The sequence below is a fragment of the Eutrema salsugineum genome, unplaced genomic scaffold (genome assembly GCF_000478725.1).
Source record: "Eutrema salsugineum unplaced genomic scaffold, Eutsalg1_0 scaffold_10, whole genome shotgun sequence".
NCBI lineage: Eukaryota > Viridiplantae > Streptophyta > Magnoliopsida > Brassicales > Brassicaceae > Eutrema > Eutrema salsugineum.
Window position 1 is genome coordinate 3,090,583 of NW_006256908.1, and position 108,255 is coordinate 3,198,837.

General features: G+C 35.8%; 5 protein-coding genes and 1 non-coding gene across 6 annotated transcripts; 4 read left to right on the forward strand and 2 right to left on the reverse strand.

Moving 5' to 3' along the window:
* Positions 1-18,648: 18,648 nt before the first annotated feature.
* On the reverse strand, positions 18,649-27,587 carry LOC18027448 (Niemann-Pick C1 protein). Its single transcript, XM_006409752.2, has 38 exons — positions 27,359-27,587; positions 27,025-27,150; positions 26,821-26,928; positions 26,525-26,641; positions 26,294-26,444; positions 25,969-26,216; positions 25,713-25,883; positions 25,549-25,622; positions 24,557-24,674; positions 24,353-24,436; positions 24,125-24,220; positions 23,942-24,043; positions 23,784-23,852; positions 23,587-23,682; positions 23,391-23,498; positions 23,181-23,294; positions 22,952-23,035; positions 22,742-22,870; positions 22,447-22,645; positions 22,208-22,354; positions 22,063-22,106; positions 21,841-21,924; positions 21,670-21,738; positions 21,519-21,595; positions 21,355-21,424; positions 21,080-21,229; positions 20,876-20,941; positions 20,649-20,793; positions 20,479-20,543; positions 20,318-20,383; positions 20,004-20,097; positions 19,852-19,888; positions 19,702-19,759; positions 19,493-19,603; positions 19,346-19,413; positions 19,116-19,182; positions 18,962-19,030; positions 18,649-18,873 (listed from the first exon to the last, which is right to left on the reverse strand). Exons 1-38 carry the CDS (start codon positions 27,404-27,406, stop codon positions 18,787-18,789), a joined length of 3,816 nt encoding a protein of 1,271 aa, XP_006409815.2. The 5' UTR covers positions 27,407-27,587; the 3' UTR covers positions 18,649-18,786.
* Positions 27,588-39,652: 12,065 nt separating this feature from the next.
* Positions 39,653-42,585, forward strand: LOC18027449 (ruBisCO large subunit-binding protein subunit alpha, chloroplastic). The gene is given in 9 exon segments (XM_006409753.2): positions 39,653-39,812; positions 40,205-40,385; positions 40,488-40,609; positions 40,699-40,906; positions 40,995-41,140; positions 41,223-41,529; positions 41,618-42,069; positions 42,147-42,170; positions 42,172-42,585. Coding segments are annotated over 9 exon segments (1,758 nt in total). The 5' UTR covers positions 39,653-39,758; the 3' UTR covers positions 42,436-42,585.
* A 120-nt stretch (positions 42,586-42,705) lies between these two features.
* LOC18027450 (pentatricopeptide repeat-containing protein At2g28050) lies at positions 42,706-44,854 on the reverse strand. Its single transcript, XM_006409754.2, has one exon. It carries the CDS (start codon positions 44,781-44,783, stop codon positions 43,395-43,397), a length of 1,389 nt encoding a protein of 462 aa, XP_006409817.1. The 5' UTR covers positions 44,784-44,854; the 3' UTR covers positions 42,706-43,394.
* A 9,504-nt stretch (positions 44,855-54,358) lies between these two features.
* On the forward strand, positions 54,359-54,465 carry LOC112081674. The gene has a single exon (XR_002896596.1). It is a non-coding gene; the product is annotated as a small nucleolar RNA R71 (small nucleolar RNA).
* A 36,946-nt stretch (positions 54,466-91,411) lies between these two features.
* On the forward strand, positions 91,412-92,224 carry LOC112081507 (glutathione S-transferase T2-like). Its single transcript, XM_024148266.1, has 2 exons — positions 91,412-91,475; positions 91,743-92,224. Exons 1-2 carry the CDS (start codon positions 91,412-91,414, stop codon positions 92,222-92,224), a joined length of 546 nt encoding a protein of 181 aa, XP_024004034.1.
* Positions 92,225-100,694: 8,470 nt separating this feature from the next.
* LOC18027451 (tirucalladienol synthase) lies at positions 100,695-106,444 on the forward strand. The gene is given in 15 exon segments (XM_024148112.1): positions 100,695-100,898; positions 101,034-101,219; positions 101,299-101,318; positions 102,365-102,434; positions 102,731-102,750; positions 102,752-102,860; positions 102,970-103,054; positions 103,176-103,342; positions 103,445-103,636; positions 103,724-103,837; positions 104,165-104,407; positions 104,497-104,595; positions 105,293-105,349; positions 105,707-106,240; positions 106,331-106,444. Coding segments are annotated over 15 exon segments (2,214 nt in total).
* The last annotated feature ends 1,811 nt before the right edge of the window (positions 106,445-108,255 follow it).

Genomic DNA, 108,255 nt, shown 5'->3' on the forward strand with positions numbered 1-108,255 from the left:
TATCATCAGTTGAATCAGCATCGTCATCATCTTCATCTTCGTCATCACCGCTATCACCTTCTGAGTTATCACTTGAACCATCAGATCCTTCACAAGACTCATCATCGTCAATAAAATCATATTCAGAATCGTATTCATCTGTTTGGTCCATATTATCAGTATCATCGCGCGTCTCTGAATCAGACCCCATATAATCCTCAAAACAATAATCATCATCAGTACCACGACCAGATAACACCTCGGTCTCATCAGAGTCACTATATTCTGCCCCCCACAAATATATGAAAAAAAAACGGCGTAATTAGTATTCTAAAAAAAACGGTGTTCAAAACAAAAAGCGAAGAACTGAAACCATTAGATTCTTTATTCATAACCCAAGCATTCCTCGCAAAATCCCATAGAAAGGTCTTCTGAACATGATCGCTCGTATTAACACGATCAGAACCTAAATGCACAAAACAAACATCAGAACAAACATAAATACGTATAAAAAATTTAATATACATCATTAACAAAAATATATTACATGAAGAGCAGAAATAACTCATTTGATAAAAAAAAACTTGTGATCAAGAATAGATATATAATACGCAGAATCAATATCTACATAAAAAATGAATACGTTTCGTAGATTAATATATAATAAAGGTATGTATCTGAAAGACTAAGATATAGCACTACAAAATGTACAAAACTGTAAGATTAATAGACAGGACTACGAACTTTCGATAACAGGATTATATGTCCGCAAGGTCCATTCGTCGATAGCAGAATCCATAAGTAACTTGCATGGATAACCTACAAATACAAAACAACTTCTAATAAGTATTATAACTTGCATGAATAACCTAAAGAGGCACAACAACCTTTTTTTGTGATATCCACGAAAACGTATGGAGTTACATAACGATAATCAGTCATCTCTTTGTGATCCATATTCTGACGATCCGATTTCAACACAGACCTTAACCCGCGAGCATAAGCCTGGTTATCAAAACCTATAGTCGAATAAATCATTAGAATTCGTTAAAAAAGTAGAGAGCATATATATTATTACTAAATTTGATAATAGTTAGATATATACCTGAAGCAGTAGACGGAACTTCCCAAGTGATGATGACTTTAGATGGATGATCAAAGCTGTACTTAGACGAACACATAGTTAGGTTTGCATGCAAATAGACAAACATGATGAATCTTTTCTAAAGAGATCCAAAAAGTTAATGCTATTATAAAAACCCTAGCAAAATAATCACGGAACTCTAATAGAAAAACTAAAGCGTAATTATGAGACGATTGGTTGAAAACACTCATATTTATACGTCTAAACAACCTAGGGTTTATTTTCTTGTGAAAAATATTAAAAGGTAATTATTGTTTTATATACAATATTATCTTCCCATGAATTTCGTAGTTATTAATTATAAAAATGTAAAGATTCCATTTTAGATAATAACAAAGGAAATTATGACATATTTATTTTTGTAAAATATTTAATAAATAAAAAATATTTCCAAACATCGAATTGTAACTAAAATCTAAAAATTAAAAACAAAAAAAAAACTAACCACAGGATTCGAACCCGTGAGCATTCGATAAATGGACAAAGCACCTAACCAACTCAGCTACCATCTCATTCAGCACAAACTACATATTGGAAGGTATGTATAATGTTTCTGTATTTGAAAATTGGACCACGTTATTCGGCAGTTAGAAATACGGCCCATGTTCCATTTTTAAAAATGATTTAGCATTTAATATATGGTTTAATGAGCATTTAATTTATGGTTTTAGTGATAAAAATAGTTGATCAACCAATCAAATTATAACGTGACCTGACCAATCAGAATCTATTATTTTCATTAATCAAACGACACAAAAATTTGTGCGTTAAACCACAGCTCAAATCACTTCGCAAATACTATAGTAGAGATATCCAAAAAGTTAATGCTATTATAAAAACCCTAGCAAAATAAACACGGAACTCTAATAGAAAAACTAAAGCGTAAATTATGAGACGATTGGTTGAAAACACTCATATTTATACGTCTAAACAACTTAAGGTTTATTTCTTGTGAAAATACTAAAAGGTAATTATTGTTCTATATACGATATTATCTTCCCATGAATTTCGTAATTATTAATTATAAAAATGTAAAGATTCCATTCTAGATAATAACAAAGGAAATTATGACATATTTCTTTTTGTAAAATATTTAATAAATAAAAAATATTTTCAAACATCGAATTGTAACTAAAATCTAAAAATTAAAAACAAAAAAAACTAACCACAGGATTCGAACCCGTGAGCATTCGATAAATGGACAAAGCACCTAACTAACACAGCTACCATCTCATTCAGCACAAACTACATATTGGAAGGTATGTATAATGTTTCTGTATTTAAAAATTGGGCCACGTTATTCGGCAGTTAGAAATACGGCCCATGTTCTATTTTTAAAAATGATTTTAGCATTTAATATATGGTTTAATTTATGGTTTTAGTGATAAAAATAGTTGATCAACCAATCAAATTATAACGTGAGCTGACCAATCAGAATCTATTATTTTTCATTAATCAAAACGACACAAAAATTTGTGCGTTAAACCACAGCTCAAATCATTTCGCAAATACTATAATAGATAAGTACGGGATAGTTATAAATTATAGTTTTCAGTTCTAGTTTTCAATTCTATAAGTAAATAGTAGAATAACCGAATAGTTGAATTATAAAACAGTAGAATCATTGTAATGAGAAAACTCGTAAGCTGAATAAACCAAAACAAGAATATTAGACGGACAAAAAAAAAACCAAAACAAAACTGTAAAACAGCTGCATAACACAAAAATACACTACTATTTTAGTAGATAATAAAGTTTAGTCTAATCTAGTTATTAAATTGAAACATCCATGATGAATTTTAAAATCATTTGTTAGTTTTTATGAGTTATCATTTTTATGTTTTAGTATGGTACTAGGTAAGTTTCATTAAATAATAATATAGGTAAACAATCTATTTTGTAGTTTTGATATCATGGTAAACTTCATCTCTAAAGTAAACATTATTTGTAAAAATTTAATTTACACATTATTTAATTTATTCAATTTTTTAACTTCAAATTTCTTTTTGTTTTGGCAAAATTGACTATCTTTGCTGGTTCTTATCTTTCTCGCAAGTGTGAACATGAAACCATTTGATCCGATTATATATATGTAATTAACCAATCCTTTTTGCTAGTTTGAATACCATGTTTAGTTTCATCTCTGAATTTGTCAATATATATATATATATATATATATATATATATTAAGTTTAAAGATAATTTTAGTTTTTCATTATTTAGAACTTTCTCTTTGTTTAACGAAAAATTGTCTCTCTTTATCAGTACTTATTTTTTATGCAAACGTGGACACAAAATTTTGATATCAGAGCATAGGTAATTAAACAATCTTTTTGGTAGTTTTGATACCATGTTAAGTTTCATCTTTAAAATAATCATTATTTTTATACATTAAATTTATAGATTATTGTAATTTCTCATTCTTTCTAGCCAAAAATTTCTTTCTTTTTTTGTCGGAATTGTCTCTTATTCTTTGCTATTTTATAGTTTATACAAGCGTGGATACGAACTATTATATTAGAGCGTAGGTAAACAATTCATTTATTAGCTTTGATACCATGTTAAGTTTCAAATCTGAATTAGACATTATTTTTATATATTATTTTTATGGATGAGTTTATTATCGTTCTCCGTAGTCTGATCTCTCTTCCCACGAAAAGACGATTAAACCAATAATAAAAAAACAAAGATTTTACAATGAAACAGATCGCAGATAAAATTTAGGATAAAATAGGCTTTAATGATCCAATTAGATTGAAATATGATACATAATTTTTAAAATACATGTAGGATAAATGAATGACCAATTAAATACATCAAAAACGCCCCATATGTTATAAAATGAATTAATGACATGTCAGCAAAAAAATACACATAAAATTGTTGTGAGAGTGGCATATCAAATTTTTTGCTTCACAAATAATAGTATAGATGTATTCTACGTACGGAATTACATTTTCAAAAAGTAAAAAAAGTACATATCATTCAGTATTATTTTTATGTAGCTTGTAATCCTTTTTGGGTTTGAAAGTCTATGATAAAATTGTTGCTTGTGTATATAACTCTAAATATTTCAGAAAGGATTTAATGATTTTGTCAAACAAATCATTGCATGTATTTTTCTTTGTTTAAACTTTCACTTAGGGTCTAGACTCACACACATCTTATCATATAAAAGAGAATTATTCAAAGTTAGTAACTCGTGACTGTGTCCCGTGAATCAATAAGATTTTGAAACCTGTTTAATAAATTATTAATTATATTTTTAACAAATTTTATTAAAAATGAAATTTTATAAGTGATTCCTAATAAAAAAAAATAAAAGAAAAAAATTATGTTTAGATTAAGAAAAAATATAGTAAGTTTAAAAAGGAATAAAAACTACAGTTTATTCAAAAAAACTATAATAGTTATGCTTTAATTATTGTATTTTTATTATTTTGTGTGTAAATATTTTATGATTGTTTATAATTTTATTTATGATCGGCTTACGAACCGGAGAAAAAGATGCGATTTTCTCGGAAGCAGCCAAAGCAGAAGTCTCTCTGAAATCTTACGGCAACTTCTTTAGAAGAATTGACCCAACACAAGCTGTCCAATTTCTTTCTTGTTCGTTTTTCCTTATTTCTTCAGTAGACAATTTATATTATAAAAAAAGTCATAAAACATAATTAAACATTTTGTACTAAAGATAGTCATCTGATATTTGTAAGGGAAAACTATAATAGTTATGCTTTATGATTGTTATTTTGTTTTCTATTTTTTTTTAATCACGGGTTATAAAATATGAAATTATAAACCCACCTATATGTGGGTACTTACCTAGTAGAAAATATAAAGGAAAAATACGACAATTTAGTTTAAAAAAATCTATTAGAATCAGTTTTAAATACTATTATGAGAGATCCAAATTACCCACACAAGTGACATTTTGATTGTATGTACGTAATTATTAATCAGAGAATGAAAATTAGTAATAGTAAGAAGCAGAATTTTCAATTGAAAAATCTGTCAACTAAAAATGAATCGGATAAAATCTGTTAACTATTTGTAATATAAATAATCTTTTTTAAAATAAAAAATGAACTCTTCTATTAGTCATGTCATCAAATAAAATAGTGTGTTTTATTTTTGTAAAAAAAAATGACATGCATATGGACTTAATGATACAAATTTTATAAAAACTAGGAGAGAACTCGTGCTACGCATAGATTTTTTTTTAATATAGGTGAATATGTTTAGATTTTTAGTTTAACTATCAAATTTATTTTAATTTTTTATCCAAATTTCAAGTTCCTAGATCTAAATTTTGATCTTGAGATAAATTTAAACTTTTCTAATATACATTTTTTATGATTTTATTAATCTCTTTCATCTATTCCCTTTTTGAGTTTTTCATCAAAATCCTGGCTAACAACAATTTAATTTTTTCAGTTTATCATTTTCATATTTTCTTATTACATATTTTTCATTCAATCTTTTTTTTCCAACCAAAACCTTCAAAATTATACCCATATATATATATATATATATATATATATTTCTTTTCTTCTTTTTATTTTCTCTCTAATTTTGATACTTGATATTTTTGACTTTTTGTGTTCAATTTTATTTAATTTATTTATTATTATTCAGTTGTTAATCTTGTTCTCAGGTTTAGCCTCATAACTTATTTTCTACCATTTAACATTTTTATGATCTTAGTAACCTTTTTTATCTATTTTTTTAAATTTTTTTATTTAAATCCTCACATAACAATTATTTTGAACTTTTTCAATTTATTATTTTCATATTTTATTAGTACATATATTTCACTGAATCCAATTTTCCAAAGAATACTTTTAAAATTTTGTATATTTATTTGTTGTCATATTCTTTTTTTCTATCATTTTTTCTCTAATTTTGATATTATCTTATCTTCTCTATTATTTATTGATTTTTTGTGTGTATTGTAGTTTTAGAGTTCTTGGTTTTTTTGTTTTTCAGTTGTTTGAAAATCTTTTTATTATTGTTTTTATTTTGGTCTCACAATTTGTCTTTTTCCTTTATTTTATTGATTGAATATTTTTTATTAGTTCAAAGATGAATATTAAATTACATGAAAAACAAAATAAGAAAACAATCGCTATACTTTAATAAATTTGAATTTCATTTATTCTAAATTTATGCTTTAATTTTTTTAATTTAACATAGTTAAATGTAAATTAGATAGTATATATATATATATATCTATGTTGTTTGACATATTTTCTTAGTTTTATTGTTCTTATTTGTTACTCTTCAGTTATTTTTTAAAACATATTGTTTTCAGTTTTAGGTTCATAACTTGTTTATAACCATTTTCATTTTTTATGATTTTAGTAACTTTTTACATTTTTTCCGAGTTTTTTCATTTAAATTTTCACATAACGATAATTTTGAACTTTCTTAATTTATTATTTTCATATTTTGTTATTAAATAAATGTCACTGAGTCCATCTTTCCAACCAATACCTTTAAATTTTTATATATTCATTTGTTATCATATTTTTTTCTATCATTTTACTCTGTAATTTTGAAATTTTCTTATCTTCTTAACTATTATATTTTTTTGTTTGTTGTAGTTTGATAGTTATTATTTTTTATTTTTCAGTAGCTTGAAAATATTTTTAACTCTTGTTTTTATTTTGGTTTGCATTTTTTTAGTGATTAAATTATTTTTGTTTATTGAAAGATAATGACTAAATCACAAAAAAATAAGAAGACAATCACAATACTTTATTATAAATTTTATTTATTATAAATTTATGCTTTAATATTTTTCATTTAACATAGTAATATAAATTAAATATTTTATATCTATTTATGTTGTTTAATGAATTTAGTTAAAAATTAATTATTTTTTTAGTAAATAACTTGTTAAAAAAATTAACCAATAAGAAAGTACTGATGTGTCGACACTGGAGAGCCTCCTTCTCTCTTTATATATTAGATACAATATTTTTCAATGAAAAAAACTATTAACTAAAGATGGAGCATGTAGAAACTCTTCAACTATATTTGTTATGTATAAACCCTTAAAATAAGTTTTCTTAATGATTTAACTCCTCGTCAACAATGTTGCTAAATTAAAACAGGATACAATTAAATCAAAATAAAGCATTTTATTTTTGTAAAAACATGACATGAATACTGTTCAACCTTATTCACATGGCTCATTGACATATATATATATATATATATATATATATATATATATATATGTATGCAGTGCAAGCATCTTCCAAAAACAATTAAAATGCATTCCATACACAGACTTCCGAGATTCATGTATATACGTGAATGCCATAACCGTTCCTTTTTGCCTCAAATGCCAGTCAAGAGTGATGGTTTAGGTAAGTTGTGATATTTATTTTCAATTTTAATGGCATAGCACCAAACTTGATATTCATTCCACTGCTACAATACATCATGTCTGAATATGGATCTCATAGAGAAATCACAACAGTTGTGGTATCATATTCACTTTTAAATTTCAACGAGATGTAGTCGCTATGAATTTCAACGGTCATGTTGTTTTGACAACATCAAATACCGCATTTTGATTTGAGTGTTGCTTGTTTTGCTTTAACGACATTGTTGATGGAAGGGTTAAATCATTAGAAAAACTTAATTAAGAGGTTTCTATATTACAAATATAGTTGAAAGATTTCTATCCGCTTCATTTTAGTTAGAAATATTTTTTATTAAAGTTTCATGTTCCTTAAAGATAAAAAAAGTATATTATCAAACTATACTAATTAAATTCAACCGACATGCATATTTGGTATCTTCTTAGGTTTGTAATGAAAAAAAAAAATTTAACTAACGATGAATCAAAAATATAAATCCATCAACTATATTTGTTATGTAAAAATCTGTCAAATAAGTTTTTTTTTAATAATTTTACTCCACCGTCAACAATATTGCCAAATCAAAACAAGACCTTTTATTTTTGTAAAAAAAGACACGTACACAGAGTTAAAATGACACAAAATTTACAAACTTTCTGTACATGAATAATGTTTGGAAGAATACCAATTTGGTGATATACCGCCAATAATGAAACTAGATAATGCAACCATGCCGGTAATGATGACCTATATAAGCAATCACTCAAGGCTAACGTTTGAGACACAGGGGGACAGACATTCATGTATATACATGAATCCCATAAGCCTGTATGGAATGCATCTTGGTTGTTTTCAAAAGATGCTTGCAATAGCTATGTATATGTCAATGGGGCATGTGAATGAGGTTAAACAATATTCTTGTCATGTTATTACAAAAACAAAATGCCTTATTTTTTATTTAACATTAATCCATTTTAATTTAGTAACACTATTGATGGAGGTGTTAAATTATTTTTTTAAAAACTTATTTGAAGAGGTTTTACATTAAAAATATAATTAAGTAATATATTCGATGGATTTTTATCGAATTTATCTTCAGTTGAAACGTTTTTTCATTAGAAATCCTAAGAGGAAAGGTTTTCTTGGAAATTGTACATAAAAACTTTATCTTCTTGCAAAATACAATAAAAACTCTGAAATTTGATAATGCCGGTAGACTCAAAACACTCATACTAAGACCATCTCCAATGTATTCTTCTATTTTTGACTCTAAAATAGAGGAACTCTATAATAGAGGTTGATTTCTCTCCAATGTATTCCTCTATTTTTTACTCTAAAAAATTATATTCTAAAAATATATTTTTTCTATTTTATTAGAAATAATTTTTATTTTTAAATATTTATATTTCAATCCCACTTATTTATTATTTCCAAATTTTTTATAGATTGTGATATTATTTAAATGAAACATTTATTATATAAAGAAAAGTACATTACATCACATAAAAATAATAAAACATATTAAATTTTGATTTAAACATCACCATTACTAAATTTTGATTTAAACATCATCAGACATAATAAATAATTTATGAAAATAATTAGTAGGACTCATACCAGAATCATAATGCCACTGTATTGAACCTTAGTATTATCGGACCATTTTATCAAATATGGACATTTATTTGTAAAAATATTAATTGTTTAATCATTAATGAAAAGATTTAGAAATTAAATGACCATTTTATAAATAAAAAAAGTTCAACTCTATTATAGAATAAGAAATATAGTTCCTCTATATAGAGAGGAAAAATATCATTTCTCTATTTTAGAGACAAAAATAGAGGTGGGTTGGAAAAGATTTTTCTTTAAAATAGCATATAGAGGCAAAAATAGATGTAGGTTGGAAATGCCCTACAGAAGATTTGTTCTGTTTTACATTTTATGCTTTTATACATGCCTATTATTTGATAATATAACTAGGACCTAATGCAAACCTATCTAAGCACAATTAACACTATAACACTAAGAAATATATGAAAATGCATACATGGGACACAAAATACTTAATAAAATGCATGCTAAAACAATGTAAATTATGAGAATAGCAGTACTACTCGTTATAATTAGGTTCAACCACTCATAAACTTATAAATTTGAATTTTTGTTACTACTCGGTATAGTTAGGTTCAACCACTTGTAAATGTACCAATTTAATAATTTGATTCTACTCGGTATAATTAGATTCAAGCGCTCGTAAATGTTCAAAATTTGATTATTCGGTATTGCTCGGTATAATTAGGTTCGACCGCTCGTAAATTTATAGATTTTACTAGTCGGCATTATTTGGTATAATTTAGTTGGCCATTCATAAATTACAAAATTGACTATTCAGTACTATTCAGAACCACTCGTAAATCAAAACGAAAACATATGAATACAAATTTCATAAACTTATGAACACAAAAGCATAATAATTAGTCATGATTGTTGAACAATATAAGAAAAGAAAATCATCATCCCATAAACGTCATATTTATAGTATATACTTGAACATGTAGATAATGGAACCAATCATAGCCATAACAAGAGTAGAGAGAGAAATTATTACCTTCACTTCCTTAGATCACTAATTATTTACACAATCAACTTAAAATTATTAAAACTAAAATATTTCAAATCAGAAATTTAAATCATCATTTTCATTCTCAGTTTTCTCAACAATACCACATAAACCGCCTCAAGCTCTTAGTATCGAAAAGTAACAAACTCAATTTTCCAAGTCAGCTAATCAAATTAATCAATTTCCAAATCTCACATATAATCAAAACAACCTTTTTAATCAATAGTCTTCACAAATTTAAAATTATTATGTTAGTTTTTGGTCTCTTATTTATAAAATTTAAAATTTATCAAAATTAATCAGACTTTTTCTATATATCTACGATAGCATATTTTCGAAATGGAAACGTCATGAAAGCAAGCTTCAGAATACTTCCAAAGGCTACCAAATTCGATTTGATTATGATGAAGGAAACATGTTTTTGGCAACTTAGTCTAAAGCTTGTGTGTTGTACGTTATATTTTATTTTTGATAATTTACTTACAAATTTTTTTTAACGTTTGGAATTCACTTCTCAAAATTCTAAAACTAATTATTTTCATGATTAAAATACTTGCTCTAGGAATTTGACAAAAACACATATATAATTGAAAGAGTATTCAGTTCTATATTTTTAATATCCATAACGAATATCAAATAAGAATTATAATTAGAGAAACTTATTTGATTTATTCCATTAATTTAAATGATACTGAAACTAAGCATTTACAATAACATATGATATTAACTTCGGTGGCAATACATTGTATACACTCTGGCTTGCATCTAAATTTGTGTGGTTGTATTGGTGGTTGACCTACCTGCAGTGAAGTTTCAGGATTTAACACAAATTGAGGAGCTTCTTCATAGAACAAACTTCTTGCTTCAACACTTCTATTTGTTGTCATAATGATGACTACAAAACCAAACGATGTTGTTATAAATATAAATAACATGATATAACCATCATATATATATATATATATATAGTTTTTTGTTCACATACAAAATATGAAATTTTACCAAATATTCTATAAAAAAAAATTTACCACATGTAACAGCCAAGAAGGTAAAAAAAACAAACTTCATTGATATTCTCTCCATTTCCCTAGAAAATATTATTACAGAAAAGATGTTGAAAAGATAGGTGATGGTGTCTTAACTATTGCTAACCCATTTTAAAGAATGAAGAAATGGGTATTGTTTTAGTCAAATGTTTATCTGCTTATAAAATTGCATTAAAGTTTTACCAAATTCTATTGAAATACAATGTACTAAATTAATTTTCTTTAACCAAATAAAGTAAAAATACTTATGTAAGACTAAATTGATTTTCTTTTGTACCAGATTTAGTAAAAATACATATAGTAAACTAAATGTTGATTGTACACCTTGACTAAAAATCTGAAAAATCCTGGTCAAACAGAGCCACATATGTTTTATTAGGCACTAGATGAATATTTGCGTATACACGCAGATTTTTTTATACATATTATTTTGAAATTATAAATTAGTAAATTGATGAGTATAATTTTTTTCTAATTGAATGTAAATTTTGTTTTTTTTATCATCCTTATTACAAAAAATTGAGTCATTAAATAAAAAAGTTTGATATTTTCTTTAAACATGAAATTGTCTAACCACAATAGTATTGTCCGTATTCCTACGACCACTCATCTATCTTTTTGCAACTTGGTGTTAACACAATGTTTAACACTTTAATTTTAAATATAAGTGATGTTTTGAAACATTACCGTGAAATTCTATTACAATACCACATGGGAGTTGAGAATAATTTCCTACACTCATCTGCTATACAATAGCTTTTGTCTACCTTCAAAAGTTTTTCCATCAAAATTTGGATGCGTCTACTTGTCAAAACTTCACTTGGATCCCATCGTAATTACTGTATCTAACCAAAAGTAGAATCTTTTCGGGTAAATTGAGTCTTCATACATACATAAAAGAATTGAATTTAGTGATTACGATATATATTGTCTTGTCGCCTTCTCAGTTGGTTTTCTTGCATTATAGGACATACAAAGATCAAACCCTTGTCCCCTTCAACTTCTTTGTTGGTTCCTTTCTCAGCCCTCCTCACATAAAAAAGACATAACTTCTTTGTTGTTATGTTTTATTTTTTATTTCAATTGTTTTTAACATTTATTAAGATTTGGACATAAAATATTATTTCTACTTCATTTTCTACATAGCTTTGTGGCTTCAAATTTATATTAATATAGTATTGTGTTTGACGATATCGTAACTATGAATATTGTATTAGGATTTTTCTAGATGAAACTAAATATGATTGATATCTAGAGAAATTAAACTCTTAAAATACAATAGCATATGACTAACTAAAACACTTAATTTGCATAAATATGTAGTTCATAACAGTGAGTAATAACGAATATAAAAAAAAAAGACGAAATTGATTTTTAACAAAAAAAAAATAAAACCTTAATTGTGGCAAAGTGCTGTAAAATCCATCAGTTCTATATTTTTAGTCTTGTTCTCGTGACAACCGTCTCCATTATGTTTGTTTTGTTTAATTGTTAGTAAGTATCGTTTCATTTGTCTTTAAATTATCTGTTTTTTTGGTGTGAGTCTTTAAATTATCTTCTTAAAGAAACATGATGAAAAGGGTATGTTGTTTATGATTTCTGATCAATATAAGACATGAACCAATAGTGAACCGTTAAAGAATAAAAATTTACAATAAGAATTCCTACCATGCTGGCCACACCTCTTCTCCATTCTAGAGAATTGTTCATGTGCCATTTGAATGACTGATTGATCGACAATATTCTCCATGGAAGAAGTTATGATAGTTTTAACTTTTGATGAATGATGCTTCTAACCTCCTACCCATTTATCATAATGATAACAAATGTTCTCAATCCCAACATTTTTTGCGATACTAATAAAATCAGCTTCAACTATAAATTATTAATTAGACACATAGTTGGATTATTTTAAGCGAGTGTTATTCATATAAACTTATAGTCAAGCCATGCGTTAATAATATAGACTATTTTGTTTAACTTCTCATGAGTTTGAAGTAGTAAATAGATCTAAATACAGTCAATTTTTTTTAAAAAATTTCTATTTAAATTTGGAACGTTTTGTTAACATGAGAAAAAACTAATTTTAGGTTTATCAATTTTAGAAGATTTTATACTAAAATTCACTTGAATCAGTGTTATAGATATTCGTAATGATAAATCATCATCAAAGATATCCGAACGAACATCAAATGAACTAAATTATTCAATAAAAAGCGTAAAAAAAAAAAAACATAACGACAAAGTCAGATTTAGAATATAACATATAACTACAGAAGGAGAAAGTGCGGCGTTGTTGTGGAGAAAAGGTGGCCACCTTAGGTCTCATGCAATGACCTCGTTGCTGATGATCGCTTGAGTTCATACGCTCTCAAACCTCCTTGAACCTATCCTCCCTCTTCAACTGAAATTTTGATATCATTTGCAAAACCAGATATCTAACAATGAAAACAATATTTGCGACAAAAGTGACTTGAAACACAATGAATTCGTCAAATTCCACTCCTATAACACCATGAGGCTTAAAGCCAGATTTGTTTTGGAGATGATAGTCTTCAATTATAGGTTTAGGAGAATAGAATGGCAGCCATTCAAGTTTTTGAATTTATAATTTTTTTTTGTTGGGACTTGAGATCGAACATTAAATAAGAAAGATTGAAATTAATATTCAATAACATCTTAGAATTGTAGATATGAGTGTGGAAGATTGACTAATTTTGATAGAAGGGAGAGACATAATAGTTTGGAGGAGCAACGAATCTGAAAATTTTGATATCATTTGCAAAACCAGATACAGTAGAACCTCTATAAATTAATACTCAGATAAATTAATAATCACTATAAATTAATAAATTTTGTTTGTCCCAAGTCGGGCCAATGTAAAAATCCATCAAATTCGATAAAATAATAAGATAATAATTTTTTTTGAAACTCTTATGTAAATATATGGTCCCAACAAAAACATAAATTAATAATTATATAAATTTATGTTTTTATATGTAACTATAATATTCTAAAATATGACTAATGTGTTTGTTTTTACTTAAAGTTGAAATCTCATTGGTTCTCATCTCTCTAATTATTATATCAGTAGCTCTTATTGCTGTTTTATTATATATAATCAAAATTTATGATAATTTTTTATACGATAATTGATTTTCTTACCTGTAAATGTTTTTAAATGCATTGTATTGTTATCTTCAATTTTATTAGCAACAATACTGGTAACAGCTATGATTTTTTTTATAAATTTTAAACTTATGAACATGTATATTTTTATATGGAATATATAATATGGTGTTAAAAACTATTTTATTGTGACAGTTATGATTTTTAATTATAATTTATATTATGAGATTTGTTAAAATTTTAAATTATAACATTAGTCAAAAAAAACTTTTAGAAAATTATATGCGGAAAGCAAATTTTCTCTATAAATTAATAATTATTAATTTATAGATAAATTAATATCATGATAAATTAATAAAATATCATGGTCCCAATATTATTAATTTATAGAGGTTTTACTGTATCTAACAAGTATGAAAACAACATTTGCAACAAAAATGACTTAAAACACAATGAATTCGTCAAGTTTCTCTCCCATAACACCATGAGGCTTAAAGCTAAATTTGTTTTGGAGACGATAATCTTTAATTATTGGTTTAGAAGAAAAAAATGGCAGCCATTCAAGTTTTTGAATTTATATTTTTTTGTTGGGATTTGAGATCAAACATTAAATAAGAAAGATTGAAATTAATAATCAATAGCATCTTAGAATTGTAGATGTGAGTGTGGAATATTGATTAATTTTGATGGAAGAGAAAGACATAATAGTTTGGAGGAGTAACGAATTTGATTCATCTTCTTCTCAATTACTTATTGCTTTAATACTTTAAGACACATATTCCAAGACGTTCAAAGAAAATAAAATGAACAAAGTGATTAATTTTTATTAAAAGTTGATGTGTTATAAGAAGAGATAATTAGAAATTTAGGACAATTTCCCAAACAATTTGTCTTTTTAGGATTTATTAACTTAGACACTGTCCTCATAAGATTTAATATTAATAAAACCCAAAATTATCCTTAGTTTTCATTCTACTAAATTTTTATTTAAACATTTGGAAACAGAAAACAATTTTTTTTAAAAAAAGAGAAATATAAGCAACAAAAAAAAATCCTCGCGTCTCTCCATTGCGGGCTGCTTCAATTCCGCGTATCACCGGACTTGATCATCAGAGCCGGCCCGGAGGTAAAGCAGCTAAAGCGCTAGCTTTGGGCGCAAAATTTATTACAAGTAATAGGGGTAGCAAATTTTTCTAAATTTCATTTGTAGTCTATTGGTTAGGTCATGTTTTTGTTATCCAACAACTCAGGTTCGAACTCCCACATGTCTTTTTTCATATAAATATTTTTTTTTTGCTTTAGGTGTCAAATACAATTGGGCCTGCCCTGCTGATCATTCTCCTCTGCTTCTCTCCTCCTTCCTCTTCTTTATTCTTTCCGCCTTCATTGTTTATCTGCCATCACCCTTCTTCGTTGAGCTTTTCAAATTCGCTTAGCTTCCCAGTCTGATTTGAATCAGGTAATGATCTCCAAGGACTAATATACGTCGGGACAGGTTGTGTCTTAAAAAAAACAATTTGTTTGGTATTAAGATTTGAAACTAGCCGATTTGTTGAAAAAGATATTGTCTTTCATCAAAGCTTGAGAAGATCGTGACAAGAGCAAAGCAGAGAACAAGTAACTGATTTTGTCATTGGTTTGGGTTTTGAATTCTTTATATGATTTGCTAACAATAAAGAGGAAACAGAGCTGAGAAGAAAATCTCTGATGTTCTTGCATGTGAAAACAGCAAGAATGCAGCAAAAGAATATCTCTGTACAAGTAACTTGTTACATAAGAGATGAAACTATTTCTGCTTGGAATGCAGCAGCAACTATAGAAGAAGAAAGCAGAGTATGCGAAGAACTTGAAGAATGACGTTGCAGTGATTCATAGAGGAAGCAAAAGGGACAAGAGCAATGGTTGAAGCTGAGAGCGGTCAAGACATACTTAATGCAAAGATAACAGCTGCTAAATGCAGAGCTACAAGAAATGTCTCAAAGGCAACTTGTGGATGTTTCCAAGGGTTTCAGCTGTAAAGTGTAAACAGTCTCTCTTTTCTCTATAATAGCTTGTAGTTTTGTTTGAAAACTGATTGTGTAGAAAAAATATCCAAGTTAGAAATTTGTTCATTGTTTTCTTGAAGCATCATCAAATCATAAAGAGAGGATTCATAACTACTAAGAAGAATCAAGATGGATTTTTTCAAGTTCTTAAACTAACTCCTGCTGATTTACATAGATACTATTTCTACTTCTGATCACTTAAAACCAGAAGACAAGACCAAAATTTAACCCAAAGTTGGAATATTTTTTTGAATACGTTTTTCATAAGACCAGAATTTAGAAACGAAGGACACAATACCAACATTAGACTCTGTGTAGCTGCCAATGTTCTCTTCCAAGAAGCTTATATCATCATCACTTATTGAGAAATCGAGAAGTTGAAAAGCAGAATCTGATGAGTTACCTTCAAGATTATTCGAACATGGAGAAGAGTCAGAACCATGAAACGCCATAACATCTCTTTACCAGCAGACGAATTTGTTGAGCTCTTTAGAAGTTCAGATGGACCAAGGTTTGGAGTCTTTGGACGCCATAAGGAAGATGTTGTCTGATAACTAGGGCTTTGACTAGTACTTGATAAATGTGCAGCATGTTTGTTCCGAAAGAATCATGACAGAAGATGAGGTAAGAAATTTAAAGAAAAACTTCAAGAACAGTTTTTGTTGAAAGGAGAGCACGAATGGAGAAAGAAGAAAAAAAACGTAGGACAAAAAAAAGTAGAGAAGAAAAAGAAAAAAAAAGTGGAAAAAAAGGAGAGAGATAATATTTGGAAAATATTTATTAAAGTGGTTATGTCCATGAATTCTAAATTTTCTCAGATTTTCTTAATGATTTAGTAGAATATATATTTTATATTACATAGAATAAAGAAAAATTAGTAGAATACACAATCTAGTAAAATGTAGAACATAATAAAAAGTGTAGAACATATATTCCATAAGTTGTAGAATGACAAATAATCTGTAGAATACATATTCTATACGTCGAGTAGAATGAAGAAGAATATGTAGAATATCAATTTTAGGTTTCGTAGATTGCAGAAGAATATCTAGAAAACATATTCTATAAAACTGTAGAACGTAGAATTTGTTTTCTATATGTTGTGGAAAATAATTTTTAAAAATTTAAAACTTTCTATAATTAATTTTTGGTAATTAATTTATTTCCTTATTTGGTATTTTCGAATTTTTTTAAAATATTAAACATTAAATTTAAATTTCTAAAATTAATGTTATCCTTAATTAAAGGATAATTAAGTCCAAAAGTGATAAAAATCTAAAAAATCTTATAAAAAAAATTGTTTGCAAAATGTATCATAAATTTACAATTCTCCCTTATAAGAATGGATAATTATGTATCAAGTGAGCCTATTATAATTATATAATAGTTATTAATTACTGGATCGATCGAGAGTGATATATATTAAGAACATCTCAATGGAGGTTTTTGAAAGGGTTTTTAGCATTTAAAATAAAGAAATAAAAACAAAAAGGTAAAAGAAAAGGTTTTTAAAGTTGTTGTTTAAGAACTCCATTTTTTCAAGACATGTGTCACTTTTTCATTGAGTAATTTTAAATTTTAGAATTAAAATTTAATTATATAAATATATTATATTAAAATATTAATATTTAACTGTTTAAAACCATTGAATATGGTCTAATATATGTGGACCAGTATCTTAAATAATGAGTGAGGACTGAATTTTTTGGGAAAGGTAACCCGTCCCGTCTCATACCCGTCCCAAAATTCTCGAACTTTTCGGGAGAAATTGTAATTTTCCATTCGGGTTTGAAAATAATATTTGAATGGGTAAATGAAAAGGTATGGACGGGAATGGGATTACCCGAACTTCCCGTTGGGTAATTATATAAAGTGAAATTTTAGAGATTTTGATTAATTGAAATATGTTTTATAATAATGATTTTTTCTAATTTATTAACAAATAATAATTTTTTTTTTTAAAAAAAGATTGATTTTAGTCTAATTATCCGAAATTTTTCCCGTCTCTTTCCCGTTCTTTTCCCGATTATATTTTATTTTGGGATTGTATGGGTAGTATGTTTTGATTCCCAAATTTCATGTTCCTGTCCCATACCCGTAAATTTCCCTCCCAATATTTTGTGGAAATATTTTGAATAATATATTCAGATTTCCGAAATTCCCATTTCGATTCCTTATCCGTAAATTCCCGTCCCGATTTGCGAAAAATTCAGGCCTAAGTGAACGTGCCTAAGTGAACATGTCAGGTGGATTCATCAGCGACTGCCAGGGCTAAAAGGCTATTCACGTTTTTTTTTTTTGATGTGATTTTTTTTTTTCCTGCTAAACACTGAACTCTGCATTTCTTGTGGCTATGGATATTTTTAAACATTTACAAATAGATGTTCTATATTAAAAAAAAACATTTAAATAAAAAAAAAAGAAAGAAAAAAAAACTCTAAAACAGCTACTACGGCAGCGATGAAACCGAAGGCCGATGATCTTGCCTTTCCCCTTCTACATGTCTTGGAGATGGACCAAACATACTCAAGAACACCTTCATAATCCAAATCAAACAAAGACTCTCATCATGTCACAACAACAAATCTAACATGGAAGGAATGTTTGAAATGATGATAACTTACGGGTAAGAATACAAGGCCGTGCAAGAATCCGAGGAGGACTAGTGCCAAATACATCTTGAAGTAGTAGACCTTTACAAAAAGGAAAAACACAAATTCAGAGGCCAAATATGAAATGGTAAGTGCAAAATGGGTTCAAGAGATCACAAGCACATACCACAAATACTTCCGATCTTGAGAAGCCAAGCACAATCACCCCAACTAGCTTCGTCAGTGTAATTCCACTACACACAGTATATATATATATATAGTACGATACATTAATATATTTCAATATCTAAAACATATGTTACTTAGGACTTTGATTCACAAGTAACATATGTTACTTAGGAAGTAACATATGTTACTTAGGAAGTAAATATGTTTGAAGAGAGACCAAATATGTACCTGAAAACTGAAGCTCCCATCCCACCAAGAGCATCTGTCATCCGTTGGTTTCTATCCCCAGAGCTTATCTGAGCATTTAAAGTCTTGTCAGGATAAAAACAATATCATGTTTGTGAACACTGCTATGCAAAACAGAGAGAGGCTGACCGAGAAAGCGTGTGTTATGTGTACACAAAACTCAACCGCTATGCCAACGGACATGATTAGATTTACAACCGAGAGTGCGTTTAGCTGGATTTGAAAGACTGCCATTACTCCCTATAGCATCATAGAGTATAACATCAGTAACCAGAGTGTATGAAATTCAGTTATGGGATTTTTATTTATAAAGTAACAATGAGAGTGAATCTATCTACCAGGAGATCAATAATGATCATTGCAATCACCAGCAAGATAATTGCAGAGCTCCAAAAGCTGAGTTAGAAAGCAGACAGAGGAAAAAGATTTGGAGAATTAGATTTTAACCATATCTAGCCAGAAAACTCTGGTTAAAGTAAGAGTGATACCTGCATGTGATGATTAAACACACGGCAAAAACGGCAGCTGTAAAATGATGGAACATTCAAAGCCAGTTTATTACGTGAAGTTCAAAAAGAAAAATCCAAGACCTACCGACTAGAAACTCGAACTAAGATCTGAGATTGGAAGATTTACGAACCTATGGCTATTGAGAGGTTGATTAATGCAGTTTTCCATATGTCAAGATATTGCTCAAAGAACATATAAAACACTGAGTATGGATATATCTCCATCTGAAAAGAAAATAATTCACAAGTTAGTCATTAAGTTTACTAAGAAGAAACTCTGGCAGGAACAATTACGACAAATTTTTTTAAGCAGATTCATTAGGAAATATGAAAGGAAAATGATACAACAAGTATATTTTTTTAGCTTCTTTCGATCAAGAAGATTCCAAAATATGAAAGAATGCGACTTGAATTAATCAGTATAGTCCGGTAGTATAATTTTTACCTTTAAGGAACGGGAAACTTTTGAACTAAACTCTTGAGCAGCTCTCATTGAATTAACAAAGTCAGCCTGAAAACAAACTCACAGTATAAACTTACACGATCATAGAGACTTATATCAAACATTGGCAAAATTGCTCTACATATTATAAGATAGGAAAGTACCTGCTTGTTAAGCGGTGTGTGGTAAGTGCGGAAAGATGAAGCTGGAATGATACCATTTTCATAGCCTGATAAGAACAGAGAGAATACATATCACATATTTAGCCATTTAGGTATCAATACAACGAAAGAATCGATGGATTAAGAAAGAAAGAGGGGATAAGTGTGGAAACCTTGCAAATCAACACTAGTAGAATAAGCACCATGGCCACCTTTAGCGCAATCAGCGGAAGGAAGTGCGTTGAGGAACCAAGGAAGTTTCTCTTTGAATTGGATTGTGGATGGGCGGTCACTGTTTAAATCTGCATGACGAAAGCACTGGACAACCAGAAAATAAAAAAATTACACATGTCATTATTACAGATGTTGCCGATAGAAACAAACACATTTGTAAACTTACCGTGGTGCAATCTTTGCATACTTCACTTAGACCACAACTGTCTTGACCAGGAGGGCAACAAGGAGGCTAGAAATGAAATGAAACACAAGGGAATTAGCCATCATATGTCATAAGTTTCACTACACATTTTGACCATAATGATATTTTATAACACTATGCTACTTTTGAAACAGAGAATTGCTTATACAACAGAAAAGCATGTACCTGGTCATCAGGGGGACAAAAGGTACCATTTGTAAACTTTCGGCAACAGCCAAATGCCTCGGGAGATAACCACACAAGAAAGTCATCAAGCCATGAAGCAGCTGGCTTAGCTATGTAGCTTAGTTCTGGAGTCAAAGAAGCCCTTGCAATCTACAGAAAATAATGAAATTAAGATCCTGAAAAAGAAGAACTAGATACTCTGCTAACAATGTGCCAATGAAACAAATTATATCATGAGGAGAAATTTAAAAAAATTGCAGACGAGCTACATATACCTCATTTAAAAGAGAATTAGAATCACACTTGTTAATGGAACAAAGTTGATTTGTCTGTCTTGATTCTGAGCTGAGACATGAAGCAAAATTAACTTTTAATAACAAGTTGGAACCAAAATATATAGGTCAAACTCTTACAGCTAAAAAAACAGAACGTGATATACCTGTAGTTATAATTCTTCAGAATAAAGTATAGAGGTGGACCAATTCGAAGATATGTAGAGATATTGTTGAAGTAACCCTAAATGAAAAAAGAGGAGCACTTGTTAGATATCTTAGATTCGGTTCTTTACATTTGGCAAGATCGATGTAAACCTGAAGATACGAGTCTTGAGGAAGAACAATCTGTTGCTCCAAACCAGGCTCAATTCGAGTGGACAATGCCTACATGGTCCAAAAAAACACAATAACTTAGAGATGATCATTTCAACGGCTAATGAAAACTATAAAATTTCTCTTATAGGTCAGAAAAATTTATCAACTCACAATTCCAACCATTGCTAAGCCAAAGAAGAAGGCAATGACCAATATTTTGACTGCCCAATTGTTGAGAATGGGTGCATGGACTTCCTGAAAGTGTAGAATGAAGCAATAACTTTCATAGATTGAAAAATTGCAAGGGATAATGTACAATGTTTTTTTTTTTGTTAAGGAAACCACTATTAATGTAAAACTGAAACCATAGGTATAAGTTGATTTATGAAATACCTTCATATATCGAGTCAAAAGGCCAGCTTTCTTCTTACCAACCCCTGAAGTCAAACAAGACAACTCCAATGAAAAGTTGATTTTACAAAAGACTACAATGACTAAGGAGACGATGATATGTGCAAAACCCCAAAAATGATATTACCTTTGTCAGCACTATCCGATGATTGCGGTGTCTTTTTAATACATGGGAAGCAATCCACTCGCTTATCCTCTGTCCGTTTGAAGTCAAAAACTATCAAGGCAACAAAAGCAGTAACCTGGAGAATGAAGTCCAAAAGGACAGCCAATGCTGCAACCAAAGACGCATTGAAATCGTTAAAAATCCAGAAAGGAAGACAATGATGAAACCATTCAAACTAAATGGTGAAAAGTTTTACTGACCAGCAAACATAGAGAACACTCTAACAGCTGGCATTTTGATAAAAGCACCAACAGCAAAAGCTAAGATCTCGGCTAGACTTGCAAGTGTAATCGATGGTCCAACTTCCATAAGAGCATTGCTTATTCGTCTTTCCAAAGTGAGCTCTTCTTCTTGCCTCTTGACAGCATGAACCAGTATGCACATATTATCAACACCGACCTGTAGATATGATATTTCATGCAAGAGTTAAGAAAAATTGAGAACATGCTACAACATTTGTAGTGGCAAGCAATATTAGAACCAGACACGACTTACAGCCAAAACAAGAAAAGGTATAACTTCCATTATAATTAGAGTCGATTTCATCCCAATGGCACTGAAAAATCCTACGGATCCGAGGACAGACAGCATGACAAGAAGAACACCAGATAGACCAAGCAGAACCTGAAATGAAGAAGGTTAAATAAGGAAATATGTGTATTGATGTTTGAAAGTAACACTATAACTCAGTGATTCTAACCATACCTTGGATGTAATGTAAAAAGAATTCAAGCGAGGTGCATCCCCAAGTGTGAGTGATATATACGCAAACATGACAAGATAACTTATCTGAAGCAAAGAAATATGAAAGACAAATTAGGAACCAAACAGAGTATAGGTACGAAAAACAAAATTAGAAGCAAAAGATGGCATACACAAGAAGAAGACAATATCGATCACAGAATCTTGAAGGTAACAAAAAAATGAAACTCACGGCTATAGTTATGACATCTGCTGTGCTTTCTCTTTTCAGTTCTTCTTCAATAGAACTTTCCGAAGAAAAAGATAGAGTCAAACCTTTTGACTGAACCATTGGCAACAATTCATCCTGTCACATAAAGAGTACTCACGTAAATGAAGGAACAAGAACATAAAATCGAACAAGTAAGTCACAAAAACAATGTACAGTAATAAAATTCCTAACCTTGGCCAGTTGGATAAAGGCTTTTTCCCATGCAACTGCTTTCTCAGTTTTGTTACCTTTGTTGTCAACAAAATTGTCCACAGGATAAGTCACAATGAAAGCAGAAGCCTGTCTTAAACAAGTCAATTAAAGGGTATATTAGATACTCATATAAATTGACATACTCTATCTACTCTAACAAACTGAAGAATACTACCTCACTGAAACTGTTCCCTGAGAAACCTCCCAAAGCAGTCGTTGGATCAAGTGGGCCCTTAAATGCACTCAAACATGATTCTGTCGAGGTGAAATGCTGAAGAAAAGTGGTGAGCATATAATAAAATGGTTAAATATCTAGAAAAAAAAAAGAATTGCCATGAAGAGACCATATTGAATGCATTTATGAGAAGGTACCTCAAAGCAATATTTAACATGATCGACGCCTCCAAAGTCATCATAATTTTCTGGTTTCATCTTGAAATACTGCCTCCAGAAGCAAGAAAATCCACCGGATACGTTAAGGCACTAGTAAATCTAAACTCAAGTACTATAAAAAAGGAAGAGAGTGCAACCTGCAGAACACTCTGTGTAGCACAATCCTCTCCTAGTGGTTTCATGCAAATGTCTGTCAGAGAAACCATTGAACCTGAGTGATTTGCCCGTAGTCCATCAACCTACCATATTCAATATTTTGAATCCATTATGTGGGTTATCAGATGGAATTGAAAAACAGTGAAAAAAGAGAAAGCAGATACCTTCTTTTGTATGTCAAAAAGTAATTTAATATTGTCATCTGTCAATATTTCTGGCGCCTTTTCGTGCGGAGATGTTGGAATTGTTGCTATTATTAGCTGCAGAATTTTCCATAACAATGTGAAAAGTTTAAAATGTTGATATATGAAACACAAATGCTGCATAACCTAAGCCCCCAAAAACTTTTAGTGACAAAGAGACAACTGACAAGTTGAAAGAAATGTGAAAACCTGTTCAATTCTGTAGAAAGGAGCAAGATGGGTGTCAAAGAATTGTTTCTCTTCAGCAGCTCTGCTCCCTGGTACTACCCATAGCTGCGACAGACAGTAGCAGATTTCATTATTGCAAATATGGACATTTATTAGAAGGTTAAAAAGGTTGCATTATTGCATATAGCATAGCTTGTGACAAAGTAGAAGTAAAAAAATCGCTACCTTATCAGGCCGTGTCTCAACTTTGAATCGGAGTAGGCCCACACAAAGTAGAAGGACTACAGAGACTGACAAACACAAAACGAGAGTTGGGTGTCTTGCTACCCAAATCCCATACTTCCTGGAAATAGATAACACGACTGTGAGATATGGCTATTAGATTAGTCATGAAAATAAGTAAAAACAAAGGAGTAAAGTACAATCTGAAGGTAGTAGTGTGGCACAAAAGAGAGTAACATCACGTATAGTACTTGTGCTCTAAGACATGTGGTTATTCATTGTCTGGCTAATAGCAAAGAGTAAGGAGCCTTCTCTCTCTTCAATAAATGTGGCGGCTAGACCTAATTAGATACAAGAGGATCTGGTCTTAACAGAGACTGAGTGAGAAAGAGAAAGATAGAGTCTTGTCTTGGTGAATCAAAGACAAGAAGAGAAAACAGATCCGTGAAAGAGAGAAAGGAGAAGAGCGCTTGGTGGTGAATAGAGAAGGGGAAGAGTCTCGTAATTCTAAGAGAGAAGCTTGATCGAGAGTAGATCCAGAGAGAGTAAGTGAAGTAGCTGATCCTAATCTGACCAAGAGCTTGTCTGTGAGAGAGAAGGAGTCTCAAGACTCAAGAGAGATTCATCCTCTAGGAGAAACAGAGAGCTTCTAAGCAAGCTAAGTGGAGTTTGTTGTGACAACGATGGTTTCAGGAGAACAAGAAAGAAGCTTCTTCAGGTGAGTTACAGAGATACAGCTTATGTTCTGTCTTCTTGATGACATAGTCAAACTTCGGATATCTCTGGTTTTGGGGTCACGATGTGCTTTGAGATACAAAAACACAGTAAGAGCTCAAGGAGAACCTAGCTTGAGAAACACACAGAGAGGGACATTCTCAGGTGCGATAGGTTGGTTCTAAGATGCGTGTTAAAGCTCATGTGTTTATGTTGTGATCCTCTTGGTGTAAATAACCCTATTTTGAAGCTAAGCATCAACATGTATGAATGTCAAGAACCTGTAAAAATTGGCCAAGTATCCTTGTACTGTCGACAGCTGAGCCCAGTTTCTTTGTGGGGTATTTTGTAGCATCTGAGAGAACATATAAAAGCAATGAGCAATTGAGCATCCCTATTACTAATCAGTAGCTCAAACTTCAAATGTCATAGTAATCACAAATACCTGTGCTTGAATAGTGTCTGGTTTTTGCAGGTTAGCAGAATTTCGCTCTCCGCTAGCTTCTGACAGTGGTCTCTTTTTCTTACCCTTTATCCGGTGAAGTAAACCACCTCCAAGAAAGAGTGAAACCAAGACAATATACAAAATGGCTAGCACGAAATCAACACATTTGGCCTGCATAAATCAAATCAACCAGAAACAATGTTAAGCAAGACTTGGCTTTTTTATAAGCATTACTAAACATCAAATCCATATTCACCTCAAGCGCTCCAATCTTGATCGAGCAAGAATGCTTTTTCTGAGTAGGAGGAGCTGCTGTACTGGAGCAAGCAGCTGCAGAAGGACAATCACCACAAGAACAGCCAAGAGTATCATCACTGCATGAATAAGTAGACACATTCATTGGCCTCATTCCAGATGATACCGGTGGTATTGGCGAGAATTTGATCCCATATGGTGAGCCTGGCAAATTCGGAGCCGCTTTCTGGCCAATAAATGCAAACCACTCTGGTGACAGAACATGCATCTCAGTTTATTCCAAAGATAAGATGAGTAGATAACGCAAGCCTCACGATAAGGCCTACCTTTAAAATCCTTTGCACCAGCTCCAAGAAAATCTAAAGCCCGGCTGTTTGAGCTACCGAACTTGACATTCTTGCAAGATTCATACATCCGAGCTCCAAAAGCATCAGTTATGTAGTACTCAATCCCATCCACTGTTGAATTATTCTTGATCTGCCAAATAAAAACACAGCATTATGGGACATGAACTACTTGATGTCGAACCAATCAGACAGTGTTCAAAATATGTTTACCTTTGTAGTAGAAGTTACGTTGATAAATAGACTTTGATCCGGAGAGCAAGTGAGTTCACAGAAAAGATTCAGAAAGTTCCTCAAGCACGCTGGACAACCTACAATAAAGGGAATAGCCTGGCCAAAACAAAAACAAAACAAAAAACAGACAAAACTCTTTTCACATAAGAACATTCTTGGACCGGACAAAAAGCATAACAACAAGGTGTGTGTTTAGTTCTAGAACAAATGAGAACCACTAGTACACTACCACTTGGTTACCGTCTAAATTAAAAATGGTTTTTGTGTGTTTTTACCTGTTGAACCTGTGAACGTAACGTATCAAACTGATTCTCTGTGCAACAAACGTTTCCTGTGATTGTTGGACACAAGCTTTGTATCTTGGAAGATAACAAATCATCAGGCTGTTTATTAAAAAAAAAAAAAAAAAAATCAAAATTCATAAGCATTTGCTAAAACAAAATTTCCAGCAAATGAAAAAATAATAAATACACAGTCACCTTCACGGCAGGGATGTTAAAGGGGCAATTCAGTACTTTCCCATCACTTCGTGCTCCACAGATATCATACATTGCACAATATCCTGCTGATTGTTTTGCTTCGACTCCACAAATCATAAACACAATCTGCATCCCAAAATTCAAAAATAATTCAGATGAAAATTCATAAGAAGAAAAGAAACAAGAAATTCGAATTGAGAATAGTCGAGCCAGAGATTCAAAAAAAAAAATGTAGCAAATGCAGAAAATTAGAGTCCCAAACAGAGACAAATCCGCCATAAGAGTGGAGAAGAAGATGAAACGAAAGAATATACAAAAAAAAAAAAAAACTTTCCAGGATAGTGAAAGGGAGAAGAAGAAGAACGCGTGAGAGGATCTTCATGATTATTATTATTTTATCTTCTTCGCCGGATTTTTTTTATTTGGTTTCAGAGAGAGGAATCGAAGCTAAAGCTGTGAGAAATTCTCTTCAGGATTTCATGAGAGCGAAACCTGCGTGGAAGAAATAGTTACAGAGGCATAAATGATCTGTTTCCGGATTTAGTGGGAGAGAGAGAGAGAGAGAGAGAGAGAGAGAGAGAGAGAGAGAGAGAGAGAGTCAAACGAGGAAGAAGAGGTTTTATAGTTGCGTAGATATGTGTGTGAGGGGAGGTTCGTCTATTTTAATTTTGTTTTTACACTCTGTGTTTTTTTTTTTGGTGGGCAACACAGTGTGTTGTATAAAGCTGCCATTTTTATCGATATTTTTTTCTATTTTTTATTTGTTTATTGAACATGAGTGAAAAAAATTAAAATTATCTGATTACTATTAAAAATTAACAAACAATTAAGGTTGTGATTTGTTAACATCGTTTTAAATAATATACTAATTTAAGCATATTTTAGTGAATTAATTTTTTGTTGAATGATTATCTGAAAATTCTAAAAATCCAGTCACTTTCGAAATTTGAATTGTTGTTAGAGTTTTCTCAGTGTTGACAATAAGCTACCATGAATACTTACCATGACTGAAAAATAAATTATTATTGTTTTTTTATTTTTAGTATTAACACCCTCATTTGCGATTTTTAAATCTTGATTTTTTTTTGTAAAAACACAATTCAACTATTTTGATTTGTACGTGTTATTTTTGCCAAATATTCATTCAAATATTTTAACAAAACACATGATTTTTTTTGGTAACAGCAAGACAGAACACTAGTTGTGCAACATGTATCTTAGCCTGTGTCCAAAGAAACAGTCTGATATGATGATGCCGACGATGAAATACTAGAGACCAGGCGGTGATAAAAGATTATGCTTTCTAGAGGATGCTACAATTTTGGATTGATTCGATAAATACAAAATATGAGGTCTAGTAAGGGTAGGAAGAAAGAAAAATCAAATAATACTTTTCTTTGAGCAAAACTATGTATTGTATGTCTAGGTTATATAGTAGTTAAGTATGAAACATATAGGAGAGATGAATAGTTGAAAGTGGGGCTAATGATGATAGAGTGTGATCACATGGAACCGGAAAGGAATTGCATTTATAATAAAATTCCGTATGTGGGGCAAGTTCTGTTTGCTTTGCAGCTTGTTCCATTTTACACATCAAATCAAAAAGCATAGCATTTTGAGTAAAAAAAACAAAAGAAAATCCCAAATATTTTCATCATTTAACATGTATATAAAAATCTTCACTAAGCGGATCCTTCAAGACATTTTATTTTTAACGCGTTTTTTGGAAAAAAAATTGTAATCTGTTAAAAAATCTAGGTGTTGAAATTTTAAATACTGTTATATTTTCGAATCATTATTTTAAGACACTGAAAAACCATAATTTCATTTTATTTTTAAAACGAAATCTATTTTTTTAAAGGAAATCTAAATTCAGTAAAACATTATTTATAAATCAAAATATTTGTTTGTAATTAATACTTTAAAATGGTTAAAAAAATATTTGTTTTTGTTACCATTAAAATCAACTATTCGGGGTAAAGTCTTAGCTATGTGATAAGAAAAATCACAATATATCACATGTGAACACCTCGTCAGCATAAAGACATTGATAAACAAATATCTTAACTCTTTTCACTTGGTACTCTATGAAATAGCTGGTTAAATGCATTTTCCGCATAATTTTTTTAAGAAACACTTTTTTTTTAGATTTCTTCACGAATTCCTAACTTAATATGCAATATCTTCAACTTGTGAATTCCAACTCTAAAAAACACTGTATTTTTAAGGTGTAAAAAACCTTATATTTAAGGTTTGAGAGTAATACTCTCCAATGATAAACTTTAAAATGATACCTTAAAAATATTATAGTTTGCACTTTATTCCTCACTATTAATAATAATTAATTTAAATTATAAAACTTTGATAAATAACTATAAAATACATATTAAAAATATTATAAATAATATTAATTAATACAACTTTAATATAACATTACATATAAATAATAATAAAAAATACACAAACTAAAATATGTAAGTTTATTTTCTTGTGTTATTTTAGTTTGTATGAAATTTGCTTTACATAATATTATTGTTATATATTTGTTTTTTAATGTTATGTATTATTTTACTATTTATCATTGTTATTTTTATTTTACATTATTTTTAAAAAATTTCTATATATATATATATAATTTATTTATAATGATATATGTGAAATATTGATAAAATATTAAATTAAAAGAGTTGAAATGATAAACACAAAATTTATTATGATTAATTTTAAAACATATAACCTAAAGAACTGAAATGCAAAAAAAAATGACACCTCAAATTTGAGGTGTTGAACAGTGAAACCACAAATACAAGATATCACTGTTCAACACTTCAAAATTTGAGGTTTTAAAGTATTTTTTGGAGTACATAATATAGGAGATAAGTATAGCTGTATATTGTTCTAAATATCTCTCCTAAGATATCGTATATATTGTTAGTTTAGTTAGATCTAGCTAGATCTCTTCTTATCTCCTCTTATCTACATCTGTGTATATAAGCAACGTAACTTTCGACATTCTATACAATAAATAATAATACAACACATTCTCCTCTATAATCTACATGGTATCAGAGTCATCTTATTAAATCAACAGATCTTCTCTCTTTTTTACTTATCTCTTCTCTGCATTTTACGATGGAATCCTCCTCCACCATCACTTCAAACATCTCAGCCGATTCACAACACCCCATCTCTACAATCAACATGGTCAACATCACCAAACTTTCCTCCGCCAATTACATCACATGGAGTGTCCAGATCAAGTCCTTGCTCAACGGATATGATCTCGTCAAATTCATTGACAACACCACCACGATACCTTCACCAACAATCACCGTTAATGTGCTGTCGTCACTAACCCAAAATTTACCACGTGGCAGAGACAAGATAGTCTCCTCTACAGCGTTATCATGGGCACAATTGAAACCTCTCTGCAAATGTTGATTGCCACCTCCAAATTCACGCTCGAAGCTTGGAACACACTCTCGTCAACGTACGGCAAACCAACGAGAGGCCACATCAAACAGCTCAAGCAACAGCTGAAACTGTGTGTGAAAAGCTTCAAATACATCGATGCCTACATGCAGCTGATTAAGACCAAAACTGATGCTCTCACCCTTCTTGGCAGCCCGATGGACAACGAGGATGTCACCAACATCATTCTCGATGAACTTGGTGACGATTACAAGTCCGTCATCGAATCAATCCACAGCCGCGACACTCCTATCTCCTTTGCTGAGCTATATGAGAAACTTCTGAACCGAGAGATTGCTCTCGCTAGTGCTCCGTCGCAGCCCTTTTCATTTTCTGTAACAGCAAACTTTGCACAGAACCGTAACCAGAATCGCAACTGGCGATCATCAACCACTCCGGAGCATCAGAATAATGCTTCCCGTGCCTCAGGCAATCAGAATTGGCGACCATATTTGGGCAAATGTCAGGCCTGTGGGACACAGGGTCACAGTGCCAAATTCTGTCCCATGTTTCGTCTTGTCTCACAATCATCTCCACAGCTGCAACCAACACCATCGTTTCGCCCTTAAGGTGCAACCAACTGGTCCCCAAGTGCCTACAATGCATCAATGACACCAATCCTGCTCCTCCGTCTTGGTTAGTTTACAGTGGTGCAACGCACCATATCACCTCTGACCTTGCAAATCTTGCACTCCACTCACCATAAACGGGATCCGAGGAGGTTTTGGTAGGCAATGGTGATGGCCTCCAAATCACACACACTGGTTCTCTTTCGCTCCCACACTCCTCTCACACTTTATCACTTAATAATGTCTTACGTGTACCTGACATTGCGAGACATTGGATTTCGCTGTGCCATATGTGTTCTGATAATCTTGTTTCGGTGGAATTCTTCCCCGATTGGTTTCAGGTGAAGGATCTCAGCTCGGGGGCGCAATTAACCACAGGAAAGACGACTAATGGTGGATATGAATGGCCAGCTTCTTCTGATGAATCTCGTTTTTTTGCTTTTCCTGTAACAATAAAAAGTCCCATGCCCATTTGGCACTCTAGACTTGGCATCCCTCTCTCTCAACTCTAAAATCAGTTGTTTCTCTTTATTCACTTCCTGTTTCCAATAAAGATTCATCCCTTTTATGCAATGCTTGTTTAATTTCCAAAAGTCATAAATTACCATTCTCCACATCAACTCTCACTTCGACAAAACCTCTTGAATTTTATTTTCTGATGTTTGGACCTCACCAGTCCATTCCATTGACGGGTTTAAATACTATGTAATCTTCATTGATCACTTCACCCATTATATATGTCTTTACCTGATTCGTCACAAATCTGATACTCTCTCCATCTTTACTCGTTTCAAAAACCTTGTCGAAAACAATTTAACTCTCGCATTGTCACTCTTTATTCCGACAATGGAGGTGAGTATATAGACATGGTCAAATTCTTGGCTGAAAATGGTATCACTCATCTCACATCTTCTCCCCATACACCCAAGCATAACGGATTTGTTGAATGCCGTCATTGCCATCTCTTTGAAACGGGATTGGCTCTTCTATCTCATGCTTCAATTCCGATCATCTATTGGAGCTATGCTTTAACTGCAGCGACATACTTAATTAATCGCCTTCCCACCTCCACTTTGTCCAACACTTCGCCATTTGAACAACTCAATGGCTCTCCACCAAATTACACAAAACTCTGTGTATTCGGTTGTCTCTGTTATCCTTGGCTAAGACCATACACCAAACATAAACTCCAACCACGTTCCACTCCTTGCATTTTCCTTGGCTACTCCCAAACCCAAAGCGCCTACCTCTGTCTCGACCCTTCCTCCAAAAGAATTTTTATCTCACATCATGTTCAGTTTCATGAAACTTCTTTTCCATACAGTAAAATTACATCTCCCACTCCAAAATCTTCCGCTCCTACTTTCACTTTCTGGTCCCTATCGTTGTTGCAGGTCCTTGGCCATTTAATTTCACCGTTGGGGGCAGTAGAGTCGCCCCCAGGCTCAGATCTTTCACGGTCGCTTGTCCCTGCTGCTATTAGCGAAGCTCTACCTGTTACAGATTCTGGTGTTGAGTCTTCTTTTATTCACAGGGAAGATCCAGACACTTCTATTGGGCCTGACTCACCTGAGGAAATAAGCCTAGTTATCACAAATGAATCTGGGCCTGCGAATCAGCCCACAATATCTGAGCCCGTGGCATTAAATCCAAACAACAATACATCGTCTTCTTCGCTTCCAAAAAACACACACCAGATGACGACGCGAGCTAAAAACAAAATTGTGAAGCCGAATCCCAAATTCGCGATGCTCACCGCCATTACTCGAGAAACTGAGCCGACCTCTGTTACACAGGCTTTGAAATATGAAAGGTGGCGTGCATCTATGGGATCTGAATACAACGCTCAGAGTATTCATCGCACATGGGATATAGTTCCTCCTGACCCCTCTTATAATCTCGTCGGAACAAAATGGGTGTTCAGAATCAAACGTCTACCGAATGGTCAGATTGACAAATTCAAAGCATGGTTCGTCGCTAAAGGATTTCATCAACGCCCAGACATTGATTATGAAGAGACTTTTAGTCCAGTGATTAAATCACCAACTGTGCGTCTCTTTCTTGGTCAGGCGGTTGATCGCGGCTGGGATCTACGAGAGCTAGACATAAACAATGCTTTTTTCAGGGTAAAATGGAGGAAGATGTTTACTTCGCACAACCGTCTGGGTTCGTCGACAAATACAGACCACATTATGTCTGTAAATTGAGGAAATCTTTGTATGGCCTTAAGCAGGCACCAAGGGCATGGTATATGGAGCTGCGGACACTTCTCCTCTCCTCAGGTTTTGAAAATTCTCAATCTGATGCTTCATGTTTTATCTTGAATCGTTCTGGCATCCTGGTTTATGTACTCGTGTACGTTGATGATATTGTCATCACGGGCAATGACTCGTCTGTTGTTGAGCGTTTTATTCAGCTATTCGGTAACCGGTTTTTTTCTCAAGGACATGGGAGCTCTCAGCTATTTCCTTGGTATTGAAGCACATCGGAGTTCTGAAGGGCTTCTCTTAACCTGACAAAAATACATCACTGATCTGTTGGCTCGCACAAATATGTTGGAGGCAAATCCTGTGTCAACACCTATGGCCTCAAATTGCGTATTGCAGCTTCACTCAGGCACTCCTCTTGCTGATGGAAGTGAGTATCGTACAGTTGTAGGAAGTTTGCAGTACCTGCATTTTACACGACCAGATATTGTATTTGCTGTAAACAAATTGTCACATTTTATGCACTCTCCTACCAAGACGCACTGGTAAGCAGCAAAACGGGTTTTAAGATACCTCTCTGGCACTCGTGATCGAGGAATTTTTCTTCGCAGCAACAATTGAATCTCCATGCCTTCTCTGATACTGACTGGACTGGTAATCGCGATGATTATACTTTGACAGGTGCGTATATTGTCTATCTTGGGTCTCATCGCATTGTCTGGTCTTCAAAGAAGCATAAAACAGTGGCTCGGTCCTCGACGGAAGCTGAGTACCGTTCAGTTGCAGACACGGCGGTTGAACTTCGCTGGGTTGTTTACTTAATGCGTGAGCTTGGAATCGCTCCTTCTACTCAGCCTGTCATCTACTGTGATAATGTTGGTGCTACGTATCTCTCTGCCAACCCTGTTTTTCATTCTAGAATGAAGCATGTGGCGTTAGATTATCACTTCGTTCGTCAGCTGGTTCAATCTCGATTCCTTCGGTTTGCACACGTTTCATCCAAAGATCAACTAGCTGACGCTCTTACTAAACCGTTGCCTCGCCTCCGACTAGAAGATCTCAGTACCAAGATTGGGCTCTTTACCGGTTGCTCATCTTGTGGGGGCGTATAGGAGATAAGTATAGCTGTATATTGTTTTAAGTATCTCTCCTGAGATATTGTGTATATTGTTAGTTTAGTTAGATCTAGTTAGATCTCTTCTTATCTCTTCTTATCTACATTTGTGTATATAAGCAATGTAACTCTCGATATTCTATACAATAATACAACACATTCTCCTCTATAATCTACACATAAAATCTTATATTTGAAGTTATAAGATGTCTCTTGGAGATGCTTTTAGATCTCTAAAATTTTGAGTATTCGTTCGAGAATGGAAGTTACTCAAAAATATTTTCTGACAAAACTCTTAACTGTTATCATTTTCTGGCCAAGCATTTTCTAAGAGTGCTAAACTGGTTTATTCAGTCTGGTTAAGCGGTAATGTGTATTTTGATGAAATTTATTTCTTGGTAATTGAAAAGTCAGTCCGAGTATAATTTATTTGATTGTAGGTAGGAACGTGAACTAAAACATGAAATCCAAGAATTGGATATATCATCGACATTAGTCCTCAACAAAGGGGAATACTAAAATAGACTAGTCCAATTTATATGAAAGAATGATTCACCTATGAGGCTATGACTATACCTGCTTTTATAAGTTATTGTATACAGTATTTATATTTAGTGACTTTCAGGTAGACAAAATGAAAATAAATTTTTTGATTATGTATCAAAGAATTACTAATAGAAAGAGTAAGTATCATAATTAACTTTCAGAAATCAAAACCCACCTCAAACACCAACCCATCGACTGTGGGAAATAAGACAATGTGAGTGGGTTTGCATATGTGTCATGTTTTACCTATTTTAACATCACTATCATACATCATCCACTATATTAATCATCTTTATAGTATACACAAATTTGATACGACCACGCAAAAAAGAGAAGATAAGGAGCCGATCTGATATTACAATACACAGATGACTTCATTTCCGATTAAATAAATATATGAAATCTCCGGATATCTTGGGGTATTTGATTTCTTTATCCCATTTTAAATTAATATATTTTCCCATATTTAATTGTAAGAAAAAAAAATATGAAGTGTTTTGTGATAGTTCATCTAATTTTTTTTCATTTCTCCACTGATTTGGCGAGAGATTGTCATGGACGTACGTTAATCAGCGAGGTATAAAACTAAAAGATGAAAAGGAAGAAAGCCCCTTCTTAAAAAAATGAAAAAATTGGGTGTCCACTCTTCTAATAAGGATAGTTAATGTCTCTAAAAGAATTTGTACTTTGTATTGAGAAAATAACCTAAGAAAATCATGTACTTTAAAAAATAAATCAAATGATACCTCATTGTTTTGAAAAAAACAATGATTCCTCAGAAAACTTAACTCTTGGCTAGTGATTTCTACTTGCTAAGAAATTCTTCAGTTGGCTTATGTCAATAATCGATTCTTCTTAAACGTTAAATTATTTAACTAATAATCCTATTTTTCAAGTCAAACTAGTATCATGCTTTAAAATTATTAGAACATCATTAATAGTCTCTCAAATTTTTAATTCAAGTGTGAACATAATATTAAATGTGAACATAAGTATTAAATATTTAAGTATATGATGTGTTAACTAGACTCACCATAAAAAAAAATATAAATGTCTTAGAAGTTTCTCATGAGTTTCTTTGAGAGATTTTTCTCATTTTTTCTCTTCACTTCTTATTATTTTTTATTATTTTAATATAAAAAAATAATTGAGAAACTCTTACTAATATCTAATGGTATTCTTAGAACATCTCCGATGGGATTTCAGAAGATATCTCACTATATTATTACATGGATAATAAATTTAACAGCTATTCTATTGTAATTATTAAGATTATTAATTATAGTTTTAAGTTTGTGTGTATCATTTTAACAAATACTCCATATTCGTTGAGATTCTTAAATATAACATTAGTTAAAAGAAAATTATAGAAGATTATGGATAAAAAATATTTTTTTCTACACGAAGTAAATAATATCTTTATAATTTAATAAGTTTTAAAAATCCTGACATATAGAGGTTTTATTGTATTTTATCAAAACACTGATTTATCATTCGCAAAAGTTTTTTTTTTGGTAAAGTTATCATTCACAATTATAAACTAAGAATGTCGTATGTTGGTTCTTTTGTAAACTCTTATCCTCGAAATAGATACCAAAATGACTTCTTAATTTAGATTAAAAAAAACTAACTTGTTGAGCCAAATAAATACTCCTATATAACTATTTATCTTTTTTTTTTGTCGTTATCTATTTTGTTTTTATAATCTGTGAAAAATAAGTTATTATATTGTCAATGGTGTATCAATTGGCTTGATGGTCAACCGTACTCTCTAAATATCTTGCAAATGCCTAATAGTATGGTGGCTTGAAATGATTGGCTTAATGGTCAACCGTACATGCTTTTTAGTACATGATAAATGTGGTTCGAACTTCGACGTAGAATAGTAAATGTGGAGTAATCTTTTGTTTGTGAAAAATTATGAACTGTGAATTTAGTACGTAACAGTATTGGTCTATGCCATATACTTGTTACGTATGAAACATATATATATATATGTGTGTGGTTTGGTGGCGCCTGGAGGGGTGTTTTAAGGGGTTGTTGGAAGTGGAGCTAATGATGAGAGTGTGATCACATGCGAGCGAAAAGGAGTGCATTTATAACAAAGTCCCATTTTCATCATCTAAACTGTAAATAAAAAAGATACAGAAAGTTATACGGAGTATAAGAAAATACTGTACATAACATATGTTGTTTTTTTTTTTTTTACTATAACATATGTTGCTTCCAATAAGCATGTCATACGTTTCTAGGGATTCGTTCGCATCTATTTTGTAAGTGGATTTCAAATTCTATGATATATCAAAGTAAATTTACAGGAGACTTTGTGTTTTGTAACACTATATGTTCAAGATACTTTCAAGGATATTATCAAATATTTTTACTGATATAAATATTAAATTAATCCGAAAGTTAATTTGTATCAATTTTTTTCCATCAGTTTTTGAAAGAAGTTGAGTGTTTCGAAAAAAAAAATATTGTTTCAAATTGTATGATGTTTTCAACTTTCACTGGAATCTACTTTTTTGGGTTTATGATCACTTATATTATATTGTTTGTTTTTGTATTGGTTGAATTGTGTTTAGACAACTAATAAATAATACAAAGAAACTAATAAATGATATTTTTATTTAGAAAAAACTATGTTTTATCAATAGGTGTGTTTGAACTTTAAAATTGATTATTTTGTAACGGAATTAAGTAGTACAAATTAGTGCTTTTGATATATATAATCCCGCCGTTATGTTTCCGACAAGGTTTAAACTAGCATAATACATAGTATTATAAACAAATAAAAAACCAATCTACAAATTTATCATACAAATTGGATGAGCATTTATCTCAATTCAACGTTTTGATTATTCATTGTCTCACTCAATAAAATTAAAGATGGTAGTTAGTAGTCATTTGCGGCAGTTATTGCAGTAGTTTGGCTTCTTCAATCGAGTCTAAGTCATGTCGCCTACTCGCCTCACATTTATTCAAACCTTTAGTGCATAGTCCAGAATCATCTATGTTAGTTTATACTTTTATTGATGCAAGTTGTGGTTCCGAATGGAGACTGTGTAAAGTAATTAATAAGAGTGGGACTAAGTTTTTTTTTTTGTTTCAAGAAAAATAGAATGATGTACTAAATAGAATGCAGAACAATAATAGAAATGTATCCTTTATTAATTGATATATAAAGGAATATAACAAAATAAAATGTTTGGATTATAAAAGGGTAGTATTTGTTATGTTTTTCTGGCTATAAGAAGAAGACGATCCCCTTTTCTGGTATTCGTCCTCCATACAACTTTCAGAGTTTAATCTTATCATTTAAAGCCTATTTGCATGCATTAAACTTTTTTTGTGCCATTTCGATCCCTGAACCCTGATGCTCGCTTTCCTCTTTGTGAGGTGATAATAATGCTAATATTTCAAGAATTCAATGCTTTTCTATTTATTAGGACTGTTTTGAACTCTTGAAATTTTGCAATTTTCAGGTGAAAGAAAAAGATTGACAAATTGACAACAAGGATGTTATACCAATTTCTAGTTTCTAAGGACTGTTTTTGCGTTTTGGGCCATAAACAGTGAAACGCTCTCTCTCTTCAGCCTCCGTACTCTCCTCTTCACGAAAAGTGATAATGCATGTATTTCAAAAAATTCAAGGTTTCTCTATCTCTCAGGACTGTTTTAAATTCTTAAAATAGTGCAATTTTCAGGTGAAAATTATAGGAAAACTCTTAACATCTTACCAAAAAAAATAAAATAATAAATTATAGGAAAACGTTTAGAAAACATTGAAAAAGCGTTTTAGAAGAATTTTGGCATCATGCATGGATACTTTTTTTTATAGTCGGATAGATATACAATTGCAAAGACATACTAGACTTGGACCAAATCAAAATTTCAACTTGCATTGTTTTATTCCGATCTCTAAATTTCTCAGATATAAATCTATATCATGTGCTTCTACACTTGATTTAAATATATATTCTACTTAAAATTTTATTTTTGTATGTGGCATTTCAGTTAAATTATATCCCACTTATAATTTTATTTTTCTATATCAAAGTTCTCGATAGTTGTTACATAGACGCTTTATAAATATTATGAATAATGTTAGTTTTAAAGACTTGTAATTACCATATGATTTTTTCTTGTATTCTATCCTCACTCATACAATATCGGAAATCATTTTTTGATATATCAAACATCTGTAAATTGTTTTAGTTCTAACACGCTTCACTTTATAATTATTTTTGAGCAAGTGATGAAAAGATAATTCACTATGATGGCATAAAAAATCAAATCAATTTTAATAACCTTATCGATATGCACCAACATATACTAGAAGATATTACTAAATCAATAAATGATAGATAGCTATCAAACGAGATAGATAGACTACCAAAGTAACAACTAACAACAGTCAAATTTTAAGCCTGTAGCCATACCTTACAATGTGGCTACAATCAAAGTTTTTACCAGTAGGGGCCGAAGACAAAGAAAACGTTATAAAGACAAAGGTCATATTTCTTCTTTTAACCGTTGATTGTAAAGGCAATACACATACAATATTCTCTAGTTTCTTGCGTTTTGGGCCATAAACAGTGAAACAAACAGGCCTTTGAAGAAAAAAAACGAAGTAGTTGAAGCCTTTTTCCGAATCAACGGCTCATCTTTACGAAATGCAAAGAATCTTCTGGATCCTTTCTCAGCTACTCCATTTTATCTAAACCCTAACCCCCCTCTCCCTCACTTTCGTTTAGAGTGAAAACAAACCCATTTCCTTATCCACAAACCCAGAACGTTCTCGTTTGCTCCCGTCTGTGGAAAAAAATGGCGTCTGCAAACGCTCTATCTTCAGCCTCCGTACTCTGCTCTTCACGACAGGTGAAGTGCTTTGCCTGTTATTTAGCCATTTCCTCCATTACTTTCTTTCATACTCTCCTTTGGATTCGTCATTTACTTCATTCTATTTCAACTGTGTATCTCTCTCAAATTTGGCTTAAGGTTTAGTGGTTTCTGGGTTTGGTGAAAAATGGTTACTTTCTCAATTCAGCTTGTTGTTATGCTTTAGTGGTTTCTGGGTTGGTGAAAAAATGGTTACTTTCTCAGTTCAGCTTCTTTGTATGCTTTGATGGTTCCTTTCTCAATTCAGCTTGTTTTTTGCTTTAGTGGTTTCTGTGTTTGGTGAAAAGGGTTACTTTCTCTGGGGGAAATTCGAGAATTCGATGGAGATTAATATTAAGTGAATCTGGTTTGATCTTATCTTGTGGGTGCAGGGAAAGCTGAGTGGTGGAAATCAGCAGAAGGGTCAAAGAGTAAGCTACAGGAAAGCAAACAGACGTTTCACTGTTAGAGCAAATGTTAAAGAAATCGCTTTCGACCAGAGCTCAAGAGCTGCTCTTCAAGCTGGTATCGACAAGCTTGCTGATGCTGTTGGTCTCACTCTTGGCCCTAGAGGTATTATTAGTAGCTCTTCACATCTTCATTATCTCAATGTGTTTTGTTCAAATTTGTCTTTCTTTTGTCTTATCTTGGTGTTTCTCGTTTAATATTCTTAAGGGAGGAATGTTGTGCTGGATGAATTCGGAAGTCCTAAAGTGGTGAATGATGGAGTCACCATTGCTAGGGCTATTGAGCTACCTGATGCTATGGAGAATGCTGGTGCAGCGCTTATCCGTGAGGTTAGTGTGTGAGAGCTTTAGCTTTCGTTGTTATTTCTGTTACTGGTGATTGTCTGATTGATTTGGTTCATTTGTTGTTGTTGTTGAAGGTTGCAAGTAAGACTAATGACTCTGCTGGTGATGGGACAACCACTGCGTCTATCCTTGCTCGGGAGATTATCAAACATGGATTATTGAGTGTCACTTCTGGTGCGAATCCCGTTTCACTCAAGAGGGGTATCGATAAGACTGTTCAGGGTTTGATCGAAGAGCTTGAGAAGAAAGCTAGACCTGTCAAAGGTCGTAATGACATCAAAGGTACTAGTGTTTTTCTTTCTTCAGTGACCTTCCTGTGATGCAATGTTGATTGCTAGCTACTAAACAAATCGTTGCTTAATATATTCAGCCGTGGCTACAATCTCTGCTGGAAATGATGAACTTGTGGGAACAATGATTGCTGATGCCATTGACAAAGTTGGACCTGATGGTGTTTTGTCCATTGAATCTTCATCCTCGTTTGAGACTACCGTCGAAGTTGAAGAAGGAATGGAGGTATGAGTTTTTGTCTTTATTAACACTCCAACTCTAATTTGATTTACAGATACTAACTTAATTTCTTTACATTGAATTACAGATTGATAGAGGTTACATCTCGCCTCAGTTTGTTACAAACCCTGAGAAACTACTAGTTGAGTTTGAGAATGCGCGTGTGTTGATTACTGATCAGAAGATCACTGCAATTAAAGACATCATCCCAATTTTGGAGAAGACCACTCAGCTTCGAGCACCATTGCTGATTATTGCAGAGGATGTTACCGGTGAGGCCTTAGCAACCCTTGTTGTGAACAAACTCCGTGGTGTCCTCAATGTAGTCGCCGTTAAAGCTCCAGGATTCGGAGAAAGAAGAAAGGCTATGCTTCAGGATATCGCAATCTTGACAGGTATATTTGCTTGGGTTTTGTTATCTTCTGTGTTCTCTCTGATGTGTTCTCAACTTTCTATTCTTTTGTATGTTGTTTTGTTCTTCAGGAGCTGAGTACCAAGCCCTTGACATGGGTTTGCTGGTCGAGAACACAACCATAGAGCAACTAGGTATTGCACGAAAAGTCACAATCAGCAAAGATTCGACTACACTTATCGCAGACGCAGCTTCCAAGGACGAGTTACAAGCTCGTATTTCACAGCTGAAGAAGGAGCTTTTCGAGACAGATTCTGTGTACGATTCAGAGAAGCTCGCTGAGAGAATCGCTAAACTCTCTGGAGGTGTTGCAGTCATCAAAGTCGGAGCAGCAACTGAGACTGAGCTTGAGGACCGTAAGCTTCGTATAGAGGATGCAAAGAACGCGACTTTCGCTGCTATCGAAGAAGGAATAGTTCCAGGTGGTGGTGCTACTTTGGTGCATCTCTCCACTGTTATTCCTGCTATTAAGGAGAAGTTTGAGGATGCTGATGAACGTTTGGGAGCTGATATAGTACAGAAGGTAAGATTACAATCTTTAGAGGCTAGAAATGATTGATTGTGTCTATATACTTATGAAAGTTTATGTTTTGAATACAGGCATTGGTTGCACCAGCTGCACTTTATAGCCCAGAACGCAGGAATCGAAGGAGAAGTTGTTGTTGAGAAGATTATGTACAGCGAGTGGGAGCTTGGTTACAATGCAATGACTGACACATACGAGAATCTGTTGGAAGCTGGAGTGATTGATCCAGCTAAAGTGACGAGATGTGCGCTTCAGAACGCTGCTTCGGTCGCAGGAATGGTCTTGACCACTCAGGCCATTGTTGTTGACAAACCGAAACCAAAGGCTCCTGCTGCTGCTCCTCCTCAGGGTCTCATGGTGTAATGATGTTTACACATTTTTATGTCATATGGCTTGTATTTCTTGTCCCCATTTATCTGCAATGTTTTTTTCTATGGGGAAATGAGTAGTTTTGTTTTAACGGTAACAATAAATAATTATCTTTTTGATCAAGGATCGTTCTGATTGTTTTTAGATGAGAAATTGCAAAATAAGACTTGTTTTTGAATTCAAGTGTGTGAAAAGAGAGCAACTAGAGAAGTGCATCCATCTCTGATTACACATTACTCAACACTTAACACTAAGAAACGTTTGACCAGAGCCATATTTTTTCCAAAAGCCAAGTTTGGGTCATCAAAACATACAAATAGGTGCAACATTTCTAAAATATAACAGTTGGTATGTAGCGTAAATCGACATAGCTATAATCATAAATTGGAAAAAGAGCTGTTCTGCATGTTCCTCATCGATAGCCTTTACACATTGTAACCTTCCTTTCTGGCCATCAAAGAGGAACCAAAAACTTTCTGATTTACTATCAGTTTTCTCGCAAACTTATTGGATCGTATGACACTAAAGTGTTGCTATAATCCTTGAAGGGCATAACTGATGTGCACACCTTATAAAAACATTCTTGGCACAATCTAAGTTCCTTGGTACTTCGGTTATCACGAAAAGACGTTAGCAACATGGATCTTATCAAAACTCACATTCATCTTCCATTCTTCCTCATCGTTCCTTCTCCGCATTGTTTTTGTTTGACGCCACGAAATCATCCTCTACTTCCTATTCCAACTCTAATACACTCTATACGCAATCTTCTTAGGACAACATATATAAGTAGACTCACTTCTCCTCATCTCAAATTATCCATACGCACTGCTATTTTTCATGTTTCCTCCATATCCCAGACCAGTAACCTTCTCAAGATGGCAATATGGCATATAATACATTTGCATCTTTCAAATGCATAGAACTAACTTTGTGCACATCACCATGTCATCTCAGTCTTTAGGAACCACATCTTCATTTCTGACCAAATCAGAACAAGATTTTGGTTTGATTCCGCTCTTAACCACGAACGTAACCATCATTTCTGCCACTGCTCGGTTTACTTCAAACAATGCATCAGCTAATCTTTCTAATACTGCACCATCAGGAATGAATCCTTCCCTAATCATCTCAGCCACCACTTTTAAAGCTTCACTTATCATTCCTGCTCTGTAGCACTCTTCAGTCAACGTAATATACATTGCTTCAGCAATCTCAAACTCATTCACTCGCAACTCGTCCAACAATCTCATCGCTTCACACACTTTCCCTGCTTTGCAGAGACCACTCATCAACGCGCAATACGTATCCCTGTTCGGAGTAACACCTCGAGAACTCATTTTACCGTGTAGCTCAAATGCTTTCTCCACTTGTCCCAATCGAGAGTACCCGTTCATGATCAGATTATACACATAAGTCTCCACTCTAAGCTTCTTATCGTGCATAGTCGAAACCAACCTCTCTGCATCATCAATCTTGCCGTAACTAGTGAAACCATCGATCAAGATCTTGTAAGTATCGAGATCAAGCGTCACTTTTTCCTTCTCCATTAACTCAAGAACCAAATCCAGCTCTTCGAAATCCCATCTCTTGACACAACAATCAATCATCGGCTTAAACGTAACGATATTAGGCTTAATCTTTGTCTCCTCCACCATCTTTCTTGCTCTCTTGATCTCTCCATTGCAACACAGAGCCGTAACAACGACCGTTAAAGAGTACACAGACACAACATCTAACCCCGAATCAACCATTAGAGTAAAGAAATCGCTAGCTAACTCCATCTGATCACGTTTCTTGAGGTTTAGGAGATGCAAAGTTAAAGCCTTTTCATCAATCTTAACCTCATTGTTCTTCATAAACTCAAAAACCTCGACAACTTCATCGAATCTCTCTTTGTCTGAATAAACCATGATCATCGAATTAAACAACCTCGCAACGACTTTCGTCTCGAACACACATTCATCAACGACACTAGAGGCGATATCGCGAAAAGGGTACCTGAGAATCTCGGGTTTTTTCAGCAGCTTCTGCGCATCTGAGAACTTCCTCTCCGACAAGACGCGGAGAGTGAGAGATAAGTGGGTTTGGAGATCGGGCTTGAAAGAGAAAAGAGAAGGGTTTTCGAGGACGAAACGGAAGAGGGAGACGCATTTCCAGGATTTGACGTCGGGATCGGATAATATGCGGCGGAGGGTGGAGAGATTGAGATCGGAGAGTGGCTGTTTCGGTGAATCGAGAGCTTGGTTTATGGAGGAAGAATCGATTAGGAGCTTGTAGATTGAAAATGGGTATGTTCGTTTGGCTGTCTTTAGGGTTTTGAGGAAGCTTTGCAGAGTCATCTTCTTCACTGTCTTCGAATCGTCGCGTCGGCTTTAAAATCTCTTCCCCTCTCTCTTTGCCTCTCCACTCCGTTAATCTGCTTAAGAGAATGACTGTTTTTTTTTGAATGGAAGAGAATGGCTGTTTTTATCTCATTTGTGTTTAGATTTTAGTCTACGTTAATAGTGTTGGTTTGTTCTCTGTTGATTTTTGATGATTCTAAAGTTTTCATATTTTCTTCCTCCTCTTGCGCAGATTGTTTTGAACAAAGTGATACTCGTGGGCACAAAGACACACTTACATCGGCAAACTGGTTGTGACCAATGCCACAGTAATGGTCATGAACTTGGCAATTGCAGGAGCAGGTAGTTACTTGGCAATTTGCCACCTGCGAGAAATCCGTCAAATGTTTTTTCCAGGTATTATGTTTCTTATGGAGACCAAGAATGAACGAGCCTTCCTTCAAGACTTTCGGTATCTTCTTGGTTATGATTTTCTTTTTACAGTTACCCTATCGGCAGTAGTGGCGGCCTTGCTTTGTTTGCATTATCTGAGTTTAATGTTCAAGTTCTTTTTTTTTCAATTATAGTCATCGATGTATCAGCTATGATCAGTACAATTTCTCTTTCTTTTGTTTATGGTGACCTTGTCGTTAATCACAGAAACTTAGTATGGGAATGCTTAACTCGTATTAGCATTTCTCGCTTTGATGCGTGGATTATGATTGGCGACTTTAACGAAATTAATGGAAACCATGAAAAATAGATCCTATCCGTAGTGAAAACTTTTTTCTTAATTTCGTCTCATGCAACAGAACTGTGGTATGATCGATCTCCCTTTCTCGGGAAATTGTTTGTCATGGGTGGGACACCCGAAAAAACATCTTATCCGTTGCCGACTAGATCGAGCAATGGGCAATGAGGATTGGTTCAATTTATTCTCGTACTCTTCTATCGAATACCTGAAATTCATGGGGTCAGACCACTGTCCGGTCCTCACATACATTTCTCAAGTAAAAACAAAATAAAAAAAGAATTTTCGCTTTGACAAACAATGGATCTCTAAACCAGATTTTGAAGATATTATCCGAGAGGGTTGGCTGTCAAATGATGAGGAACAAAATATGTCTCTCCATGAACGCATAAGTAATTGCCAGTCCTCTATATCTAGATGGTGTAGAGAAGACGAACAAAACTCCTCAAAAATCTATAAGATCTTCAATCTATCTGGATAAAGGTCAGCCTGACGAGAGTTTATCTACGGAGGAGGTCTCATTAATCCAAAAAATCTCATTAAAACTTATGAGGAAGAAGAGATGTTTTGGCAAGCCGAAACCTCTAGTACAAAGATGGAGATATGAATACAAAATTCTATCACACCTCTACTAAACAAAGAAGAGCAAGAAATCACATCATTGGACTTAATGACTCTTGAGGATTTGGACACAGAATGAGCAAAAAGTTAAAGATATTGCAATAGACTACTTCTGCAATATGTTTCAATCATCGACGACTTCATATACTGAAGTCTCTCTCAATAACCTGCCAAATTGCATCTCCCCTGAGATGAATGAGAGATTGTGTAAAGAATTCACCCCTCTTGAGATAATAAAAAGGCTTTATTCTCAATTCATCCGGGGAAAGCTCCGGGTTCTGATGGTATGACAACTCTATTTTACCAAAAATATTGGTCGACCATCAGATCTCATGTAATCAAGATGGTTCAAGAGTTCTTTGCTTCAGGGATTTTTGATCCTAAGTTAAATGAGAGCAATATATGTCTGGTACCAAAAACAGAATGCTCAAGGGACATGGTCAATTTTCACACCATTAGCCTGTAATGTTTGTTACAAAATTATCTCCAGTGTCAAGGCTAAAAACATAAAACAACAATAACTAACATATATTTGAGAACAAGAAAACCAAAAAAAAAAATACTACAAATATGCTATAAACGCAACTTTCACAAAATTAATTACACAAAACTTTGATGAAGGTTAGGGTTAGCGGGTCCCAAATAAGTATTAAATTTATAAAACCCTAGAATACTGCAAGTGCACAGTCGTACGGTATTGTACTTCGGATGTTGATCCACAGGAAGGATGTCTAATCTGCAGAAACTTCAAAATGGGAGAAGTAAGCGAAATAATAAACTCAAGGGGGGGGGGGGGGTTTGGTTTTTACGAGAAAAGAAAAGACAAAATAAAACTAGACGTAATGCTAAACTAATTCGACTAAGACTAAAAATGAAATAAGGTTTAGTTGCTAAGGACAATCTACGGGATGCTCGATTCAAACTAGGGTTTTAAACTCATAGGGGGCGACGCAGACTTCCCTTTTTTATCCTAATCGATATCTAAGTTTCTTCCGACTAGTCTCAGGTAGAATATCTTAATCTATTTCTAAGATCTGCAAGGAACTAGAATATGCACTTATATGGCTAACCAACTCTCGTCATCTTAACCAACTAATCACTTAAACTCGACAAGTAGCTTTCATCTCTTTCCGCGAGTAAGATCATCCATTAATAATGGAATTCGTTTTTGCTCACATCTTCTCTATAGGTACCCTTCGTCTCCTACATATACTATGTTCTTCCAATGCTATTTCCAGCAATCTGATTTATTACTCTCGTGGCTCTGATCAATCCTAGGTTCAGAGATTAGTTCATGACACTAACCTCATGCATTAGGTTCGACTTAGAAGATATGAGATCTAGAATATGGTTGAGAAAAACAAGCAATCCCTATAGAACATTGATATTAGGATTTTTTAGCCTACTAAGTCAATTAACCTCTTGTGTTGTAGCACTTGAGGGTCAATCCAAATGGAGATTATCTAGGCACTAAGACTATATGGAACTATCTTAATCCAAGTCTAATAAGAAGATGACTTGGTAACCAAGATTATCTAAAAGCATATAATTAAACAAGTAAGAACAAGCAGTAATTAAGAACAACCTAGGAGGATAAGCAAACAAAGACTCAAATTCAAATAAAGATATAAGCTAAACCTCTAGATGTGATCATTGATCAGGGTGCTTAAATGTGAATTCATGATGCTAAGCAAACAATGCAACACTTGCAATTCTTTAGTCTAGACTTCCAAATCAGATAAATTCATTCTCATGACAAAAATCCCTTTGTTAATTACCAAATCAAGACTAATTCCCATTAGATGAATAAGTAATCAACAAGCATAAGGTTCCAAGTCTAAAATGACCAGACAGCCTCTTTGTGCATCAATTAAGAGCTAAGAAAGACTGAATCTTATACAGAAAGATAAAGCAAGCATCACATGATCTCAAATTCCAATTAACTTAGAACTCTAATCTAGATTAATCCTCTCATGAAGGCATTAACCTCTACACTAATCCATTTTCAAACCAAATCATCATTTGTGAAATATGAATCAATGAGCATTAAGAAAGAGTTATAATATGTCATTCATGCATTTAACAATCATTCCCATGATGAAAAAGGCATAAACCCTTAAGTTAGCTCATTCAAGCATTTCATCAAACACCTTGTGGGTGGAGAAATGCCTAAGTTCTAGATCAAGCTTATAATGAGAGATCTAGCATAATGATCAGCTAACTAAGGAAAGGAGAAGAGAATCTAAGCTTAAACAATCATTAATCTACATCTAAGCACCCTAATCTACACACCTAGAAGCTTAAAAGAAGACTACTCACTAATCATGATGAACACACCATTTCCTTTGCAAGAGGTGATGTTGATCATGATTAGAAGTTAAGATGAGATGAAGAAATGATAAGAAACAGCTTTAAGATGATTAAATCTGCTAGATATCTCTTGATCAAACTCGTTTTTACACTAAAGAGGAAAAAGAAACAAGAGAAAACAAAGCTTAAGTCTTGGAAAAAATCCTAAAAAGCATATATAGTGTCTCTTGCGGACCGGGTCAGCCCATGACAAACTGGGTACTGACCCGGCTTCAAATGGGTCATGTCTCAAGTGTGCGACATGGTCAGGTGCTTCCCAAGTCGCAGGCTCAAGTCGCACAGCTATAGAAACAGCCTTGTGCACCTTAAATCCTTCAGCCCCAGCCGCATGCCTATCTAGGTGTAAACTGCGAGTGTTTGTGCTGTTCAGGCTTTTTCTCTTCAACTTGCACAACTAAGACGCATTCTGGAGGTAATATGTGTGCGAGTTGGTCCTCCTTTAGTCCCAAGTTGCAGGCCTAAGTCGGTGTAAATTGCGAACACATGTGCTACATGGTTCCACTTCATGTCCAACTCGCAGGCCTATCTCGCACAGCATTGTGGACTTAGTAAAATTTGATTCTGGAAGTCTATACCTTGCTCAGAGTCTCCTTACACTCATCTCTAAAGTCACAACTTGTTCCAGAGCATGAACATTCATGGGTGCGAGTTAATCAAGTCGCAGTACCGTATCGCACAACCTAAGCCTTCTCGGAACGCTTCACATTCAGGGGAGAGTAACTTCCAGGATATGAATCCAAATGGCATGATTCCAACTGAATTAGAAGAGTACTCAAATATCTTTGAACCTTTCTGAAGAAACCTTCAGAGCTTGGGAAGCGGAAGGTTCCCTGGGAAGCTCATCTTTGCGGCGCATTGAAACGATCAAAAGGGAACTCTTGGACCAGTGTTTACTCCGGAGACGATATCTTTGAGTACATAGCACCAAACTGGATGATATTAGATGTTCTGGAAACCGCATTCGAAAAAATTGAATCTTGATGAAGACCCCGGCAACTGAATCAGACTGGAAGGGCATCGTCCCACGCTATCTTTGTGACTCATCGAATCGGTCTTGAAACTGTAGCGAGACAGGTGCGTCTTCCGGTGAGCTTAACTCTGATCTCACGACTCCAAATCCAATGATTCGACCTGTTATGGGACTGTGACGCGATCATCTCAAACGTTGATGAAGGGTTCGAGTTCAGATGACGTCGGAAAGGGCTCCGTTCCACCGGGTCTTTGATGTGCGTTGCTTTGGTCCTTTATCCGCTCCGAGACATGTACTGCTTCGTATCGCCGTAACTTTCAGCTCAAAACTCCAAATAGGACGATCTAAAGTGTTCTGGAAACTAGACTCGACGATCTGAATTCTTTATGAAGACTCCGGAGGCTGAATCCTGGTGAAAGTCCTCCTTATCAGGTGATAAAGTTGAGGAATCGTCGGCTCCATAACACTTGTCCGAGTCTGATGCACATAAGGTGATGGTCTTCATGGCTTTTGTCCCAATTGCTCCCAGTTAGCTCCAAATGACCTGTAAACAATCCAAAAGTGCAAAACTCTCTAGGACCTAATGCAATTCTTAACTAAAGACAAAAGAAAAGACAAATATATGTAAAACTACCTAAATGTATGCATGAGACTCAATATTTGGACAAAAATGCAATCCTAAACATGACAAAATGTGAGTATATCAACTCTCCCACACTTGTCCATTGCTTGTCCTCAAGCAAACAAGAAAAAATGAGAGAGAGAGAGGTTGAATGCATGGGAGTTCATATTTCCTTTGAGAGAAGTGACCACTAAGAGAATTCAAATTCATGCTCAATATAAAATGCAAAACCATACTTTGGTGTATCAACTCAACAGTAATCTCCACAAGTTCTCCTATTCCTCAACTCTTTAACATTCATTAAGCTTTTTACCAAGTGGATCAAATGATGCATTGTTTAAACAAACAGAGTTTGGCTAGGGTGAGGTTATGAGACTAAAATGATCTCATCAATGCCTGAGTGGGTTCAATGCAGCAAAATGATCTCTCTATGAATGACCAAAATTTGGAAGAATGCTAAAGGTAAAAGGCAACCTATGCATACAAGGGCAAGGACTCATCCCACCCCACACTCTACTCAAAGTTTCCTCACTTGCTTACTTTTCACACTCATTCTTCTCTCACTAGGGGATTCTCTTTTCCTTTTCATACACAAGTCTTGGAGTTCAAACTTTACACAACTCTTTTTCACTTTCTTTTGTAACCTCTTGCCTCTTTTTCTTTCTTTTTAGAACATTTGAGCTCTTTGGCTTCTTTTCTTTTTCTTTCACTTAGAGGCTAGACTCTTTCTTTCCAAAACACTAGAGTTCACTTTCTTTGACTCAAAACTTCCAAGACTGATTTCTTTTCTTTTTCTATCCCCTAGTTCTCACCACTCTTCTTTTGTTTCCACTCATCTCTCCTTTTTCCACTCACCAACAAGTATTCCCCCACACTTAGTTCTCGCCAAATCTCTCAGTTCCTTGATGATGGAACTTACCAGTCAATGAGACTTGCCCTTGTCGCCCTAAACCTAACACTTTCTGCTAAGTTTGGTCCAAGGTGGCCTCTCAATCACACACAAACAATTGGCTTGAAAGAAGGATGGGTTCAGGGTGAGGAAAACTGATCTATTATGCAGATCAGCTAGTTGAGCTAAGGAAGAGGATGGTAAAAACAGTTTTCTAGCTCAAATATGTATACTGGTATCCACAAACTTATTCAAATAATGCACCAAATGATAGTTTTCAAGTCAAGTTCAAGGTTTTCACTTATTAGAGTTAAGTTCAATTCAAACTCGCTTCTCAGATTCAAATCATTTAAAGCCTTGCAAGCACAGAAGTCATTTCACAAGCATATTTAATCCAAATTCTCAAAGTGATGTACTCTCAAGAAAAAAAACTATCATTACTCCCATGCACAATGCAACCTATATGATGCAACTAGACTCAATCATAAAAATGTGAAATGCAACTACATGATCACTTTTTTGTGTTAAAATTTTCAAATATTTCAATTTTTTGGTTTTTTTTTCTTTATATATGCACTAAATGCTATGCATGATCAAATGAGACTCAAAAAGGCAAAAGAGAAAATAAGAACATAGAAAACATGATTAGTAAACACAAAGCCTCTCCCCCACACTTAAATAACACAGTCCCTTGTGTTATAAAAGCATGAGAAAGAGGAAAAATCAAACATGAAATGCAAAAGATAAAGAAAAATGCTAAATGCTCATTTACAAGTGTTTGGAGTGATACCTGGTGTGGTTCTTATGCAAAAGGGGAGTGAGTATCTGCACCAGATGAGGCTAGACATCACTGGAGATGGATTTGGCTTGGTCTGAACTCCCTTGTGCGGCATGGACTTGTCTTGGACCAACTCGCACACCCAAGTCGCACATAAAGCTTCTTGAAAGTTCTGGCCTTCTTTGTTGCTGCTACATGGCCCTAGAAGACACCAACCTGCACACCCATGTAGGTGTGATTTGCGAACAGGTGTGCTACTTGGATCAGGGGAGAACTGACTTGCACACCCATGTAGGTGTGATTTGCGAACAGGTGTGCTAGATGGGACCTGACCTTGTCCAACTCGCACACCCAAGTAGCACACCAGGCGGCTCACCAGTTTTCATTCCTTAAGTCCTTCCTCAGCTTGTTCTTAGACTCTTTTTCACTTTGTCATTGGACCACAGCATCCCTAAGTTACCTTAGACCTGAAAACACTTCACAAAACCCATCAAAATATCCAAAACATGAAAAAGAAGAGAAAAAATTAAAAAGAGTTATGTACAAAGATAAGCTTGGGGTGTCTCCCAAAAGCACTTTGTTTTAAGTCACTAAGTTTGAATTTTCATACTCTTTTCTTAGTGAGTGAGAGGAGGAGCTTTGATGCTCCTTGTCTTGTCCATGAATTCAAGCATTAGGTCCCTGTTCATCAGCTCTTGAACACCAGATGACCCTTTGTCTATGAGCTATTGTGTGAGGATTGCCCTGACTTTTGCAAAAGGTTTTGATCCTCCAATGCCTTTAACCTTGTATTCCACAACTACACCATCAAACTTCCATGTAGTGAGAGTTAAGACTTGAGAAGAGGACCCAAGAGTGAATGATTTGGTGCTTGTTGGGTTCTTGTCTTGAGACCCTGAACCATTGCTTTTGTTCCTGCTGACCTCCTTCTCACTTGGTCTAGGAGAAAAAGATTCCAAGCAAGCTTCATCATCACTAAAGAAATCTCCTTCAAACTCAAGATCAGGTCTTACTAAGGATTCTTTCTTCTTCTCAACAGATGCAAGGGGTTGAGCTTCTTCTATAGTTCCAATACTCCCCACATACTTCATCTCATAGTGTTTCAACTCATCAGAATCATCAGATATAACCCCACAAAATCCAGCAAGAGGAGGTTTAAGGGGATAAGATACTTCATCATCTACCTTAGTAAGAACCACTCTTTGAGTATCAAAGTCCATCCTTGCTCCTGTGGTGTTCAGAAATGGAGTTCCAAGCAGAAGAGGTAGCTCTTTGGTCTTTTTCATCTTCATGACTACAAAATCAGTTGGAACTGTGCATTCACCAATCTTTAATGGGTAGTCTTCAAGGATTCCATATGGCTTCTTTGAGGATGAATTTCCAAAGGTAATTGACATGGGGTGATACTTAAGACTCTTGATCCGTAGTCTCTCCACCATGTCTAAAGACATTACACTGATGCTTGATCCAGAATCACACAAAGCATTCTCTACTTTCAAATTTCCAAGAGAGCATGAAATGGAGAACTTTCCTGGGTTGCCTAGCATGGGAATAGATTTGGATTTCACCCTTGTTGAACCAGTGCTAGAGACTCCATCAGATGTCCTTCCTTGAACCATTCTTTGATCCTTTCCTTCAGCAATCTCAGAATCATTCTCTTTCATATCAAAATAAGCTGCATCCCCACCTTCTTTCTCAATGTCCTCATTGAGATAACATAACAGGAACTCAAACTCATCTATGATGGCGTCCTCATAATCTTTTGTCAGACATTTTTCACTTGAGACATTTCTATGGAGAAGATCCTCAATTTCTTGGACAGCAGCATGATTCTCATCATTTGAGAGGATTGCATTGCAGTATTCTGTTTGATGTGCAACTGATGTCCATGGTAAAGATCTTTGAGCTTGAGAACTGCAGTGGCCCTTGTTGTTCTCTAGAGTCTTGACTTTGGAAGCCAATGGTGCAAGTTGAGTTAGAAGATCAGAATACGTGCAATCCACCTTGTTGTCAATCTCTGCCATTTTTTTGTTCAAGTCCATGGCACCACTTGCTTGACCTTTGAGAATTTGCTGGAGCAGGTTCTGTTCTTCTTGATCCTTATTCCCTGAGTTCTGTTGGAGGCTTTGCTGTTGGGGAGGAAAAAAACCTTGTTGTTGAGTGTTTTGAGGATATAAGTTCTGGTTTGGGGGATTCTTGTAGTAGGTAAAGCCCTTTTGGTAACCTTGTTGGCCACCTACAAAGTTCACCTCAGCTGTGATGTCTTCCCTTTGAAATGTGTCTTGAGACACATGATTCACATCTCTAACAAAGTTGGCTGACTGATGAGAAGCTAAGAGAAGTGTGTCTAGCTTCTCATTGAGAGACTTGATGTCTTTCCTTGTCCTTTCCTCTTCAGCACTCACAGCTCCTCTTGAATTCCTTTCAAAGTCTGATCCATAAAGCTCATCACTCTGAGCTATATTCTCCACAAGGGTTATGGCATTATTGACTTCCTTGGTCATGAAATTACCATTTGAAGCAGTGTCCAAGAGTAGTCTGACCTTTGGTAAAGCACCTCTGTAGAAGGTACTTAGCAGCTGAGCATCTGAGAATCCATGGTGAGGGCATTGCATGGTATACCCTCTAAATCTTTCCCAAGCCTCACAAAAGGATTCATGGTTCTTCTGAATAAAACTTGAGATTTCATTTCTTAACCTTGCTGTTCTTCATGAAGAGAAGAACTTGGTTAGAAATGCTCTTTTGCATTGCTCCCATGTTGTGACTGATCCTTGAGGTACTTTTCCCACTGATGAGCTTTGTCTCCTAGAGAAAAAGGGAATAGCCTTAACTTGAAACTGTCCTCACTCACTCCATCCATCTTAGTTAGATCACAGACTCTATCAAAGATGTCAATGTGATCTAATGGGTCTTCTAATGCCAAGCCATGTAACTTGTTTGATTGCACCATGTTGATCAAGCCAGATTTGATCTCAAAATCTTTTTCAGGTGTAGGAGCTTGAATCCCATGTCTCTGACCCTGAGTATTGGCCTCATCACCAGCTCCCACAACTTGTCTTGGACGTGGAGGTGGTGGCTCTTCCTGATTCTGGTGGTTTCCATTACCACCATGAGCCTGTTGCCCTTGATCCATACCCAACCTCATAATGTGCACAGCCTTTATCTTTGACTTCTGGTGTTCATACACCTGAAAACAAAGACAGCACTTGAAAGGTAATCAGTAAAACAAAATATAATGACTTGATCTCAAGAAGATCCAAAGTCCTAATGCTAGAATGAATCTCCAATTGGCAACGGCGCCAAATTGATAGTAGGATTTTTTAGCCTACTAAGGTCAATTAACCTCTTGTGTTGTAGCATTGAGGGTTAATCCAAATGGAGATTATCTAGGCACTAAGACTATATGTAACTATCTTAATCCAAGTCTAATAAGAAGATGACTTGGTAACCAAGATTATCTAAAAGCATATAATTAAACAAGTAAGAACAAGCAGTAATTAAGAACAACCTAGCAAGATAAGCAAACAAATACTCAAATTCAAATAAAGATATAAGCTAAACCTCTAGATGTGATCATTGATCAGGGTGCTTTAAATGTGAATTCATGATGCTAAGCAAACAATGCAACACTTGCAATTCTTTAGTCTAGACTTCCAAATCAGATAAATTCATTCTCATGACAAAAATCCCTTTGTTAATTACCAAATCAAGACTAATTCCCATTAGATGAATAAGTAATCAACAAGCATAAGGTTCCAAGTCTAAAATGACCAGACAGCCTCTTTGTGCATCAATTAAGAGCTAAGAAAGACTGAATCTTATACAGAAAGATAAAGCAAGCATCACATGATCTCAAATTCCAATTAACTTAGAACTCTAATCTAGTTTAATCCTCTCATGAAGGCATTAACCTCTATACTAATCCATTTTCAAACCAAATCATCATTTGTGAAATATGAATCAATGAGCATTAAGAAAGAGTTATAATATGTCATTCATGCATTTAACAATCATTCCCATGATGAAAAAGGCATAAACCCTTAAGTTAGCTCATTCAGGCATTTCATCAAACACCTTGTGGGTGGAGAAATGCCTAAGTTCTAGATCAAGCTTATAATGAGAGATCTAGCATAATGATCAGCTAACTAAGGAAAGGAGAAGAGAATCTAAGCTTAAACAATCATTAATCTACATCTAAGCATCCTAATCTACACACCTAGAAGCTTAAAAGAAGACTACTCACTAATCATGATGAACACACCATTTCCTTTGCAAGAGGTGATGTTGATCATGATTAGAAGTTAAGATGAGATGAAGAAATGATAAGAAACAGCTTTAAGATGATTAAATCTGCTAGATATCTCTTGATCAAACTCGTTTTTACACTAAAGAGGAAAGAGAAACAAGAGAAAACAAAGCTTAAGTCTTGGAAAAAATCCTAAAAAGCATATATAGTGTCTCTTGCGGACCGGGTCAGCCCAGGAAAAATTGGGTACTGACCCCGCTTCAAATGGGTCATGTCTCAAGTGTGCAACATGGTCAGGTGCTTCCCAAGTCGCACAGCTATAGAAACATCCTTGTGCACCTTAAATCCTTCAGCCCCAGCCGCATGCCTATCTAGGTGTAAACTACGAGTGTTTGTGCTGTTCAGCCTTTCTTCTCTTTAACTCGCACAACCAAGACGCATTCTGGAGATAATATGTGTGCGAGTTGGTCCTCTTTTAGTCCTAAGTCGGAGGCCCAAGTCGGTGTAAATTGCGAACACATGTGCTACATGGTTCCACTTCATGTCCAACTCGCAGGCCTATCTCGCACATCATTGTGAACTTAGTAAAATTTGATTCTGGAAGTCTTTACCTTGCTCAGAGTCTCCTTACACTCATTTCTAAAGTCGCTACTTGTTTCCAGAGCATGAACATTCATGGGTGCGAGTTAATCAAGTCGCAGTACCGTATCGCACAACCTAAGCCTTCTCGGACAACTTCGCATTCAGGGGAGAGTAACTTCCAGGGTATGAATCCAAATGGCATGATTCCAACTGCATTAGAAAGAGTACTCAAATATCTCGAAATTTTGTGAAGAAACCTTCAGAGCGTGGGAAGCGGAAGGTTCCCTGGGCGGCTTATCTTTGCGGCGCATTGAAACGATCAAAAGGGAGCTCTTGGACCAGTGTTTACTCCGGAGGCGATATATTTGAGTAAATAGCACCAAAATGGATGATCTTAGATGTTCTGGAAACCGCACTCGAAGAAATTGAATCTTGATGAAGACCCCGGCAACTGAATCAGACTGGAAGGGCATCGTCCCACGCTATCTTTGTGACTCATCGAATCGGTCTTGAAACTGTAGCGAGACAGGTGCGTCTTCCGATGAGCGTAACTCTCATCTCACGACTCCAAATCCAATGATTCGACCTGTTCTGGGACCGTGACTCGATCATATCAAACGTTGATGAAGAGTTCGAGTTCAGATGACGTCGGCAAGTGCTCCGTTCCACCGGGTCTTTGATGCGCGTTGTTTTGGTCCTTTATCCGCTCCGAGACATGTACTGCTTCTTATCGCCGTAACTTTCAGCTCAAAACTACAAATAGGACGATATAAAGTGTTGTGGAAACTAGACTCGACGCTCTTGATTCTTTATGAAGACTCCAGAGGCTGAATCCTGGTGAAAGTCCTCCTTCTCAGGTGATAAAGTTGAGGGATCGTCGGCTCCATAACACTTGTCCGAGTCTGATGCAGGAAAAATTAAATAGATATGAAAGATGCATATAACTGAAAATAGTATAATATAGATAAAAAGAAAAGAAGAAGATAGGTCAAAGGTTCAAGGGAAGAATCCTTCTCTCCTTTGCCTAAGAAACAAAGTTTCGTGGCTCAAAAACTCATTACAGGAGCACACATCCGATTAGGACTGCTAAAAAATGTATTGATAGGTCCTAAGGTCTTCTAGGTCTTCTTTAGGGCTTATGCAAAGAGAAATGGCGAAATTGGCTTGATGTTGGGCCTTGGGGCCGAGATATGTTGTACCGCGGATGAGGGTCTTCCAAGACTGGTGAAATGATGGTTCACTGCACGTGAGAAGTGTGGGGTGCGGCCAGAAGGTGTTTTGCCGCGGGTCAGCTGAAGCTCGGACTAGTTGTTAGGACAACTTGATCTTCATGTAACTTTTGATTGCATGTTGGATTGTCCTGAAGTAAAGTGCTATGGAAAGTCAGCTCGATCCTCTTAAATGTCTCCAAAATCGAGCTGTATCAGACGATGAGAAGGTTTTCATTTGAGACTGAACTTCTGACGGTTTGACTCTGAGCTAAAAATGTGGATTTCCTCCATTTTTTCATATTTTTCCCTAAGTTTCTTGAAAAGAGTCTTGAAACTACAAATACAGAAAAACAGTAGTAAAAACTCCTGAAACTAATAAAACCTTTGAAAAAGCATGAAATCAATAGTGAAAATGGGTACAAATACGGTGTTATCAACTCTCCCAGACTTAAACCTTTGTTTGTCCTCAAACAAAACAAGATCTAAGCTTGAAAAAAGCTTTAGGCCGAAATCATTGGGAACTCAAAATCATCAGGAACCATACTCCTAGAACATAGTTAAGCACAAAGCATCAATCAACTATAGCCTAAAAAATTCTCACCACAATACAAGCTTAACTAGTTCGTTTATCCGTCACGCGAAAATCTACACACTTAGACATAACTTCCAGTAAACTAGCTCTCTACATTAATTAAGTATGAGCATGAGATCTCAAGACACATATCATCCAGGGTAGACGGCGGTCAGGCTCTTCCTCTTTTCTTTTTTATATATATTTTTGTGTATACTAAGGCCTGTATAAGATAGGAAACAAAAATTCAATAGAAAAAGAAAGAAAAAGAAAGAAAAATTAAATAAATAGATACCTAAAAATGGGTTGCCTCCCATCAAGCGCTTGGGTTTATAGTCCTTAGCTAGAGTTTTGAAAAGAAGCTAGATTAGTCTAGTGAAGATCTTGTCCTAAAACAAGTCTTTTTCAAGATCTTCCTGTCCTCTCTAGCAGGATATTCATCACTCCAGAGGTCTTCTGCTTCAAAAGCATGTGTCCTTGGGTGTTTTCCTCATTTGCTTTTGAAACTGGTAGCTTCGAAGAAGATATCCTTGTCGACATGTGCGAAAGAAACTCTCTAGTTTGGCAAATCCATGATGGCTCCAGCAGTTGCCAGAAAAAGCTATCCTAGGATAACTGGATATGAGTCATCTTGAGTCAACAAGGGCAATGCAATCTCCAATCCTCAAGGGTATGTCTCGGGCTATTCCTCTTTGTGTTGCACTTGAGTCATCAGCTAGGCTGATCTTAGTCCTGGTCCTTGAAATGTGCTTAATACCAAGTCTCAAAGTAGTAGCCTTGGACATCATGTTAAGGCAAGCTCTAGAATCACAAAGAACATTAGGAAATCTTTCACCTCTAATATCACAAGAAATTAGAAATTGACCTTGGTCTTTGATTTTGTGGAGGGTTCAAACTGGTCTTTCTTGTGGGTGGATCGATGTTTCAAACACAGAGTAAGAATCATAGTAGAAGGCTGCAGTATCAAAACTGACAATTGAATCTATATAGGGCATTCCAATCTTTGCAGATGTAGGATTTTCTTGGCTTGTGAAACTGGCAGCATCTAGTTCATTCCTTGTGATCATCTTACATGGGACATAAGGTTAAGGATCTTCTGAGATTTTTTCAGTGTTTGGGACTTGATCTTCTAAGTGTCGGCGACTTTCGGATGCCAGAGGGAATGGCTCGGTCGAAGAGGACTCAAAATTAGCTGCAGGTTTCAACGGTGAGGCAAAAGGGTGGATCCCCGCGGTTGAAAGGCTTGCAGCCATGGTCAGATATGGTGCCACTGAGGGTGAAGGATATACGGCTACGGTGGGGGATTCCGAGGTTGTATCAGCCGATACTTTTTTTGTCCTTGTCTTGGGCGCCTCCAATGTTGTCATGCTTGTCTATTCCTAGATTCTCTGCAACTAATTTATGTGATTTCTTCCTTCCTCCTTGACTATGAACAGAGGAATCCTTCTTATTGTTCTCAATGATATTTTCCACCAAAAAGCTTGTGTCTTCTTGGCACTTCGAGAAATAACTGATTTCCGAATTGGTCTCCTTGGCCTTGTGTTCGAGTTTACTTAGGTGAAATTCAATTTCTTGAAGTTCACCATCGATTTTTTCTCTACACCATGAAGAGAATTCACCAGCTTCTTTGGTCTCTTGCTTGACGTCCCTGACATCGATCGAATTTTGAATGATATCATACTTCTGTTTTATTTGCTCTTCCTCATGAGATTCTACGGTCTCCTTAAAGGTTGCGATATCTTTCTGGATCTGCTTCTCCAATAACCTCACATGATTGGAGAGATCATCGATTTTCGTGTACAAGGTGGCTTCAGTGACGACTTGAAAATAAAGGTACTTGTTCAGCATAGCCCCAAATCGATTTAGTTGGAGCCTGAATCAATTATTATCATAGTTCTAGTGCAGAATCTGATAAGGCAGGGGATGAGATGGTCGACGGTTCACCAAGGGAGGTGAATAGGGTTCATCTCGGTAAGAAGGAGGCTCAGGGCTTCCATGGTGATGGTTCAGCTGAGAGATCCGATCCATGTGTCTAGAGTCACACCTGAATGGTGATTCACACATGCAGAGAGCAGCACACAGGCTGCAAAACCTTTGCTCGGGATTAATGTTTCTCCTTTGTGTATGATCCATGTCTCAAAAGTCTGAAATTCCTATGAAGTTTGGCAGAAACTCGAAAAATATAGCCTCTCCGGAAACGGCGCCAAAAACTTGATGCGGGCTAGGGTTTGCGAGTCGCGAATAAGTTTTAAATTTGTAAAACCCTAGAATACTGCAAGTGCACAGTCGTGCGGTATATTACTTCGGGTGTCGATCCACAGGAAGGATGTCTAATATGCAGAAACTTTAAACTGGGATAAGTAAGCGAAATAATAAACTCAAGGGGTTTTGGTTTGGTTTTGTTTTTTACGGGAAAAGAAAAGAGAAAATAAAACTAGACGTAATACTAAACTAATTCGACTAAAGACTAAAAATAAAATAAGGTTGAGTTGCTAAGGACAATGTACGGGATTCTCGATTCAAACTGACGCAGACTTCCCCTGTTTACCCTAATCGATATCTAAGTATTTTCCGACTAGTTTCATGTACGTAGAATATCTTAATATATTTCTAGGATCTGCATGGAACTAGAATTGGCACTTATATGGCTAACCAACTCTCTTCATCTTAACCAACTAATCACTTAAACTCGACAAGTAGCTTTCGTCTCTTGCCACGAATAAGATCATGCATTAATAATGGAGTTCGTTGTTGCTCACATCTTCTCAATAGGTAGCTTTCGTCTCCTACATATACTATGTTCTTCCAAAGCTATTTCCACCAATCTGTATTATCACTCTCGTGGCTCTGATCAATCCTAGGTTCAAAGATTAGTTCATGACCCTAACCTCATGCATTATGTTCAACTTAGAAGATATGAGATCTAGAATATGGTTGAGAAAAACCAGCAATCCCTATCGAACATATGTGTCCTTTCGATGGGTCCTTAAAAGTCAACTACTAAACTACTCGGACATGATGCAGGAAAAATTAAACAGATATGAAAGATGCATAGAACTGAAAATAGTATAGTATAGATAAAAAGAAAAAAAGGAGATAGGTCAAAGGTTCAAGGGAAGAATCCCTCTCTCCTTTGCCTAACCCTAAAAAATATTATTGTTAGAAAATAAAAATAATTAATTGAAAATCATAATACTCATAATTAAAAACTTACCGCAAATTGTCTGAACCACATATTTCTTTTCGAGAGGAATTTCAGAGAACATCTTGTATGGTTTATCGAGGATCAAATACAGCATCCTCAAAATGCATTTATTAATTTCGTGTTCGAATATCCACACCTTACAAAAAAATTTATTAATTTCATAAACATATTAAAATAAGATAAAAATGTTAAAAAAAAAATTATTTACCAAGTCGAATTTCCTCGACAGTGTGGATCAAGCGGGGTGCATAACTCTCGCCTTGTAAAATGACGGAGAAGACGCACTACAATGAGAAGGCTCCAAAACCTGAGAAATCTCTGGGATCTCACCAGTCTCTGAATCTCAGAAGGAGTCCTCGACGAAGAGCTCTGATTGGTACATCGTCAGCTCGGTTGAAATCAACTCAAGGTACGTCGTCGGTTGTGATTGGTATGCCATTGGCTCTATAATATCTGTCGGGGATCTGACAGAAATTTGATCTAATTTTTGACGGATTTCCGAACATAATAAAATAAATATAAAAAATACTATATATCCGTCGGAAATCGTTCAGAAATCTGATCAAATCTCTGACAGATTCCCGACAGATATAAAAGAAATATTAAAAAATATTAATAGATATATTTCTGACTAATTTCCGACGACCTATTAAAAATATTAAAATATTAAAAATAAGTTAACGGATATATCGGTCGGAAATTGGTCGGAAACTTGAACAATTTTGCAACCAATTTTGAAGCCTTTTAAAAAAGCGACCATTTTTATATCGATCAGTATTTCATTGGTTTTTCCGATGATACTTTTGACGACTTATAAATGGTCGGAAATTGTGAGAGTTCCGTTGGGAAACTGTAGAAAATTTCTGACCAATTAAAAACCATCGGATATTTCATCCGGAAAAAAGATACATTGTATTGTATTGTGGACGTCGCATGAAATCTGCGTAATTAATTACACTTTGCATGCAATCTCTATTGTTAATCCGAGTTATATTTTTGCATGTCAAAGTTTGACTTTTTAAGAGTAGATTTTACATGTGAGAAATAAACATGTTAGTTTTGCAATGGACCATAATTTGGCATGAAGTTTACTCTGAATCTGCTTTAAAAATATGGGAAATTGTTAAAAAATGACCTAAAAGTTGATTTATAATACAAAAGTAAACCCCTTATTCGATTTAAAGCTAAAGTAACACAAATAGATAGTGAAATTATACTTTTATCCTGTATGAACAAAAAAAAAAAACAGAAGTCTCAGTTACGATTGGAACCTTCCTAAGTCTATCATAGAATAGAGAAGTCTGCTTGTAAACTTCAAAATTAATTTAATTAAATCTTAAATTTAATTTTTAAAAATTTAAAAAGTCATTTTGGTTTCCAATTTGTATTCAAAAAAATTGATATGGTAAATTTTGTTGTATATAAATTATTAGTTTCATATTTCTAATTTTTAATTTTTGGTTTAGAATATTGAGACCAAAATATTTGATTTAGGGTTTATCTCTAGTAGACCGAATAAATTATCTTAATCGAGATTAAAACCGAAATTGAACCCATTAGTGTAAGAGATAGTAAACCAAAAAAGTTACCCTAACCGAAATAGATTTCGCGTAACTGATGCAATTAACCCAGACCGAGATATAAATCTTAATAAAACCGTAGAAAGTTTACACTAAGCGGGGAAAAAATTCCCCTAACCGATCAAAATTACCAGACTATACAAAGCGGATTTTACAGTTCCCAAAAAAAATTTTCACCGGAAAAAGTAAACCCTAGGCTCTCGAAGGCGATTTTGGTATTTTTCTTCGCTGGCGCCGATATCCTCATCACTGTCTATGATTTCCTGTTCACCACCGTATCAGGCAAGTTCTCTCATCCCTCTTCCTCTCCCTTTTTCCCTATTCCTCTGGTTTTACATCTGTGCACTTACAGTCACTAGGGTTTTATAAATTTAAAACTTTTTGAGGACCAATGGGCTTGTAAAAAAAAATGCAACCCTAGGCCTGCACCGCATCAAGTTTTTGGCGCTGTTGCCGGGGAGGTTTTAGTCGCTGGAAGTCTAAACCTAGGAGGTTGAAGCCGCAGAAGACTATATATATGTCGAGTTTCTGTCAAAACATCATAGGAAGTAAACCAAACTCATAAACACCCTAACTTTTTATTTTTCTGCTTATTCTTTCTTCTGCTTGCCCTAGTTTCAGAATCCTTGAAGCATGGTTCATCCGAGAAGAAATCCTAACCTTGAGCGAAGGTTTTGCAACATGTGTGAAGCTCCCTGCGCAAGTGAATCACCATCCATGCGTGATTCCGATCATTTTTTTTGGCCGAATCATCCGAACCACCACCATGGAGATTCACGAACTCCAAGCCAGCGAGATGAGCCCTATTCGCCACACCTGGTGAACCGTCGACCATCTCATCCCTTACCTCATCAGATTCTGCACCAGAACACTGAGGCTGATCGATTTAGGCTCCAACTAGATTGATTAGACACCAAACTGAATGAGTTTCTTGATCTACAAGCTATTGCTGAATCTAACCTTTATTTGAAACTGGAATCAATGTCCTCTGATTTTAGCAGGACGTTTGAATGTCTCTCTGATCATATGAAGACTCTAGAGGAACAAAAGCTTAAAGATAATGCAATTCTATAGCAGAGACTTAAAGACGTTGAAGAAGGAGAGGCAAAGAACGCAATCGCTCTCCGTCGTGCACTTAAGGAACAAAGAGGCTGCAATGTCCTGATCGAAGAGTTGGAGAGGGATTTCAAAGATAACAAGTGGTACTCTGATGGAGACAAGTTAGAGATAAATGAAGAGATGGCAAAGATCACAAACAAGACAGAAGAGCTTGATGCTACTTTATATAAAGTTGTCTATGCTTTAGATGAACTAGAAGAGAAAGTTGAAAAACTTTCTAAAGATCATACGGTGTATGATCTGAACACTGGAACCAATGATTTGGATACCCAAGACGTGCCTGACAACCACTGGGAGCAAGATAACAACAATGGAGAAGAAAAGATTGAAGAAGCAAGCATGGTGAGCCGGGAGAAGCTGACCGCGGCTGCGATCACTTCACCCGCGGCCAGGACAATTTCCACCGCGACCCAGAGCATCCCACCTGCGGCCGAGCCTGATTTTTCAGACTGGGAGTCCTTTCAACCTCTTCCTTGTAACCAGATCTAGGCTGTTTGATCAAGCTGTGTTCTCAATCACTGCACAAGCATTAAAGGAAAAGGAGGAATCTAACATTTATGCATCTTGCAACATGGTTTTTACTTGTGACAATGAGCTTCAAAAGCAATTCTCAGAAGATGAAGACTATGGTTTGTTTGTTGAAGATCCAAACCCTAGGGAAAATTCATATGATGACAACTCAGAACCAATAACCCAGAGCATATCCAGAGAGAGACTAATCGAATTCAACAAATTTTTGAAGTTCATTCCTCTTTACCATGGATTCGATAACATCTGGAAGCAAGGCTGTCTTCAAGTTTTCTTCAGATACAACAAAGAGGCTAAGGAGAACATCTCTACCTATTTCAGAAGAGCCAGGTATCTATCTTTTCCTAGATCATCACCTGATGCAGCTGTTTACATGATCCATCTCAAAGATCCCCAAGAAGCCAGTGACTACACAAACAAGATCAGCAAAGAAGCACTTGAAGAGTTCAATCAAGTAGTTCAAACTCTGTCCGAAGGAATTTCATTTGCCAAAGCATGTAGAGACTACATGGTCGGCCAATTCTTTTGTGACAGCAAAGAATCTATCCAAGAGATGAAAGACTTGTTCACACACGCCCAAGAAGGTAGACCAGTTCGAACTCTGCACAAAGTTCAAGACAAAGGTCAATTTCTTATCGCTTGTGACATTAGAGGTGAAACATTTCTCAATAGTCTTAGTGATTCTGGAGCTTACATTAACATGATGTCCAAAGCTTTGAGACTTGGCATTAAGCAAATTTCAAGTACCAGGACGAAGATTAGCTTAGCAGATGATTCAAGTACACCAAGAGGGATAGCCCGAGATATTCCTCTAAGGAGTGGAGATTGCATAGCACCTGTCGATCTATATTTAGTGAAGACCAAAGATGATTCATATTCAGTTATCCTTGGATGGCATTTCTTAGCAACTGCTGGAGCCATCATGGATTGGCCTAACCGGAGAGTTTCTTTTGCAAATATCGACAAGAACATCTTCTATGAAGTTACACCACTAAAGAGCAAAGGAGGAAAGCAAAAAGCCCAGGCAATTGAACTAGAAGAACTCTGGAGTGATGAAGAACCTGCCAGACAAAACATGAGGATTTCGAAAATGATTTGTCTTAGGACAATATCTTATTTGAACTAAGTATTTTTCTGTGCAAAGTCTAGCTAATGACTATAAACCAAAGCGCTTGATGGGAGGCAACCCATTATGGTACTTATTTGTTTTTTTGTTTCTATTTTATACAGGCCTTAGTATGCATCTAAAAAAACAAAAAAGAAGAAAAGAAGCTGACCACGACCAAGGAGCCTTCAGCCACTGCCGAGGAGCCTTCAGCCACTGCCGAGGAGCCTTCAGCCACGGCCGAGGAGCTTTCAGCCACGGCTGAGGAGCCTTCAGCCGCGGCCAGAAGAGGTTTTGCCGCGACCACGAAGACTTGGCCCGCGACCAGCAAGCGTCCCACCGTGGCCGCGACACTCTGAACCCTGGCCCACATCAATCCGGCCACCCTTGGCCATTTCCACGCCCACCTTGATCAAATTGGGACTGATTTGGATTCCTGGTATCCAAATTTGATCAAGTACCATTATACATTATCCACCATCCACCATTCAACATCCCACCACTTCCACAACCACCTCACAATCCATCACCAACACCAGGTAAGTTTTTTTTCCCTTATCTTTTAAAATTTTTGCATATTCTATTTCTCATCCTTGCCTGATTTATTTCACACTAGAAACAGTGTGATTTAAGTCTGGGAAAGGATTTCATCCCTTTTTAATCATTTTTCTTGCATGAGCCTTCGCATTCTGTATTTTTCTTTAAAATTTTACAATTTTTTCGGTTTTTCTTAAAACTTTTCAAAAGTCTTTTAAGTTTCAAAAAGTGTTTTTAAAGGTCAAATACATTTTGAGGAGATAATGACAAAATCGATGATGATAACCAACCTGTTTGCTTCTACACCAATCATTCATAAAAATCTCTTTGAAGGTTTAGTACTAGACTAGGCGGTAACTAGAGTACTTACACTACAAAATCCCACCAGAGGACTTCTATTCATGGAGATATTTTCTGACAGGATATACTAGCTCATTTAACTTAACTTAATCTTGACATCTAATTTTCTCATCAATGGTTTTAAGAAGGCATCATGATATACATCTAGGATATCTTTACCTTATTGTTCCCATTCTTTGTTGTCCTAGATAGCCAGTTCATCTTTAGCTGGTACCTCACCCTTAACAAAAACGTTTATTGATACGAATCTCCTAAGACCGGACACATTTGGGTGATGGAGGTTGATAAGTCTTTGGCTAGATCGGATACACGGAGCAGATGTTACGGCGTGAGAGTGGAAACTCCCGAATATCCCTAGGCCCAAACTCGCGGTGATCGTCACGAAAAAGGGGGTGACAGCACCAATGTAAGATTCTGCGGATCTAAAATGATCAGGCGTGAGAACAAGGTTTCCGAAAATCCTGATGCCCCTAAACTGACTTTAAACAAAAACTTAGGCTTGATGGATCGAAGGCTGCATTGAGTCTGATGAGAAGAACTCAATAAACCGAAGAAAAGATTCAAGAGGCTGACCACCTTAGAATCGAAAATAGTTCTCAAAAGAACATAAAGAAAATCTCGAAAATTTTTGTTAAGGAAAAGTGAATGAGTTCCAAATGAGAGTACAAAGGCCTTATATAGAAGGCGAAGCAGCTCAAGAGTTACTCTTAAGAAATTACAAAGAAAATAAATGCTAAAGCCTAAAACGTTAACTGACTCTTCAGTGGCCTCGAAATGACTCTTGGACTGCTCCACCGAAAATGACTCTTAGACTACCGACCAATGAACCAGACCGTAAACGAACCTGAATCGATAGATGAGCAATGAACTTAACCTTGTTAAAACCCCACCCGGTAAGCCCATTGGGACAAACCCGGGTACAAGGAAAAAGAGTATTAAGCCATCACCCAGATCAGATTAGCTACAGCGTGTGTTCACAAGTACGGTCACTCCTTTGGGTAAAGCCGGGTCGTTTGGATAAATCTTGATCCCATCAAGTAAGACCTGGACCGCTCCTGATAGCTTCTTTGTCTTGGAACGAGTCATTGGATCTTCCGGTACGGTCAAGTGCTCTTTCGGAACCTCATTTCCTGCGTCTGGTCCATCCTCCGGGTCCATGATCGTATCATCCTCCCCCTCTTGAAAGGGATTTGTCCTCAAGTCCGGACCATCTGGAACAAAAAGAAGTATGTCAGCAATATCAAATCTAGAACTTACTGAATACTTACCTTGCAAATTTTTGTTTGTATGCGTTGTCATTGATCCTCTCAAGGACCGTGAAGGGTCCATCCACACGAGGTAATAGCTTGGACTTCTTTTTCTTCCAGAAACCGATCATTTCTCAAATAGATTCACACCAGGTCACCTGGTTCGAACATTCTCTTTTTCTGGCCCTTGTTAGCGTGCTTCTTATACAGCTCTGTTTTTCGTTCAATGTTCTGCTTGGCCTTTTCATGCATCTGTTTAACAAACTCGGCTCTTTTCTTACCATCCATGCTTACATGCTCAGACAATGGTAAAGGCGTAAGATCGAGTGGAGTAAGTGGGTTAAAGCCATAGACCAACTGAAACGGAGAAAAAAAAGTAGTAGAATGCATCTCATGGTTATATGCAAACTTTACGTGAGGCAAACATTCTTTCCAAGTCCTAAGATTCTTTTTAATGACAGACCTCAGCAAGGCCGGTAACGTTCTATTCACTACCTCAATTTTTCCATCAGTTTGAGGGTGACAGGTGGTAGACAAACATAACTTGGTACCTAATTTGGACCACAGGGTTTTTCAGAAGTAACTGAGAAACTTAGTGTCCCTGAAAGAAATTATGGTTCTAGGTACGCCATGCAATCTAAACACTTCCCTAAAGAACAAATCGGCTACATTGGATGCATCATCTGTTTTGTGACAAGGGATAAAACGGACCATTTTTGAAAATTGGTCTACTACCACAAAGACTGAATCCCGACCCCTCCTACTTCTTGGTAAGCCTAAAACAAAGTCCATAGAAACATCCTTCCATAGTTAACTAGGAACAGGTAATGGTGTGTACATACCTGGGGGCTCGCTTTTAGATTTCGCATACTTACAAGTGACACACCGGCTGCAAACTCTTTCCACGTCCCTTTTTATATGTGGCCAGAAGAAATGGTCTTGGACCACGCTAAGGGTTTTGGTAATTCCGAAGTGTCCCATCAAGCCACCGCCGTGTACTTCCCTAACCAAAAGGTCACGAAGTGAAACGTTGGGTATACACAATCAGTTTTGATAAAACAGGAAATCGTCATTTCTAAAGTATTTGCCATTAGAAAATTTAGAGCAAGAATGATAAACTTCCTGGAAGTCCGGATCAGAGGAGTAAGCCTCTTTTATAATTTCAAAGCCGAGTATTCTTGTGTCCAAGGTGGAGATCAGGCTGTATCGCCGAGACAAAGCGTCGGCCACGATGTTGTCCGTTCCCTTTTTGTATTGAATAACGTACGAGAAGGTTTCAATAAACTCAACTCAGCTCGCATGCCCCTTATTCAGCTTTTGTTGCCCCTTCAAATGCTTCAACGATTGATGATCCGTGTGGATAACAAACTCCTTTGGCCAGAGGTAATGCTGCTAGGTCTGTAAAGCACGAACGAGGGCATAAAGCTCATTATCATACATGGGGTATTTTAGTGTGGCTATCCAACTTCTCACTGAAATAAGCTATTGGCCGCTTCTCTTGTGTCAAGACCGCGCCTATACCTACACCTGATGAATCACACTCAATTTTGAAAGTTTTAGCAAAATCGGGTAATGAGATTAAGGGGGGTATGAGTAAGCCTGTCTTTTAGGAGTTTAAAAGCTTCTTCCTGTGTCGTGTCCCATTTAAAGCCAACATCCTCTTTATAACTTTGGTGAGTGGTGCCGCGAGTGTACTGAAGTATTTAACAACTGCCGATAGAACCCGGCTAAGCCGTGAAAACTCCTGACCTCACCAACGGTCTTAGGGCTGGGCCACTCCCGAATCGCCTTGATTTTCTATTCATCCACCTGGATTCCGTTAGCTCCTACAACAAAGCTTAGAAAAACAACACTATTAGCACAGAAGGTACACTTTTTCAAGTTACCATAGAGCCGTTCCTTTCTAAGTACCTCTAGGGCTAACCGCAGATGCTCCAAATGGTCTACCAAGTTTTTGCTGTAAACTAAGATACCATCAAAGTATACGACAACAAAGACACCTATAAAAGACCGCAAGAAATGATTCATGAGCCGCATGAAAGTGCTAGGCGCGTTAGTCAAACAAAAGGGCATGACCAGCCATTCATATAGTTTGTGCTTTGTCTTGAAGGCCGTCTTCCATTCGTCTCTCCCTCCTTCATTCTTATTTGGTGATAATCGATTTTCAAGTCTATCTTAGAAAATATAGAAGAACCGTTATGTTGATAATTCCGAAGTGTCCCATGAAGCTCATCAAACACATCATCCAAACGGAGAATGAGATGTCGATACTTTACCGTTATGTTGTTTATAGTCCGGCAATCAACGCACATTCGCCATGAGTCATCCTTTTTGGGCACGAGCAGGACCGGGACCGCGCAGGGGCTTATGCTCTCCCAAATGTGTCCTTTCTCCATGAGTTCCGTGACCTGTCTTTGTAGCTCTATGGTCTCGACAGGATTAGTTCGGTATACGGGTCGGTTTGGTAAGGAAGCACCAGGGATGAAATCTATTTGGGACTCAATCCCGCGAAAGGGTGGTAGACCACTAGGGGTCTCATCCAGGAAAACATCTTGAAACTCCTGCAAAAGTGATAAGACACTGCTCTGAAAATCCGGCTGAGGATTAGTAAGGCTAGCTGATGTGAGTGCAGTGGGCAACACAAATTTTACCTTAGACATGCTGCAATTGCACAGCAAACGCAAAAGTACTTACGGATCGAATCTGTGTGTTGAGAACTTCTAAATGATGCTAAAAAAAATCAAAGACTTAATCTAAATAAAATGGATTTGTCCCTAAATCTATTTTTCCAAAGAATTAAAAAGGCTTGAAGTAAAAATTGGTTGAAAATTTATATGAAAAACGACGCTGGGTTCAAGGTTCATCTTTAGGGTTCATGTTCTAAATCACAAGGAATTTATCCAAGAATTCCCTATGACTCTGAAACTAGGATAGACACATGTAAGATTAGCCAACTCTCATCACCCTAATCATCCAATGACTTGTTCATGACAATTAACTCTCGCTCTCATGCCAGAACAAGATCATGCTTTGTAGATCGGAATCCATCTCGGCATACGTATCCTCCGTAGGTAGCTTTCGTCTCATACGACGGTGACGTCCATAAGATCCAGTTCTGGCAACCCAGATACAACACTCTCGTGGCTCGGATTTAACCTAGGATCGGATTCTGGGTGATCAATCCAGAATTACCGCTTTGAGATTTGGATGAATGGGAGAATCATGTTCAAAATCGAAATCCTTTTTCCTAAAAACCTAGATGTCATTCGAACATGGGGTCCTTTTGGATTACCCTTTCACCCAACTAGGTGACTACTCATACATGGCTGCGACAGACATCATCATCGGTTTAGAACTAAGAAGAAGAAAAATAAAAGAAACAAAGTTGCAGAAAAGTTTCTCTCATTGAAGACAGAGTGGCGATGGAGAGCTTCTACAAATGCATAAAAATAAAACCTAAAACTACAAATGAGTTCTCTCTCAAAGAGAAGAAAGAGGCTCCCTTACAAAAGACCTAAAAATGAGTATTTATAGTGTTTCTCCAAGTCTTGGGCGTCTAGAGCTTGTAAAATGGGTGCAAGAAGTGTCTTGGGCCTTAGTTGAGCTTCTGAGGTTCGGACATAGGTCCACCAGGGGTGAAACCTCTTGAGCCGCGGTGGAAAGAAGGCTGGCCGCGGGTGCAAGCTCATGTGCTTGACCGGATTTGTGTTGATCGGCCTTTAGTGTATTGATGATAACTAGAGATCTAACCGTTGGATTTCTTTGATTCCAACTGTGTTGGAAATCTGCTTGTCTCCTCTTGCTATTCTCCAAATTTGGGGATGATCAGATGGTGAGAAAGTCTTCATTGGTTGCCAAAATTCTGATGGCCTGAATTTATCCAAAAATGTGCTTTTTCTCCAAAATGCACTCCAACGCTCAGAGTTTCCTGAAAAGCCTTGTAAAACTCCAAAACATCGAAAACACTTATAAAACCTTTAAAACTGAGTAAAAAAACCTGCATAACATATTAAAAATGATCCATAAAAGTAGTCAAAATCAGGTGTTATCACTAGCCAAAGCAGATTTAAACATAAGCAAAATGAACGGCTGTTTTGAGTGCACCGCGTGCTTAAGCTCACAAGGTCTCACGAAAAAAGTTTATTTTCTCACGGGTGTTCTCTCATAAGCCTTTTCTGGGGGTTCTCTCAGGCTCTCGTTTTTAGTGGAAGTGTTTGGGGGTTCACTCGCAATATTCTTCCCTTTGCTGCCTTGCTCAAGCTTCATTTGATCCATATAAACCTCTCACGGTGATAACAGTGCTAAGGTTATCTTTTGGCCATGATGCTCAAGCGTGTGCTTATTGGTGAATCCGTTATGTATGGCCCTCCAGTCATACTGCCATGGTCGGCCCAGGAGTATATGGCCTGCTTCCATAGGCAATACGTCGCACAAGACTTTATCTTCATATCGGCCAATGGACAAGGGCACCGATACCTGTTTGGTAACTTTTAGCTGTCTTTGGTTGTTTAACCAACAGAGGCTGTAGGGCTGAGGGTGCTTGTGTGTTTCCAGACCGAGCTTCTCCACCATAGTGGTACTAGCAACGTGTGTACAGCTCCCACCATCTATAATAAGGCTGCAAACTTTTCCCATCACATGGCACCGTGTGTGGAACAGGTTCTCCCTCTGGTCTTCTTCCTTGACCGGTTCTTGTGCTAGTAGAACTCGCGTTGAAACAAGTAGTTCTCCCTCAGCTGCATATTCTTCAGCATATTCTTCATTGTATACAGGTCTGGTGTCTTCTTCTCCCTCAAACACGATCTCACCTGAATCAAGAATCAACATTGCGCGCTAGTTAGAACACTTATTCACATAATACCCTTTCCTCGGCATTTAAAACACTCAATGTCTCGCGTTCTGGCCGGCGTAGCCTCGGTCTTTTCTCGGTAGTCGGCTGTGGAGAAACTTGGTTTGGGATCTGTCTTAGGCCGGGTATCGGAGTTCGCCGGATATCTGGCATTGTCTTCCCGGTAGGTTGGACGGGAGTTGGTTCCGTACGTTGGCCGAGAAGTTCCCTTCCTCTTGAGCTGTTGTTCCACCAACATTGCCTTGGACTCCTGTAACTCCATCCTATCTTGTAGCTCCCAATTCAATTCACTCAGAAACTAAGCCATGGTTGCATTCGTCGATTCATCCACATCCGCTTTTAACATAAGCCGCTCCATCTCTTGGAAATAATCTTCTACGGTTTTTGTTCCCTGAGTCAACCGTCGAAGCCTGGTATGCAGCTCTCGGTTGTAGTGGGCTGAGAAAAACCTGTGTCTCATCAAGGCTGTCAATCTTGTCCCATGTAGCAATAGGTCGGAACCCATTTCTTCTCCGGTTAGTCACCCCCTGGTCCCACCAGTCAAGAGCGTAGCCGTGAAACTTGGTTGCAGCTAAGTTCATCTTCTTTTGTTCAGAGAAATTTTGACAGCCGAAGATCAGCTCGATCTTCTTTTCCCATTCTAGGATGGCATCCTGGCCGTTCTTTCCGTAGAACGGTGGAATTCGTAGCTTCATCTCGGCGAGGTCATTGTCAGGTCGGCCTCGGTCACGGTCTGGATCGTTCTGCCCGTTCTTTTGGTATGGTTCTTCTTGATCTCGGTATGGTGGTAGATCGTCTCGGTACTCATCTTTCGATTTTTTTTGGTTACGGGTCCAGTCCGCGCCTCTTGCATTCGGAACTGTCCACCTTGACCTCTGCGAGCACCTCAGTCATGCCTATGTCGGGGCTGGCTTGCTCCGGAGTTATGGCCGTCTGTGTAGAAGGGATCGTCTAAAACCTCCTCCAGGTTTCGGTCCCTTCTCAAATGTCCTGGTTCGTCTAAGTTTTGGTGACTACTTCGTTCCCCGTCGGACTACTGTGGTTTAATCTCAAGCCGATCCATCCGCTGACTCATACGATCCATCAACTCGATTTGGTTTAGTTTAGCGTCCATGTCTTCGGGATTAACCCACTGAATATGGTTACCGTCACAAATGGTGTAATAGTTCCACTCTCCCTCTGAGTCTGAAGGGCCCTATGACATAAAATGGTACCTCGCAAAATGAACAAACACGTAAGTAACAAAATTCCTCACTTGGTGTTTCTCTCTTGAATTCACTCACACTCGTAATGATCTCACTATCACACAAGAGATTTCCGTTGGTTCTAAAGGAACTTGTATCAAGACAAGGTGCAGCGCTCAAGAACAATTCAAAACAATAAAAGATCCAAAGCGAAAGATAGATAGAAAAGAGTTTTGTTATCGACAGATCTCCTCTATTTCCTTTTTTTTTGACTTTTCGTTTGTTGTTGTTGTTTTTTTTTAATATAATACTCTTCTTTTTCTTTTATAGATCTGGAATTTACAAAAGAAAGAAAGAGAAGTTGAAATTTGAAAAGACAAGGATAGATGATACCGCCTTTGACAAGTGTGTGGCTCTGATACCACTTGCTATGAATCTCCTAAGACCGGACACACTCGGGCGATGGAGGTTGATAAGTCCTTGGGTAGATCGGATGCACGGAGTAGATGCTATGACGTGAGAGTGGAAACTCCCGAATATCCCTAGGCCCAAACTTGCGGTGATCGTCACGAACAAAGGGGGTGGCTGCACCAAGGTAAGATTCCGCGGATCTAAGATGATCAGCCGTGAGAACAAGGTTCCCGAAAATCCTGATGCCCCTAAATCAAAATTAAACGAAAAACTTAGGCTTGATGGATATAAGGCTGCGTTGAGTCCATTGAGAAGAACTCAATAAACCGAAGAAAAGATTAAAGAGGCTGACCACCTTAGAATCGAAAATAGTTCTAAAAAAAACAAAGATAAAATTTCGAAAATTTTATTAAGGAAAAGTGAATGAGTTCCAAATGAGAGTACAAAGGCCTTATATAGAAGGCGAAGTAGCTCAAGGGTTACTCTTAGGAAATTACAAAGAAAATAAATGCTAAAGACTAAAACGTTGACTGACTCTTCGGTGGCCTCGAAATGACTCTTGGACTGCTCCACCGAAAATGACTCTTAGACTACCGACCAATGAACCAGACCGTAAACGAACCTGGGTCGAGAGATAGGCAATAGACTTAACCTCGTTAAAACCTCACCCGGTAAACCCATTGGGACAAACCCGGGTGCAAGGAAAGAGAGTATTAAGCCATCACCCAGACCAGATTAGCTACAGCCTGCGCTCACAAGTATGGTCACTCCTTTAGGTAAGGCCAGGTCGTCTGGATAAATCTTGATCCCATCAAGTAAGGCCTGGACCGCTCCTGCTAGCTTCTTTGTCTTGGAAAGAGTCATTGGACCTTCCGGTATGGTCAAGTGCTCTTTCGGAACCTCATTTACTGTGTCTGGTCCATTCTCCGGGTCCATGATCGTATCATTCAAGCTCAAACCTCATGCATTCTCTCTTAAGTTTATATCGACAGATATGTGTAAAAACGCCGGAGAAAGAGGAACAACATAGTTTTCAGTCACTCAAGAGAAGGACTGAATGAAACCGGGAAGGAAGTGTACCATGCAACCTTAACAAGCCTCATGACGTCTCAAAAAGCTCATTCTTAAAGGTAATTTTCGTGCTCTTTAAGACTCTTAGTCAAAAGGCTGTTTCCCTTTTCCCATAAAAAAACGAAAAAAGAGAAAACAAAGAAAGGAAAGGAAACCAAGAGCCTAAAGAGTCTAAGAAGCTGAAATCATTTGATCCAAGGCAATATGTATTCACCTAAGGAGTTATGGATTCACAACCTGAACAAAAATCCAAGTCTGGGGGAGTTATAAGGAAAACCTGAAGGAAGGAGATCAGAAATCTTGAAGCAAGGAGAATATGATTGGAAACTGTGGGGGCATCAACAGTTCCATCATCTTTTGCTGTTTTGCATTATATTCTGTCTCTCCAGAAAAAGGTAACTCTATACACATCAAGCCTTACTACTAAAAACGTTTTGTTATCTAACCTTGAATGCCTTGTTTAATATCCTTTTGATGAGAATCACTGAAACCTTTAATTAATGTTAAGAGCAAGTTGACTGGAAGTTAGTTCTAAGTGTGTGGATTTCGCATGACGGATCAATAGACTAGTTATGTTTGTATTTTGGTGAGAATTTTCTAGACTTTATCTGATTGATGCATTGTCCATAATTAAGGTCTAGGAGTACGGTTGCTGATATTTTTGAGTTCCCTCTCATTTCTGTCTTGGGGAGTTGATAACACCGTATTTGTACCCATTTTCACCATTGATTTCAAATGTTTTTTCGAAGGTTTTAATCAATTTTAGGAACTTTTATTATGATTTCTATGTATTTGTAATTTCAATGCTCTTTTCAGGAAACTTAGGAAAAATGATGGCAAAATGGAAGAAATACACATTTTTAGCTCAGAGTCAGACCGTCAGAAGTTCAGCCTCAAATGAAGATTTTCTCACCGTCTGATCCAGCTCAAATTTGGAGAAAATCAAGAGGAGACAACCAGCTTTCCATAGCACTTTACACCACGAAGATCCAACAGTGCAATCAAAAGATACATGGAGAACAAGTTGACCAAATTCATCAGTCCCAGAAAACTCTCACCCGCGGCAAACATGCATTTTGCCTGCCCCGGAAGACTTTCACCCCCGGTGGATCCATGACGAGCCACAAGGCCCAACATCAAAGCCCACTTCGCCATTTATATTCACAGAAGCCAACCTTGAAGACCTTAGGACCTATAAATACATTTCTTAGCAACCCTAAACGGGTGTGTGCTCCTGTAATGAGATTTTGAGCCACCAAACTTTTTTTTCTAGGGTTAGGCGATGGAGATGGGAATTCTTCCCCTGATACATTGTTCTTTCTCCTTTCTATCTAATTAACTTTCTGTTTCATCTTTTGCATTCTTTCATGTATTTTATCATTCCTTGCATCATGTAGATTTGTCCTAGAGAGTCAAGTTGTTTAAAGAGTTTTCGATAGGCATACATATCGATTAGGATTTCTAAGTTTCTAGACCATGATCTCATCTCTTCTAAGTTGTTCATATTGCATGAGACTAGATTTATGACATATTCTCTAAGCCTATGATCGATCAGAGCCACGAGAGTGTTGTATCAGATCATCCATTCCTAGCTTCAGAAGAACATAGTCGCTATAGGAGTCGAGAGCTACCTATAGAGAAGATGTGGGCAGACGAATTCAATATTTAATGCATGATCTTATTTTGGCATGAGAACGAGAGTTAATTGTCAGATCTGAGTGATTAGTTAATTAAGATGGCAAGAGTTGGTTAATCATACACATGTCTATTCTAGTTCCATACAGATCCTAGAAACATATGAAGATAAATCCCCCGGAGGCTAATTGGAAATGCTTTGACATCGATTAGAGTAAACCGGAGAAGTCTAAATCGCCACCTATGAGTTTAGAGTGTATAGTTTGAGTCGACATGCTTGAGATATTCTTTTAACAATTCATATGCATTGCATTTTATTTTTTATGAATATTAGATTAGGTTTAGTTTAGGATTCTTAATCCAAAAACTCCAAATCCCATGAGCTTATGATTTTGCTTACTTTCCCAGTTTGTTGTTTTTTGCACATTAGACATCCTCTCTGGGGATCGACACCCTAAGTCCTACAACGTACATCTGTGCACTTGCAGACACTAGGGTTTTATAAATTTAAAACTTTTTGAGGACCGATGGACTTGTAAAAAAAAATGTAACCCTAGGCCCACACCTCATCATTGCCCAGATCCGAAATTTAAGATTTTTTTTGCAGATCAGCTTTCGCTGCCGTGCTGCTGATTGCCTCTCATTGGTGGCTGAATTTTCGTGATGCAAAACGGTAAGTACATCTATTTCCAAAAATATATACATCACTTCTTCCTCTATCTTCCTCCTTTCGTCGCTGCCGGTGACAGCATATAGTATATTTTTGCAGATCTGGTTGCATCTCATCGCGACCGGTTGCATCTCACCACCCCGATAACCACTCTTTGCTTTGTATATTTTAGTAGACTTCTTATTCGGTATCATAGACTTCTTATGGTTTTTAAGTAGACTTCTTGTGGATTTTAGTAGACGTCATATGGATTTTGAGTAAACTTCTTCTGGATTTGAGTAGACTTCTTTTGGATTTGAGTAGACTTCTTTTGAAATTTGATTAGACTTTGTTTATGTTTAGATTTTGGATAGAATTCATTTAGATTATAGTAGACTTCATTCGATTATAGTAGACTTTTCAGATATAGTTATAATCTAGGCTTCTGATTCATGATTTCTACTATTTTGGATTTGAGGCTCTGAAAGATTTATGAGTCAAGCTTGAGGGTGTTTTTAAATTTCCACGAACTGGATTTCAGTTGGGCATCAAGGCTGGTTCACTATATGCTCTCTTTTCAGTTAGTCTGCAAGAAGATGTACGAGATATGGAGTCTAATTGGTGTAAACCCAGAGAGGTTTTCATTGAATAAGTTTGAGAAAATCACTGGACTCAACTGCGAGTATGTGGATGATCTGGCTCTTCCTGATGTTGAGGTTACAGATGAAATGCATGAATTCTGGGAGATATTAGGAGTTGGTGTTGATGTGGGCTCAAGCACACTCGATAGAAGCTTGTTCCACTTGCTCATCATGATCTCGAGATGATAGGCTGCTGTTGGGATATCTTGGAATCTACACTGATTTCATTTTAGCACAGAAACCCAGTTCACCCACACAGGCCAGCATGGCTAGACTAGTGGTGGATCTAGAAGTTTTCCATAAATTCTCATGGGAAAGAATAGCTTTTCAGCATCTGGTAGCGTCTGTGAAGGAAAAAGATGATTTGAACAATGCTGTTACTATCGATGGATTTATGCAAGCTCTCCAAGTGTGGATCTACTATGATCTTCCGGAATTTGGTGCTGAATATGGAAGCCCATTGCCAAATAACCCAACTCCTCCACTACATACTTACAGAGGATCAAGAGGCCGAAAGAACGTCAAAGTGAACATGGAAAAATAGGCAGTATTAATTACACTTAATATACCACACAAGTAGACTCCAAAAGCAGACTTCATACTGGCTTTATGTGTTATACTGGCTGTTATGTGTTTAATTTTTTCCTAGGTCTGTGTACAGAACTGCATTGTTAAAGATTTTGCAAATATGTTTCCAGTGTGGGACGATGAGGAAGAAGATCCTAAGGTTCAAAATATTGTCAAAGCATGTTTTGACCCATGGTGTTCTGAAATCAAACAATGTCAAGGTAGAGAAACTAGTGGACAAGAAAAAGAGCTTCTTATCAGATGAATCAAGCCGAAAGAGGGTCCGCACAATCTCTACATCTGCCGCCTCTAATATGGATCAGGACGGGGCCGGTCTGGTTGCAAAATCGAAAGCACACTTCAACCAATGCTTCAAAAGCTTCTCTACAAGGATATTGAATGGTCTTAGTGGTTGTGAAAAGCAGATCTAACTCCTAAGCGAGAAGGTAGCAGCAGTAGAGCGGACCATTGAGAAGGTGAAACCCTGTTCGAGTAAGCTTGTTGAAGAAGAGGAGCAGGTTAAAGACAATGAAGATCCAAAACAGAAACTCTCTAGCCATGAGAAAAATGTGGATCCCACCATCCTGGAGCAAGAAGGGGTTAGTCTCCAATCTTCTCAGAAAACACAAAATTATATATGAGAACAAGATGAAGAAAAAAATAACATAATGAAGTAAACCTGAAGTATTGCTGAATTTGCTGAAGTTGGTCATGTCTAATAATGATGTCCACTGTTTGTTTATATTATTTTAAAATTCATGTTTGTTTCTTAAAACCAAACTTTGTTTTATGTTGAACAATCGCTGAATTTGATATGTTGTTGTTAGTTGTTGATTCATACTTTTACACATGAAATGTAGAGTAATTCCTGTAAAGAAGTTGATCCTGTCAAAGATAATATAAATGTTAGGATAAGTGAGTGTCAATGACCCTGGTGCTGTTAAAGAAAACAAGGTTGATGAAGACCCAGAACCAAGTTTCCTAATCGTTTACCCAAAAGACTGTGACATTGATTTTCAAGGGATGCAGTTGAAGAAAGACAAAGAATAAAGAGAAGCAGCTCAGATTGTAGCCCGCGGAAAAAGTGAAAGATCTTGTAATCTGCATGTATCACAGAAGAGTCATTTCCAAGGAAATAACACCGCAAAAGTTATCATTCTAAACCATATAGTCAAAGGTGGTGGATATGATCCTTTTGATTATGCTGGTGTTAAGTAGAAGATGAAGGTTCTAACTGAATGGCTGAAACAAAACCCGTAAGTCACCATTTTTTTCTATACTTAATCACCTGTTTAACTAAACCCTAATCTTCTGCTTAACTAAACCCTAATCACCTGCTTAACTATCTATTTTTTTATAGCGCATGGCCCAAACGTCCTAAATTTTTTTCCATTGAATGATATTTTATACAGTAGACACCAAATAAATGGCTAGCAGACTCGGTATGTGTTTTCTTACTTCATTAGTTGACTTCATTAGTTGAATTCAGTAACAGACTTCATTAGTTGACTTCATTATAGATGCATCACATAGAGGCTGGGATTAATCTTCTGAGGCTTAGATTCGCCAAGCTTCCTCAATTATCTTTTTGCAAAGACGTGGAGAGCCAAGTACAATGACTTTCTTTCTCATCAGAATCCAAATGGTTCTGACAGACTACTCCCACTTGAAGCATATGAGTACTACACAGGAGAATACCCTACTTACTGTAAAACGGAAAAGACGTGGGTGTATGAAGTTGATGATTTGTACTCCATGTTGCACATAACCGGCGATCATTGGGTAGCTATGTGGGTTTCTATTCTAAGGAGACTTATCATAATATGGGATAGTCATACTTAGACTCATGCCTCCTAAAACTATTGCAGAGGCTGTGCAGCCTAGTCTATCCTGATACCATACATGCTGCAAACGTGTGTACCCCCGCGGACGACAACTAGAAATTTTCTTATGAACCTTTATCACATGAGCGAGTACCAGCGTCAGAGCTACCTCAAAACCAGCAAAGTGGTAACTGCGGAGTGTAATGCCTGAAGAACATTGAGTGTCATGCACTAGGACTGCCATTTCCTCCGACTTTGTGTGATTGCAACATCAAAGTTATTAGGGAAAAACTTGCTGCATAGATATTTGACAAATGTAACGTACGTGGGACAGAGAGGTTGGAGTGTGCAGGGTTGGACGTCTATGATGCTAAGTATTAGTTCATGTTTCATATGTTTAGGCTTTGTGTATTTAAAACTTAAACCTATTTACATCATGGAAACTTTTGGTACCTATTTTTGGGGTATTTGCATAAATGACCTGTAAATCTAAATTGTAGGTCATTTTTAGCCAATCCTCCAGATGGAAGATGATAGGGTTAGAATTTTTTATAACCTATCATTGTAACAAGCCCAGTATTGTATTGTGTATTAGTTTATGGTTTGTAACAAGACAATCTGTGAAATATGACAAGTTAAGTTTGATGAAGTTAAATTTGCGCATAAATATACTTATTCCCATAACAAATAAAATACGATGAAGTCTACTAATGACGTCTACTAACAAATTTTGCTACTGAGTTCTGAAATATGAAGTCGTTACATAATAACAGAAAGTCTCTACATGATTAGTAAGACAATCAAGGAGGCCATTCCATAGTAAATCCAAGTATTTTTTTTAGAATATGACTGCCTCTAATTTCCAGAAGCTGGGATCACAAAGTTGCTCGCCATAAAGAGTATCCAGATTTTGCTCTCCCATCTAAAGATCAACCTTGCCTCTAACTCGGCCGGCTTGCTGAAATTCTATGGACGCCTATTATTGCGATGTATAGCCATTCTCATCTTCACTGCATCGACCTGAGAAAGATCAATAACGGAGTTGAATACCTCATGGCTGCCATCTATGGTTAGACGAAGCATAATGTGATGGTATGTAGCCATAAGGTATCCAGCGTCTGATGCGACCCTAATTAAACCCAACGATTTATAACTCAGTCTGAATTTAAAACAAAACATTGTCGCTTAATTGTTTTTCCAACCCATAATACTCAAAACGATGTCGTTTGGAGTCTTTTCTCTGAATTTTTTCGCTTAAAACAACGTCGTTTTGTCGTTCTGTGACAATGGGATATCATACATGGCACAGGAATTCCTACCATTAACGGTTTCACGAGGTTGACTAACGGGATGTTAGTCAATGTTTGTATTGCCAAGAAAAATAGTCGATATCTGAATTTTCAAATTTTTAAGAGTTTGGGTATGTAAGAGCAGCTCCAATGGGGGAGGGGGCGACATGAGGTGGGTATCTAGTTGGTGTTTTAATTAAAAAGGAAAGATTTAATGAGTTTTTTAGGCAGATCCGTTTCTAATTTAGTGATTTGTAGAGATTCATTAGAGCCTCTAACGTGTCACCTGATGATTGGTTTGATGTTTTTTCTTTTTTTTTGGTTTTTTTATTCAAACCCTCTGCCTCCAAGAGAGTCTTCGAATATAGGGGTTTTTGGCCTTGATCATTTCTCCTCCTTCGATTTATCCGAAGCTGGTCTTGGTGATATTGGTGTGGTCGATTCTTCTCGAAGACAGGCTAGCTAAACTACGACGAGAAGGTGGATATATGGAGCGCCGGCGTGGTGATCTACACGATGCTAGCTGGAGAGCCGCCGTTTAACGGAGAGACGGCGGAACAGATCTTCGAGACGATGAACGGGGGCATGAGGTGGGTATCTAGTTGGTGTTTTAATTAAAAAGGAAAGATTTAATGAGTTTTTTAGGCAGATCCGTTTCTAATTTAGTGATTTGTAGAGACTCGTTAGAGCCTCTAACGTGTCACCTGATGATTGGTTTGATGTTTTTTCTTTTTTTTTGTTGGTTTTTTTTATTCAAACCCTCTGCCTCCAAGAGAGTCTTCGAATATAGGGGTTTTTGGCCTTGATCATTTCTCCTCCTTCGATTTATCCGAAGCTGGTCTTGGTGATATTGGTGTGGTCGATTCTTCTCGAAGAGATGCTAGCTAAACTACGACGAGAAGGTGGATATATGGAGCGCCGGCGTGGTGATCTACACGATGCTAGCTGGAGAGCCGCCATTTAACGGAGAGACGGCGGAACAGATCTTCGAGACGATGAACGGTGGCGACTGTTCTATAAAGCAGCGGCGAGTTATAGACAAGTGATCGGCGATGCTTATTTGAGGCTTTTATTCACGTTTGATCGAGCAAGCAAAGCACAGTCAAAGCAAAGTCAGAGCAAGCAAAGTACAAGTAAGAATCTAGAGAGTGAATGAATTAGGCTGGCTTTGATGTGGTTGGTTGATAACACCGTATTTTGACCATTTTTATGGATCGTTTTGAAATACTTTTTCTATGTTTTTAATTTCTTTTAAGTACTTTTATTACTTTTTTCTAGTATTTGTAGTTCCAAGACTCTTTTCAAGAAACTTAGGAAAAAGCTTAACAAAATGGATAGAAGACCAGATTTCAGCTCAGAGTCAAACCGTCAGAAGTTCACCCCCGATTGAAGGCCTTCTCACCGTCTGATCCAGCTCAAATTTGGAGATCTCATATATGGAAGTATCAGCTTTCCAGCACACTTTACAGCTTGGCAATCCAACAGTTCAATCAAAAGATACGCGAAGAGCAAGATGTCCCGTAAACCAGCCGGCAAGCGTTTCCACCCGCGGCCGGCAAGCGTTTCCACCCGCGGCCAACAGGCCATTCCCCGCGGTCACCACCATCACGACCGCGGCCAGCCACCCATTCCCGCGGTCACGCACTTCCCGACCCCGGCCAGCTAAATCCGAGTTCGAAGGCGCATTTCTGAAGCCCGTATCATTTTCTCAGCCTCAATTCTGGAACCCTAGACACCAGAGAGTATTGGAGACTATAAATACATATCATTTAGGTCGTTTTTAGGGAGAGAAGAGGAGAGACAAAATACTTTACAGAAATTTTACTTTAAGCTTTGTTTTTAGGTTTTAGTGAGAGAGAGATCTATCTCTTGAACCCTTGTTCTTTCTTTTTCAATTTCGGTTTCTGTTCTACTTTTTAATACTATGTTTTTGATTTCGTTTATCATGTCTGAGTAGTTTTATTGTTGGGTCTAAGGGATTTTTGATGGGGATATATATGTTCAGTGAGGATTCCATGAGCTATTGAGCCGAATCTTAGAACTTTTTCTTCTGAATTCGTTTTTACTGCATGAGAGTAGCGTCATGAACTACAATCTGATCCAGATGCTTGGTGACAAGAAAGTGTTCATCCGGTGTGAGATCTAGTTTGGGAGAGCAAAATAAACATAGGAGTGGAAACCTACCTATGGGCGATTTGTGAATGCAGACGAGTCTTAAACAGAATGCATCTTTTCTTTTCCAAGGCCAGAGTGGAAACCTACTTGTCAGGGTTGAGAGAGATAGTTGTCTATGATCACGACAGTGGCGTATTCATACGTCCGTGACTCCAGTTCGAAAAGTTTAAGCTAAGATCTTATCAAATTTACTCTCTAGCAATGTTTTGAATCGTTCATACCCCTGAGAAAACTTCCCTGAACCCCAGCGCTTTCTTTCTTATAGATTTACACCGATTTTCATTCAAGCTTTAGTTTAGTATTTTCATTCTCCCAGTCGATTTTCACTTAGCAATTAGGTTTAGCCGTTTTTCTCGTTTTTACCCGTTTTCGTTAAGTTTAGTTATTAGGTCATTTTAATTCCCGTATTCTCTCTTTAAGATTCGTTTTTACGTTTTAAACACACCACCAAAACCCTCACAAAACTCGCCTGGTTCTAGACTTCCTTACTTTATATTTCTTTCGAAGGCTTTTTGCAGGAAAGATCCTCCTTCCCTGTAGATTCGATCCCTAAGTACTACAATCGATCAGCTGTGCACTTGCAGCTATTGATTTCATTTAGGGTAAAACTTGACAACCCTCGACACACACGACATCATGTTTTTGGCGCCGTTGCCGGGGAGGGTACGCGTTTTCTTTTCCGCAAAACCCTAAGAAAGGTTGGTAAATCGACTCTAGAACCCCTTTTTCTGCATATTTCCATTTTTCGGTTATTTTGTTTCCATTTCAAAAGCAATGGATCCTATAAATCAAAATCCCTACTATGAGGAAGGTTTTTACAACACTCCTCAAGCCACCAGACGCAGAGAGAAGCAGTATCTACGCGATCTCTATGAAGAAATTCAAACCGAAGATTACAGAACGTTCCTGAACGAGCCCTACGTACATCCAATGGTAAACCCTAGAAATCCTGTTCGTTGTCTGCCTCACCAAGATGAAAACGTCCAGCTCAGTCACTGATTGAGTCAGCTAGAAACGGTGGTCATGCACTTAATCGCAGCTCAAGCCATATCAAGAGCCGTCCTTCACGAGAAAATTGACAACATGTCAACTCACTTTAACAAAAAGCTTGAAGATCTTTCTGCTCTAGTTAAAACCATCGAGACTCAAGCAAACAAGGATGCTGAGACTATCAAGGAGAGGTTAGAAGCAGTTGAAGGACGAGTCGGAGAGAACGAAGTTAGCATTCGCAAAGGTAGTGGAAACATCCGCACCTTAGCGGTCAAGCTCGATGAAGCAGAAGAAACTATTAACGACCATAACAACCAAACCTACTCCTACGTGGAAGAGATTTGGGATGGAGTACACAAGGTTCAAGACAAAGCCAAAGAAATCGACTCAACCGTGGACAAAGTAGTCTGTGCCCTAGATGAAGTTGAAGAGAAGGTCGAAAAGCTTATAAAAGGATGTGAAACGAACGGTTCGACGCTTCCCATCAAAGATCTTGACCTAAAAGAAGAGGAAATAGAGTTGGAAGACCCAAAACCAGTTTAGATGGCAAAAGAGAAGATGAAACGGCCAACAACCCTCCAACCGCGGTCGGGAGCCTCCCACCCGCGGCCAACAACCCTCCTCCTGCGGTCGTGCAACCTCCACCCGCGGCAAACAGTCGGTCATATTCGCTTCAGCCCTTTTCTATTCTTACATGTCAATTTTCATTTGATGCACCTGCTGGGACAGTCAAGACTCTTTTTCTTGAGCAAACGGTATATGCCATTAGCTCCAAAACATCTCAAGAAGAAGATGAGGTACTTCCCTGTAACATAGTCTTAGCATATGAAGACGAATATGAAGGGCAATACCTCAAGGACGAAGACTATCGTCTATTCATAGAAGGAGGCAATCCAAACAAATTGGTGGAGCTAGGAGCACCAATCTCCAGGGAAATACTCATTGAATTCAACAAGTTTGTGAAATCGATCCCTCTTTATACAGGTTTCGACGATATATGGCATCTTGGTTGTTTGCAAGTTTTCTTTAGGTACAACAAGGAGACAAAAGAGTATATCTGAACCTATTTTGGGAGGGCCAGACGCCTGACTTTTCCCAGGACATCACCTGATGCTGAAATTTATTCAATCCACCTTCAAAGACCTGAAGACTGCAGCCACTACACCAACAAATTCAGCAAGGAAAAGCTCGACGAATTCAATGATGTAGTTCAAAATTTACCTGAAGGAATCACCTTTGCCAGAGCTTGCAAGGACTTCATGATAGGCCACTACTTCTGTGAGAGTAAGGAATCAATCCCAGAGATAGAAGACTTGTTCAATCATGCAAGAAGAGGTAAACCTGTTCGAACACTTCACAAAATCGAAGGTGCATGTCAGTTTCTCATCTCTTGTTCTATTAGAGGAGAAATGCTTAAAAAAGTGCTTTGTGATTCTGGAGCTTGTCTTAACATGATGTCCAAGGCAATTGCTTTGAGACTTGGTATTAAACACCTGCGCAGGACTAGAGCAAGGATTAGTGTAGCTGATGATTCTAATGCAACACCTCAAGGAATAGCTCATGACATTTCTTTGAGAGTAGGAGATTGCATCATGCCTGTCGACTTCTACATGGTCGAAACGAGAGACGCAACACATCCAGTGATTCTAGGATGGTCTTTTCTAACAACTTCCGGAGCTATAATGGACTGGCCAAACCGGAGGATTTTGTTTGCTAATATCGACAAAGATGTCTTCACAGAAGCTGTCCTATACAACAGTAAGGCATGAAAACTTTCTGCAACAGAAAAGTTTGAAGAAGAACTTTGGAGTGACGAAGAACCTGCTAGGAAAAGCAAAGAGATGTCGAAAAAGACCTGTCTCAGGACAAGATCTTCTTCATTTGACTAAGCCACGTCCAACACCAAAAGTCGAGCTAAACGACTTAAAACAGAAGCGATTAATGGGAGGCAATCCATTTAGGTATTGTTTTCTTTAGGATTTTTCTTTCTTTTTCCGTTGATCTTTTTCTTTTTCTTAGTTTCAGGTGTTTTTTATAAAACAAAAATGTCAAAAAAATCAAAAAACCGAAAAGACCAAAAAGAAGGATGGTCCATGACTGCTCGGCCCAGCAGGAACCAAGGAGAAGCAGGAAACAGGCCGCGATATAAGCCCCCGCGGTGGCAGGTGTTCTAACCGCGGGAAACACATGTTCGACTGCGGCTGCGTCTTTCTGACCGCGGCCGAGCATCGGTTGCCGCGGTCGCGTGACCTATGACCGCGGAAAATGGTCGTTGAGACGAAACCCGATCCAAAACCACCCACTTCACCTCATTCCACCTCACCAATCCCCCCTCCATCTCATTCATCACTTCCCACCACCTTCATCACCACCTATCACCTTCCCAAACCTCTACGAATGAATCCGGTCCATCACCACCAGCATCTCGAATCCAGGTAAGTTCTCTTTGGCCTTACCAATTCGATTATCTATGCATTTTTCTCATCCAATCTCGACTTGTTTCACACTGAGGACAGTGTGATTTAAGTCTGGGGGAGGATTTCATCCCTTTCTAACCACTTTTCTTTCATGAGTCTTGCATTATCTACACTTTTTTTGCATTTTCCTTAAAGTTTTTCAAAATTGGTTTTCAAAGCAAAATACGTTTTAAAGGGAATGGTGAACATGAATCAATGATAGTTGACTGTGTGCTTTTAGACTGTTCCTAGTGACATGCTCATTCATGATTTAGGACTAGACTAGACGGTAGCTAAGCACATTTGAAACGAAGTACCCCAGAGGAATTTAAATGATTTCGATTTAGATGAAGGAATACACTAGCTCTGTTTTATTTGGACTTAATTTTCTCATTAAAGCATTAGACCAGGGAAACGAATCATACATTCAGGACTCCTTTACCCTTTTTACCACTCTCTGTTGACTTTGAATGGCTAGTTCATCTTTAGCTAGTTCCCACCTTAACCAATCCTCTTTCAAACCACATGCACTCTTGTTTTCTATTGTCTTATTTGCAGATATGTGTAAAAATGTTGGAGGGAAAGAGGAACGACGCAGTTTTCAGTCACTAAAGACAGAGACCTGCGATTTGCCGGAAAAGTTCCCGGAAGGATTCAACACAAGAGGAAGCTCAGTTTGCCTTAGAAAAATCTCACATTTTGGTACAATCTCGTCCTCTAGTCTCTCTCTCTCTTTAAAAGGCATTTCCTTTTCGTTTAAATTAAAAAAAAAAAAAACCGAAAATAAGAAAAGAAAGGAAATAAAGCCTTAGAGAGTCTAGAGAGGTCGAATTTTAAGTCCCAAGGCAACTGGAGTTCGATTTTATGGAGTTTTGAAGATCATTTTCTGATTCCTGGAAAGAATATAAGTTTGGGGGAATAGCTGTTTGCAACAAAGGAGGAAAGATTATGCAACAACATTTGGCAAGAAGAAGTGACTGAAAATTGCGGTCATCAACAGGTCCTTATCTCTCTTGCGGTTTTGCATATTATCTTGCATCCTCCAGATTCATCAGGTAACCCGAAACACTTTAACTCCACCACTTAAACAGCCCTTTAATGCCAAACGCTGTCTACCCTGGATGATGTCTTTAATGAGAACTCACTATTGAACTTAATGAATGTAGAGAGCTAGTTGACTGGAATCAAGATTTAGATTGTTTAAGTTTTGCATGACGGAAAAAGTGGACTAGTATCTTTTGTGTATTGGTGAAAATTTTCTAGACTAAGTCGTGGATTGATGCACGATCTTTGGTCCTAGTTTAGGAGTTCATGTCTCTGAGATTTGTGCATTCTCTATTTTTTTGTTTTCACTTAACCGGTTTAGACTTTTGCTTTGTTTGAGGACAAACAAAGGTTTAAGTCTAGGGGAGTTGATAACACCGTATTTTGACCACTTTTATGTGTCGTTTTGAAATACTTTTTCTATGTTTTTAATTGCTTTTAAGTACTTTTATAACGTTTTTCTAGTATTTGTAGTTCCAAGACTCTTTTCAAGAAACTTAGGGAAAAACTTAACAAAATGGATAGAATACCAGATTTCAACTCAGAGTCAAACCGTCAGAAGTTCACCCCAGATTAAAGGCATTCTCACTGTCTGATCCAGCTCAAATTTGGAGATCTCAAAGATGGAAGTATCAGCTTTCCAGCACACTTTACAGCTTGGCAATCCAACAGTTCAATCAAAAGATACGCGAGGAGCAAGATGTCCCGTAAACCAGCCGGCAAGCGTTTCCACCCGCGGCCAACAGGCCATTCTCTGTGGTCACCACCATCCCGACCGCGGCCAGCCACCCATTCCCCGCGGTCACGCACTTCCCGACCCCGGCCAGCTAAATCCGAGTTCGAAGGCCCATTTCTGAAGCCTGTATCATTTTGTCAGCCTCAATTCCAGAACCCTAGACACCAGAGAGTATTGGAGACTATAAATACATATCATTTAGGTCATTTTTAGGGAGAGAAGAGGAGAGACGAAATACTTTACAAAAATTTTACTTTAACCTTTGTTTTTAGGTTTTAGGGAGAGTAAAATCTATCTCTTGAACCTTTGTTCTTTCTTTTTCAATTTCGGTTTCTGTTCTACTTTATAATACTATGTTTTTGATTTCGTTTATCATGTCTGAGTAGTTTTATTGTTGGGTCTAAGGGATTTTCGATGGGGATATATATGTTCGGTGAGGATTCCATGAGCTATTGAGCCGAATCTTATAATTTTTTCTTCTGAATTTTTTTTTACTGCATGAGAGTAGCATCATGAACTACAATCTGATCCAGATGCTTGGTGACACAAAAGTGTTCATCCGGTGTCAGATCTAGTTTGGGAGAGCAAAACAAACATAGGAGTGGAAACCTACCTATGGGCGATTTGTGAATGCTGACGAGTCTTAAACATAATCCATCTCTTCTTTTCCAGGGCCAGAGTGGAAACCTACTGGTCAGTATTGAGAGAGATAGTTTTCTATGATCACGACAGTGGCGTATTCATACCTCCGTGACTCCAGTTCGAAAAGTTTAAGCTAAGATCTTATCAAATTTACTCTCTAGCAATGTTTTGAATCGTTCATACCCCTGAGAAAACTTCCCTGAACCCCAGCGCTTTCTTTCTTATAGATTTACACCGATTTTCATTCAAGCTTTAGTCTAGTATTTTCATTCTCCCAATCGATTTTCACTTAGCAATTATGTTTAGCCGTTTTTCTCGTTTTTACCCGTTTTCGTTAAGTTTAGTTATTAGGTCATTTTAATTCCCGTATTCTCTCTTTAAGATTCGTTTTTACGTTTTAAACACACCACCAAAACCCTCACAAAACTCATCTGGTTCTAGACTTCCTTACTTTATATTTCTTTCGAAGACTTTTGCAGGAAAAATCCTCCTTCCCTGTGGATTCGATCCCTAAATACTACAATCGATCAGCTGTGCACTTGCGGCTATTGATTTCATTTAGGGTAAAACTTGACAACCCTCGACACACACCACATCATTGGTGATTGATGGTTTGCATGGATTGGATTACTGCTTGAATCAATGCTCTGTAGTGGTTAGGTTTGCATTAGAGAGTGGAGTCAATGCTTTGTTGAATTAGGATGTGTTTCTTGTTGCTTTATGTCACGGTTGATAAATGCAAAGTAGTTTTAGAGAGTGGAATCAATGCATCTGTTTCACAATGAATGCTAACTACAAACTCTAACTATAATCTTTTGCTTAATCTTCACAAACTCTAACTATAAGAACATAAGTTTCCTTTACCTTCCATAACTCTCATTCGCATAAGTAAACACACACCATAAGTCTAACTTTAACTCTAACTCCATCTTCAATGCTAGTTCAAAGTGTGAATAGCTTCTATATATTGAAGCTTCACTTTGTTTCTTTTAAAAAACACACACCCAAACCTCTTTCCTTTCATTTGCTTCTTACTCGCAGAAAACACACACCCAAACACACACCCTAAACACATTCACTAAACCTTCCAATGGATTCTACAAATCATTTTTCTAACACTTCAGGCTTCATGGACCTGCTAACTAGCCAACAAATAAACCAAACCCATAGCCTCAAACCCATGGAAACAACCATGGCACTCGGTGATTCACAAGTTCCAGTGTTTGGAACACAATGGAGTGATGCTCCAAGTCCAAGTGATTCATAAGTCAAAGAGCGTAAGACCAGGAAGCCATGGACTCCCACTGAAGATCTTGTGCTCATAAGCGCCTGGCTTAATACAAGCAAGGATCCAATCATTAGTAATGGGCAAAGGGCAGATGCATTTTGTAAAAAGATAGCCATCTACTATGCGGCGAGTCCTAAGGTGTCTGCTTAAGAAAAAAGAGGGCCAAGTAACTGTAAACAGAGATGGGCCAAGATAAATGAGTCTGTGTTTAAGTTTGTTGGATCGTTTGAGGCAGCTTCAGCTCAAAAAACATCAGGGCAAAATGAAAATGATGTAATGAAGCTGGCATTGGACATGTACTTCAACGATTACAAACACAAATTCACCATGGAGCACGCCTGGAGAGAACTGCGACATGATCAAAAGTGGGGAGGAAGTGGAAGTTCAAAAAAAAGAAGAACCGATGCTGTTAGTGTTGAAGGAACCGATGCTCCTTTCAGCCATGGAGAGGATGAAGGAGTTCCTCGGCCTGCTGGTGTAAAGGCATCCAAGGCAAAAAAAACAACAAAGACCAATTCTGCTAGTTTGGAAGAAGATGGTAAGGGTTTAGTGGAGTTTAGAAGCATCTGGGAGCTAAGGGAAAAGGAGTTAGCCTTGAAAGATAAGACTAACAAGCAAAAGATACTAGAGAATCTGCTTGCCAAAACCGATTCTCTTAGTGATGTAGAAGTTGAACTTAAGAACAAGCTCATTAATGAAATGTTGTCAAATATGTGAGAGTTTTTTCATGTTTGGTTTGTATGAGTGAGTTTTCGGTTAAGTTTGTTTTCCCTTTGTATCAGTGAGTTTTTGGGTTAAGTATGATTTCAGTTAAGTATGATTTAGAAGTTGTATATCTTTTATTGAATGGTTTCTATGTGTTTTAATCAAGTCTTTCATTTGTAACAGAAGTTCATGTTTCATATATGATTCTGGTTCTATTTTTAGTTCATTGTTGTTCATGATCCATTTTTCTTATTGCAGGCACCAAGGAGGCATTGCACAAACGGCTACAAAGAGTTAAGTGTATGGTTTAGAGGTGGGCCAAGAAAAGGTTTAAATAGTCATGGTTTTGTGTATGGTTTTGCGTATTGATATAGGTTTAGTTTTGGCCAAGTATTGATTTAGATTGCTATAGGTTTAGTTCTTGAGTATTGGTATAGAATATTAGTATGGGCCACCATTAATGTTTTGAAAATATGGACGAGGCATAGAGTTTTTTTGGGCCTGGTTTAGGTGTGAATTTGGCTGATGTTTTGAAAATATGGTCGATGCTCATAATTATGGCCGACGTTTTGTTGGTCCCACATGTTTTGGCCGACGTTTTTGGCCTTGTATTTTGACAGTTCGTTTTTGTGGCTTTGTTTTGGGAGCCACCAGGCCCGACCTTGAGGGCAGGCGAGGGAGACGACCGCTGCGGGCATCCACTCTAAAAGAACATATTATTTGCAGCATTCACTATAAACGGGCATATATGTTAAAAAAAAAATTATTAGGGATCAAACTCTAGTTTTTCTCAAGTCCAGGTTTGAACCGTTCCAAAAGTATAAACAAATTTTTGGGTTTTTGTTTGATATAAAAAAACTAATATCAGCCATCAATGATAGTTTAAATAAATCATGTGCGAATTTAGAGGCTTCTTTAAAGAATGGTACACATTCAGACATAGATGGTGATGATCTGTTTATGGAACTGAAAATTCTTCGAGTATCAATACCAGATGATGTTCATAAGCCTATTGAAGTGCTTGATTTTTTGAAAAAAAATGGAGGTTATTGTCAAACACCTGTTTAGGTTTTTTTTTAATTGTGTGAATAAATAATAACAAACCCTAAGTCTTGTTATAGCCCCAAAAACCCGACTCCCAAACCCACTAGATAAAAGAAAACCTAAATCTAGCCCAATAAGGAAACCGTACCGTGGGGGGCTTCGCCCCCCACATCCCCCAAGTGAATTCGCGTCCACCTATGGTCTGTTACATTCCTCAGCTCGCTCTAGCAGAGCCTCTTTAGTTATCTTTGTCACCAAAAACAACAAAATGAGTTAGCTTTGTTATCAATTGAGACAGCTATGGTTGAAAAACTCGACTACGACAGTTTAATGAACGATTTTACATGGAAAAATGCAAGAAGATCTATATTTCAGCAATAAAACTATATGTTTTATTGGATCTTTTTCTTTTCTTACAAACCGTTTATGGAATTTAATTGTTTTATGAAATTTTTGTTTTATTTTTTTATTATTTTAATTTTGAAAAAAAAATATAAAAGGGCATATTTAAAAAGGTTAGACGCGGGCATCCAAGTTCATCGGTCCGGCATTGGGAGCCACACATATTGTTTTGTATGTATATGTTCACACCACAAATTTATTTTCCTTCTCATTATTTGTACTACAAGCGACGATTTGTAATGTCTACCACATCATTATGAAAGGTGTAAACTCATTTATGCTCAATATATATAGGACAAATTGTGCTCACAAACAAATCACTCTTCTCTCCTTCAAATTAAATTAATTTATAACTCTCTTCAACATCATCTTTCTTTCTCACAACAACTAACCACCTAAAAAATGGCATTTTCATCCAATAATAATTTTGAGAATATTATGGATAACAGATTTGAGCAAGCTTTTGAAAATGCATTTGAAAATTTACTTGTTGATCAAGGCAATCGTCAAAGAGCCACCAAGAAAAAAAGAGCTTATATTAAGAGAGATCGGGAACAAGGTCACATCCGTTTATAGAACTACTATTTCTGAGAAGATTTAACATACCAACCCTATATGTTCTGTCGTTGTTTTAGAATGAACAAAGAAGAGATGCTACCGGAAGATCCGGTCTCTCTGCACTACAAAAATCTACAGCAGTCATTCGTATGATGGCATATGGTTGTGCGACTGATGCGGTTGATGAATACATCCGGCTTGGTGAAAGCACCACCATTTTTTGCTTGGAAATTTTGTAGAAGGAATCATATATCTGTTTGGAGATGAGTATCTAAGAAGACCCACACCAGAAGATCTTCAACGCCTACTAGATATTGGAGAATATCGCGGATTTCCCGGGATGATAGGAATCATCGATTGTATGCATTGGGAGTGGAAAAATTGCCAGGCCGCTTGGACAGGACAATTCACACGAGGATCTGGAAAACCGACAATCGTTTTAGAGGCTATAGCTTCACAAGATCTTTGGATATGGCATGCATTTTTTGGACCTCCAGATACCTTAAATGATATTAATGTTCTTGATTGCTCACCGGTATTTGATGATATATTACGAGGTAAAGCTCCAAAAGTGAATTACTTTGTCAACAGACGACAATATCATTTGGCTTACTATCTCACCGATGGAATTTATCCAAAATAGGCTACATTTATCCAATCAATTAACCTTCCAGAAGGTGACAAAGCATGCTTATTTGCAAAACGGCAAGAAGCTGCACGTAAAGATGTCGAGCATGCTTTTGGAGTCTTGCAAGCTCGGTTTGCCATAGTCAAAAATCCAGCTCTGATGTGGGATAAGGTGAAAATAGGAAAAGATTATGCGAGCATATATAATACTTCATAACATGATCGTAGAAGACGAACGAGATGTGTACACTCAGTTTAATGTTGAAGAATTCGCACAAGTAGAAGCAAACAAAACTTCACATGTGGATATGACATATTCTACCGATATGCCTTCAAATCTCACTAATATTATGGCCATCCGTAATTCAGTTCGTGCTCGAAATACGCATGACCAATTAAAAGAAGATTCAGTTGAGCATTTATGGATTTAATTTAGTTTTATGTAATGTCTGTTTAAATTTCAAATCAATAAAGTTATATGTATTCATAAAATATTTGTATTTCAAAAATTATTTAAAAAAAAAAATTTTAGAACCTCATTAGGAGACTATCATTGGTGCATAAAATTTAGAAGGGATGTAGTATAGGTTATAAAACAAAAAAAAAAAGATGATTAAATCTATTATAATTATTGATTAGAACCCCTCATTACATCCCATGGTTGGAGGTGGTCTAAATGGACACTTCGATTTCTCAGGTATGAATCTGCACCATTTGGAATAGTTTGGGCACAGATTGACCGTTTTCCCAAAATCAGAGATACACTTCTAAGGAATAGCGAGGTTGGATTGCCCGACTCCAAGAAACTTGTAAAGAATACACCCACCTTCCCATATTGATCCCAAACCTATGGTGTTTTAATAGATATTAAATTCACTGCTCTCAAGAAACCCTCTTCATTAAAAATGTCGTTTAGAGTTTTGGAAGAAATCCATTATCGACAAAGATCAGCGTACGAAGAAGAAATCGTTTCAGAAGGATATCATATAAAAGATCTGAAGGGAGAGAGTTGATGCTTATTGGATTGGCCATATTCATAGATCTGGAATGAGAAGGATCTTTGGGGTGATGGTGTATTTGTAGGTTTTCAGAACAGATACAACGTTTGGACAGCATACACCGTTAAATAAAATCGTTAAATATGTTTCATAACCATTTTATACATAAATCATTTTAATTAGACGCTCACAAGTAATACAGCAGACTTCTAACGTAGACTACTAACTTATGCTTCTCACGAAGACTTCTTCTTCACACAAAGACTTCTTCTTCTAACGCAGACTTCTCACGAAGACTTCTTCTTCTTCTTATGATCAATCTTCGATGACTAAGTGAAAAGCACAATAGCTTAGAAAATCAAAAAATAAATTTAGCATTGTAAATTATTAAATGAATAACTGAATTCAACTTACATAATACAGTAGAATATGACCAGGTTGCTTACATTTTGAAAAACTGTATTGCTTGTGCATCTTTCTTGGTTTGGTGCCTTTCTTGCAATTTTGAGCTATGATTGCCAGCGAGACATCTTCTGTTATATTGGGATAGATATTATGCGAGTATGCAGCATACAAATAATCTTTCGAGTAAGTAGGACATACAAGTGTATCCACAGGTATCCCAACCTCTAATGCAGCTGCAATAACATGTGAACAAAGTATATTTTTCTATATAAAACACACCACATACACACATTCGATATTCCAAATCAACAACACAACTCCGGTGTCCTCTTTTTTACATGGAATCTCCAAGTATATATGCATTCCACCTCCATTGAATCCGATAATGACCATGAATCACCAACAAATATTCAACTCCAAGAGTATGATGTGTTATGAGACTCAAAGCATCTTCTCTCCATTTTGAAAACCACCTACCGAGTTTCTCTGGTTTAAACTCCAAAAGAAATGATATAGGAAAACCGTGTGCTTTCTTAAGTGCAGAATTAGACTCTGCGATATTGCTAGTCTTTACATTATATTGGTATCCACATAAATGAACTTGGGACCAAAGCTTAACGTCTGCGTCCTCCAAATAATCTGCAAGATAAGGTTTGATTTGCCAGAACTCTTCCATGCACTGGTTGTAATCGTAGTTGTTGTACGCATATGCAACACGTTTAACCAAGTACAACAAATTTTTCTCCTTAAACTTTGTGACTATGTTATTTTGTAGATGATAATAACATATCCCTCATGATGCCCCAAAGAAAACAGTTTCACATGCCTTCTTAATAGAAGGATGTCTTTCATAAACTATCATCAAAGGATATCCATCTGAAACACATTCACACAGTTTTGAGAAAAATCATTCTCATGAAGCATCATTTTCAGCGTCTACAATTCCAAATGCCAAAGGAAATATCTGAAAAATTACCATCATGTGTGTTTGCCACTAACATAACACCTTCATACTTCTCAGTTAGATGATATCTATCCACTACAGTAACTCTTCTGAGATACTGAAAACTAGCTATAGATGCTGCAAGACCACAAATAGGTATTGGAATTTATTCTTATCATCAAGCTGAAGAGCTGTTACAGTTCTTGGATTAGCTTTTTGAAGTAAATGTAAATAGGCTGGGAGAATCGCATATCATCAGCTGTTCTCCTCACCAATTGTTAGGCATATATCAAAGCTATGTATGAAGTAGAAAAATCCATCTTGATGCCAAAAATATGCTTCATTGAATCTTTGATATGTTGTGGTGTAATTCCATCAATTATGCCGAAATTGCTTATAAACAGCCTCCCAATATACTGCGGAGTAGACTTTCCATGGCGAGCCATTCGGTCTGACACTAAACATGTATGGACTTTCACATACTTTATCACCCAAAATGTGTTTGGTTCATTCTTCATACTCACTCTAACCTTTGACCCACATCCTTGCACACGACATTTAGCCACAAGGAGCATCTTTGTAGACTTATGTGCTTTGAAAGTAAATTTTAACATTATCGCCGTTAATCTGAACTCTGATAACAGCTTTTTCTTGCTAGGGAAACTCGCACAGAATAGATATTGCCAAACCATGACGTGGAAATTATTCCTGCTTGACCAGAACCCTTTCTCACATGATCAATACTGATATCATCTTCATCTTTAATTTTACCATAGACATTGTAATCTTCACCGTTAGAGTAAGCTGCTAGATCTTTAGTATCTTCATTCGCATCATAAGTGGCTGCCTTGTCATCAATAGTATATTCAGCATCTTCACCAGACTCCTCACCTACATCTTCAGCCAAATCTTCCTGGATTTTCTCATTACCCATCTCCATTCGACTCGACAAAAAAAGACGTACCACATGCATTCTTCTAAACTCAATCAAGCTTTGAACTTATCTGTCATTGGTGACATGCGTTGGAGTTGTATTCGATGCAAAGTTTTGCATTGAATCCGGTAGTGAGTAAGTTAACCCACCAACTCAGTCTTCTTGTCCAGATTATAATCATCTTGTGCCATTTCAGTAAGTTTCCCAAAGATATAATTATCACTCAAAAAGAATAATCTTCCTCCTTTGCCACTATCCACCACAAAATGCCATAATTTCTCTTCTATCTCCCGTTCTCCGTAAACAACAGGTATTTGAACCATTCTATGTAGTAAAAACACAAATAAACTATATAAGAGATTTCGTGTGCAGAATTCATACACAGCCTTCGTTTGAAGTCTACTCTCCCAAGCTAACTAGCTATTAAATCAAAAAATTTGATTCGCAATAAATATCGACTTAAAACAAATGAAACTCATTGAGTAGTTAAACCAGTTGCTAACACACATGCCAAAACCTATAAATAACAAAAAAATCATTATAAATATTCGATAAATGTATTTTTAAAATAATGATAGCACACAGACTTCTCATGCAGACTTCAACAATAGACTAGAGGTGAAGTATACTTTTCTATTAGAAATCTGCGAAAGAAACCTACTTAAAAATAGGTTATTTTTGCATTTGACCAAAATATTAACTTTATTATAATAGACTTCACCAGTATACTTCAAGAGAAAAAGGTATGTTGTACATTTGACCCGAATTTTTTGACTTTTGGAATAGACTTCAGGTGAAATATACTTTTACGAGTATACTTCATCTGCAGTCTGCGATTGAACTCTACAGAGTTCTACTGAAGTCTATTGGAAAAAGAGGTCAGTTTTGCATTTGATTTTTCAGAGTAGACTGCAGCTAAAATCTACTAAAAATTATTACTTTTATGTTTGACTGAAAATTTTCAGAGTAGACTTCACCTGAAGTACTTCATTTTTTGAAAAAGTAGACTTAACCTCAAGTCTACTCTTAAAAAAAAAATTTTAATTTAAATTTTTTATCAAATGCAAAAGTAACCTCAATAATTTTGTCAAATAAAAAAATAACTTCAAAGAAGACTTCACTCGATAGCTACTTTTTAAAAGTCAAAATTTGGTCAACTACCAAAATAACCTCTATTTTTTGGAGACTTCTTCTGCATCAAAAGAAGTCTACTGGTTTTGTTTTTTGTTTTCAAAGGATATTGCAAAACTAACTTCGCGTTGACTAGTAAACTTCAGGTGAAGTCTATTTTTGCGATACAAATATAGAAATTATCGAAAATGAAGTGTATCATTACCTATATCGGTTTTGAGCTCGTTTTTAGGTATCTCAAACACTCAAAACCCTGAATTTGACCGAAAAGAAACAACCCAAGTCATGGTTATATAAGAATCACCAAAAATGCATCATCCATGATATTGTAGATCAATCCAGAAGTTTTGGAGATGAAATTGGAGAGAATATGGAAGATTATGAAGTTATGAGGTCTGTTATTTAATTATTACAGCTTTAAAATAGGTTGAGAAGCATTTGAAGCTTCAAAGTAGTTGATAATAGTGGTTGGAGATATGGAAGAATATGACATTCTCGTAGGTTTGTTTGGTCTTTGTATTATATTTTAAAAAAAAATATATATATATATATATGTATATATATAATGAATAATAGTATTTTTCGTTAATATATATGTGTGTGAAAGATAATGTAGATAAAAAGTAATAAATTGTGGAAAAAGGAAAAAATGAGTTATTTTGGTGTTTGACCTTAACTTTTAAGTGAAATCTTACAAAATGCCCTTAAAAATTCAAAATTTGGTCAAATGCAATTTTTGCAAGTAGCATCTTGTTTAATCCATGCAATTTTTTTTTCATTATACTACCTTTAATAATGAAATTGACTAATTATAAATCCATGCAATTATCAATTATAATTTCTTTTTTAATTATTACATAATATTGGAAAGACTGAATAAAACGAATAAAGAGAACTAAATCGAATATTAGCGAGATCACTAATACTTGGTAAGATTTTTGTAATTAAAGAACTAAAACGAATAAATGATTCGTGATCTCGCTAATATTTGGTAAGATTTTGTGTACCGGCTAAACCTAACAAACTCTACAACCAATCCCTATAATAATATAGAGGATACACTGAAGTTGCTATTTCATCACCAAAAATACATGGACCAACACCTAATAAATATGTATTTTATCCTAGAATTATAATACTCAAAATTTATATTCTCACGCATCACGTGCATTGCGTGGGCATGGGTTAAGATCTATCCACTAAAGTATTTCCGCTATTTGATCATTTGACCGTTAAGGTACTACACTCACTAGTCACCTCAAATGTAGTAGTCAAACCGGTCAAATGATTTTATATATTATCTAACAGAAAATTATATGTAATAAACGAAAAGTATTTTTGATTTTTAAACGAAAAGTTTTTAATAGTAAATAATGCGAGATTACATATACATACATGTTCTTTCTTATAGTAGAGTCAGCCTAGGAGAATTGATACAAGATGTGGAGGCTGAGGATCGGAGATAAGGCAGGAGATAATCCTTACTTGTGCACCACCAACAAATTCCTCGGAAGACAGATATGGGAGTTCGATGTAAACGCAGGCTCTCCAGAAGAACTCGCCGAGGTCGAGGAGGCTCGCAAGAATTTCTCAGAAAATAGGTCAAACTACAAGGCTAGTGCGGATCTCCTTTGGCGTATGCAGGTAAAACATTTCACCGCAGAAAAACATTGACATTAAAATTGGTCCATACGGCAAGAATTGTAAAAAAAATTAAAAAAAAAACTTCTTAAATTAAAAGTTTCTAAGGGTCTTTACATTTTACCAAAAAAAAAATAGTTTCTAAGGGAGAAGAAGTTCGAGCAGAAGATTCCACGGGTTATAATAGAGGATGCAGAGAAAATAACGTATGAAGACGCGAGGACGGCACTGAGAAGAGGAATACTTTATATGGCAGCATTGCAGGCTGATGATGGACATTGGCCTGCTGAAAATGCTGGTTGCATGTTCTTCAACGCCCCATTTGTGAGCTCCACATGCACTTGAGTCCTCTATTAACTAAATGATTAGGAAAAATAACTGACTCGGTGAAAATTAATATCAGGTCATATGCTTGTATATCACTGGCCCACTACAAGAAAACATGCCATATTCTTACGAAAATTCCTACGAATGTATTTGGTAGGAATATTTTTCACCAATTTCTTACGCAATTATGACGAAAAATAAAAGTGGTAGGAAATATGTAAGAAATTTCCTACGAAAAAAAATGTCAAAAAGTGGTAGGAGATATCCAACCAATAACCTACAGAATTTATATTCATAGAAAATACGGTCAAAATTTGGTAGGAAAGTTGTAAGATCCAATTGACTGTTACACTGGTGGAAATTTCGTAGGAAATTGTCCTATGGATTTCCTATGAAATATTATTTGTAGAAAAATCGTAGGAATTTTGTAAGAAAAGATGTCTTTTTGTTTGTCCCATATCGAAAAGTTAAGAATTTAGATGAAACTGCACTATAAAAAGACCAAAATTAAAATTTTCTACGGATTTCCTATGAAATATCGTTTGTAGAAAAAATCGTAGGAATTTCGTAGGAAACTTATGCTTTTTGATTTGTCCCACATCGACAATCTAAGTTAATTTGGGTGAAGAAGTTGCTCTATAAATAAGAGTCTTCACCTTCTTTCCCTCTACTTAATAATTATTTAGTCAAATTTTAAGCTCATAATAATTAAAGAATTTATTTTGTTTTTTGTATATATTTCATTAATCAAATTTATAATTAATTTGTATTTTAATTTAAATTCAATTTCCGATATTAATTTAATTTTTTATTTTTATAAAATTATATTGGTAGGAAATTAGTAAGAAATTAGTAGTAAAAGATTAGTAAAAAATTCATAAGTGATGTTTCGTAGGAAATTGGAAGGAACATTAATCGATAGAAAATGATAGTAATTTGGTAGGAAAGTATTACTAAAATTTTCGTAGGAAAACTATCCTACCAACATTTTCGTAGGAAATTTCCTACCATTTTTTTACGTTTTACAATTTCCGACGGCCGATTTCTTATGACAAAATTTCGTAGGAATTTGGTAAGAAAGGGCTCTTTCCTACGTTTTTTTGACGATATTTTCCGTAGGTTTTCGGCATGTTTTCTTGTAGTGGCCATCTTGATAGTATCTTCTCTCATGAGCACCGGAAAGAGATGATGCGTTACTTGTAAAACCATCAGGTTTGGTATTTTTCTCCTTTAATCTTCTCCATAGTTTTTTGCAAGTGACTTCAATGTTTTTTTGTTAAAAAAAAAAAACCAATTCATGGTGGTCTAGTGGTTGAGGATTCACCCTGTTAATTGTGGACCAGGAGAGTCCTCCCACTATGATTTAAATCATGATTGATACCTGCATGTAGACGCCTTAAATGGCAAGAAACCCCAGATTTTCACAGACCCTGGAGATTCTCTGGCTATGCTTTTTTTTTTTGTTCTGTTCCATTCTTTTCCAAAATTGACCAAATTTTATATTAAAGAACGAGGATGGTGGGTGGAGTAGAACCCGATTATGATGGTCAACAAAGTGCTTGTGCAAGGGCTCGTAAATGGATCCTTGACCACGGTGGTGCTACTTATACGCCATTGTTTGGAAAGGCTTGGCTTTCGGTACGTCAAATATACCAATTAGAGATTAATCTCGCTTCATCAATCATCTTAATTTGGTTATATATATAAATTTTTCCTAAACTGATTTTTTTTCATTTCAAATAATGAGGTTCTTGGTGTGTATGAATGGTCTGGCTGCAAACCGATACCGCCAGAGTTCTGGTTGCTACCTTCTTGGTTTCCTATTAGTGGAGGTTTGGAATTTGAGATTAACTCTTTATATATGATGGCATTGGTTACAATTTTCTTTTCTTTTTTCTTTTTTTCCAAATTGAATTTTCGATTAGCTTTACAAGTATTTTCATATAACTGCAGGCACTCTCTGGATTTATTTACGGGATACTTTTTTGGCATTGTCCTATTTGTATGGTAAAAAATTTGTTGCTACATCAACACCTCTCATTCTACAGCTTCGTGAAGAGCTTTATCCTCAGCCTTATGCGGATATTGTTTGGAGTCAAGCTCGCAATCAATGCGCAAAGGTAGTTCTATATTTATATGCAGTGATGTTTAAAATAACTTTTACATGCTTATAAGTATGCCAAAGTTAATTGGTACATAATAAATGTGAGGACATGATGCAGGAAGATTTATACTATCCACAAACGTTTGTACAAGATTAGTTTTGGAAAAGTGTTCATATGTTTTCGGAGAACATCTTAAATCGATGGCCTTTCAAGAAGCTCATAAGAGAAAAAGCTATCCGAACAGCAATGGAACTCATTCACTACCATGGGGAAGCAACCCAATTCATTACTGGTGGAGCTGTGCCAAAGGTAAACAATTTTACATTGAAAAAAGAAAACAAAAAAGTGATATGCCGTTTTGTTTTTTAAGAAAAATTAATAAATATAGAAATACAGGTGTTTCATATGCTAGCTTGTTGGGTTGATGATCCAGAGAGTGATTATTTTAAAAAACATCTCGCTCGAGTCCCTGGATTCATATGGATTGCAGAGGACGGCCTGAAAATCCAGGTTAGCTTTTATCATATACTTCCTCTATTTCAAAATATATATTTTGTTTTAGAGGTTTTTTGTGTTTCAAAATATAAACTGTTCTCACATTTCTACGTAATATTTATATTTATTGGATACAATGTGACCAATTATATGCTGCACCATTTTTTATGGAAATCTATTCACTTTTGATTTATTGTTTTTAATATATATATTAAATGATACTTTTTGAAAGAAAAAAACAAATTTCTTAATCTCTTCACTTTTAGCTAAAACAATTTATAAGAAAACAGAGAGAGAATATATAAACTCTTAGCCATTTGTTTGAAATATACATTTTTGCAGACTTTTGGTAGCCAAATATGGGATACAGCCTTCTTGCTACAAGTAATGTTAGCTGCTACTTTTGACGACGAGATTAGATCAACGCTCATAAAAGGATACTCTTACTTAAGGAAATCTCAGCTTACAGAAAATCCTCCTGGTGTATATACCAAAATGTTCAGAGACATATCAAAAGGAGGCTGGAGTCTTTCAGACAAAGATCAAGGTTGGCCAGTTTCAGATTGTATTGCTGAGAGTTCAGAGGTGCGCACGTGTGGTTCATCTTAATTATTACTAACAAGTTTAAATAACGAATTGTGTTCATCTTAGTTCTATTCCGCGTTTGTGGCCAGTGCTGCCTAATCTTTCAGGACATGCCGTCTGAGTTTATTGGTGAGAAAATGGAGGTGGAGAGGCTTTATGATGCCGTCAATATGCTGCTCTATTTGCAGGTAATTTTGATTATTACTCTTTTAGAGTACTAAAAAGAAGTTAATGGACTTACAAAAAGGAAAAGAAGTTAATGGATTTTTTTAATTAACAAATAAAATTAATTTTATAATTGTTATTACAATTAATAAATCTAGAAACTGAAAAAAAGAAAAAAATTCTTCTTTAGTTAAAAAGAAATTTTACAAGTTTTTTTTACAATTAATCAAAAAGAAAAAGAAGAAAAGTTTATTCATTAAGAAAAATTAGAAGAAACAAATTATCGTCTTCATCCTACCTTTCTTTTCTCATAATCATCTGCCAATCACCAATAAGATGTTCAAATATATTCCTTTATTTTTAACAAAAAAATAAACATTTCCATTAAGTATTTTGACAGTGCATACTGAAAATTCTAGATTTTTTATATTTTTATTTTAGTTTGAAAAATTATTATGCAAGTAATATATATTGAAAATTTAAAGTGTTAATGAATATTATTTTGAAATTTTTTTGCAATTTTCCCTCCACAAATATATTGGCTCTAGGATATCTATTATATATTGTTTTTGTTAGCTAGATATTATATTATTAAAATTTACATTAAATTCATAAAACCATATTTTAAAAATGAAACAGAAAGGGTATTAAGTTAATATAAAATGCCACATGTTATCATGTGCGACACTTATCCCAATAATTATCTTGTCCTAATAACAGAGCGATAATGGCGGTATAGCAATATGGGAGGCAGCACGAGGGAAAAAATGGCTAGAGGTATTTTTTTTTCCTTCAATTCTAGTGTCTAAGTAATGATTTAAGCAACCATTAAACCGCATGTTATTAGTTTTTTTTTGTAATAAAGTTTATTTATAACATTGTAGCAATCAAATGTTGCGTTTAGATTACGTTTTCCAAAGACTCTCATTTATAAAACACTGCAAGCAAATATAGAACTTAGTCTATTCATATATTTTTGGGGAAAATTCTCCTACAAAACAAAGAAAAATGTGAAAGTTCTAAAACATAATAAATCATGTATACATAATTATTTATTTTCATGTTTACACTTGGTTTGCATAATGATAAAGCAGAATATATATAAAAAAATATATATCTCAAAATATATTGCAGTGGCTTAGTCCAATAGAGTTTATTGAAGACACAATCGTAGAGCATGAGTATCTAGAATGCACAGGTTCGGCGATAGTAGTGTTGGCTCGATTCATGAAACAGTTTCCAGGGCACAGAACAAAAGAGGTCAAAAGGTTTATAACAAAGGGAGTGAAATACATAGAGGACTTGCAAATGCCAGATGGTTCATGGTATGGGAACTGGGGTGTGTGTTTCATATATGGAACCTTCTTCGCAGTACGAGGTCTAGTGGCTGCGGGAAAGACTTACAATAACTGTGAGGGGGTTCGTAAAGCAGTTTGTTTCCTTCTCGAGAACCAAAACATCGAAGGTGGTTGGGGAGAGAGTTATCTTTCTTGCCCCAACAAAAAATATACTCCTTTGAGTGGAAACACGACCAATGTGGTGAATACAGGACAAGCACTGATGGTTCTGATCATGGGTGGTCAGATGGAGAGAGACCCTTTACCCGTTCATCGCGCGGCAAAAGTGTTGATCAATTCGCAGATGGATAACGGCGATTTCCCACAACAGGTGTGATTCTTATTAAACTATAGTCTTATTAAATACTTTAAATGTTCTATATGTAACTTTTGTTATTATTTATTTATATAAATTTTGCAGGAAGTAAGAGGAGCCTACAAAATGAATGTGCTGCTTCATTATCCAACCTATAGGAACATGTTTACTCTTTGGGCACTCACATATTACACGCAGGCTCTGCGCCTGCTCGTCTGATGATATGACTCTACATCAGAAACTCATCAGTGTTACACCATGTTTTTTCCATTCTTTTTTCTGAAAAATAATTATACTCTATTAATATTGGGATCTCTTTTCTTCTCGTCTAATGAATTTTATTAAAACATAAAAAAACATAGAAACAATACCGCTTACAACATAAGAACAAAACCGTTTCCGAACCTCACAATCACCTCTCTTTTTTAAAAAAAAAAATATTTATTTATCAATTAGATTCACTTTAAATTTATATAAGTTTTGAAATCTGTTTTTAGAACCTCTCATTTATTTAGAGAGATTAAGCTTTAGGTCAATTTTAGATTTATCTACTTATGAACATATGTTTTATTTTTGGATAATATAACTTTATCATCCATCGGATATCTTATAAAATTTTCTACAAATTTTCAATAGAGACTTATTCCAACAAGGAATCGAAAAATATTCATCAAAAATATTATTAAAGAATTTCTAGTAGAAAAGAATTCATCGAAAATTTTGAAAAGATCTTTTTCCCACAAAATTTTTGAAGGAAAACTGCATATTTTAAAAAAAATTAAACGCAAATTTTAATTTAAAATTTTTATTATACAGATCATAATTATGTATATTGTCAATTTTAGCCACAAGTCACACACATCTTGGTATAGTTAAAACTAACCATGAAAATAAAAAATGTATTTAATAGACAAAAATTTGAATTTGTTGCTAAAACGTTAAATTTCAGATATCACAATTAAACTAAAAAATTAGTTAAAAATATAGAAATTCTTATTAGTCTCTTCAGCATTAAATTTTGAAAACTATTATCGACCATTGGAAAAAATAAATTACAAGTGAATCGCCACTAAATCTCTGTTTTTTGTCTTTTGGTCCAACAGAAAAATCTCTGTTTTATACATACTCATTTACATAATATTTTTAACAGCAGCCATCTTCATATTTTTCTTCTTATAGCAGTCATCTTCATATTTTTTTTAACTACAGTATTACATTTTTATTCTCTCATATAATAACATTTATGAAAAAAAAGTTCTCATATGAGAAGTATTAACAGAATCCAAAACATAACAAAAGTAGAAAAAAAAAACCAAATTACAAAATGTTATTGGTAATACTAACGAGAATAAAAATATTGTTGTACCAATAACAGTTGTGATTTGATGTAGAAATCATGAGTTTGAATCTTATTTTTATACTAGGTGGTAGTCCGCACCATGTGCGGGTAAAAATGTGTTAAAAATAAAAGTCGTTCTGAAAGTGATGATCACATACTTTAATTTTTCATAATTTTGAACTGTTTAACTTAAACAGACAAAAATATTAATACTGTGAGTAATTTACATAATACTATCGAACGTGAAACACAAGAAAATTTGTAACTCATCAAACTAAAAAAAAAAACAAAAGCAAAGAGAGCACCGATCCAATATCCCAAAACCCCAAAATAGAATAGTTGATGTGTTTTGAATTCAGTAAAAGATATAGTGTTAGAAGATTTAACACAAGATATAATTGGGTGATCACATCTTTAAACTTTTAACTTTATTACAAATAAAATACTAAACACAAATATAACAACAATGTTAGACATTTGACCAACAATTAAAAGATCTAATAACTATAATGAATATATTGTTCCATTTACTAAAACATTATAATTACAGAAGTTTCTTTTTCTGTAATTCTTTTATCTCTCCCTCACCAGAAAATTATCTCCATTTTTTTGCAAGTGTTTGTCATTCTAATCGGTTCTTCCATATGTTTCTCTTCTTCTTTTTTTTTAACTTATTGAATTATGTTCTCTC

Excerpts from the sequence above, each read along its gene's own strand:
- LOC18027448 (XM_006409752.2), bottom strand. The coding sequence starts at position 27,406 with ATGAAGATCCTCTCACGCGTTCTTCTTCTTCTCCCTTTCACTATCCTG. Across the intron at positions 23,853-23,941 it reads CTACACAGAGTGTTCTGCAG|TATTTCAAGATGAAACCAGA; the intron begins GTTGCACTCTCT and ends TTCTGGAGGCAG. Across the intron at positions 20,942-21,079 it reads TTTGTCCCCCTGATGACCAG|CCTCCTTGTTGCCCTCCTGG; the intron begins GTACATGCTTTT and ends TTTCATTTCTAG.
- LOC18027450 (XM_006409754.2), bottom strand. The coding sequence starts at position 44,783 with ATGACTCTGCAAAGCTTCCTCAAAACCCTAAAGACAGCCAAACGAACA.
- LOC112081507 (XM_024148266.1), top strand. The coding sequence starts at position 91,412 with ATGGCACTCGGTGATTCACAAGTTCCAGTGTTTGGAACACAATGGAGT. Across the intron at positions 91,476-91,742 it reads GAGTGATGCTCCAAGTCCAA|CTTCAGCTCAAAAAACATCA; the intron begins GTGATTCATAAG and ends CGTTTGAGGCAG.